Here is a 144,179-nt window from a genome sequence, read left to right as displayed (position 1 = left end):
TGCAGAGAGATAGCGAATCTTTAAAGCAATTTGTAAATCACTCTCTTAATTTCCACTGCTATGAGGTGGTCTGAAACAAATATTTCAAAACAAATACAGATTTTGTTTGAATAAGAATACGTTACAAAATATATCATAACCAAAGGAGTATTGAGGTCATTCTTATACATGTACATTTATACATATTCAAATTATCTACTACTTATTTATTCCCTTGGGGATCCGGGTTAGAATAATTCCTCCGTGTCCCTTGCTTGTCGTAAGAGGTTAATAAATGGGGCGCGGTCCTTCGGAAGAGACCGCAAAAACCGAGGTCCCGTGTCTCAGCAGATGTAGCACGATAAAGATCCTTCCCTGCCCAAAGGCCGTAAGCGTCGAGCGTAGGCATAAATTTTTGCAGCCCTTCACCGGCAATGGTGACGTCTCCATATGAGTGAAAATTCTCGAGAGGGATGTTAAACAAAATACAATCAACCAACTAACTTATTGTATCATAGTCACTTTATTATTTGCAGGTTTCTTGAGGCGTTCTTATACTGGTTTTGTTACACACTTTACCCGTTTGCATTTTTTCTCTTGGGTTTCTTTCTTACAGAACAGACATTTATGAGTGGGGAAAAGTGCCGATAGTAAACACTGATTGTGTGAACGTTTCTTACAGTTAACTTGATTCGGCGCAACTTCCTCAATGCTCAAGTTTTACTTCCAGTAACTAATATTTGTAAATTATTATAACACCAGCGATAGAAGTCATGTAATGCACCATTTAAAGCTCCTTGCTACATGTAGTAAATAATCTATGTCTTTATTATTCTTGGGACTGTGTTTTCTAATCTTTTTAAAGATTTTATGTCATTATCCTCTACATTCTTTCCATAATGTATGATGCAATTTTATTCTTGATGTTGATAGGAGCTTGAAATAGATTAACTTTCCAGGTACAAGATTTAAAAGTGGGTTTTTTTCCTATGTGATATCTTCAGAAGTTATCTGAAAATTGAAAAGTTGTTTAATTCTATATGTACGTATGACAATATATTTATCTATTTTTACAATTGTAGAATATAATCCATTAAACCAAGTAATTCATAAATTTATCAGGGTTTCCTCCATTTTTTATGTATAATTTTAGTAACCCATGTGCTTTCTTTTGATTAATTATATACAGTAATGGGCTTCCATAGACGACATGGGAATGTGGGCAGTGACTTCTATGTTTAAAGCTATATTTACTAACTCAAGGTTGTGTATATCATATAAAGATAGGGCCTATGATTATAATATCTAGATATGAACCGTTTATCATACTGTTTATCTAGTATAGAACATGCAATAGGTACAATGTAGTAGATGTTACTTTGGGAATGCATGTAACTTACATGTATATAGACCATGGGCCAGTAACACATTACCTACCCGCCCCCCTCTAGAGATTTTTCTACACTATGATTTTTGGAAAATGTTGATTTTTAAAATAAAGGTAAATGAAGGTTGTTTGATAAATTTATGTTAGGCGTTTTGAAGATATGGCCATTTGAATTTATAAAATTTTTGGCAAATTCAACATGGCTGTTACGGTGTTCCATACCGTATTAAAGACGACACATTGTAAACACAAACAACGGGAAAGGGATGACAAATACGAATAAAAAATAGAAGATAGTGTATCATGGAGAGTGATACATATTTTTAAATGTCTACAAGTTCATGTCTTAAGAAATTATACAGTGCAGATCTACATACTATATTCCCAAAATAACATGTACAAATGAACATGTTCAATACTAAATAAACAGTATGAAAAACGGTTCATTCCTAGATACTATAATCCATAGACCCTATCTTTATATGATACATATGCAATATTGAGTTGAATAAAAATCGTTGTCCACATTTCCAAGCCCCATGGCCTCACACGATATATCTAATGTATGTAAGCCCATAAATGTATATACAGTGAAACTTCTGTAAACCGGCCAGCTGTCGGACCGAAAAAAAAGGCCGGTTTAGAGGGGTGGCCGGTATACCAAGAATTTAGCATTTAGAGACATTTCAACTAATTTTTTTATTAGATATTTCATTGACATACCACAAACCATATAATATGATGTTCAAGGACTATTATTTCACTATTGGAAATAAAACAAAATAATTTACTAACACATTTATTTTCAATTTATAGCACTAAAACTAATTAAACACGAATAAACATTTTTACATTGACATGCATAAATAATGGAAAACATTCCATTTAAATAAAACTGCATTTGATATATGTATAGAAATTTGTAGACTAGCAGCATTTATGTAGAATTTCGGCTTATGTTTTAATAAACAAAACAAACACATAGCCATTTGATTGCTGCAATTAATACACAGAGTAGGTACTGCTCACTTTGATATGGGGATCTATGATCGGTGGAGATCAAACTAGTCCGCTAGTACCTACAGGTACATGTAATTATTACGAGAAATAGTCTTGTTACAATCATCTAATTTTAACTAAAAATTTATAACAGGATACATAAAGAAAACACAGAAGCCTATTATTGAAATTTCTCTTACCTATAAAAACTCTGTTTACGTCCATTGCTTATATCGTTAACAAATTTGTTTTGACGTTTTTGAAAGTACAGTAGTAAATATATAATTTTAATTTTGATGTTTCTTAGGAATTTTACGTCTATGGAAACCCCCCAAAAATCATTTATCTATTAACAGTCATGGGTTTCTGATTTATTAACTACCGCTTATATCCATGGTGCAACAATATGGCGTATTGATTGTATTCATTGGATATGTGTATATCTGTTTATGACATTTCGGACAGAAAGGACAAGGTACGGTTTTAGCCAAATTCTGCCCGGCGTTTATGGAGGAAAATTATTTTGCGTTGCAGATATTTTCCTGTCAAATTCCTAAAAGAGTAACTTATAGTAACTCTCAAAAGCATATGGAAATCAACTCATCTACGCGCATGCGTAGTACATAATCAAATAAAGTAAGGGCTTTCAGGCTATTTGTGGTGTTTTCATGGTTTTTGTATTGATAAACTTGTGAAATTGAACACCTCTTCCCTCGTCGCCCGGAATAATTTTTATATGGATTAAAAATTTACTAAATAACTTACAATTCCTCTTAGTTTCATCCCGGGCGACGATGGAAGAGGGGTTAAAATATCAGTTGAAAGATGCTAACAAATTCGCCATCGTGACGCAATTTGCGTTGATCGTGGCGGTTGAAGAGGAAACGAGAATCATTTGAGTAGTAAATATATTTTCAAATAATATATGCTCATATAGTTATTTATTTAAACACATTGACATTTAATAAAATCATCATAATAACAATAGAAAATCCGGATAAATTTAAGCCTATCTTACAGACCGGATGCCATTTTTGTTGTTATGACTATAATGTAAACAGAACGGTATATAAATAGCACCAACCGACGATTCGTGAGAATTCATGTTACATACCAGGCAAGCTACATTTAAATAGTTTATATAACGATGGACGATTCTTTTAATAAATAATATATTCCTTGAAGATTCAAGCATTATTCTTTACCATTCATTTGATTAAATGGGAAACGGCATGTAACAGCAGACGACAATATCCACCTAGGTACGTACGTACATCAGTGACGTATTTAGCGCGAGTGTAACATTTTATATTTTTCAAAGACAACAATTTACTTGTCAGAAAGTTTACGATGGTTATTCACAAATATAAAATTTTAAGCACACTATCTATAAATATACACCACCGCGGTGGCCGAGCGGTTAGAGCGTTCGCCCCGCATGCGGAAGGCCCGGGGTTCGAATCCCGCCCACGAACGACCGAAGTCGTTAAATCAGGTAGTGACATTGCTCGGCATCAAGTGTCAATGTCACGGGTCCTTGGAGATGACCTTAACACCGGATGATCGGTGTCACAATATGGCACTGGGGGTCTTTAGTGTTCTAGTATATCTGCAATAGTTACAAAACTATTTCGTTGTTTGGGGAACACTAATTCACTTTCATTTTTGAAAACACAATACAAAACCAAAAAAGTTTGTATAGCTAAGATAGGGATTAATATACATTTCTTGCAAGGCACTTTTTACTAAGGAATATATGTTACTCATTAAAATTATTTTTAAATTGAGGTGCCTGAAAGATAATTTGCTCCATATGTGTTACTCGTATTACTATATGTATTTTAATTTACAATGATTGAAATAGATTATAGGCGCATATATCTTCTTTTTTTTTTAAAGGGGGGGGGGGTGACTTCTCGAAAACATTGACAAACACAAAAATAGGGATTTTGGTAGCATTGGAGTGGGTTGATTACATGTATCCAATGTAGCACTTACAATTACATTTCATCTATCGTTCTCTACTACTATAAAATGCAGTCCGGGGGAGGGGGGTTACACAAAGCGAATACACAACATATGGGTAGATCTATATATAAATATAATATTGAGACTTGCAGTATTGAGCATTCCGTCAAAATTTTGTTTTTCTCCATTCGAGATAAATATACGATGTATGTATATACTTGCATAATGAGAAAATGCAGTTTAGATTTAAATGGTTTTCTTTTATCATGGGGCAGGGGTTGGTTAGCAAGTCTTAAGTTTTATTTCTCTTGTATAAACTATCGAATGATTTTTGTATTTTACAACTTTTAAGAGGGTTTCTTTGAGCAAAAGTGGATACAATGACACTAAATTGCGCAAACCAAGTGTTGGGGTGTACCAGCTTTGTATCGCTCAGTTGTACAGTACCGAACACATTGACGATTTTTTGTGGAGAAGCCTGATAGTGGTGAGTGAGAGTGTGTGTGAATATGTGCATAAGAGACCGTCTGTTTGAGGCATGGTATATTTGAGAGAGAGAGAGAGAGAGAGAGAGAGAGAGAGAGAGAGAGAGAGAGAGAGAGAGAGAGAGAGAGAGAGAGAGAGTTTGACTTAAAAAGTTTTTCATGTTTTGTTTGTTTATTTTACGTCCTTTCGAGAACTTTTCTCTCAAATTGAGAAATCATCAGCTGTATGTGACGTACCACATATAAAACCTATGATTAGCATTTAAGGCTATAGCATTGATTTTTTTTAACGTGCCAATACCTGTTGTGACACAGGGCCTCCTTTTTTAAGGTCACGAAAAGTTGAAGATATCGAATAGTGATGAATTCGAATTTGCGTAATTTCTATAAAGAATACAAAATAAAGAGTAGGGCAAACACGGACCCTGGACACAGTCGAGGTGGCATCAGGTGCCTATCTGAAAGACCCGTGATTCTCACTTTTGTTGAGCGTTTGTCGAAGAGCACATGTATGTCAACGTCTCAGGTTCGACGTGGCATGTCATGAGCAGGGTTCGAACACACTATACTTCCCGGTTACGAAGCGAATGCCCTACCACTGATAACCGTAACCGTTTCATAATTATCTTCCCTTTGAAGTTGTGTTTCTAGTTTCTCAGAAACACTGCGTTTTTTCCTGAGTATACCCATGAAATGACATTTTGCTCCAACTTAATACCACGCATATAATATTGAGAATATACATATATGGAATATTGCGTATGTCAATTAAAAACAAATACCGATGAATTCTATTGTGTTCCGATTCGTGAAGAATTACATTGGTGATAACCCAAACTTCGCATAAAATTCAGTGATTTGAATTTGAGCTGCCTTTGATGTCATAAATTTTTTTCCCGAATGCAGGCGAGACTCTAACAAATATAAAAAAAATCTTAAAATTCGCCAAGTTGGAGACAGAAATAAGAAATCACTGTTACCAGTATATAAATGTTTCTTTAATTAATTTGGTGTTCAAACCATTATATTTCTGCACCAGAAAAGCTTTCCGCGAATACCTGCAGTTTTTGCCCCTGTGCGGCATATCTGATGTGGTTTCAATTTCCATTTAATACCCATTCAAATCAGTACAAAAACCAATAATTTCGCATTTATTAAGAATTAATACTTCTATGTGTGTTTTCCTACTCAAAACATCGCTTGGGGAGAACTCTCGTATATCACGTCAAAATTAACGTCAAATTTAGTGACGTCGTCAGGTTAATATAAAGTTTTCCGTTGAATATATTACAGCTACTATGGTAGATAAAGAATAACAATGGTCATTTTCATAAATGGCACACTCTCAAATACCAGATTTAGTATTTTGGTGAATTTCCTTGACAGGGCAGATTTTGGCTAAAACCGTACCTTGTCCTTTAAAAGGGTCACTTGGATTAGCCAAGCACCAATTAACACCTTGGACACCACAGGTAAACTATAGAACTTATAGAGGCCACTTGTGTTTTTCACACCTCCGGTGGATAATTTCCCACCTGGCCAGTGAGTCAGTCATTTTTCACACCTGGCCGGTCTTAATCACCCCTCTGGCCAAACTTTTCTAGTCTTCGAATAGTGGCCGGTATTATAAGGGTAAATTACACATGTTTGTTAACAATTGTACTTTAAAAAGTGGCCGATGTCCGGTTTTCAGGAGTGGCCGGTTTTGTGAGACTTTCTTTGTAAGGAAATGTTAAGGTTTTTGCCGGGACTTTAAAAATCGGCCGATATTCAGGGAGAACCGGTTTTCTGAGGGGCCGGTTTGGAGAAGTTTCACTGTAATCAATAAAAAGAAAGCACATGGATTACGTTTGAGTATACAATGTAAAAATGGGGGGACCCTGATAAATAATGGTTCGATTATTGAGAATATGACATATTACAAACAATATACTAATTTATGAATAATTAAATTAATGAATTATATTAATTTACAATTGTAAAATAGATAAATATATTGTCATACGTAATATTGAACAATATGTTCAGCTTACTTATAAAGATGTCACATAAGACAGTCCCAAGAATAATAAAGGCATATATTGTTTACTAGGTTTAAATGGTGCCTTACATGGTTTCTATCGCTGGGGTTATAATAATTTACAAATATTAGTTACTAGAAGTAAAACTTGATCATTGACGAAATAGGGCCGAGTCAAGTGAACTGTACGACTAAGAGACGTTCACTCAACCTGTGTTCACTATCCACACTTCTCCCCGCCCAGAAATGTCTGTTCTGTAAGAAAGAAAAAACACAAACTGGTAAAGTGTGTGACAAAAACAGTAGAAGCCATTTTAAAAAACAATAAAAGTGACTATAACACAATAAATTAGTTGGTTGATTGTATATAGTTTAACGTACTGCTCAAGAATTTTTCATTCTTATGGAAGCGTCACCATTGTCAATGAAGGGCTGCAAACTTTAGGCCTATGCTCGGCGCTTACGGCCATTGAACAGGAGGGATCTTTATAATGCCACACCTGCTGTGAAACGAGACCTCGGTTTTTACGATCTCATCCAAAAGACCGACCCATTTAGTCGCCTATTGCGATAAGCAAAGGGGTTCTGAGGACATATTCTAGCCTGGATTCCCACGGGACAATGGTTTTCTTGCCCCATAATTCGCCTCTTACGACAAGTAAAAGCTACCGAGGGCCTATCCCTTCTAACCTGGATATCCACGGGACAACTGTAAGTAAAGTTCAGTATATTGATTTGGTTGTTTCATAGCGATTGTTAAGCCGTTCTTGGCACACTGATTTTGACTAAGGATAACTCCGTTTGCCTGATCAAGATATAGGGCTCACGGCGGGTGTGACTGGTGTGTCCAGGGGTCCGTATTTGCCCAACTATTTATTTTGTATTACTTATAGGAGTTATGAGATTGATCACTGTTCGTTATCTTCACCTTGCTAAAGGGGGATGTTTTATCCAACCTGTAGAAAAACATTCACTAACTCCGATGATCTAAACAAGTCAGAACCTAAAATTGATATAATTCTTGAGCAACATGGAAAGGCATTTGACTTTATCCGAATATCGTGTAGAATTATGTGGTTGAGAGTATGACAATGCTCAGAGAAAGATACTTGTCATTTATCCCGATCCATATAACAGTGATTACAAAACTTGAAACCTAAATAAAAAACACTAAGAAAATTTGGTACCAAAATTGAATTTCGGAAAACTCCAAAGGCGAACTTATACAATCTGCATGTGATGCTACTGAATTGAGTCTACATGTGTGTTAGCCCTTTCAAATCAACCAATCTGCTATGATAATCAAAAGGTAGATTTCTGACTACCACAAAATTGTCATGCAATAACTTACCATGGCCACCTATCCATCATCTCTGAATACATGTGTATATAATATATCATTGCATGTCTCTCTCAAGTTGCATCAGACAACCCATCTTATTTTCAATGGCAAAAAGGTTTGCCAAATCGTACTCTCAGGACATGTGTCTCAGCTATGGATGGCAAACGGATATTATCTATAAGCACCTCACGTTTAAAGAGAAGTATTAAGTTAATTACACTATCAAACATGCTATGTCACTGTAGATTGATTGATTGGTTGTATATTGTTTAACGTCCCTCTCTAGAATTTTTCAAATTTAGGCCTTTACGTAAGTGTTAATGTACGAGTATCGCTGCATTCCTTAAAAGGAATTGAGTGATACAAGTACATTGACCCACTTAAAATCCACCTTTGCTGGATTAATAAAAACTAAATTTTGTGCATTTTAATCATGTCTGACGTTTTTCATTCTCTTGTTGCATGCATTTATATCTACTTGTATAAAGGTTGACCTACTTTCCGAACACTCCATTCCTGAAAAATAATGGAGTGTTCGAACAAAAGAATGACGTCATAGGTGGATTTTAATCGGCGCTTACAGCCATTGAGCAGTGAGGGTTCTTTAGCGTGTCACACCTACTGCGACACGGGACATCCGTTTTTAAGGTCATCTCCGAGCACTCGTGATATTCACACCTGATGCCGAGCGTTTGGCGATGGAACTGTCACTACCTGTTTTAACGACTTAGGTTGGTTGCGGCCGGTTGTAGAAGTAACTCACAGACTCAAGAGTTTGAAACTACTATTTGCAATGCGATTACAAATTCTGGATTAATATTGCATACAAGAATAACTCTTACAAATAACTCAGTAATTCATATGCCTCGCCTTAATATATACTACTCAAAATTTGATAAGGATCATAGATATTTTTATGTTTAAAGAATTAATAACTGCATAACTGGCAATATTGTGTCCAAGTGAAATCAAAAACGTTTTCAACAAACTTGCACGTGCATTTCATGCCATGGGAAATGCGTTTCTCATCACAGTTTATGCTTTTGCTAACATTGCACGATTTTCACTCGGGCATCGGTGTCTGATTCTTTCTAAAATTTCAAACTCACTTGAGTGTTTACACTACGTTTATCAACACAATACCCCTCAACGTGTAAGGCGTCGCCTGACGACAGAACAACTGGGCAGATGTATTGGAATGCTTGACGCTGGATATTCACAACGTGACGTTGCAAATGCACTAAACGTCAGCCAGAGCGTTGTAAACAGGGCCTGGAACCGACAGCAAACTTTTGGTACAGCAGCACACCGACGTGGGGGTGGTCGTCAGAGGTCGACAACCCAACGCCAAGACCATGTGGCTCTTCAGGCACGAAGCCATCCCCTCTGGACAGCAACCAGCTTAGGTAACGACCTCCTGAACGCCTCGGGGGTGAATGTTTCCACTCAGACGATATGGAATCGGCTTCACAATGCAGGTCTCAACTCGAGAAGGGCATGTGTTCGAGTCCCTCTGACTGTTCGACACCGGTGGGAGCGATTGGACTGGGCTGAAGATCATGTCACTTGGATACAGAACGATTGGGTTCAAGTTCTGTTCACCGATGAGTCCAGGTATTGTTTGGACTTTACAGACAGGAGACATCGAGAGTGGCGACGACAACGTGAACGTTTCCATGATGCCAACATCAGTGAACATGACTGTTATGGTGGTGGTTCCATCATGGTATGGGGTGGAATCAGCAGGGATGGAAGAACAAATCTTCATGTCCTGGAGAGAGGAATAATGACGGGGGTGCGGTACCGGGATGAGATCCTCGATGTTTACGTCAGACCCTACGCTGGTGCTGTTGGCCCTGAGTTCATCCTGATGGATGATAACGCCCGTCATCATCGCGCCAGGGTGGTGGAGCAGTACCTTCAGCAGGAGACAATTGTCCGTATTGACTGGCCAGCGCGCTCGCCGGACTTGAACCCGATTGAGCATGTATGGAACATGCTACAGGTTGCCCTTTCACGCCGTAGAACACAACCCACGACTTTGGCAGAGCTCGGAAACGCCCTCGTGGAAGAGTGGAACAACCTTCCCATTGGAAACATCCGGGTACTTATTGACAGCATGGCTCGACGTTGTCAAGCCGTCATTGATGCAATGGGAGGCCATACCCGGTATTGACGCTTCATCGACTAAGTGTAATGATGGACTATCCCCCAAAACTGTGTAATTCTTTCTCTGGTTTGCTGTTAACTTTTTGTAATGAAATGCCTTTTGGTGTTGTTATCAGATTTCAAGCATTCCGTATTGATAAAAGTTCATGCCGTTCATAACCTGAGTAAACACGTTTCTGAGTCATATTTATGTCGAGCAAAATGAAATTAATATCTATTGTGTATTAAGAGAAGATGAAAAATTTGTTTGAATATAAATTTGCTCGACGCATGGGCTGTATGTTTTCTGAAAGGAAAACCCCCTGAATTTATGAAATTTTTCATCGAATTTTGCATTTATTTTTTGGGGGCAATTTTATGCCAACTTCACGCTCCTGTCAAACAACACAAAGCAATTTTGGATCAAATTAAATGTAGTTTGGATTTACTTATATATTCCTTATTTGAATGCCAGATTTGTGGACTATTTTCTGGGCCAGATGACTATAGAAAACGTCTCTACTTCTTACCTTCCATAGTCTTCTTCACTTTAAATCATTCTTACTACTCTTCAGGTTTTTTTATTTTCTTCTGGAATTCTTTTCACTAGTCCGCCTATGTTTATTTTTTGAAAGGGGCAAGAGATTGAATGTTCTATTTAAAAGGCAGAAAATGTATTATTTAGACCAAATTCTGTTTTCTGAAGAAGAAAATTAAGCTCAAACAGGTCATATGCGGAGGAACTTAATCCTTAAATAATAAATCTCCGTGGTGTATGTTATTTCAGTGATGATACACAATGAATGTTTCCGATCCGCAAAACATCCCTTTCCCCCACAAATTGATTGCTATGTAATGTAAAACTTGGTATCAAATGAAAAATAATTGATATTAATCAATATGAGAAAAATACATTTCTAGCATATACAGTCAATCAGAGTATAATTTCCAAAGAAATCTCGCAATAAAAGGACTTGTAATACTATGATCTTATAAAATATGCAAAGAAAACTAAAAACTAAAGGTCACCTTAAAAATGTTGAAAATATTTAATATTTTCTGAATTTCTACAAAGGGAAATAACTCATATAAGAATATCTAATTCACTATGGATGAATCAAGACGTCATCTACTTTCTCACCGCCATCTTTATCTCATAAAACTTTGACATTGCTTACACAAAAGATTCAGTTCTACATATATTGATCTTTTCTGAATTTTTTTTTATGGATTGGATGTCTTAAAATTCAAATTTAAATGTAAAAGGTTAAAATAAATGTTCATATCATGCAAGCAAAAACGTACAATATATTCAAAATAAAGTTACTGTAGTAACAATGAGTAGCAAACACACATGTAAATATTCTCCGGAACATTTGAAATTCGATATCTTGACCAAATACGTTTTCCATTACGTCCATATGAATTGCACTAGAAACAGAATTCTAATGTACAAATCTGTTTATCCCTCCACATCTATCTATCTATCTATATCTATCTATCTATCTATCTATCTATCTCTATATCTATATCTATATATAGTGTGTGTGAAATGCGACTTTTAATATTACGTTCTATCATTGTTTCGTATTACATTCATTATTATTATTATTAGTCTTATTTTAAAGGCGCTAAAGACGCTGAGGAACACAGAACCAGCACTACCATCACTTACATGAACGGTAAATTTGGCAAACAACCTGTCCATTATAAAAAAAAAAGTAACTCAAACTGGAATGTGCCATTACAATGTCCAACTTTCTCTGTCATGTCGGTGTCAAATAATACAGGAAAGTGTCAAATAGGGTTTTTGAATGAGGGTTCATGTGTACACTATACATGTTCAACTTTATTCAAGCCAAAATGTAAATTGAAATATTACAGATTTGCTTATATAAACATACACGATTAAATCCCCCTTCAGGTAGAAAAACAGGTCTGACATACATGAACATGTATCCTTTGTTGGGGTTTATATAGAATAATAATTGTCTGTATTTTAAAACATGTAGAAAATGCCCCTAACTTGGAAATTCAGGCATGGTGTGTTGATATGATACTTATTCTTGATTAGACGCGACAACAGTCAACGCAGCTGTAACTGAATGCTGATCTGGTTTGTATATACATGGAGAGAGAGAGAGACAGACAGACAGACAGACAGACAGACAGACGTAGATCTCTTCGTACGCGTGTACTATTATTTACACAAAAATTGGTAATAGTACCCTCTACCTGAATATTTACAATTCCTCTATATCTACACACTGTGCATGTATGCTGTACAATGAATTACAGTTCAAAATTCTTACATGCACAGCGCAAATTTTCACTACAGGAATTGTTTTTCCTATTTTCTCATGTTTAATAAAAAATATATATACTAGAAAGTTAAAAAAAAAAAATAAAAAAACCACCTCTTTGTAATCGAAAGCCGATCATTTTCTCAAATCGTCTACAGTTTGCTCATATTTACATTGCTGAACATTTTTATTACAATTTTGCAACGTCCACTACTTTTTGTGCAATTGTAACAATAAGATATTTACAATACAGGCCTTACAATGCGTTATTGAAATTAAAAAAAGATAGATTGGACGAATTAAAAAAGTAGTTTATACTCAGATTTATATAGTAATATTTTGTTTTTAAAAGATGTCATCGTGAGAAAACTGTTTTAATACTACCTAATATTCGTGATTCATTTCGATCTTTTGTGAAATGAGAATATACTAAAAGAAGACAAAATGGATGGGTTTTATTGTAACTTTTCAATAGATGCAGTGATGTATTGCTTGTATTCGTGTAACGAGGTGACAGCTCGACACTCTCCCGCTCAGTGTGCGACTAAAATGATACGCCCTCTTTTCTATCGTTGTCCTGATCATGTGATATAGTGTTAAATACTCCATATGTATAATAATTGATGTGAAGAACTAGAAATATGAGGCTGTCTTGTATCAAATTCCTAACGAATATTTGTAACCACAAACCGGTCGACCATTTGCAATGCATATATGTACGATTTGAACAATTAAATTTTCATCCGGCTAGCCAAGCTAAACAAGCTTCTCCGCCGCAATTCAAGAAAAGAAATGTGTAAGAATGTAATCCCTGATCTAAACGAAATAGTTCATGGTCAAGTATATTTGAACATGCTTGCAAAATCACAGATTAGATTTGGTAATGCGGAATTACATGTAGCTTTATGTTATCGCAGAACAAACTCACATGGGTCATGAATTTAAAATTGAAACACTCATTAAACACATTTATGATCCTTAGCTCAAAAGCACTAGCCAAGTGGACTGCACTCGTATTTTGCTCAAAGCAGGCAAAACAGAACAAGTTTGAGAATAGAAAATGTCATTTATTTAGTAAATGACGAAAAGTATATACAGTACAGGGGGTCATTAAAACCAGTTAGAAATTAAGATCATATGCTGCAAATGACTAGATGACCCCCTGTTACATACATCTATAAAATTAACATTGAGAAAGAGAACATATATACACAAAATAAAAACATCCGATAGGGGGTCTTACAAGATGACCCCCTATTGCATATGTAAAAAGACTAGCATAAAAATATTGCCTGCCACATTTACTCCAGAGCTAATGCAAAAGTATGCGATTGCAATATTTCAATGGTTAGGAAAATCATATGAAATTGAATATTTAATCTGAAATCTAGACTTGATCAAGTCTCTATATTTAATAATCAATTCTCTCTTTAATACGTTATAATAATACCAAACATCTATGTTTAGTAAGATTAAGTATGATAGAGATCAGATATTAGACTTCTGAAATACAGTAAAATTTTGACAAAATGATAATGTAATAAAAACAACATAGAGACTTAGCAAGTCCATCTGAAATCCTGTACAGTTTAAGTTTGATTTTGATTAGTTCAACAGTAAATGACCTACAATCACTTCATACTTTGATGTTTCTTGACCATTTATATAGAATATGAGCATTATCACCGCGTTATATTCACCATATTGTTTTATTAATTCCATGGAGTTGGTCCACTTTGTACTGAAAGTACCGAATATGTATCTGCTGATAAATATAGTTAACGTGAGTATGTATATTCTTTATTGCAGTTCTCCTATCGATCGTGGAATTTACTTTGTTCAGCGGAATTCAATTTGGCTGGAGCTCGCTGATTTTTGTTTACAAGGAAATTGGACTGTACAGGAATCTGTGCCCTGGGAATCGAACCAGGGACCCATCCGACGCATGTCCCGATCAGGAGGAGTATCTCAACATGTTCTTTAGTGTTTCCTGTGTCGTGTTGTTTACCTTATCAATTGTTGTTGGAACTCTACCTCGAAGACTGGGGACAACTAAAACGAGGCTTGTTTTCATGTACGTGAAGTCTAAAATTAGGCGTATTCTTTGTTGTGCAAATTAGTCCTTTTGAAATACGAAAACTGCTGAAGGATTTCTTATACTATGATTTGGGGGTGAAATATGTTGCAACTTTTGTGCTCCTATCTTAGATATAGCAATTTGATATGTAACTAAGACAAATAAATAAGTTTATTATGATTTACTATCATCTTTTCAAAATGTTTGTTTCGAATTATGTAGAGTTAGAAAATAAACATTAATGGTATATCGTTATCACCCCCCCCCCCCCGGTATGTCAGTTTTTAACGTTGAATCACGATACTATACCCACCAGAGGTCTTGAAATACAAAGGTGCTATGATGGCTCTGATATCTAGTAATTCTGTGTTGAAATAAACTAATTCTAATTAAATGAAAATGTCCCAATGGATGGTTTTCCTTCTGGAATATGAGAGATGTATAACGTTGTATCTTTTTTAGCATTTTCCGTAAAACTGTCAAATTCCATTTCGACTGTAGCTGCAGAACTGCAGCTCTCTGAAAAAATATTTTGACGGAACAGAGAGCTACAGATCCAGCCCTTATAAAAACCTTCGATTTACGGCGCACAAAAAGCTGCGCACGGTTGAGGCCTTATATCCTTGTATCCTTGTGTTGCTGTCTCATAAATTTAATATAAAAAAATTCTTAACATATTTTCCGACTATACGTGTGTCCAAACATACCTTCAAATATTCATTAAAGCCCCATACGATACGAAAACTCCCAGCTTCAAATGATTTCGTTTGTTGACGTAGCCATGTTACATGTAGGTAGCCGGTCAATACGCAACTTCCGAGATATCAGCTCTTCTGTGATAGAGGTACGTTCATTGTTCTGTTGAACGCTTGGATGGGTACAAGATGTATACATATGCTATACATTAACTATGTAAATACGGATAACAGTAATGAAAGCGTAAATTTTGTTTATATCAGCCGTTGGTATACATTAAACTGACCATATCAAAATAATATTTGATTGAATTAGGTCATGAAATTTAATATGAAATTATTTTTTATTTCCTCTTCTGCATGAGCGATATTTTAATCAAAGAAAAATGGTGATTATCGATTTTTGTTTGAGCTATTCTATTATTAAATACTAATAAACTTACTAATATTGTGTGTCCCTGCAGTTTGGGTGGTTGCATGATGTCTGGTAATCATCCTTTAGGCAATATATGAAGGCAGCGGTAAGCATTTGTACCCACCGCGTTTGGATGATAGTATGTTTTGCGCCTCACTGTGTGTTAGAGTTCCGCAAAGGGAAAGAACTATTGCGCAACTCGGAAATTGTGTATTCGAACCCTGTTTTTCTTGGTATCTATTCATCAAATTCGTTGTTAGTTATGTATTCCCTCTTCATTTATTATCAACACGAATTATTTATAGAAATTAACAAATATAGTTTTTCTAAATGTAAAATAAGCTCTTGATTCATGAAAATGCTACAAAAGTTCTGAACAGTCGTGTGACAGGGATGGAGACCGCACCAGACTAATGAAAGCCGCATTACCGTGAGTTTAGCTATTTGAATAATAATTATTTAAAGGCACTGGGATGATATATTATTTAAAATATTTAGCTAAAATATTTGCTGGGACATTAGTTCACATCTAAACGTTATTGTGCAAGTATGGAAATTGACCGGGATTCGAATTGACCGGCTACCTAACATGGAGCATTTGAAGCTGGGAGTTTTTAGGTCGTATGGGGCTTTAAAGAATATTTGAAGGTATATATGTTTGGACACAAGTATAGTAGGAAAAAATGTTGAGAATTTTTTTTATATTAAATTTATGAGACAGCAACTCAAGAAAATACAACGATATAAGGCCTCAACCGTGTGCAGCTTTTTGTGCGCCGTAAATCGAAGGTTTTTATAAGGGGTGGATCTGCAGCTCTCTCTTCCGTCAAAATATTTTTTTCAGAGAGCTACAGTTCTACAGCTATTTAGACAGATGCTAAGAAGAGCATTCTTTGTAATCTAGAAAGACAAAATGAAAATTAATAGCCCAAAAACTCCGCGTGTTTGTGAAATCATTTACTTAGATTATTAGAAACAAATTGGTGTGAAATTGTTATTGATAAGTCCGAAATCTTCCATACTAGTCTGAATTTCGCTGTTGTCATAGGCGAGAAACCAACCTGAACCGGTAAAGGTCCTAGTAAAATTAAAAACGTGAAATCGAGAGAACGATGACGTATCTCTGTTATTTTAAGAACATGTGGCTTGAAATATGGCATGCAAGTAGTTAAAACATTAATCTATTCAAGGAGACGCATATCACACCTACTTTCTGATTTTTGAGGCATCTAAATCGAGTGGTTAGTTGTTGTTTTTTTTATCTGGGTCAGAGTTAGACCCCTTTCTATAGTTATGGTATTACAGAGTTCGGGCTCAAAACGGGCTTAGCCCCTGTGCCGTAAAGCCTAAATATACTGCTAAAGTTATGATTAGTTGTGTTTACCTTACACATTGAACAACACGACTGCTTGAAATGTAAAGATTTTTCTTACTTCAAATTACAGTCAGAATTAGGGCCGGATTAAGATAGTTGTGGTCGATCGGATAACCAGTTCTTAAATTGCATATACAAACTGGATTTAGATTGGCGCTTCAACTAACATTCTAAAGAACAATTATAAACTTTTTATAACGCATGTTAATTAAAATGACGTTGTACACATTGTTTACTATTTTTAGATTATCCCAGACTGTAAAATTTACATGCATATATATATTATGACCCGCGTGTTTTACCGGTAATATTTGTACGGCACCTATATCTTTTAATCGTGTCAGACTGACAGGAAGTACACGTGTGTATTAATGTATTTGTTTATGTCCCTGGCATTTGTGCAGCTTGTATATAGATCATCTTTAAAATACGTGATTTTCGTAACAAAGAAAGACATTGAAATTTTACGTTTTAGGAATTAAAAAGGTTCACACTAAAATGATTTGGATATACATAAAGCAATGATTACGCATTAGAAATTGGAGATCGCTGTTCAGTTTCTGAAGGAATACCGTTTTTCTCCGAATTCCCTACACGCCAGCATACATTTTGTACTTTCATATAGCTTATAAGAATTGTTTTCAATTTCATTCCAGATGCATTTATCCATGTGGTCTACTTCTTATGAGTTTCACTTCCACTGGTCAGTCCTCTCTCTCTCTCTCTCTCTCTCTCTCTCTCTCTCTATCTCTCTCTCTCTCTCTCTCGTTGTATCCTCACATAATGAACATGCTATCGGTAAATTATGTCGCGTTTTGATACCAATACAAGTCTTTGTTTAATTTTGTTTCTCCAGATATCCCTTGGCTGTTCTTCCCTGGACTTACACTGGTCGGTGTTAGTGGATTGTCTTTAATCATAACAGACATGCACGCAAGTATTTTTTTAGAGTAATACTTTCCAAAACCAAATTTGAGTATGTACAATATATATATATATATATATATATATATATATATATATATATATATGTATAAGTAGCGCTTTAGGAGCATAACAAAGCTTCCTTTTTTAGGGAAGTCGTTGTGTTGTGGCCGAGTGGACTTACGCACTGGTTTGACAATCTTGCTAGGCGGTGGGTGTCGTACGTCGCTGGTTCGACCCCGGGCTGGGGCGAAAATTTTCAGTACCTAGTTGTGATTATTTAGTGCTTTATATATATATATATATATATATATATATATATATATATATATAAATAGAATAAACAGTACACAAAGTTAAAAATTTAACCCAAGCGCTTTCATTTAATAATCCTCAGGCGTTACATTTTAAAATGTAACGCCTGAGGATTATAAAATGAAAGCGCTTGCGTTAAATTTTTAACTTTGTGTACTGTTTATTCTATTTCTTTTAATATTTTATACCGGACACTGTGATTTTTTTTAAAAACACAATTTGGATATATATATATATATATATATATATATATATATATATATGAAACCTTATCTTTTGTTCTAAAATATATACAAGTACACAAATATGGACAGTCTTTGATGAAAAGAAAAAACCAGCAGTATTTTAATTGAAACTCATACAGACGAATCGGGCGATGGAAATAAAAGATTACACATAAATTTAAGAGCAGCATTACTGAATTTTATTGGGACCCACTTTTCGTGGATCATTCCTTAACAAACCCGTTAGATCATGTTATGATTCAATGTAGATATACCACTGCATCAAAGTGGAATTGTAAGATATTAACAAAGTGGAAATCATAAAGGACATAGGTGTGGGTGTGACATATCACACGGTGGATGAGACCGGTGGACAGTGGATGCTTACTCCCCCTAGACACCTGATCCTATCTCTGGTATGTCCGGGGCTCCGTGTTTACCCTACTCTTAATTTTGTATCCTTTATAGGAGTTATGAGTTTGATCACTGTTATACTGGAGTAAACACGAGTGACATTTAAATGTTCCTAACCTCGTATTATGAATTGCGAAAACATTCAGTTTTAAGAGGTTAAAAGATACACATTTAAATGTTCCTAACCTCGTATTATGAATTGCGAAAACATTCAGTTTTAAGGGGTTAAAAGATACACATTTAAATGTTCCTAACCTCGTATTATGAATTGCGAAAACATTCAGTTTTAAGGGGTTAAAAGATACACATTTAAATGTTCCTAACCTCGTATTATGAATTGCGAAAACATTCAGTTTTAAGGGGTTAAAAGATACACATTTAAATGTTCCTAACCTCGTATTATGAATTGCGAAAACATTCAGTTTTAAGGGGTTAAAAGATACACATTTAAATGTTCCTAACCTCGTATTATGAATTGCGAAAACATTCAGTTTTAAGGGGTTAAAAGATACACATTTAAATGTTCCTAACCTCGTATTATGAATTGCGAAAACATTCAGTTTTAAGGGGTTAAAAGATACACATTTAAATGTTCCTAACCTCGTATTATGAATTGCGAAAACATTCAGTTTTAAGGGGTTAAAAGATACACATTTAAATGTTCCTAACCTCGTATTATGAATTGCGAAAACATTCAGTTTTAAGGGGTTAAAATATACACTATCTAAACTCAACGCTTCTGATTTGATCGAGTGATTTTGAAATAGAAGACACACACATGTGCTACTTATTCAGCGACTAAATGTTACAAGTCTGTCAAATTAGATACTTGAACGTAAGACAACCTGATCGCGAAACAAACGGCCGTTGATTAAACTTATATGACGAGCATCCCTTGTTTAATCATAAGACCGGTATTCAGTCTACTTGACGTACTATTTCTGCACTGAACGGAATACCTTCAATAACGCACGTCATCGTTACCAAGAAAACAAAACCAATAAAATATGTCATCTGAATTCTTTATCTTTCTTTGGACGTAGTGATTATATATTAATAAGATGATGTAGTTCTTCATTGAAAATATTTACATTTACGTGGGCTTTGGTGATCAATTCTTCCAACAGTCTGTAGAATTCTCCATGGACACTAACTGTGCTCATTTATTAGCCGACCTGTTTTCATATTCTTATTAGGCAGAAATTTATTCAAAAATATCTTGACGTGGCCTTCAACTCAATATTTAGAATATCGAAGACGTTTTGTCTATTAACAATTTTCATATCATATGCTATTCCGATATATCCGAGTGATCTCGAAATCATCACAAAGTCTGTTCCTCATCTGCTTCATATTGGGATATTCTATTGAACATAGACGTTAACGGCAAACTCGCAACTAAACGTTATGATAAACGGGATGATTTCAGCTCCTCCATCATCAACTGTCCATATTAATGTAATAATATTCCATTATCCCCTGCATATGTTGTGACTGTCTATCACCTGATTCGGTACACGAGGGTGTGTTCTACGTATGATAAATTTCTAAATCGAAGTAAGCTACTGACAAATAAGTTACAAAGATTTCGAAAGTCTCGTTTGATATTATCAATAGTTGTAATGAATTTACTAGCAAATACTACGTTAGATTGAAGGCCTTGTGATCTGTTTCATACTAATTGTTAAACAGTTCTTTACATATTCAATTTGAGTACGGATTACTCCGTTTACCAGATGAAGATAAAATGCTCACAGCGGATGTGACTCGTCAACAGAAAGCTTACTCCTCCTAGGCACCTGATCCTACCTTTGGTGTGTCCAGGAGACCGTGCGTGTCCTACTCATAATCTTGTATTCTTTATAGGATATATGAGATTGGTAACCTTTAATCTTCTCTTTACATGTCAATGAATAGTTTAAGTTACATACATATACATTATAGTGACTGTGATATGATTGATGGCCAAATAATTCTGTTTAGTACCACAGACAACAAACAAGTTTAATACTAAGCAGAATTTCTGTAATATGAGTTATCTTTTGTTTATTGTGAATACAAAATATATTTCATTGAAGGTTGTATCTTGCATTTGCAGGTTGTATCTTATATTCGGAAAGGCAAGGGCTTTTTTGTTACGGTTCTGAACGGAGCATTCGACTCATCTGCTGTTGCATTTTTGATAGTTAAGGTACCTAACATTTCGGAACTTAGATATAGTAATGTAATTTTGATATTATTTGTAATTCACAGTTAATCCTATTTTATTTCTGTTATTTTATGTTGTGATTGGTGGAGGCCAATGTGACTATAACGAAACAGTCTAGTCCTTTATTTGATTTCCTCATATGATAACATAAATTAAGTGAACAGGCTACGATTAGGCATTGGAACTAATGGTGATTTACCACTCTAGTATAGATAATTACATAAAAGATATTCTAAGCTAATAGATCGTTGTGGATTCTGTAACTATATGTAAAATGTTTTCCATATCTAATGTTAGAATATTGATTTTCTTCAGGTGCTTTATCAAAGGGGAATGGAACTGAAACACATATTTTGGGGTATAGCAGCAGTCCAAATTGTTGTTACTTTAACCAATACTTTTCTTCATTGGAAACAAACAGAGGTATATTCGGAAAGGACTACGGCAGAACCTGACAAAACTGATGACAATTTTGAAAATGAAATGCAAACAAATGACAAAGGTAAAGTTACATTTTGAAAATTAAAATGAAATGCGATCAAATAACAAAAGTAACGTTGAATTATGAAAATAAAATACAAACAATTTACGAATGTAAAATTATAAAAATGGATTGTGAACAAATGACAATGTTAAAGTTACGTTCGTTCGGAAAATGAAATGCAAACAAATGACGAAAGAAAATTTAACTTTAGAATTTGATTTTAGACAGCTGGCAATGAATTTAGAATACAACAGTCGCAGGTTTGTTCTCTGCGTTTACTTTGTTGTATATTTCAGATCCCACGTTTGGAGAATCTGTTTGTACCATTCGATTCTTTCTTTACCTGATATGGATATTGGTTCTATGTCTACGATGGATGGCTTACATAGGGTTGGTTAACAGACAATTTTCTGTGGTACTGGAAACTGATTCAATGGGTAGGAGTTCATCATATAACTCAGAATTTTTTGTTTTCTCTGTTTAACATTTTGTTAGAAATATTATTCATGCAAATCAAAGTGAACACTTATTCATCTCATCTTGATTTGTATAAACTCAATTTTGTTTTCATCAAATAAAGTAATTGAAGGAATGGTAAAACAAATAATTGCATGTTTAACAATTTACCTCTATAGTTCTTGCAATGTAGATGTAACATAAAGTAGACGTCTGTTCTGCAATTCCCTTTTTTCTAGTTAGTGAATTCACGAACATACTCTCCTACTTTCTGTTTGGTGGTTTTATCATATCCATCGTTACTGGAGGAATTCTAGTATTCTTGAAGAAATTATTTGAAGGTATGTCATGAGAGTAATGGCTGAATAAAACTCTGAAAAAATGATATGGTAAGTTATATATCAAAATAGCTACTAAAATTTGTCTATCAGAATTGCTACAGCCATAATTGATTATTTTCTCTCTCTCTCTCTCTCTCTCTCTCTCTCTCTCTGTGTGTGTGTGTGTGTGTGTGAGAGAGAGAGAGAGAGAGAGAGAGAGAGAGAGAGAGAGAAAGAGAGAGAATCAGATTACCAGAAGGAGTAAGCATTCCATGTTGGGGGTACACACACCGTGAGTCATCTATCTCTATCAGGAGTACGTAGTAGTCAGTAGTCAAGATTAATCAGTATGTAACATAATAATCTGAAGTAGATAACAAATTTAGTTCGTCATTGAGATTATTTGGAAATTATGTCTTCCACGAGTCTATTGGGTTTCCATGACCACAAATGTTGCTCCTTTATAAGCTGGTTTGCTTTTTTTATTCTATTGAACAGAATTTATCATCTATTCAAAATGTTCTGCATAAGAGGATATATTTTGCTGTGACATTCAACTCAACCTTTAGATGTGTCAATCTATTAACTACACACACATATATATATATATATATATACATACCTATTATAAGACTTCAGCCGACGCAAAATATTTATCGACCACCGTTAGGCAGACGTATAAATTAGGCAGACGTTTTTAAGTCTGCCCAATTTTCTACTTGTAAAATGAAATTATGTATTTAACTTTTGAGTAAAATGTGTTTTCTTTCCTTAAATTTAGAATCTAAACTTTACATTTCGGGCAAAAAGATTTCATTTTATTCATAAAAGTGTAAATTCTAGAGTTGTTAAAAACTAGCGTGTATTATTTTGGCAATATACGTTTCACGACTTGTGTAGACATTTTTCAAATGGGCATCACAAACGAAAGCGGAAATATATTTAAATTTCGTTTGATTTTTTCCTTTTTCTGAACCACTAGGTGTCAGATTATCTAGATTAATATTTTTAAAGATGGTATTTAAACATTTTTAATTTTCCAACACCGTGATTTTTTTGTTGCGTTCTGTTTTGCTGTCATGTTACGGAAATGAACTTCGGGAACCTTCGGAGACACCCGGAAAGGATCCAGCGTCTGCGAAGATATTGTCACGTGTAAGTAAATTTTTCTTATTTTGGTTTCAAAAATGATTTCAAGGCACATTTCTCGCAAAGTATATATTGTTAGGTTTTAGGCTATTACAATTTCCCCTACGAGTACGAGTAACCGCGTTAGTTTTCTTCACTGGGCAGCGAAAGAAGGGTCTACCGTCTCCGAGTATCGATCTCGTCACGCCATGACACACGACTAGGACAATATTTGTCGCGTCGTTTACTATGATTTAGCATTGTTATAAAGGTTTTCTATGATATAGAGAATCCCAAAAATGTGTTGTCATTATACCCTGCACTTAGCGACACAATGCAGGAGACGCCGTGCAGTTTGCAATGCAATATGCATTGTCCTTATTTTGATTGTGTACGTATTGCACCACAGGAACCGGTAGTTTTGTCTGCAATAATTGTAGGGTCTATATTATACCACCCCATTATGTTCCCTACTATTATTACTACAGTCTAAATGACTGGTCCCTGTCAAAGGCGCATCTTTCAAAGATATTGCACTATTGTAAACAATGGAGGAAATTCGAAAGATATAACTACATGTATTTCTCACCAATTTATGTTGTCCCTTTTTACGTTTTTCATTTTCATGTTTTAGGAATCTTAGCTAAATGTGTCATTACCACATAATACTAATTTATCCACGTTTTAAAAATATCTTGTCCCACAGGGCTTGAAGCTAACTTTTTATGTCACCAGTCCAGTCGGACTGATGGGGTATAATTTCAACCAGTCCGCAGAAAATTTTACCAGTCCAACAGAGTTTTCCAGAAATAATTAAACATATTTCATTAATGTTATTAAAATGAAATTAAACTCAATATGTCTCAGATAATATTGTATTAAACACTTAAATGTGGGATTTATATTTATGAATCAGATTCGTCTGATATCTACAGATCAAAGCATGCCAAATGTGTGTATAAAATTTCATAAGTATATTTTCCAAAATGATGCTTTAGAAAATTAACCAGTCCCATCGGACTGACTAGAACAAATGTCAGTCAGTCCGCCAGACTTTTAACCAGTCACAGACTGGCGGGCATATGTTAATTTCGAGCCCTGGTCCCACTGATTCAATATTGAATTGCCGATATGGTTCCTGTGACTGCATATGCTTTTCTATAACTTTCTACTAAGATATTAAGTTCTTGATAATTTCTTCTGTGGAAAAATTGTTTAATTTTGGGACATAAAAAGTGATGTACCTCTTGCCAAACGTGCCAATTACATGACATCTGTCATGTTTTTCATAATTCCTGTGGAAAACCAGGTTAGAATAGGTCCTCAGTACCCCTTGCTTGTCGTAAGAGTTGACTAAATGGGTCCTTCAGACAAGTCCGCAAAAACAGAGGCCCCGTGTCACAGCATGCGTGGCACATTAAAGCTCAAAGGGCGTAAGCACCAAGCATAGGCCTTTAAATACTGCAGCCCTTTACCGCAATGGTGATGCATGTCTCCATATGAGTGAAAAATTCTTGAGGGGGGCATTAAACATATACAATTAATCTTCAAGGAGTAGGAGTAATTATTGCTCTTAGAGATTTATAAAAGAAAACAAATCATGTAATAAGAATTTATGACATTTTTTTTTCTGCATCCAAAATGAATGCATGTTATGATGTACACATATTTTTTATTGTTTTAGAGGAGGAAAGTGTCGATTGGGTTAAGACTGATCTGTACAAAAGTGGCTTTTCTGTTGGACACATTTCTAAATACAATGGTAAGCATATTGAGTTCCTATAATTGATAATAGATAGTAAATGATTAAAATATACCATTCTGATTTATTTTAACACTGGGTACATGCATGGGTTTTTAGTGAATGATATAATGAATTATATATTTATTCTAGAGTGATACAAAATGCAATCAAAACATGACCTATAATAATCTATCTATTGATTATATTATGGATATCATGAACTATTTAGTATTGTTATAATATATTACCTAGATTTAGAAAGAAGTAAAGTGTACAAATATGGGTTGCATTAAAATGCACTCTAAATCCAGTGGAGATGTAGGCTTAATTAGACTAGAGTTCTAAGGGTTTAATGGTCCACTGATTTGTTTATTTTATCTACCAGTTGGTAAAGGGCGATAACTCCTATCCTGGCATTCCTCTACTGTATGTCTTATACAAAGATTTCCCTAATATCAACTATCAGTTTATACATACCATATGTGTCCTATTGAGCACCCCGGGTGCTTAGAAAATTGAAGGGGGGGGGGGGTTATTTAGTACTCTATGCTGAAATATTCCCATTAAATATACACATAAATTTTATTTCATTTTTTTAACACTAATAATTAATCCATTCTTGTCTATATTAAAATATACAGTAGTAGCTATTACTTTCAATTTCACTTGGTACCGTTTGTGTCAAAGACTAATACCACGTACGATTTACTAAACTTTCGGTTTCACTTTCGCAGCACAACTATGGCCGAGTATGAATATAGTTATGGGATTTCGTGTTTACAGGGATATCTATAATCTGGGATCCATTCCAGGGAGAAACTCTTGAAAAAAAAATAGAAATTAACAATCCTATGCATAAATATGCGATTGCTGTTGTAAAGGACGGTGCAGTAGTTGGACACATGCCTCGAAAAATAAGTAAAGTTGTAGCATTCTTTTTAACAACATGGGGGGGGGGGGGGGGGGGGGGGGGGGGAGGGGGGGGGGGCTTTGAAATGCATTGTAAAGGGGAAACTATCAGTACTCCTAAGATACCGGTATTGGTGAACTAGAGATACCATGTATTATGAAATTCAGTGCGGAACAAAGAGATTGCTAGAAAGATTAAAAACTCTGTTATCAAAAAGGTGAGTAGTACTGTATTTCAAAGGAGGGGGGGGGGGGGGGGCGCTTAATTTTTGAGAGTTGAAAAAAGGCCCTGGGGTGTTTTTAGGGGTAGGGGCACTCAATAGGTCAAATATTTATAAATAAACTGTTTTTCTATACTGTTGACATTAAAAATTTGTCATTTTAATACATTTTTCTCATGTTTTATTACTCTGCTTTACGAAAATGTGTGGTTTTCTGATGTTGACCTATACTTCTGTTCTTATATGTTTGACATCTTAAAAAAGGTGGCAACATATACATTTGCTTTGGTTATTAATAAAATCAAAGTATACCGAGTGGAAATTAATACAGTGTTTCCAATTTCAACCATTAGTATTGATGAGTCGCATAAGGGTAGAGCTACCTTGAATCTGCATAAATGGTATTAAACATGCAGTATGCAGGTATACATTCCACTGATTTCTTGTTCAGTGTTCAGGTTGTGATTGCTGACTTTATGTTTTCCTAGTGTGTGTTTTACATAAAATCTTGTCTAAAGTATGCATGTACTTGCAGAAAAATTAATTTAAAACAACCCGTTTTATAATAGTTAACAAACACACACATGTACATAGCCGGGCCTCCAAAAATGGAAAATGCAGATGCTTGGATATGTTTTGGTAGATGATTGAAATGGAATTCAAAAATAAAATGTTGATAAATAAAAAAAAAAATTATTGGCTAAGAAAAAGTGACAATGTTGAAAGTACTAAGGGCACAAACAGCATCTGTGTACATGTGTGTGTACAAATGTATACTGTCCTCCTAAGAGGGGTAACATATATACATGTAAATTAAAATGGAGAATATGACATGGAGACAAAGACAAAAAGGACTTTAAATCTTGTGTGTTTTTGGGGATTGTAGCCAAAACTCTTGCATATCCAGGGTTTGACATTTACTTTTTTGAGCACTCGACCAGTCGGCTACTTCAAATGATTTTTACTAGACCTGACTTTATATCCACTAGCCCTGACAAACTTTCCAGAAAAAAAACCTGATAGTTTGAACTTTCTCCATATTTTAAAAATACTTCATTTAAATGACAAACGTTAAGTTTGAACCAAAACGTCTCAAAAATATCTTAAGTCTCGTCACGCGTCATTCAATATTTGATTTTCAAACACGTTTTCTGTTTCTTTAAATTCTACCCGGCACGGGTATTCTTTAGTCTATTTAGTATAAAATGACCTCAACCGGCTTTTTATTTATTTTATATTTCATAAGCCCTGCTTTGTTTCTTCCTAACCTTTTCTTTTTTCTCCTGGGACGTCTTTCCTTGAGGACGAGAAGTCGTATTTAATGCCTCGTTCACACGGATGCGCATCAAATTTTACTTCGCATCAAATATCGAATTAAATAGCGTTCACACTGCGGTAATATTTAATGCGAAGTAAACTAATGCGCATTAAAGTTGTATGCATCTCTATTAAAGGGTACGCGAAAAAGAATAGACTATGTTATTGAAAATTATTTTTATAGATATTTTAATGAATATTGTGTAAATTATCATTTTGCTTAGTTTTTCGTACAAAACTGACATTAGTATATATAGCTGACCATGGGTATGATGCATGTGACCCAAATTTGCCATTACGCATGCGTGTACATTTAATGCGAATTAGCTTCGCTTAGCGTTCACACGGAGCTAATGCGAAGTAAATTTAATTCGCATTAAATCGCGATGTCAATTTTAATTCGAAGTAATCTAATGCGCATTAAAATCTCCGTGTGAACACGATTCAGATTTAATTCGCATTAACTTACGTAATTCAAATAAACTGTTTAAAATCAACATCGAGTAGATGTCGTAAAACATCACTACCGACCGCTACTTATTTATTAGAACTTAAAATAGATTATTCCATCACATGGTTCAAGATTGCTTGCAAACTCTTTACAGTTATTTTCTTTTAGTTAAGAATAAAATATCATACGGTTTAAAGTAAAGTTTCTTGTTTATTTTTTTAACACAACCAGTCGGACTAGTAAATCGACATTTTACCCGACCGGACCTATCATTTAGTAGACTCGGTCGGTCGGACGTGCCTTAGTGTCAAACCCTGATATCATCGCAACATTACTGTGTTAAAATGCATTATGTACATGTATGTGTTTGATGTGTAAAATTTTGTCTCTAGGAGAAACAATCCTGCACATCATTTGTGGAAATGGAAGAGTTAGAGGCAGAACAGGTAGGGAACATAATTTTTATCTAAGATTATATATCACCATCACATTGCAACAGTCTCTTTGAAATCAATCAGAAGTGACAATTGGTGATCAATGACAAGTCTACCTAAAGTAGAAAATGTATATACATGTATATATGCATATATATTATAAGCATGTATGTTTTGGAAGATGAAATATATGGCATTGAAAAAATATGTTAATGATATTAAGTAAAATAGTATTGTTCCTTAGGTTGCCGCTTAGAAAAAGTTACAATGTTGAAAGTGCCAAGGACACAAGGGGTGTCTGTAATTGTATGTGTGCAAGTGTATATTGTCCTCCTAAGTGGGGTAACATATATACATATAAAATAAAATGAGGTCCTCCTAAGATGGGTAACGTATAAGATAAAGTGGAGAATATGACACAGAGACAAAAACTAAAAGAACTTTTAATTAAATCTTGTATGTTTTAGGAGATTGTAGCCAAAGCTCTTGCTTATCATTGTACCATTACTGTGTTAAAACCTGTATTATTATACCCCAGTATGAGAATTCTATGCAACGCGTAATCTGATTGGTCTAGACGGTCACATGCCAGGGATAACAAAACTTCATATCTCCCTCTCAAACATCATATCTCCCTATCATATTTACCGCTTGGGCAGCCTCGTGCATTTTCCATAAAGTTAATGTCAAAGACGACGAAATGTATTGTGACGTCACAATAAGTCCGAGTCATTCTACTTCCATAATTCGTAAGGCACAAAATATGCGGGTCTCTGATACACAGTTAAATCGCCTGGTTTTGGTTGATACAAAAACAAGCAAGTAAATCAGCATTCAAGGAGAATGGTAAAACAAAAACTGGTTATCATATCACTCTATTTCGCAGTTTGTACCATCTAATTCGTTGAGACGCGGTGTTACCGTTAGGGCAATCTCAGCTACATACATGTACAATGTATAGATGAGCGGACTCCAATCTCAAATGCAATTTTGTGGTCTTGCTTTGTTTCGGTATAATAAACAATTTATTGCATGAATGTTCAGGAGATATGAAGATTTATTCACCCAAGAAAAATCATATTCCCCTCGGGCGTTGCCCTCGGGGAATAGGATTTTTCTTGGGTGAATAAATCTTCATATCTCCCTCACTATCATGCAATAAATGTATAATATGCATTATGTACATGTATGTGTTTGATGTGTAAAATTTTGTTTCTAGGAGGAACAATCATGAACATCATTAGTTGAAATGGGAGAGTTAGAGGCAGAACAGGTAGGGAACATAATTTACATCTAAGGTTATATATCACATATCACCATTACATCACAACAGTCTGCTTGAAATGAATCTTTTAAAAATTAAAAAAAAAATCAAGGAGAATAACCATATAAAGTTCAAAGACTAATTCCAGTTATTAGTCCCCTACCGGTTTATAAAACGAAAGTCAAGTGGATTTTAGGTTTCCTCTCTGTCCGTCTCTCTGTCAATCAGTCTGTCCCATTGGTTTTCCAGATATTTTTGCATAATGCTTGTGAGAATTCATTGAAACTTGTAGTGCAGTAACTACAGATTGAGTTCAAGTTTCATATCTTTTGATGCATAAGTGTGAAAGAAATTAATTTTTATATTGTTATGTCTTTGTATTGATCGAGATTGGGATGTGTTCCAATGGAAGGGCTGTAAAAGTAGGACAACTGAATAGATCGAGGCTGGGGTTGTGTAAATAATATTTTAATTAATTCCACATTTCAAATTCATTAATCGCAAAAGGGAAATATCAATAACTAGTGATCCTAATTGTTTGCGAACAATTAGAGGGCTTCCCACCTTCTACCGGTTTTTCAGTAGTGTTCAAATGCTAAACAATTTGATTTGGATAGAAAAGAAATTCAAATTTGCCGCCTTGAGTGTTGAAGTGTTGGAGATTGAGGCCTTGGTTTCGCACGATAGTACCGGTCAAATATTTGAAAAAAAAGGGGTGTGGGTGTTGGATAGCCGGCACATATCGGGTAAAAGTGTAATAGGACTTGTGCAGGTGTTTGGGGGTGACTTTAGACCTGTTAGATATGATATTTGGAGGTGTAAAGAAACCGGAAGTGACATTTTCAGAGATTACACATGTAGTGCTGACACTCTGCTCATGCATGCTGGGACTATGAGCCTCATGTTGAAAAGATGGTAGGAGTCTGTGCACTTTACCGTGTGTGTAATGGATTGTGGAATTTCATATACAGTTTGTAATTGCTCATCCTATGTGTTCTAATTCATGGAGAAAATGTCTTTCAGTCATTTCACCCAAGGAGGCATGCATATGGATTTAGGCTGTGAAAAAGAACCCCAAACAAAATGGCGGCTGGTGAATTAAAAAAAGTTTCTGAGTGTATGATCTGAACGGAGAATAGGAATACTGCATCCCATCTGACCCTGCAGGTAAGTGTTTATTTGTTTACAATGACAGTCGGGATGGAATGTCAATGAGTTCAACTGTCGAGTAAAGTTGCATCATCATTATCATAAAAAAAACAACAACTGAACTTAGTCTTTATGTTGATGCAGGCAGACATTGATGGAATCTGGCACATGTTTTTTCATGAATGCAAATGGAAATATTTGATTTACAAGACAGTCAAGAAATGGAGAAAATGGGTGTAGGTCAGATGTGTATGTGTAGGTCAGATTAGCTAGAATCCTGTTGTTGGGCATGTGACCGGTCAAAATGGTGTAAACAGCTGATCTAACATACATATCACTTGAAGGGTGGGGGATTTCTTCCTTTGGGACGACAGTCGTGATGTGTGGGTTTGCCTTGCTTGTGGAGACTGGCCCCTTGATGTGTGGCCTTGACCTTTGACCTTGGCCCACGTTCAAGGTCAAACCTCGAAAACTCCATGAGAGGGAAAGCTTGACCTTGACCTCATTTTGAAGGTCAGAGAGGTCACGGGGCTTTGCACAAGTGGTTCCGCGTCTAACTAGATCTGTGAAAAAGTTGTGGGCTCGAATGACAATGTCAGAGACTTTTGGGGGCGAGAATCATGCTTCAGGGTTCTCGGTTTCCCTCGGTCAACTTCTCTGTGCGAAAGTTTTATTGTGAATTTGTCGAGGAAGGTCTCGCATCTCCACGACTTTCGGTCTAGTAGGAGTAGCGATAACAGGGTTTTCAATGTGAGTCGCCGACATTCGCAGTGTGGTCAAAGTTTTAGAGTTGTAATTCATGATATCGAGACCTATCGAAAATTCCTTGCTGACCCATGTGATATTTCGTTGCTATGTGAAGTGGGAAAAAGGGTGTAAAAAGTGCCATTTTCTCGCCATTCTGGATGACCTTTTACCTTGACCTACTTTTCAAGGTCAAGGTCACCCAACCCATTTCAGTGTGTTCCGTCTCTCTACGACGAATACTTTAGGAGTCGTCAATTTTTTAGGTATAAATCGTGAAACATAGGGGGGCATTAACTCCTTTTAACGGTCAGCTAATCCCTTCATTTAAAGTTCTTCGATTCTACTAATTGACCTGTAAAGGTTTCATCCTCCTATCATTTACGGTTAAAAAGTAGTAACGATAACAATGATTTCTGCCAAAGGTCAGATAACTCCATAAGGGGCCAAAGTTCCATGACGCAGGTTGAAATGTATTAGTTTCTCAAGAAGTGCTATATCATGAACTTTAAAGTTTTTCGATAAGTCTGAAGACGAAAAAAGTTTTTGAAGGCAGGAAAATAATAAACAGAACAATAACAATAGGACTTCCCACAGAAAGATGGAAAGCCCTAAAAATATGAATGAAATCTGTTAATCACACAAGTATTTTTCTGTACTCGGTGAGAGAGGTCTGAAAATTATAGAGTTTTGAATAAGATTATTTCATTCCTGAAAAAAAAACTATACGAGACAACTGTATGAACTGTGAAATATCAAACTATTATACTAATATTCAATACTGGTATTAAACATGGTAGCATGTAGGGGTGCAACGATACGCTTGCCTCATGATACGATACATTGTATGATACAGACTTGACAATACAATACGTATCATGATACTTTTAACATGCTACAAGTGTATCAATATGAATGATAACTAATGAACAATTACACTGGTTTTAGTATCATTTAATTGCACCTTACTGTTACAACTGCATGTCCAAAATGCTCCCATATTTGGGATTAATGGTTCACAGGGCGAGAAATATTTCACTGGCACCACATTTTTCCATTTCCGGAAACCATCTTTATTTGGACAGGGTGTATTATGGTAACCATCGTCCGTTTGTCTGTCTAGACCTTTTGGGCAAGATACATACTGAACCGTAACATCTAGGATTTTGCAACTTGGTACATTTGATCACCATAATGAGAGGAAGATGCCTAACATTTTTCAAGGTCAGAAATCAAAGGTTAAGGTCGTAGTATCACTAAGTAGGAAAACTTTGTGGGCAGGATACAGACCAAACCATAAATTCCAGGATATTGCAACTTAGTACATTCGATCACCATGATGAGAAGAAGATGTCTATTGTTTTTATACCCCCCGCAACAAGTTGTGGGGGTTATACTGGAATCGGGTTGTCCGTCTGTCTGTCCGTCCGTCCGTCTGTACACGCAATGGTTTCTGGGCTCTAAAGCATTATCCTTTCCACCTACCGTCACCATATCATATGTATGGACTACCCATGGGATGAAGATGTTCCCTATCGATTTTGGGGTTAAAAGGTCAAAGGTCAAGCGCACTGGACATCGAAGTAGCAATATGGTTTCCGGGCTCTAAAGCGTTATCCTTTCCACCTACAGTCACCATATCATACATATGGACTACCCATGGGATGAAGATGTTCCCTATCGATTTTGGGGTCAAAAGGTCAAAGGTCACACACACTGGACATCGAAGTAGCAATATGGTTCGGTTTGTCATGCCATTTGTTTTTACACTCAGAAAAGAGGTAGTGTATACCTATTACCAACACCCTTTGGGAGATTGGGGTAAGCGGGGGGTATTCGTAGTGAGCATTGCTCACAGTACCTCTTGTTCAAGGTCAAGTTCACAGTATCACTTAGTAGGAAAACCTTGTAGGCAGTATACAAACTGAACTGTTGGGGCTAAGACTGTCAAACTTGGTACACATACACCTTTTGCCAAGTGGAGAATATCGATTGTTTCTCAAGATCAAAGGTCAAGATAGTAGTAGCAGGATAAAGACTGAACCATTGGAGCTGGTACCATCAAACTTGGTACACATACACTTTATGCCAAATAAAAATATTACATAGAGAGTACATGATTGATCTGTTTTTATGATGCAAAGAAAGTATGTCACACTCTGACATTAATTGCTGATACTACTTGAAGCCATGTTCTACAAATCATAGTGTAAGGAAACACCTTATATTAGCTTTTCACGGGCATATTATGTACCATTGGTGGTACTCTTGTTACAACATACATGTAATCTTAAAGCCAAATTGGACAGTTCAAATTAATCCAGATCGAGAATACCAAACTGCGGTATAGTGTAAAATATCGTGAATCGAACCGTTGCATAATATTTCAGTGATATACCGTGTCTTGGTTAATCGTTGCACCCTTTGTGACATGATACCAATGTATTTAGTCACAGTTCAAGGGAGGGGGGATGTATTCTTCTGTTCATGAGTTGAAATCAATCTAACCTTGCATTTCCAGTACTATCCACCGCTACTATATCAAGTGAGCAGCTAATGAATCGATCTTTGCATACATGTACTAATAACAAAGTTTAATATTGTATGTGATAATTTAACGCAATCTCAGGAAAACAGGGGGGGGGGGGGGGGGGGGGCTACATGTTGCTGCATGTATATGTACATTTCTGGAGATATATTTATAAATAATTTATTGTGATTAATTATATCATTTCATAGCGGTCGGTTATTATAACTCAAGAAAATCTTATAAAGTAAATATCCATACAAGTGCATACAGTGTAGGAAATATACTTTTTCTTTTGTTTTTATCTCTGCTACCAAACATCAGAAATTTAATCCAATAACTCATGTTTTAGTACAAGGATATTCACTTGCAACATTCTGAAAAATAATTTTTAAACCAGGCATATATTTTTATATCAGAAATGAGTCGTCTTTAGTGATCACTAATTTGTATACAAGAGTTTCCCAAGTGACGTATAATTTTCGTAACTTCTTTTTCTGAAGAGTTCCAAAATTTTCTAGTTCTGATATCCCATATTTACCTTTTAATAACATATAGATTATGTAATGTAGTTATATCAATTCAGATTTCGGGAAAGTCATCTTTTTGAAAGTGCTAAGCATATTGTACAGACACTTAAGTGTGATAAATGTAGTACATGTATATAATATTACAGGAAGAAAGACCTCTGGCAAAGACAAGAACAAAGGAGGGAGAACATTTCTGGAAATTTATGAAATCTTCAGTGTGTTTGGACACAGGAGCTATGATATCCATTCTGGTTGCCTCGGGATCGATTTTTGTGAATATAGAAAAGTGGAAATTCAAATGTTGGTTATTTTACACTTTAAAAGTGCTTACTGCTTAGTCCAATATCTTGATTAATCTAGTCTTTTATGATTTTTCAGGCAAATTAAATCTCCAACACATGTATACATTTTTGATAAATTACCCCAAGGACCCTATATTTTTTCAAAAGCAATATATATCTGAAGTAAATAAAACCATTTTTGTTGGGTCACACAATGAATAGAAATGTAGTGCTTATATCATGGAATTTCTGTAAACAGATGATATCTTTTACAGTTTTTAGCTCACCTTAGCCAAAACCTCAAGTAAGCTTTTCTGATCAAAATTTGTCCGTTGTATGTCGTCGTCATAAACTTTTCACGTTTTTAACTTCTTCTTAAGAACCGTTGGCCAATTTCAACCAAACTTGTCACAAAGCATCCTTGGGTGAAGGGCTTTTAAGTTTGTTCAAATTAAGGGCCATGTCCCGTTCAAAGGGAAGATAATCACAAAAATGCAAAAATAGGGTGGGGTCATTTAAAAACCTTCTTGTAAAGAACCACTGGACCAGAAAAGCTGAAATTTACATGAAAGTTTCCTGATATAGTGCAGATTCAAGTTTGTTCAAATCATGGCCCCCGGGCATTGGATGGGGCCACAATAGGGGATTAAAGTTTTACATACTGATATATAGGATGACTCTTTAAAAATCTTCTTCTCAAGAACCACTGAGCCAGAAAAGCTGAGATTTACATGAATGCTATCTGACAATGCAAATTCAAGACTGTTCAAATCATGGCCCCTGGGGGTATGATGGGGTCACAATAGGGGGATCAAAGTTTTACATGCAAATATATAGGAAAAATGTTTAAAATTGTTCTTCTCAAGAACAACTGGGCCAGAAAATCTTAGATTTACATGAAAGCTTCCTGACATAATGCAGATTCAAGTTTGTTCAAATCATGGCCCCTGGGGGTATGATGGGGCCACAATAGGGAATCAAAGTTTTACATACAAATATATAGGAAAAATATTTTAAAATCTTCTCAAGAACCACTCAGCCAGAAAAGCTGATATTTACATGTAAGCTTCCTGGCATAATTCAGATTCAAGTTTATTCAAATCATGGCCCCTGGGGGTATGATGGGGCCACAATAGGGGATCAATGTTTTACATGCAAATATACAGGAACAATCTTTAAAAGCTTCTTCTCAAGAACCACTGGACCAGAAAAGCTGAAATTTACATGAAAGCTTCCTGACATAATGTAGATTCAGGTTTGTTCAAATCATGGCTCCTGGGGGTATGATGGGGCCACAGTAGGGAATCAAAGTTTTACATACAAATATATAGGAAAAATATTTTAAAATCTTCTTCTCAAGAACCACTCAGCCAGAAAAGCTGATATTTACATGTAAACTTCCTGACATAATGCAGATTCAAGTTTGTTCAAATCATGGTCCCCGGGGGTTTGATGGGGCCACAATAGGGAATCAAAGTTTTACATACATATATATAGGAACAATCTTTAAAAGTCTTCTTCTCAAGAACCACTGGACCAGAAAAGCTGAGATTTACATGAAAGCTTTCTGATATAATGCAGATTTAAGTTTCTTCACAGGAAAAATCTTTAAAAATCTTCTCAAGAACCACTGGACCAGAAAAGCTGAAATTTATATGAAAGCTTCCTGACATAAAGCAGATTCAAGTTTGTTCAAATCATGGCCCCTGGGTGTTGGATGGGGCCACAATAGGGTATCAAAGTTTTACATACTAATACATAAGGAAAATCTTCTTCTCAAGAACCACTCAGCCAGAAAAGCTGATATTTACATGAAAGCTCTCTGACATATATTTCAGTTTGTTAAAATAATGGCCCCCAGGGGTAGGATGGGGTCACAAGGGGGATCAAAGTTTTACTCACAAATATATAGGGAAAATCTTTAAATATGAGCTAAGATGACTAAGGTGAGTGATGTGACCCTTGGGCCTCTTGTTTAAAGCCTTTCATAATTACCAAATTTAAAAAATGGTCTGAAACTGGAAGGTACAAACGAATCCATTACCATTTTGAATATTCATAACCTAGTATGTTCTGTTGACATGTTTTGTTTAGAATTTTGTTCAGAGAAATGTAATTCAAATGATCACAAAATATACACTGTCATTGGTTTTGGTATACATATAAAAGGTAAATCCTGGTTTGCCATGTTCATAATATATGTCATGCAATAAGACTAAGTGCTCTGTTGTTTAAACTGTATTGTTATAGGATTTTCGTTTAGTGTTTATGACTATCTCATGTGAGCATTACTGCCTATGATATTTTCTCTTTCAATATAATTTTTTTGAAAATATGTTGATAAATGACCACTACAGTTTAATTCATATGTATACTATCTGAGTTCAGAATGTTCTCTTGTGTTTTGTCTTATTGAGATGATATATTGTGCTCTTTGACTTAATGATGCTGCTTTAAGGCATAATTGTTGCACCTATAGTGTATTCATTTTCAAATGTATTGAAATATAATGTTTGATAATAATGAGGCAATGCTATACTTGTTAGGGTAGTAATGCACCGGTAATTCAAATGTACATTGATGTCTTACCCGATTGTTTTTATTTTGTTACAATTTTGGTTTTTGATAAGAATTTTAGGTCACATAGGTAATCTCTGGTGACCTGTCTTCTGAGTAAATTCAGGTAACAATTGAACATGTTGTAAGAAAAACGTATGCATAGTCAGATAGAGGAGGAAGGCCTTTACTAAAAATGTAGATGTTGTAATCCATGGGGTAGGGTTTCTGACTCTGGGGTAAGACCAAACTTGGTATACATAGTGAATATGTGTTAAAGGCATAGGATCTATCTTTTATCCCAAAAATGACATCACGATATTTTGCAAGAAGAACTCCAAAAAAACAAATTTGTAGTATTAATTATGAGTTATCTATAGCTGCAGCGCTTTGAAATTTAAGTCATTTTGACGTTTTAGCCCTATTTAAAAATTTTGTCAGGAGGACAATATATTAAACTGGTACCCCACTGATTGGTGGCTACACACAAACAAGAGATGCGAAATCAACAAGGGTACCAGTTTAGACAAATGAGAACAGGGAATTATTTTGTAATTACTATCGTTATCCAATGTGTTTGTAAACATTCTGAAGAACTTTGTGTAATTTTCTAGTTAATATGATCTTAAATTTCGCCACCTTTTTGGAACATGCAACATTTCACCAATATCTTAGACCCTATGCCTTTAAGGTAATTCCACCCCTGTAGAATTATAGGTTCAATCTTATATTTGATTAATGGTTATCTTAGTAACTAATAAAAATGATAAGATAAGTATGTTGCAGCATTGATAAAAAGATTTATCAATTAGCACGCATATACCTGTTACTGATGTCAGAAAATTACAATTTTCCTTAAATACATTTCATTATCACAAAAACTTGTTAAAACGATATAATGGTATTCATAACAATTTCATGAAACTGTTTCTTAAAAAAAATATACAAATATGTTTGTGAAAAGTAAAGGAAATCTATGCATAAAAAATTGATAAATAATTTAATGAAAAAGGAGTTATTACCCTTGGATTCGGTATTTCGAAACTCATACGTGAGTTTTGAAATATTTTATGGTTAACAAGATTATTTACAATAACTATTGAAAAAGACTTCAACAAAATTTATGTTCCCATCATGCATAAATCTTATCAAATCATTGACTTTGCGAAAGCTTATGACATCACAGGAGAGTGGAAATACGTTACACAATTATAAAATATCTTTTTTAAAGGTTGATGTTAACATGAAACTAAATTAATATGTGGTAGTCCTTAACCAAAATTGTAAAATTCATGATTTCCTGGACAAGGGTTTAGTTTCCAGGATGAGGCCAAGATTATAGTAGCAACTATTGTCTTTATTGTGATATGGTCAATAACCAAATGCATGCTTATTAGAAGCAGAAAAGGATATACGAAAGTGGTGATTTACACAACCCCAGGGTTTTGTCTGTACACAGGTCCAAAGTAGTCATATTATTTAATGTTGTATATATAACGTCTCCATATTAGTGAAATATTCTCGAGAGGGACGTTAAACAATACCCAATCAATCATCTGGACTGTATAGGCACTTTCAGGGCATTTAAGTTTTATGAACACATCTTTTATTCTGTTTTGTATGTTAGGATTTAATTTAGGTATGCAGAACAGGAATTTTTCTCAAGATTTCATAATGCTTGGGGCTAGTGATACTTTTAATTAATTCCCATGTACCCAATAAGGCATGTGGGCCTTTTATTTCATGAAATGCATTAAATTCTGATTGATATCTCTTTTGTAATTTTTCATAAAATCGATGAAAATCCTATATGTTTTATTAATATTTGACTAGCAACCATACTTGAAAATGATTTGTATACCATGCCAGTTTTTGTTACAAAGTAACAATTATATAATGAATAAATTTCATGTTAAAGTTAACTTTTAAATTGTCTTTTATGTACTGTTTTGAAAGTAATTATTTTGTATAACAGTATTCGTGTACAGTGCAGATGGTGGTTATTTTAATGAATGCGAATAACATGATCAAAGTTAATTAATATTGCTATGGATAATTTATAGGACTCTGTAAAGATTATAAATTAGTCAAAATTGCTGAAGAAAAACTGGTTGAATAGATAGAGATTTAGCAGAGGCAAATGTTCTACAATATTTTGTGGAAATTGAATGGATATGCATTGTCAGGTATAATTTCAGTGATAGCAAACTTGAATACTTAAATCGTATTCTAAGATAGGTTGTCCCAAAAAACAGTAGCCACACAAAGGTTATAGATGTTTGGAAAATTGACCGGTATTTCATCTGTGCTGGAAATCAATCGCATGCAGTTTTTGCATAATTGTAGTTTAAATGCCGTCTCTCTAAAGTCTTCAGCTGGTTTGGAAAATACTGTTCACCTTCTGGTGGAATTGTATAAATTTATATGAATATACAATGTCTGCCCAAGGCCTACTGCGCATATAAAATATATTGTCTACCTTACGATGGAATTGTATAAAATTATATACAATGTCTGCCTAAGGATTACTACGGATATCTGAAAACTTAGGCAGACATCATAAATTGTATATCTTTCATTCTTGGTATATTATCTTTAATTGGTTTGAAAATTACAAATGGGGTGATAGCTAAACAAAATGATCGAATGCATGATGAAAAATGTTGAAGTTTAAACATGGACTATATATGTCTGCCTAAGTATGATTTTATGGATGTGCCTGCCTAATGCTGAAAGCAGATATATATATATATATATATATATATATATATATATATATATTTCGATTCGATAGATTCCATCTAAGTCAATATTAACGATGCATGTACCTCACCTCCATCGGCGCCTTCATAATGTATTCATAATTGATTCTGTCTGACCAAACTGATTGAGAATTTGTACTTTCCGTCTTAAATATCTACAGGCAGAGTATCAATAACAAGTCAATGTACATGTATGTTGCACTTTATCACTAGCGTGACTTCAAGTATTAATGGACTGATGAGTTCTTAATTTTTTGTAATATATGATGTGATTGTAATGTAAAACTTATACGGTACCAATTTTGATGCACCAGATGCGCATTTCGACAAATAATGTCTCTTCAGTGATGCTCAACCGAAATGTTTGAACTCCGAAATAACAATGAAGTTTTGGAGCTATTATAGGGGGAAACAGTGTGCCAAAAAAGCTGAGAAAAATTCGTCTAAGGATAAGAGCTATGACAAGGTACTGACAAACAAGGTGATGGTGCAGGGGATTATGAGTTCGATCATTGTTCGTTGATGTTTTCACCTTAACGCATAAAGCAAGAAAATAGACATTCAAATATGAAGCAGTGAAAAAAATGCACTAGTGACGTTTCGACGCAGAAAGGGGCATACTTATTTCAATATCATTTTTTCCACAAAGCATTGCGGCATTCAAAGTTGTCTCAGATCAAATGTATTGCTTTGTGTATTTGCTAAGAAATCATAAAAAAAATAATTCACAAGTTTTACCGCAAAATGATTTGCTATTTGTAAGATAAACAACTAAACTTGTAATATTCAACGTTATGACTTGTTCATTATTTCTATAAACATTCAGAACAGAAATATCCACAATATTACTCCCTCCGTCGAAGTGACATTGTGTCCTGTACATGTGTCTGTGAATATATATGAATCTAATATATAAAAATGACGTTATTTTGTACGTATAATTATGAAGCATTATTTTATTCAGGAAATTCGGATTTCTACAGCAGAAAAGTTTATCCTATGGTTATCGCTCTTTCCACTTGTTCTGCCATGTCTATTATAATTTCAACACTTGGAATTGTCCAATCAGCGAACACGTTTTATGCAGAATTTGCCGTCATTCCGTTTTATAGATCCATGTTGTTTGCAACCAACATGAATTACGTTGTAACTATGTAAGTATATATCAAAGGAATTGTGTGTAATGGAAATTAAAGAAAGAAATGATAGATAGATAGATAGATAGATATGTTTATCTACCTTTTTAATTATTCATTGTAGATTGTGTCTTAATATTTTAGGTTTCACAGAAAGTGGATTAGTACTATAATGGCCATATCATACACCATGAATGGAATAGCAACAGTTGCGCAATACTTTATCTTCGAGTGGGTAATGGAATATAATGCATTTCAGCAGGTGAACATCGAGTTTAATATGCTTATATCTAATGATAGGTGAAGATAACGAAAAGTGATCAATCTCATAACTATCATCAATACAAAATAAAGAGTCGGACAAACACGGACTCCTGGATATACCAGAGGTGGGATCAGGTGCCTAGGAGGACTAAATATCCCCTGTCGACCGGTCACATCTGCCGTGAGCCCTATATCTTGATCACGTAAACGGAGTTACTTCTGGGTCAAATCAGTGTGCCAAGAACGACCTAACAATCGGTATAAAACACGTCAGACAGCATTTGACCCAATTATAGGATGTATTGTGAAACAAGATCGTGATAGTAATCAGATAATATATAAAGTAATGTACATCGTTTTATAAGCAACATACGGATCCGATTTGAAGAACACCATATCTGAATATGGATGAATAGAAATAAAGGAAATGTACCTAATATATCGTGGTATATCGCATTAATCGTATTATCCTGACTATTGATTTAGGAAGGGACTTGTACATGTAAATGTTCTGTATGTAATGTATTGGGAATGGCCATTGGTATTCGTCTGTGATGTATATACCGAAACAGAAATCCTTTCACAGTTACTTCTGACACAGTATTTTCCCTAAACTGGTCTCTACGTAATCTCCCTCAGACTCTGCACAATGTGTTTTACTAACCTCAAAACTGATCATCAGTCCTGCACTTCAGTTTTATTTTCTTCCCGTGTTTTTGCTTGTTTTCAACGGAACATCTCTCAGTCTACCGCTTAATTACATGATACAATGTACACCAGTTTAGTCTCAAACTCCTAGCAATATCGAACTGTTTTATTCCGCTCTGAAACCTACTTACACTTCTCTGTTTAAGCTTGGCAATAAATCTTTAGATTTCCCCAATCTATGTTTACATACACAATGACGTATTGCTTTGCGACACAACGAGTAATAAGTCATATCGAGGAATAATATATGACAATAATTTACCAAGTCACGTGACCTAGTTATGTATATATAAATTTCGAGAAGAGTAGTAGGTAAATTACAGTGTTAGCATTTCATAATCCAACTTTTGGACGCCATTTTTTTTATACTAATACGATTTACCGCTGCACATTTAACGTTTTGACACAAATATCATTGTGAAAACATTTTTTTCTGCTTAACTGTTCATGAATGTGATCCAATCGAATTCTAGTGATTGATATCATTTTACCATATCCTTAAAATACTTTGAATATCAATTGATATCATGATATAATTAGTGTTGTGTATCTTGCAGATGAACTTCATGTTGTTGGGTTCGTCGTTGGTTTCTTTCGCTCTTCCCATCATGTTACTGCTGAAAAGAGAACGCTGGACTTCTCCGGACGTAGTAGTAGTGCATATACAGCAGAGACAGACTCACCCTGAAAAAGAACCAGAGACATCATAAAAAAGCTTTATTTGTCGATCCTAATTATAGTGTTTTATTCTGATAATTTTACAGATATATGATCTTATGCAATACTGTCATTTGATTTCTTTTTTGTGTTTTCTTGATACATTACAGTTTTACCCTTGTAAAGCGCATTTTAGTAATTTGTTTTATGTAAGAACCACGTTAACTCTGAACAAGATCCAGACAAAAGATATAGAACCCCTTTGAAATAATAAACAGATTGATTTGATGAAATAGCTTTTGGTGTAGACTGCTTGAATAACATTTTCAATGTTTTCATAGTCCTATGTTTGCCTGTTTTGTTTTGTTTTACTCAGAATGTTACATGTAATTCTATGACAATTTCATATGAATTTACACAGATATTGCACGAATAAAAACAGCATTAGAGAGTATGTTTTGATAAACAATATCTCGTCTTTTGGAAAAGTTGTTGTTATGCTTCATGGCTTTTGTTGAAGCGGAATGTTGGTACTACCAAACTGTGGCAATTTACACATCCTGAATATTACGATTTATTAAGTAAAGCCGCAATTTTTCAACGGAACTTGCACCAAAACAAGTTCAATACCCCTAAAGGTTTAGCATTCGCAAGAACAAAATCCAAAAACAAAGTTGATTGGGCTATTCATTCACGTAAGCTTTTGTGAACAACTAGCAAAAATGTTTCATTTGTAGCCTCTACATCAATGAAAGGAATTTAAATATTAGTTCATAAAGATAACAAATACGTTTTGGTTTTTTTATTTCTTTTATTTTTAATTTTTCTCAAGGAATCAATGTATAAAAAGGAGTATAACCATGTCAGTTACGGACGGGTTAGATTCCTTTTTAGAAGTGTTTAGACTAATGTTGAATGACTTAAGTGTACAACCTCAATGACGTCACACGAACTGCGAACATCAAATATACGCTAAATCGATCTAGTGCAAGCAAGAGCATGAATTTTGTGGTAAGGTAGAATGATCGATTGATTATGGTTTTACGCCGTTTTTGGCAGTATTTCATCCATTTTAAGGTATGGTGAAATATAAATAGATAGATACATGTAAAACTTATACGGTACCAATTTTGATGCACCAGATGCGCATTTTGACAAATAATGTCTCTTCAGTGATACTCAACCGAAATGTTTGAAATCCGAACTAACAATGAAGTTTTAGAGCCATCATAGGGAAAAACAGTGTGCCAAAAAAGTGGAGTCAAATTCGTCTTTAGAGGGATAAGAGCTATGCGAGAGGGAGATAATCCTTACATGTAAATAGATATGTTTATCTACTTTTTAATTATTCATTGCATATTGTGCCTTAATATTTTAGGTTTCACAGAAAGTGGATCAGTACTATAATGGCCATATGATCTACCATGAATGGAATAGCAACAGTTGCCCAATACTTTATTTTCAAGTGGGTTATGGAATATAATGCATTTCAACAAGTGAGCATCTAGCTTAATATGGTTATATCTAATGATAGGTGAAAATACCGAACAGTGATCAATCCCATAGCTATCAGCAATACAAGATTGAGAGTTCGACAAACACCGCTATTGTATGGAGGTTTTTGCTTTTTCTCAAACTGATATTGTCTCAATTAATGTAGTGTATGCCTTTGCACCGAAGTCGTTTTTGTTTACATTGTTTTTCCCCGAAATAAGCAATATATAGTGTCATAATGTGACGTCAATGTCAAACCTACGCAGTGCCTGTCACATACATCCAATACTCACAGAATACCAGTACGTACAAATATCACATGCCCAGAATACCAGTACGTACAAGGAAAGTTTTAGTGGATATTGTGCATTTTGATTATCTTATTTGCATAGAATCATTTATACTTACCATTAAGTTATATGCATATAGTTCATTCCGAATGTCATTTACACCGTAGAATGGATTTGGGGTGGACTATGAAGTCTCCCAGCAAACAAAATGACGTCACCGGCATGATTCCGGATTAAAACAAGGAAAGGGTCATCGGATCGAAACGATGGCGTGATCCGATGTGATCCAGAACGACCCATCATACCGACTCCTGTACCCGCTGAAGCCTCTGTACCCTTCTCATTCAACTCGAGAAAAGCTTTGTGGAAGACCTCGCAAAGATAAATATTTTGTATCCTCATACTTTAAAAATCAGCTTTATTTTTGTTGAATGGCAATAACATGCCCATTGCTGATCAATGGGAAATCAACAAAAACGAAGATTCCATTTCAAATTATGGAAGATACAATCTAACTTTCTTCTTTTTTTTTCAAAGTTGGTTAATCACGTTCTTGATTACTGACACGGTTAAACTCTTTTTCAGCTTTTCTAAACCATTCAATGACGTGGGGAGAATAATCAACATATTTAAAGTGTTCCCAGCGTATGGAAGTTCTATTGTTTTTAGCAACATATCCGGCATATTGAAAAATCTGAAAATGTTGATTGAGACATCATGTTTGTCATAAAGATCCCTTTGCCGTTCCCAAATTTAATCACTCGAGTGACGTTAGCTTCAAACCGATTCTTCCAGTTCCGTTGAAGTAATTGGCGTTTACTTGAACCATGAATGTAAGGCTGTTCAGTGCACCTTTTGGAATGAGGCCTTGAATTTTGTGTTCCGTGTGCCGACTGACCCAGGAATTTATTTTCTCTCTCGTCTCTTCAGACTTAAATAAATCAACTCCCTCTAGCGTCGTATTCATATATGAGGTACAATTTTGGAGAAATGATTCGCGCGTTTTCACTTTCACTCTTTGGTAGATTTTATTTGCTGTTTCCAGTGTATTGTTAAAAGTTTTATTTGATAAGAATTCAATGTAAGACCCAAATACAGAGTAAATATCATGTCCTATTTCTTCAAAATGTAGGACTCATCCTATTTGTGTGAGTGTTTCTGCTCTGGATCCCAAACGACCCATAGCTATTGTTGTGGATATACTGAACGGCGAGTAAAGGAGATTGAAATCCGATGGTAACTTCATCAATAGACTCAACGTGAATTTCGTATTAACTTTAGTAAAGACTGCAGCATACAAGCTGTTGTTTCTTAAAGGGACTGATTCACGATTTTTCTTCAAATTTTGTTTTTCACTTTAAATGATCAAAATCTACAGTCTAGTATGTTTTGAAGGTTTCACAAAAAAAATTAAGATTATTTCTCATGACATAAGCTCATTATAGAGAGTTTATTAATTGCTTTCAAAACAAAGATTGAGGTGTGTTATTGTTTACGGGGTTTTCAAAATAAATGGATATTGATTCAAGTTAGATAAATATACCACATCTCAAGTATACTTTAGGTAAAATGTGTCATTTAAATGTTAAAATTTGTGATTGTACAAAATGAACATGCTTTAAATTACAAAATTAACGTTTCACTGGTTTGTTTGTTTACATAAAAAGACTCGAGTCTTTGTTTACATAACAGAGAATCAAAGCTAAAATATTGTTCTTATCCTTGCATTCAGACGGTCCAAATTTTGGTTGTCAACATTAAATGAGGTATATTTTTAATTTTTAGCATCAAAATTGAAAAACATTTCTTTCGAAAAACGTGAACCAGTCCCTTTAAAGGATGAGCGGTTGTCTTTCCGCCATGTACATTACAAAGGTTATATATGAAAACTACAAAAAGCAGTAAAGATCGATGTCCATGTGTATAGCAGAATTCAATTCGAACATGATTGATACAGAGCTGAATTAATATTCTCACATGAAACGATTAGGGTTACATGATAAAAATGAAGATTTGGACAATTCTTGCTCCTTCATTTCAAGATGTATACGAAGGAATTTCATGCATATTTAGCATAACGTCCTCGAAATTCCTATTGAGAATGGGTAATGACATTTGTTTTATGTCTTGACCCTTACTAAAATAAACAAGACACTTGTTCTATATATATCTGGTTTTATCAGATTTTTTATTCACTTTTAAGGTGGCAACCTCCACAAATGTCTCAGGCTATTCATTGGAAGAGTACTTCTGATTACTCTTTAAGTATATATTTTTGATTTTATTTCTTCCAATCGCAAATATATTTATTATTAGCCTTGTTCTTAATCGGTGATCGTTATCTATTTGACACCCTAATAGGCTTTTGTTTTAGATAAAGCTAGCCATGCATATTTGATTGTATGCAAATGATGTCCATGTATTTGTGTATTTCAGATTACAGTTATTTTACAATTTTATTGAATAGTTTACTTATGCCACAACGAAAATTACATGCAAGTAAGAATGGTTAACTTGGTTTTATGATCATGATGTTCCATAATTGAAAACAATGACATGCACAAATGACATATCTTCTAAATCTGAATTAAGGCGACACTTTTTGCGAAACAATGCGTCATGCTTAGGTTATTGAATACTGTATATTTCTATAACACTATTTAAGAGAGAAAAATAATTGATATGGTTCTACGTAAAGTGGTCAATAGCTTAGTCATATTTCGAATTTGCGTGGATGAAAAATTCTCGAATGGGATTTTATGCAACATACAAATAAAATTTACTTAATTTAAGCAGGGATAAATTATAATCCTTCCACATGAATTAGTTTCCATTGCAGTCTTTCTTCCTAATCACTAAAAGTAAAATACATTTCTGCAAACATTTTTTATTCCTCTATCTATTGAATGCTGGTTGAATTTTTGTCATTCGTTAAGTCTATTTTTGTTGCAGTCTAATGGAAAATTTCCTATAATCAAATTACATACGAATTTCTTTTCCCAAATCTGCCTACAAAGCTTCCTCATCAAGATAACTAGGTCATATTACATGTTGCATCAATTCTTGTCCTATGAAACATTCGAAAATGGACGAGATAACTTGCATAAAATACATTACGGGCATCACAGTATTGAAATATTTGACGATTGAATTTAAAAACCGTTTTACTCTAGATTCTAATTGACAATCAAATGTCCCTGTCTAAATCACTATATCTGTTAACATGTTATAAAACGTAATGAAGTTTTGAAAACGGAACTGGTTGATATGAAATGAATCATGCATGTACGAATATAGGGCATTTTTATCTAGAAATTTATCTTTAAGCAAGATATGTCCAGTCATGCCCTTTTTAATACTGAAAAGAACAGCGCTTCATTGTTTAGTTTCAGCTGATATTTCAAAATGCGTCATATTTGATCTAAAATACAAAAAACACCAGGAACCCTACAATATACTGTAAATGGGGAAATGATTGCGGTGGTTTTAATTTCGCTATTTTCACGGTCGGGGATTTTTCCGCGAAACTAAAAGCACCGCAATCATTTTGCAAGTGTTACACAATATGTTTTGAACAGTTACCAGTAATCAAAATAAAATTTGAATTCCGCGAAAATAAAACCACCCCAATTAGACCAATATGAAAAACCGCGAACTCTTATCACCGCGAAATTAATACCACTTACAGTATGCTTCCAATGTTTAACTGAAAGTGACAGTTGTTAAATCTTTTTTACAAAATAGTTTAAGGACGGTCAGACGTTTACCAGCACATAATACTTCTTTAAGGCAGGACATTTTGATGTATAATCATATGCTTTTAATGTGAAGCACTTCAGAGATTTTGAATTAGGGCACAATACAAAGTTTAGCATTTAACTGCATTATATATTGAATGTGAAGGATTTAAACCATGAAATAGCCATGAAAATAGAACTGATGAAAATCAGTACATCCAATCATCAACAAGAATGGTTGGAATAGTAGTGAAAGTTAACTTGATAAAATTATGCTTTTAAAAATAGATAGCAACAAGAGATGAGGTGATGACTATATTTTTTAGTTATTCAACAGCATATGAGTAGTATTCATTATAATCCACTTACCGTCAGTGACGTTTGTGACAATCATCCGCCAAGATGTACATTAAAATAACTATGCACTTGTCACCAAATGCAATGTTGTCAGTATGATATTCCTCAATCAATTATTGAAAAAGCAAATGAATGTGACACAGACTTGGACAGTACAAGGAACCGCATTCAAAATGTATATTGCTTGATACTCAACATTAATTCAAAATTACATGAACATCACTTTGAAGGAAACTGCTTTGTGCCTTGATCCATGCCAATACGGGATAGAAGAACTATAAATATTTGGAACTCTTTAGAAGAATTTATGAAAAGTATACATCACATGGGCTATTCTTGTATAAAAATTCGTAATGCCTAAAGACGATTCATTTCTGATACAAAAACACCGCTCGATTTGAAGGTTATTTTTCAGAAAGAGGCAAGCAAATGCCCTAGTACATGTACATTATACCAAAACATAAATGAATAAATTTCTGATGTTTGGTAGCGAAGGCTACACATAAAAAAATCACAGTAATGTGTATGCCCTCTACCGTATATGGATATTTACTCAGTTTATTAGATTTTCTCGACTCATTATAACAACCGATCGCTATGCAATTACCATTTTATTTATCAATTCCAGACATGTAGCAACTGCACCCCCTGTCATTTTGTTAACATCTGATGTCCTTATCCGTTATTTTAACACATAAAATTCATCATTTTTACATGCTAAGATCGAATTATTAGCTGGTCACATTTTCATAGTAGCAGTGAATGGTAGTAGAAATACAGGGTTGAACCAAAGAATTCAACTAGCGTACTTAATGTACTGAACGACGAACGCCTCCCTTCTCCACGATTTTAGGGTTTAGATACAGCTACTTTTCTTGCTAACTAAACATTTTCATAGAAATATGAATACAACTTTTTTCTCCGTTTCTTTCCATCCTTCCAATTTCAAAAACGACGTCGTGTTTAATGCAAGTATGTCTGATTCACGTACAGTTACGTGTGTTTGTTTAATGAAAAAGTTGCCGCCCAAGTTAACGCAGAAAACACGATCTTGTTGGACATACTCAATATCAAATTCGCGACGGAATAAGACACGAAATAATTGTTCTGATATTTCGTATGGGTATGCCGTTCTTCACATGCTGATTTTGACAACATATTACTCCGTTTACCTGAAGATATAGGACTGAGGACGGCTGTGACCGATCAAAAAGAGATGCTTACTCCACCTAGGCACCGGATCCCACCTCTGGCCCTTGTTTGTCCTCTATTTCTTTGGATTCCTTTGAGGATTTATTGAACACTTCGTTATCTTCACTTGTTCGTATTTATAAAAAAGACTGGTAACGGTAGCTTAGTTGTCAGATCTTCCGTTTCCTGATGTGAAAATTTATCGGAGCTGTATCCGATGTTAATGTTCAATATTTACCGTTACACTTTTTGCGTTTGGATGTTAAATATTTACTGTTACATTTTTTTTATTGTAAACATAAAGGGATAAGTGATGTCAAAATAATGTCGGATTATATGTCGTATTTTGGATACCTATTTTTGAGTTGAGAGGATCGTATTTGTATGTGATCGAGTGTATGCTTTTGACACTTACCCTATTTTTTTAACATGTATAACTATATGAAGTTTGTGTGTTGTTTCCTCGTTCGAGTTTAATTTTGACCTATAAACAATAATGTTTTGAAGTCAGCGTTGCTTCTATAAGGCGTTTATTTTATCAAAATGTTGTGTTATAAGTGAAATAACTACCTTTTTCTACCCTTGTTAGCTCGTGGTTTTGTCGTCGGCGCCATCGCTGTATTGACCTACATTACTGTTGTATTTCGAGCCCGATTCTCATTTTAGCATGTTAACTTATTACGATATGTAAATCTAGAATCTATACTATGTAAATTGTATTGGTTATCATTCTTTTTCATCGTATGTAAAAGATATTTTGTAGGATTTTAAAATTTATTCTTAGTAGATCTACTAGCATCTGCCGTGGGAGCCGGTGTCCAACGGCGGGGCCGGTGTCTAACGGCAGGGCCGGTGGCCAGCGGCGACACCGGCAGCCCTGCCGTTGGTTTCCCACTAGGCACGAGCGTTGCCCGGGGGACGTTCTGTAGAGATAAAAGGCAACGCAGCGGCTCTGCCGGGGACTCTTGATTTTTCTGTTACATGCAGGACGCATAATTTCGGTAGGGATATTAATTCATTTCATTGGGATTTTTTTATTAATTTTTTTTATACATTTATAGAACTTGGGTTATTCCCGAACTCTATAAATACTATTTATAACTGAAAGTAATATTGTAAGTACGGTAGGCCTGGTAAGATCGGGTAATTCTTGATCTTACTTAGGATTTATATTAAGAAATTACAATTGACTGAGGGTTATTCTCTTGATCTATTTGTAATATAAATAAGATTTATTCAATAACTTTATACATTTGAGGGAAATTATAGGAGATTTTATATTAGCTGAACAGTAAATAAATGGGAAAAAATCTGTTATTCTAGCTTAATTGACAATTCATAAAATAATTCTATTATTTTACTTATCAGAATATTTTAGTTAAACTTTATTGTAAGTTAGAAGTACATTCTGGTAATTCTAGAGTATTCACACTAGACGGATTATTTCCATCTAGTGTTATTCAAGTCCCCCCCCCCTTTATTTAATACTGTCAAAGGTTGAGCTTTATGCATGAGTCGGGGTGATCCCCGTCTCATGTAGTTATTTATATTAATTAATTACGAGCTATCTGTTTGTAGTTTTCTAAATATATAGGAAACTTCTTGGTTTCCAAATTAATAAAAGAGGTTAACTATAACAAGTCTTATCATTTCAACCAAGAGAGTCCAACACAGGTAATTCTTGTGTTATATAAGTAGGTGATATTTGCGGGCTATTCTCGCAAATTAACAGAGTAATTACGCGGGTTATTCCCGTTTCGTTAATTACCAACGTACTTGTGTGGTAACCATATTTGTGGGTTATTCTCGCAAATTAACAGAGTAATTACGCGGGTAATTCCCGTTTCGCTAATTACTAACGTACTTTTGTAGAAACCATCAACTCGGGTCCGTTACACTGCGTTTAAGTCTAACAGTTCATCAAGCTATCTTAAATGTGCTCCAAGTATGTCTTAGAACATTCCCTAGTCTTACGTATGTTTCTTGAAGCTTTCCTAAATGTAAGCTCGCTACAAGTTCGTCCTAATTTTGGGGCAGCATAACCTGTGTCCTAAGGTCCTAAGGTGGTATAAACATGGCGGCAGTCAGGATATTAATGCTAGAAGCTCTCAGAAACCATGATAGGATAATTGTTTAGAGACATTGACAACTGCTAGATTACTTACATTTTGGGTTCCGCTTCTTACTCATCATGAAACACTTATCCACACAACTCAAAAATCAAATTCATTCCGGTTGGACTTTTGTCGAAATAATGATAGTTCAATCATTTTTGCCTATGACTTTGACATAAGTAGATGCAAGTCAAGGTATACTGATTCGATTCTTTAAACTATCGTATAAGGCCGGGCCGTGCGTGGCTCAGTAGGTTCGCATTACACGCATTGTAAAAAAAAAACCAATGTATGATAAGGTACAATATAAGATAGAAAATATACACTTGTAATCAGTTACGGTCGTGGTAACATGTGTGTGACTTATAAATGTCAAGTTAATTTCATCAAGGTTAAGGCACCTGATCCCACCTCTGGTATATCCAGGGGTCGGTGTATGCCCAACTCTCGATTTGGTATTGCTTTTAAGAATTATCTTCATCTTTCACTAGGACACATGTTCTTGCTCGGAGGAAATGTTTTCAAACAGAATTTATGTCCAAAGAAATGCATTTAACATAATATTTTTTCTCAATCGTATTCATGGTGTTAGTAATGAAATAATCATAGAAAAGATGTGAAGGAACTAAAGAATTAGGGGGGTCCAAAGCGAATTCACCTGTCCTTAGATGTCGATTGAAATTAACTTGTCTGTTAATTTCCCGCATGTGGCTCATGCAAGGTGAAGATAACGAACAGTGATCAATCTCATAACTCATATAAGCACTACAAAATAGATAGTTGGGCAAACACGGACCCCTGGACACACCAGAGGTGGGATCAGGTGTCTAGGGGGAGTAAGAATCCCCTGTTGACAGGTCACACCTGTCGTGAGTCCTATATCATGATCAGCTAAAAGGAATAATCCGCAGTCAAAATCAGTGTGCCAAGAACGGCTTAACTCATATGATTTTCATAGCAACACGTACTATAATGAGCTATGACATTTTCTTTCACCAGAGAGTAGTTATGGAGGATCAAAGCTTGCTAATTTGTAAAGTGTTTTATTTCTCATGGCAAAGGCATTCAATTGCATGTATTACATATGATTTAAAGATTAGCATATCCCTCAGTCCGATAACAATAAAATAATTTGATGTACTATCTTCATCAGAAAGCATACATGTATATAAATGTACATAGATGATTTTATACAAATCGTCGTCATACATATCTGACTATTTGAATGACATTATTACAAAAATGTGACAAAATAATGTACATACATGTATTTCAATCAAAGTTCCGTCACTGAACTAAATTGAACATGTAATCAAATGACTGATTTCCATGTACTGTTGAACAAATCTTCAAAAGTGAAAAACATTCACTTTGAGGGGGTGGTCACAGAGCAAGATAAAAATAAGCATGTTAAAAGTGTACTTTCACTCTTTTACAAGCGATAATCACGATCTCTACAGATATAGTGAACAAAACAAACATATAAAAAGGGGATTTTCTCCCAATATGATTTGGAATACAAATAGATAACAAACATCCCAATTCAGACGCATGTATGGACCCTTCCTGGATCAGCATTACAAGGCGTGGAAAAGATACAGTGTCCTATTATGTTTCCTGGACTGATCTGTTCTTCGGCAGTCAGTTTCAAGATCCTGTCTACGGTTTGGCACTGGTATATGCATTTCGATAGGTTTTCCTCTATGTAACACGATTCCAGAGAGGTACTGGGTTTCTATAGCCATTCCAAACTTTATCATGGTTCAGGTTGAATAAGTCTAGTGAGGTACATTACTCGTTTTCTGATGCGGTAATTTCCTAAAACGCTAAAAATGGTTGCTCTAAGCAAAGAAAGTGTAATATAAGTGCTCGAAGGTAGTTGCAAAAATGATAACACCCACATAAGGTGTTTTATATGACCGTACACGAGTTCCTCTCACTCCGAATAGATTAGATTTGTCCGACTACGTTTTGCGCCATGTAAAGACGATTTATTTCACACAAAAAATGCATAATTTGTTTCAGTCAACAGAAGAATTTGTCATACTGACGTGTACATATATACATGTATGAAGAAGAAGAATCCCCTAGGAAATATGTGTATAATGCAAGGTGAAGATAACGAACAGTGATCAATCTCATAACTCCTACAAGCAATACAAAATAGATAGTTGGGCAAACACGGACCCCTGGACACACCAGAGGTGGGATCAGGTGCCTAGGAGGAGTAAGCATCCCGTGTTGACCGGTCACACCCGCCGTGAACCCCATATCCTGATCAGGTAAACGGATTTATCCGCAATGAAAGGCGAAGAATGTGTTTTGCTTACAATTGACAGATTACGTGTAGAGAGTCAAATACTGTGTAGAAGGTATTTATTTCACTACGTATATTTACAGAAAATATAAGATGTATATTTATACAATATAGAGTTTTCCGTAAGCTATAAGATTCAAATTATATGTTGATTAAGTTGTTTGGTACACTCAGGTTTTCATTCATCAGTGTATCTTCATATGTGATAAACGTGTGTGTGCTATGGACGTTTACATGTACATGTAAAGAGAATGTTACCCTTATCCACACGTATCATCTTTATCACGCATTGTATGCTGATTGGATAAAAAGCGGATTCTACGATTTATCTTAACAGGTCAAATCACTAAGTACTAATATCATAAGCCAAACTATGTTCTTACATTTTATGATTATTGCGAAATAAATGTTTATTACAATGAATTTGAGTGATACAGATCAAAGTGCATGCGATCGTTGCTAAATAAAATCAACAAATAGTATTCTTACCTGCTCTTGCAAACACATATAGATATACATGTAGGTGGCGGTTTCCAGACTTTCGTTCATCATATATATAAGCAAAATGTTTGCTTGGAGCAGGCAGTTTTAGATAATGATTGTTTTTATGCAAATAGAACATCATTACAGGCTACAGAATCACATATGTATAATTCGTTATCATTGAAACGTTAGGAATACCAAACTGGGATCGTTCTATTCTACATACCTCTTCCTATTTCATGTCATTCCTGCCCTCGAATCTGCATGGATCTGGCATTGAGTAAGACATCCAGTGTCGTCTTTTAGCAAACTCTAGAGTCAAGGTCGGAACGAATGTATTCGACCAACCCTGAAGTCAGTATCGCTAGTGACGTTGTATCCAAATTCTCCTAACTAGTCCAATGACGATTCAACAACTCATTGTAGCACATGAACTATTACCGTCATTTTAGACCGTACGTTTCAAGGGGATTCATATTTCTTCCTAACTATGTTTCACCGATTCAAAATTCGCATGACGTGTGAAGTAGATTAATGTCTACAGATCTCGATATCGCAAATGTAGTGAACAAATGTGGTTGTATCACTGGGTAATGATAACCGGGAATCTACTGTTCGAGGGTATGTGACAAGGAAATCTTTTGAAAGTAAACAACATGTATCGACTTTCATTGTCACTTTTCTTATACAATCCTTCTAATAATATTATTTGATAAATGAACTGCGTGCATAACCACTCTCGAACAATTTTGGTCAATTAAACGTCATGTGTCAAGGACGAAGCTTGGGACTACGTTTTATTTTGTAATGTTTCCATAGTGAATTAGAAATTACATATCAAAAACGTACAGTGCTGTGTTTCAATACTGAACATTATTAGTCACATATTATAGTCAATGTGTGATTCCGGATTTACAAACAATTTTCAACTTCGATTCATTCACACAGGTTTAATACTAGTGCAATAATGTAGCCCTATCCAATTTTTTTTATTCTGACGTTTTCGGGATAGGGCTACAATTCCATAGGATCTCCGTAATGGTGCAAAATAATTTTATGAATAACCGATAATAAACACTGTGTATTACTCCCAAATGTTATTTACACCAAAAGGAGTACCAACTGTGTGCTCGGGCATGTCTAATAAAGGTGTTTTTCATTAAATATAATGTACAGCATGCAAAATTCTTCGTCTGCTCCGCCATGCTTGTTATCGCGAGATCTCGTAGGTGGATCTAATGAAAAACCTAAACATTGACAATCAGAGCGAAAATGTAGTTACTCAATCCACTTCGACAAAGAAAGGAAAATCATATTGTTGCAGAAAGAATTTACACTCTGCTGTTCGGTTTTTAACTTGATATTAAATTCAAACCTTTTCAATACCGACGAAATAGCTTTCGCCTCCATACTTGTCCATTGATGTAAATACTACCTTATATGGCATATGCAAATGACGTGACAATCGGAAGTTGAAACTTCAGTACATCAAACATGGCGCACAAATATGAATCGAGAAATTGGAATTGATTGAAATTGTTGAAAACGGTAGAATAGAGCCTCATAAATCTTAAGTTGCAGGTTGTAAATTTATATATTGACTAAGAAACATAGAATATCATTTTATTTACGTAAAGAAAGTTAGGAAATGTTTAGAATGAGCGCAATTGTTGCGGGAGTGAATCACTCCCGCATTTGCACCATTACGGAGATCCTAAGGAGTTGTAGCCCTCTCCCTAAAAAAAATTTAAAAAAATAATAAAAAATCAGAGAGAGCTACATTATTGCAGCTAGTTTAATACCAGATGTTGGTGGCTTAAAATAGGGAAATGGACATCTCCTGAATCATTTGGCAATCAACCAAATATTTAGTGCTCACAGTTCACATCCTGTAAACAATTCGTTTAAACAGGCAATCCGTGCGTTATTTAATGTCGCCTCAATCAAAGTATTGCAATGAATCACATAAGTCATTTACAGCAAATTTAATTTTCAAATTTAGCCAGAAACCCGACGTAAAAGCATCGGATAATATGCCTCTCATATCTACATAATCCCCAAATATTGCTTTAAAATCTAAGACGTGAAATTACAACATTCGTAATTATGTATATATAGAGTAGTGCAATTTAAGATGATTAGTATTTACACTATTTTTATAGACACACTCCAACAATTCGCCCACTTTGTTGAGAGAGAAATTTTCATTGTTGGTCCCCTTTCGGGAGGAGAGTCAATTTTGAAAATATGTTTAAAATAAAAATCCAACATGGGCAAAAAAGGATTACTCATTGCTAATGGCTACTCCCCGTGATGCTTCCCCTCCATCTACGTCCTGGACAAGTGGTGTATCCTGGTAGCCATTTTCGTCAGACTCGTTCATTTCCTGAATATCACTCACGTCGCAGTACGTGTCATGACTGTCAACGAGGTTCATTTTCGGTTTCTCGCTTTCAATGGGCTTGTTGTCACATGTCACTTCGTGCTTCGGTTTCTTTTTCACTTCGCTGTAGACGTAGTCTGCCATATCTTCATCCGCACTGACCACAAATGCTAGGTCGTTATTAGAAGGCCCTGGCTGTTCGATGACAGGCATTTCAAGAGCTTCGCGAACATTTGCTTCGTTAGAAACACCCCCCTGCCCTAAGACCATATTATCAGAGATTTCCATATAGACATCAACTGAAGCTTCAGTATCATCTTGAATAGTAAAGATACGTCTTAGATATTTCAATAATGCGTGTATAATGATCATAACTATGACACATACTATCAGCGACCCTATTACTATGACTATAGGTAAATTATTAGAACTTGAATCAATATTTGCAGCACTGTTACCACTTTCAGATGATACAATGATTTGTACACTTTCGGTCCCAGGTGTTGATTTGTATTCCGGTGTTGATCCAGTTGTCGGCCATAGCTCCGGTCTCTCTTGAAATGCACAAAAATAATTAAATTCAAATGCGTTACTTCCTTGAATGCCAATACCCCAGCTGTTCGAACTTTTAAACTCTTCATTAAAAGTGTCTTATATTTCTTATTTGAACCCTTATTTACTTATTTGCAGCAGAGGCAATCTTAAGGCAGAGTCGTTTATAAATTTGAATTGAAATGTTTATCCCGTTTTAAGGCTTAAAAATATCTGCCCTCGTCAGACAAAAGATTAAGGCCTTGAAAGATCCATGGTTACTCTCTTTAATGTAATTGGTTTGTCAGTGCCAACATGAAGGTTCAGCATGACGATATTAAGCCATTCTGATTATTGTATCAAAATTGAGATCCTTTGATCCGCTCAAGAAAAAACAAAACAAATGGCATTAGTTTTCGAATACATGTATGTCCAAAGTCAGAAGAGAGAAGCAATCAGTAATCAATTGATATCATAGAATCTTGTATTCATTTTGTATAAATACTTCTCAATTACAAAATAACTAATTACCCGTTACCCGACAGCCGTATCTGTAATCGCACTTATCAATTAAACAATTGCAGTTTTCTCGACACTTGGATCCAAACGATGGATAGTTGCAGGTGGATGAGCAATTATCACCAAAATGTCCGAGAGGGCATTCTGAAATATTATGTAATCGACAACAAAACATAACGAATATATATGATTGTGCAGCATTTCGCAAATAATATGGTTGTTAAAATGATCTTATTTGTAATTGCAACCTGTCATTAGGATGACGCGTTTCATGGCAATTGTTAGGTTGTACTTTACGCACTGATTTCAATTACCGACTACCCCGTTTCCGGATATAGGGACCATCGCGGGTTTGACAGATCAACAAGGGGTGGTTACTCCTGCTAGTCATTTGACATCATCTCTGTCCGTGTTTACCCAACTATTTTGTATTGCTAATAGGACTTACTAGATTGATCGTTATCCTCACCCTTTACCATTGATATGTGTTCAGCGAATACATGTATATTTGAAATTCTTTCTGTCGTCTCTCACAGATTTATATTAATTGAAATATAAAGAGAGCATATTATTGAATTTAATTGAATTATTACAATTTTCAGTTATGCCAATGTCAAAAAGCGAAGGTGGATTATCTTCAAATTTATATCTTATTAATACATATTTAAGTTAATTGATACATATACATTGTTTAATGAACGTACCTTTTTAATTTCCTATGCAAAATAATACATTACCTAGGCAAACATTGTTTGTTCTGTAGTAGTTTGTGCAGCATTTTCCATGTTCACTTGTTTCCCTTTAATCAACATTCAACGAAAAATATCTTTAGATTAATAAAATAATAGTTTCTGCGGTTTATCTATATCAAACCAGCAGGGACTTACCCATTTCCGCAGTCGTTTGATGATTTTGTCTTGGTTCGTCGTCCTAGAGGATACTCTATCAAAGCAATTCCAAATCAATTCATTAAATCTAAGACAATTTCTTTCATGATCTTCATCTCTCTCTCTCTCTCTCTCTCTCTCTCTCTCTCTGCAAAAAAGCTTATTGTTTCGTACTTGTTATCATTGATTGATGCATAACAATGCATTGATTTCGTTGTTTTTGATGACAACTTACACAATACCGATGATAACTTTGCCAAAAATTTCTCCTATATTTCGATTGTCTTGAAGTCTCTCATTTTAACGAGCAATATTTACATTCAATGAAATATTCCTCTGATATTTTGTTTTAAACTGACGTTGCTTTCACCATACAAAATGAATTCATGTTCGTTTTAACTAGTTTGATCCGGTTTTTAGTAACACCTGTCCGCGTAATCATTACCAAATATGGAGCTTTGTCTAGATCGATACATGGCAATGATGAACATTAAATACTGGCAATCTTTAGCATATGAATAAATTTATTCACATATCAATTAAAGGTATATTTGCTAGGTCTTCGAAAAAAATTTAGGACAGAAGTAGTTTATGACTTGATCTGTAAATTGTTACGGAAATCATACCTCAATTTGCAAATTTCACAATATGTATAGGGTAAAGGTACGCGAAATTGTAACAGCGTACATAGTTACATACCTGTAGTATAAACACATCCAGTTACATGGTTACAGTTGGTAGATGAACATGAGCAATTACTTAAGCAACGGAATCCAAAGGCAGGATAGTTGCATGGCGATGAACAGCTTTCTCCGAAATATCCAGATGGGCAAACTAAAATATGCACGATGCATGTACGTAGCATATTTATAGAGAGAGGGGAGAGAGCAAGAGACACTTAGAGAGAGAAATCTCTGAATTGTGCAACAACGAATTTTTCTATCCATTTTTTGCTATTGCACCTTATTTATCCTTTTGCATTAACATTAGTGGATACACACCAAATCAAGGGAGCGAAAAATATCTGCATCATATTACGAATGTCGGAATATAACAATTCTTCAGCTTTTCACTGAATGTCAAAATATCGGATAGCTTCAAGTTGATCATGCATGTTGTTTAGCAATAAAACAACCAGTGTAAATCATTTCATATTTCAAAATAGACTTTAGTATCTAAAATCCTTCTTCCATCTTCCAATATTAAAATTCTCGTTACTGTGTTATCATTTATATCATAAAATAAAAATTACCTTGACAGGTGTGATCAACTTTGATGTAGTTTGTGCAGCATTTTTCAGATCCATTTACAACCCTTCAAAATTAAAGACAATGTCAAAAATGTTTCATTTATAATCAGAATACAATTATATAGTATAAAGGTATGAATATATAACGATGACCTACCCTATGGAGCAGGCGTTGTAAGCAGATAGCTTTAATGCAATGATCACAATCGCAAATAAAATTCCAGTTTGCTGAAAATGCATTACGAATGGACAACGTAGTACATTGTTCGTGAAAGCAATCGGAACTGTATCGCGCATGCAGTAAAAACAAGCTATATATGTATTGACTTGATTTTATAATTTGTATGTACTCACTTCCGTGTTAATTAATTAGTTTAAAAATATAATAAGTTGTGGCAAACAAGTGAGGCAGTAAAGGGTAACAAACATATATAAGAGAAATCGATCAATCAATAACATGTACCTTTATCTTTACATTTTTATCGTCCTTATTTTTAAGTCGGAAATACTAATAACAGTGAAACCCATCTACGTGTATCAATTATTACCATTTACAGCTATTTACCTACTTGCACGGATGTTGGCGCTAGCGGGTCATATTGTGGAAGGAAACCGGAGTACCTGAAGGAAACCCTCGTGTCCGAGCGGGCGACCATCATGCATGTACTCATACAACCACTGCCGATTACTGGGATCAAACGAGGGTCACAGAGGTGAGAAGCGAGTGCATTACGCTATCCATGTACCTTTTTTATGTACATGTAATGTTAACTACACCTCTGTTTTGTTGTTTCAATTATGTCAGTAAGATCTAGAATAAACAATCAGATCACGTTTAATTTAGTTACAGGTGACTCGGATTAACATGCTAAAGTATTGCATATTGATTTAACACACTTCGAAAAATTATCCAAACATAAACTTATTATATCTACTTTACCAACATCCAAGCATACGTTTAATAGATCTTTTTGAACATACCATTTTGATCAAATCACAAGGATTGGAAACAAGTTCTAACAACTTACTAGTCCCTCTCCTAAAAATATTACAAAACTCCATGCGAGATATTAATTAATAGATAGAATGTACAATAATTAGATAATTCTTCAAGTTTCATCTATAAATTTGTGAAAAGATGAAAAATATTTATGTTAGTCAGTACTACTATCACACATTTAACATATCTACTACACGTGTGGAATTCTCCAAACATATATTTAATGATACATGTATGTACTACTTAATGCGCAACTATTTCAAATAAAACATACACTAAATAATATATATGCTATATTTCCTTTGAAGATTGTTAGATATGTATTGATATATAGAAATATTCAATGTATGCATGTATCCTTCTGACTGCTACTATACATAAACCAACAAAATACGAGTTGATACATCTTTATACAATCTCCGAGAATTCCCTGATGTAATGTTCGATCAACAAATGTTATGACGTTACAACGAGAAATCGCTGTTAGATTGATTGATCGATAGGATATTGTTTAACTTCCCGCTCAAAAAGTTCTCACTTATATGGAGACGTCACCATTGGCGATGAAGGGCTGCAAAATTGAGGTATATGCTCGGCGCTAACGACCTTTGAGAAGGGAGGGATCTTTATCGTACCACATCCGCTGTGACACGGGAACTCGGTTTTTGTAGTCTCATCCGAAGGACCTCCCCATTTAGTCGCCTTTTACGACAAACAAATGGTACTGAGGACCACCCCTGGCTTTTTCAGTGGGTTGATGTGTATAGGAGGAGTAAACATTCCTTGTTGACCGGTCACATCCATCGTGAGCCCTATATCTTGATCAGGTAAACGGAGTAATCATATTTCTACCCACTCAATGGAAAAGATTGAGAGCTCTACTTAGGATAAAATAAAACGTAGTTTTAGTCATACCACATAACGTGTAACGCCAGGCTGATGATTATCATGCTACAGTCTGCTGTGTTAAATATTCGATATAAATTTATAATTGATCGTATGAAATGATAAGACTTATTTTACCGAATGGGATGAACTGTGATCATTAAACATTAATGACTCATTAACATAACGCAGTTTTCTAAAATGGTATCTTCAAAATTATATATAGATACGAATATAATAGAAAAAAAAAAAGAATGTATCGTTCTTACCATATTGTCAGTCCATCATACCATTTATATCCACAAATTTTGTAAGTGCAACTCATGTCAAAACTGGCGATTCATAGCAAGTTTTTTGTTGGATCTCATATATCATAAAATAAGGGAAACAACATTATATGAGTGAAAATGTCATTTAATCAAATAAGTGACGTAAAAACGACAACATATAAAACAAAATCTAAAAATAATAATTTGCTGAGATATACAAGCAAGCAAACAAGGTAAAATCGTACTAGATTCAATGAGAGACATAATGACTAGTCATACATAAGATATCCCAGTCAATACAATTTCAAGAAAACTAACTACATCAACTAAAAATAAATCTTACCAATCATAATTATAAAAATTATAGCAAAACAGGTGCACTGACTCACAGTGTTCATGTCTTCTAATACTTAGATGACGTCATTTGTTTTACCATTTCTGTATATACATGTTTCTTCGTTAATCACAAAACATTCAATTGTTAATCTCTGATTTATAGAGAGTCACATTAGAAAATGAGTCTCAATTACTCTGTAGAATTTGGGGGGTTTTTCTGGCAATTCTTGGGTGTCATCATTTGTTTTACCATTTCTGTATATACATGTAAAACTTATACGGTACCAATTTTGATGCACCAGATGCGCATTTCGACAAATAATGTCTCTTCAGTGATGCTCAACCGAAATCTTTGAAATCCGAAATAACTATGAAGTTTTAGAGCTAAATATAGCCAAAATTATTATTTTTAGATTTTGTTTTATATATTGTCTTTTTACGTCATTTATTTGATTAAATGACATTTTCACTTTGCTGGATTGATTTAAAGGTATATATTCTATAGCTTTTTTATCAAGAGAGATAGAAACCTATTGGTTTTGTGGCACTTTGCTGGTCATATTCTTTGCTTGATTGAATTCATACCTCACATGTACCTTTATATATCAAGATAGGAAAAACACCATATTGATTTTGGGGTCAAATGGTCAAGTTCAAGGTCACTACGGGAATTCTTAGAAAATGCTTATTACGAGTGCATATGTCTGGCTTTATAGAGTTCTTATTACACCAGTATGCAACATTTCATTATTATTCGAATCTTCGTGATAACGAACAGTGATTAATCTCATAACTCCCATTAGTAGATGTAGTATTTCACAAATATGAATGTCTCATATGTACAGTTAAAAATAAAGTAATGAAAATGATAATACATGTAAATATGATGGTGGGATACTTTATCCAAGTACATAGAAGGCTTATTTATCACACCAAGCCAAGGTTACACCTATATTTGACGGTGAGAATGAGTAACATGTACTATGAAACGTATAAAAACCCATATATAAATTTCTCTTTTAAGTATGAAAGGCAAAGATAACGAACAGTGATCAATCTCATAACTTCTATAAGCAATACCGAACAGAGAGTTGGGCATACACGGACACCTGGATATAACAGAGGTGGGATCAGGTGCCTAGGATGAGTAAGCATCCCCTGTCGATCAATCCCACCCGCCATGAGCCCTATATCTTGATCAGGTAAATGGAGTTATCCGTAGTCAAAATCGGTGTGCCAATAACGACCTAACAATCGGTATGAAACACGTCCGACAACATTTGACCCAATGATAGTTTGTATTGACAAACTAGATCGTTATAACAACCATAGAATTTGCGAAATGCTTATTTTAAACGCGACTGTTGGAACCCCTGCACCATCAATTTGTTTTTTAGTAGCCTGCTTCGATTTAAAAACTGACCATACGCAGAACAAGCTCTTGCTTATCGAATCAGTTGAGATATGTAAACACCATATGATAATGGAATATTGCTACATAAATATGGGAAGTTGGCGATGGAGAAGTTGAAATCATCCTGTTTGTCATATAGTTGAGTTGTTAATTTGCTGTTAATATCTACTTTCAATAAGATATCTAAGTATGAAGCAGAAGTGGACGACACTGTGATGTCTTTTATTTCAACTTCACTGGGATATATTGAATCGACATATTAATGAAAATTACTATCGCTAATAGATAATACATCTTCGATACATCTGAATATCGAATTGAAGGCCACAGCAAGAGATGTTTTTCTTCTCACATAGAAGATTTTTTTAAAATAAATTCTGCTTCATAGGAATATAAAAACAGGTCAGCCAACAAAGGAGCACAATTCGTGCTCATTGGGAATTCCAACAGGCTGTTTGAAGACCTGATCACCAAAGATCACAAAGATATTGTCTATGAGGAACTCCATCATACTTTTTATTTCAACTTCAGAGTACCATAGGTTCTTACTGCTAAATTGTTTATCTAGACAATAGGTTGTAATGGAACTTGCATGTGTAAACATGAACTACGGACATCCTGTATTGTTGATGAATCCGTGACAAGTAGACGACAAAAGTGTAAAACAAAGATAAATGAGTAATAACATATGGAAGCTAGGCCACATTAATTCTGTTGAAGTCATTGAGTTTATTCATGCCAATGGGGCGGAATGACCCCAATCTATGCATCCAGAATTTCTCCTTGGTTTTCTCTCCACATCATAATTCAACATATTACTCACTGGACCGATATGTCATTAGAAAGAATTAACATACCGCTTAAGGATACTGATTAGTTAACTCGTTCTTTGTTTTTGACTTGATCCAGCGTAAGACTAGTCAGTTCAGTTTAGTCTTGACTCTCGATTGGAACAAACTTTTCTATTGCCACATATTACACTCGATAATATTAGTATGTAGACGTTTTGTTTGTTATAAGCTTTTGTAGTTTAGTTGTAGTATTAGTTTCCTTACTTTTCTATGTAAATATTCTATCGTCCTGAAGAAGGGACAGGGCGTCCCGAAAATTTGACAATTCACTGATGATAATAGATATACGGTGATATTCCTTATCACTAGGTCACTAGGAATTCATTTAATCGTAATCTCATGCGACGGAGTTTCTGTACCAAAACATTTGAAAATTTTACCTGTAAAGCTTCTAACGTTGTCTATGCAATCGAGTGTAACCTTTGTGGACGGATTTTAAGTCCAGGGAAACAAAAGGGTCACTAAATTAAACATTATTGGGACACAGGTTGTAAAATCAAATATAAGCATTTCAATTCCCCATACCATTTCATCTTGTCCAAGGGGGTCAGAAATCTAGAAAAAAAATTACCATTGTACCAAAAACCCAACGTTAAGCAACCCTTTTGATAGACAACGAAAATATCAATTAGTAAACCAGAAGTGATCGAAGAATTAGATATATTTCAGAAGAAATATGTTTTAGTTTCAGCTGACAAAGCTTTTAGCAATATTGTTTTGTTTGTAAGGCTCATTATTACAACTGTATTCTAAACGAACTTGGCGTTTCTGACATATTTGATAATCTTACTTACACTCCTAGTTCCCTTTCAAAAAGATGAAATTCTCCACAATAATGATTCAGTGTTAATCATATTTAATATCCCAGCCAATGAGATGAATGAATATGAATTAAAGTACATATAAAGCATCCCTAAACTTCACAAAAGCTTTCACAAACATAAATACATTGCTAGATCCAATGAATGTTCTCAAAAGCCCTATCTTTGTTCCTCACAAAAATATCAACTGCTGTGAAGGAGAAACTTCAAACGTACTGTGCCATAACAAATACCACAAGTGGTGTAAATCGATTGTGGGTTCTAAAAACCTTTTGGTAAATTTAAAAGCACAAAACTTTTCTGAAATCAACAAAATCAAAATGTATAACTTTTAAACACTTTACATGATCATTCGTCATGGCAAACTAAAGACTATTTTGACACCAGAAACAGTTGCTTTTTGAAAATGAAAAATTAATTTATTAGTTGATGAAAGATGAAGATAACAAACAGTGATCAATCCCATAACTCCCTTAAACAATACAAAATAAAGACTTGGACAAACACTGATACCTGAATACACCAGAGGTGGGCTCAGGTGTCTGGGAAGAGTAAGCATCCTTGTGGACCGGTCACACCCACCCTACGTCCTATATTTTTATCCATAGTCAAAATTAATAAACCCATTACTATTAAAAGTTATCATTATATTAAGAAAATGTTAATAAAATATATCAATATTGATATTAAAAAGATTTTTGAGTTTAAAATGGCAAAAACATTTTATGTTGAGATGTTTGTTTAACATTTATTGAAGCAATTATTGATGTTTATCAATTTTTGACATATTTCAAGGAAATAAAGAAATATGAAATATTTTACATGCATTTCCGTAAATACATTATGTATAATGATGATATCAAGTTTGTTTAAAATAAAGCTTTTATTAATTAATGATTACCAAATGAATCATAGCATGAGAATTTGATTAGATTTATAGAGATTCGTTAATATGTTTTCTAAATATAAATTTCAAGTGAATAATCGTGTATTAGTTTTCCTTTAATATAAGGATACATACATTTTGTAGATGTCAATGATCAATTGCAAATTACATTTATACAACAAACAACTCAAGTTCAGTCAGGTGTTTGTGATAGTTGTTTGTTCAAATTCTTCTTGTTTGTGTTTATAAAAATGTAAATGATTTTGAGTTTGTTTAGAATGCTTCCTTAACACATACATAGATAAATAATTACTTTATCTATCCGTGATATATTAATAATACATACTTGCATAAAGTAAATAGTATAGACATATTTTGATATAACATTACCATCGTCTTTTATTATCACACCGCTCTCCTAATGACATGTACTGAAACGAAGATGAATATCATTTTATTTTGTTCGTATGTTCTAAAATGACATTAGAACATATGCATAAAGGAAAAATAGTATTTTTCAAATAATTCATTTTAGATTTATTCAAATTTTATTTGCTAAAAAAGAACATTTTTGACACTTTTTAAAGACGTGAGGACTAGAACAAATATATATATATATATATGTGTGTGTGTGTGTGTGTGTGTGTGTGTGTGTGTGTGTGTGTGTGTAACATAACACAATACATTATCACTTGCATATGGTGGTTTTGTCTTTCAACTGATTTGTTACACAAGCACATGCTCGACACGTATATAATGTTTTTAAATCGAGGCAGGCTAATGATGAATAAGTTGATGTTATATGGGTAACTTTCTCGTTTAAAGTCAGCATTTTGCAATTTCTATGGTCATTTTACAAACAAAACCGGTCATTTGGTCGCATGCTGCCTGACGTGTTTAGTACAAATATTTAGTCGTTCTTTATATTCTAAACTTTACTATGAATTACTCCATTTACCAGTTGATAAAGATATAGGGTTCATGACATGTTGACCGATCAACAGGAGATGCAAGGCCGTCCTAGGCACCTGACCCCATCATTGGTATATCCAGGGTCTGTGTTTGTAAAAATAAAAAGTATTGATTGTTCCTGCTTTCATTGCAGGTGCAGCGCAAACTGAATAATAAATATGTACTCGGAGACATACTTAAATGCTAGTTCCCTTCGACATAAATTGTTTTCTTTTTTCTGGAGAGGTACTTCGAAATCGCATGTATGACCAAAAGATGGTAAACGTGGATTGCATGTATATCAACATCATGAAAATCATGTAAACAAAATATATATTTATTTATCACAGATTTATCTACTGTATATTATCAACACATATGCTGAACAAAGGTTCGTAAACATATATATTGTGTGTCTCTTCACGATTATCCTGTTTCAAAACATTTTGAATATATGTTTAACGTATCCTAATTATATGTTTAATGTGTGTTAAATATTATAATTATGTGTAATGCATGTTAAACATATGTTTGATATAAACATAGTGTTAAAATTTTGCATGTAGATAATATGAAAATGATAAGGAAAACATGTTAATATAATATGAACAAAATGTATGTTTATCATAAAGTGATACAAACATGCTATTCATACTATAAACATATCTTAATCATATGTTTGAAAACATATGTTTACCTTAAGTGCTCCTTTTATATGATTATCATATATGTTTCAAAACATATGTGAATCATATGTTTAACATATGTTAAAAGTATGTTTCAATTTTACCAGTATAATGGACACCAACCGCATATGTACGGACAAGACGCAAATAACGGTTGTCAATAACGGTTGTAAACGGCAAATAACGGTTGTCAATGACGGTTGTTAAGGACAAATAACGGTTTTCAAACGGACGTCCACGGGATTGGTACAAGTCCGTTTGTCTAACGTTGAAAGAACGTTATATCAGTTTCTCATGTGTCCCACGTTCGTTTAACCTTTAAGGTATCCGTTAGGCCAGATTCAGATAGGGTTTCTACATAGTCCTAATAGTTTTCTTAAGATATGTAATTTCTGTTACATTCATAATTAATTTGTACACTTTCTGTTTTATATTCCCTAACCATTTATACTACATAAGAACAATGAATAAAATACAAAAACACACAGTTTTACGATAGCCAGCAAATTTCAAAGCAAGTTTATTATCTTCTATACATTCTTTGTAATTTTACAATTGAATATTTGAGGTGATTAGCACCTTAATCAACTTTACAAAATTGACATAAAGAAGAAAGTTTTGCTCCATCTATTAACACTCAACTTGGCACATTTTAAAATTACTGTTTATCAATTTATCGTTGAATTCTGCACCTTCCCTTTCGTACGTACGTATGGATATTTCTTTTGTTATATTTTCCCTCATTTGTTTTGCTAGGGATGTCAAAATGATATAGTTCTATTAGTTGATTACATTAGTCGAAGAATAGTCGAATACTCAGAACATATTCAGTAAATAAAAATATTCTGCTTTCAATTTATTGAAATTCCGTGTTTTTGTGTCAGAAAATCATCGTCTTCTGTTAATGGAGCTAGAGTTACCTGTATTTTTCTTTGATTTTCAATTTTCAGTTTAAGCATAATAAAAAAAGCATATTCAGATAATTTTTGATAGTATAGTCGTATTAACATTGTTAAACACCAATCAATTAATTATTTCCTGAGGGAGTTATGGGATAGAAAACAAGGTGTTATTTTGACATGTCGTCATCTGTCACGCGATTATTTTCCATTAATTTATAGTGTATTATCATTAACTATACCATACATAATACTATTTTTCGAACTTGAATTTTGAATAATTTCGTGTTTGCCCCAAATCTCGTACCCCCCCCCCTTCCACGTAGGAAACAAACTGATTTATAATCAAGGGTCATTGTACTTTCAAAAAGTATGTTTTTGCAAAAATCTCCCATTTTTTTCTAGCCCATAGTTTACAAGGTATTCAAAAGTATAAGCAAGTACGTAAGTAATTTATCTACATGTATTATAGTGACATGTGTTTTAAAATACAATATTTCACAACATTTTACAAAGTACATACATTATTGAACACCTGGCCCAAACGGACCTATATGTCACTTTGCTTCAATATATATGTACAGTTTATCATGTATATATTTCTTTTCTTCACTCGAATATGTTATAATAAGATTATGTGCCTCCCCTTGTTATTCTAATCAGTATCACGTTTTATCTTCTAAAGCAAATGTCGAATCGCATTTAAAAAATTAAGAATTATCAATTCTTTTAAAGATTAATTATTCCAAATAATTCTAAGGAGAATTCATTAATGTTCCCGGTACCTACATGTATAAATTTAAATATTATGCAGAAAGAAAAACCATCGATATGATGATGTCGTAAAAATCACTACTTGGGAATTTATAAACTTAATTTGTTGATGGTTGATATATGTATCATTGGTTTCTAAAATATATTTTAAAAAGCTCATGTTTAATTTACTAGTCTATTGGAAATAGAATTCAGCACTGTACATGGTGAAAATAACTTCTATTTCTCCTGTAAATGGGAATGATAACAAATCTTAAAACATTATTTCAAAGAAATGTGAATTAAATATTGAAATGTAATTTACACATGGACTTACACTGCAGATCATGAAATAATTGATGGTATTATGACTAAAACTGGCACGAATGACACTTTTCAAAATCACATGCAACATCGCATACACCCGCAAATATAAAAAGAACTACAGTATGAACAGCTTGTATACAGATAAGTCATTCATCAGGAAATGCGACGTTTTACAAATGAAATAAACAATTCAAACAACAGTTTTACACTTATCCACCGGTGATATGTTTATCTTATTCTTCTGTGGTCTCAGAGTCACTATCACTTTCGTCGACTAACTCTGGAACATCTGCTGCATCAGAGACGGTGTGGGGCCAGTTCTTTCCGAGCTCGAGATTAAAATTTTAAATGCCTTGCAATGACAGATACCAAATGACACTGGCAACGTGTTCGCAAGTCCCAACTACTGTAGCTCCCGATTTACATCGACAGTACCATGATGTAACTGTCCCCTCTACAAACCTAATCCAGCAGAAATAAGATTTGCTGGAAGCATGTCTGCTTTGGATCTTCGCAGCAAGAAGTCCTATTTGGCGTTTGTCGACCCATATCTCATGTCCATCTTCCGTCATATGTTCTTGGGTATACTGCTTGGCTAGTTTGACTTGGTATCCACCAAGTGTAAGTTCTCTGATCTCATCTTCAGTATATCCAGGGAAATCCTGAATCATGTCCCCATTTTCACCTATCTTTATCCAAGCATATCTTTTTACCTGACTCCACCTCAGTCTGTAGCAGGTCAGTCTGTGGCAAGTCAGTCTGTGCAGAGATGTAGCGAATCTTTAAAGCAATTTGTAAATCACTCTCTTCATTTCCACTTCTAAGAGGTGATCTGAAACAAATATTTCAAAACAAATACAGATTTTGTTTGAATAAGAATACGTTACAAAATATATCGTAACCAAAGGAGTATTGAAGTCATTCTTATACATCTATATATATTCAAATTATCTATCAATTATTTATTCCCGTGGGGATCCGGGTTAGAATAGGTCCTCAGTACCCCTTGCTTGTCGTAAGAGGTGACTAAATGGGGCGGTCCTTCGGATGAGACAGCAAAAAAAATTACCATATCTTGCTATCGATTTATTACCGCACCCCCCCCCCCAAAAAAAAAACCGAGGCCCTGTGTCACAGTAGGTGTGGCACGATAAAGATCCCTCCTTGCTCAAAGGCCATAAGAGCCGAGCATAGGCCGAAATTTTGCAGCCCTTCACCGGCAGTGGTGACGTGTCCATATGAGTGAAATATTCTCGAGGGGGACGTTAAACAATATTCAATCAATCAATCAGATGAGACCGCAAAAACCGAGGTCCCGTGTCTCAGCAGGTGTGGCACGATAAAGATCCTTCCCTGCGTCGAGCATAGGCCTAAATTTTGCAGCCCTTCATCGGCAATGGTGACGTCTCCATATGAGTGAAAATTTTCGAGTGGGACGTTAAACAGAATACAATCAATCAACCAACTTATTGTATCATAGTCATTTTTATTCTTTGCAGGTTTTTTAAGAGTTTATTTTACTGTTTTTGTCACACACTTTACCCGTTTGTATTTTTTCCTTGTTCTTGGTTTTCTTTATTACAGAACAGACATTTATGAGTGAGGAAAAGTGCCGATAGTGAATACAGGTTGTGTGAACGTTTCTTACAGTTAACTTGATTCGGCGCAACTTCCTCAATGCTAAAGTTTTACTTCCAGTAACTAATATATTTGTAAATTATTATAACACCAGCGATAGAAGTCATGTAATGCACCATTTAAAGCTTCTTGCTAGTAATTAATATATGTCTTTATCATTCGTGGGACTGTTTTCTAATCTTTTGAAAGATTTTGTCATTATCCTCTACATTCTATCCATAATGTATGATGCAATTTTATTCTTGATGTTGATAGGAGCTTGAAACAGATTAATTTTCCAGGTACAAGATTTAAAAGTGTTTTTTTTTTTTTTTTTTTTTTTTTTCTCTCTATGTGATATCTTTAAAAGTTATCTGAAAATTGAAAAGTTGTTCAATTTTATATGTACGTATGACAATATATTTATCTATTTTACAATTGTAGAACATAATCCATTAAACCAAGTAATTCATAAATTTATCAGGGTTTCCCCCATTTTTTATGTATACTTTTAAAAGTAACCCATGTGCTTTCTTTTGATTAATTATATTCATTAATGGGCTTCCATAGACGACATGGATTTCTATGTTGAAAATTATATTTACTAACTCAAGGTTGTGTACATCATATAAAGACAGGGCCTATGATTATAATATCTAGATATGAACCGTTTATCATACTGTTTATCTAGTATAGAACATGCAATAGGTAGAATGTAGTACATGTTACTTTGGGAATACGTGTAACTTACATGTATAATTTCGTAAGACATGAATGAAATTTGAAATGTATATAATTGTATTTTGTAGACATTTAAAAATATTTACCACTTTCTATATTATACTGTTTTCTACTTTGTATAGGTATTTTTCACAAATGTCCTCTCTGGGAAGCCACTAGTATGGCACGTCAAATTCACAAAAATGAGCTAAACATAGTTTCACAGTTGATAAACTAGGTTTATCGACTGTAAACTATAGTTTACGGATCGTAAACTATAGTTAATGATTCGTTAACTATAGTTTTCATCCGTAAAACTATATTTAACGGTTGTAAACTGTAGTTTACAAATGCTAATCCAAGTTTATCTGTCTTTAAATAAACGTTACCAATAGATTTTGCTGATAAATACAGATTCACATTTGTAAACTATAATTTACATTCGTTAACTATAGTTCACAATTGTTAACCCTAGTTTCACAAATTGTGATACTATATTTATCAGATAAACTATGTTTAACATTCGTTAATTATAGTTTTTGATCGTAAACTATAGATAACTGCCATTTTTACTCATAAACTATATTAAACAAAACTGTGTTTATCACTTTTTTTGTGAATTCGGCGCATTAAATGACTATAAACTATATCTTACAAAACTGCGTTTATCACTTTTTTGTGAATTCGGCGCATTAAATGACTATAAACTATATCTTACAAACCGTAAACTATCATTTACATTCGTAAATAATAGTTTAGACTTGTAAACCGTAGTTTACAATCGTGAAACCGTATTTATCAGATAAACTATGTTTTGCAATCGCTAATGATTGTTTTCATTGTTAATTATAGTTTACGCTTGTGAAACATAGATTATCTGTTAAACTATGGTTTACAGATGTGAAATATAGATTAACGTCGTTAACTATAGTTTACGGTCCGTAAACTATAGTTTACAGTCGATAAACCTAGTTTATCAACTATGAAACTATGTTTAGCTCATTTTTGTGAATTTGGCGTGTGATACACTAGCCATACACTTGTGTTTAATGCGGTATGGAACACGGTAACGGCTATATTACCCCCCCCCCCCCCCACAAATTAAAAATTCAAATGACCATATCTTGAAAACGCCCCAGCATAAAGTCAAACAACCTTCATTTATCTTTATTTTATACAGACTTTCGAAAAGATCCTAGTGTAGAAAAAATCCCATTGGGGGATGTAATGTGTTACTGGTCAATGGTCTATTAACTGCACTAATTCTACGATGAATTAAGGAGAGGCAGACGGGAGGCAGTCACCCAATATGACTCTTTGCGATCGTGTGCAGAATTGGACAAAACAAGATGGCAGGCGACGGATCCAAACAAAGGTAGGCTCTTATAGCTAAAAGTCTTCGTTTTAACGACTTATCAGACGACGAATTTATGAATTTAAAACACTGCCTGGCCAGGGAGGCATCATTAAGTTGATTGGTTGTTGGAATTCTTACTCATGTGTACACGTACAACTGTAAAATCATTGATCGAAGTTGACGATACTTTTTTTTTTTTTTTTTTTTTTGATTGTTGATAGAATTCGAAGCGAGTGACGATGTTTCTAATGTTTTAATGTATTCTAATAAAGATAATTTCCGTAAAATTTACTCTGCACATATGTTTGATGAAAACTTGATCCAGTGTATGCGATTTGTCCCTTAAATCGCCTTGGTTACATAGATGTCTTGACTTGAACATTTGTTAATGTGCCAGATTGGAATATGGTCGTTTCCTTAACAAACGTGCTGGATTGTACCTCGATTTTGGTTTTGAATTGGACCCTTTCTTAAAGAGGTTTGTACCTGAGATTTTGGAGTAATGTCATTGGAAGGGGGGGGGTGCTTTTTTATTTGTACATTGAAGAAGAATTAGGAAATCAAAAAGAAAAACTAGGGTTGCAACGCTTGCTATTGAACTACAGTGTTCTAAACATGACCTTTTTGCCCTAAAATTTATTCAATTAACCTTGATTTGTCTGTTGGTGTCAACACAGCATAAGCAACACAAATCAACTAGTATTAACTAATTGTATGATGATTAACAAACAATAATCATGAAAGGAATATAATTGTCAATCGAAGAATGACCTAAATATTTTCGTGAAATACACTGAGGAGGCAGCTAGCGTAGGAATTTGAATACTTCTTATTTACATTTCTGGTGAAAAAGTGATATTCTTAAAATCATCTGACGTTAATTTTGTTTTCTTCTAGGTATTACATACACATCGATATTCTGCTGATCATGAATGGAACTATATTTTTTCAGAGCAATTGTGTGAAAGAGTACCTGAATCCAGTAATAAATCTTGAATAGATAGTATGCACTGATCGAATTTATTAAAAATGGTTGGGAAACGGGTTGAGAATATTAAAGAAATTAGAGCTTACATAAAATTTCGCACAAAACTCGGGCAATCGGTAATGAAGATTTTCATTGAAATGGGGGAAGTTTATGGGTCTGATAAGGTATTTTATGAGACGGTTCGTAGGCGGAGAAAAACAAATCTGACTGGCACAGAGTCCGTCAAAGATGCAGAAAAATCTGACTGACCTGTGACTGGAACAGGCAAGGCAAATGTCTCAAAAGTCAGGGAAATAATTGAAAGCGATGGCAGATACACGATTCGTGATATTGCCAAAGCTGTTGGCATATCACTATCGCGGTTGCATTTCATTTTGAAGCGTATTTTGAAAGTACGAAATATTTCTACCAGATGGATACCGCATATATTGACAGATGACCACAAAACGGGTACGAGTACAAACCGCTAAACAATTGCTCAAAATGTTTCCCAAATTCAACCAAAGAGAATATGCAAATATTGTAACTGGTGACGAAACATGGGTTTACTATTTCGAATCAGTAAAAAAAAAAAAAGGAAACAAAACATGGCTAACTAAACACGGTAGAAGGCCTGCAGTTGCCAAAGGAACCATAAGAACAAAGATGGTTCTTGATCGCATATTCTTTTCATGTGATGGTATAGCCGTACAAATTCCGGTTCTTGATCGCATATTCTTTTCATGTGATGGTATAGCCGTACAAATTCCGGTTCTTGATCGCATATTCTTTTCATGTGATGGTATAGCCGTACAAATTCCGGTTCTTGATCGCATATTCTTTCATGTGATGGTATAGCCGTACAAATTCCGGTTCTTGATCGCATATTCTTCTCATGTGATGGTATAGCCGTACAAATTCCGGTTCTTGATCGCATATTCTTTTCATGTGATGGTATAGCCGTACAAATTCCGGTTCTTGATCGCATATTCTTCTCATGTGATGGTATAGCCGTACAAATTCCGGTTCTTGATCGCATATTCTTTTCATGTGATGGTATAGCCGTACAAATTCCGGTTCTTGATCGCATATTCTTTCATGTGATGGTATAGCCGTACAAATTCCGGTTCTTGATCGCATATTCTTCTCATGTGATGGTATAGCCGTACAAATTCCGGTTCTTGATCGCATATTCTTTTCATGTGATGGTATAGCCGTACAAATTCCGGTTCTTGATCGCATATTCTTTTCATGTGATGGTATAGCCGTACAAATTCCGGTTCTTGATCGCATATTCTTTTCATGTGATGGTATAGCCGTACAAATTCCGGTTCTTGATCGCATATTCTTCTCATGTGATGGTATAGCCGTACAAATTCCGGTTCTTGATCGCATATTCTTTTCATGTGATGGTATAGCCGTACAAATTCCGGTTCTTGGTCGCATATTCTTTTCATGTGATGGTATAGCCGTACAAATTCCGGTTCTTGATCGCATATTCTTTTCATGTGATGGTATAGCCGTATAAATTCCGGTTCTTGATCGCATATTCTTTTCATGTGATGATATAGCCGTACAAATTCCGGTTCTTGATCGCATATTCTTTTCATGTGATGGTATAGCCGTACAAATTCCGGTTCTTGGTCGCATATTCTTTTCATGTGATGGTATAGCCGTACAAATTCCGGTTCTTGATCGCAAATTCTTTTCATGTGATGGTATAGCCGTACAAATTCCGGTTCTTGATCGTATATTCTTTTCATGTGATGATATAGCCGTACAAATTCCGGTTCTTGATCGCATATTCTTATCATGTGATGATATAGCCGTACAAATTCCGGGGCCGAAGGGCAAACGTGTTACAGGTCCGAGGTGTTATACTAAAAAAGCTCAAGAAATTTTTATCATAAACGACGCCCTGTCAGGATTTAGGCATGTTCGTCTACTTCATGATAATGCTCCATCACATACAATGTACATGTATATATAGATCTGAGCTTGTGAAGCATTTTTTGAAGTCGGAGAATGTTACCGTCTTGCCATATACTCTCCAGATCTAGCCCCAAACGTCTTTTAAATCTATTTTCATGAATATTTTAGACAAAATAGCACCCGTCAAAGAAGTAAGGCTCAAACAAAGGTCTGAACCATGGATGAATAATGAAATTTTAGAATGTATAGTAGCACGTGATAAAGCACGCTTGGATTTTAGAAGGTCGGGGGGAAAGGAAGAACATGTTATGTTTAATAAACTAAGAAATAAAGTTCAAATTATGTGCCAAAAGGCTAGATTAGAATATTTTGATGATCAGATTCAAGAAAATAGGAATAATCCTAAGGAATTATGGAAACAATTTTTTAAAAAAACGAGCTCGAATGTTGTCCTTAATATAGAGGGGTCAAACTGTCATGAAGGTATTACCATTGCAAACCATTTTAACAGATTTTTTTACAAATGTTGCATCAAAACTTGCCTATTGGCAAAGGGACATTTTTAACATCCGGTTACTTTTTAAATTTTTTTTATAGAAACAAGGGCCACTGCAAATTTAATCTTAAACATGTAACAGAAGGATTTGTGTCAAAAGAACTCTGTGGACTTAGTGTAAATAAAAGCACGGGCCTTGATGGTATCCCAGCTAGGTTTCTAAGAGATGGCGCAGAAGTCTTAAAATTACCAATTACATTCATCATTAACTGTAGTATCCCAGAAGGTAAAGTACCAGAAGAACTCAAGGAGGCTAAGGTTAAACCACTCTATAAAAAAAAACGACAGACTCAAAGCTGAAAATTATAGACCAGTAAGTATTTTAAGTATTATTTCTAAAATTCTTGAAAGAGCAGTTTACAATCAGTTGGAGTCTTTCTTGACAGAGAACAACTTACTATATGAGCTATAGTCAGGTTTTAGGGGATCTTACTCCACTGGTACATGTTTAATTCATCTAATTGACCACATAAAATCTCAAACTTCTAAGGGTTTGTTCACCGGCATGGTTCTATTGGACTTGCAGAAAGCATTCGACACAGTTGATCATCAAATTTTATGGGAGAAATTATCTACTCTCGGATTTCTTGGTTCCAATCATATTTAACACAGAGAAAACAAATTGTTAACATTAATGGAGTTAATTCAGAAGTTTGTGATGTCACCTGCGGGGTCCCTTAGGGAAGCTTACTAGGGCCACTTTTATTTCTTATTTATGTAAATGGCATGAAAATTAGTATTGATGCAGATTGCAAGGTTTTATTATATGCAGACGACTCGGCCATTCTCTATTCACATAAAGACCCTAAAGCAATTTCAAATAAATTGTCTTCTGTTATGGAGTCGTGCCATGACTGGCTAGTTGATAACAAATTGTCCCTTCATTTGGGCAAAACAGAGAGTATAATTTTTTGACCCAAGAGTAAATTATCTCAAGCAGCTGAAGATTTTTGTATTAAATGTAACAATTACACTACTGGTGCTTAAAACTGTATAAAATATTTAGGTATTTTTATAGATGATAAACTAAGTGGAGAAAGCATTGTTAACTCCATAGTTAAAAAGGTGAATCAAAGATTGAAATTTTTATACAGAAATAGAGGTTGTCTTTCTTTATCATCATGAAAATCCTTGTGTACAGCTTTATTCCAATGTCATTTAGATTATGCATGTGCCAGCTGGTTTGAGGGTCTCACAAAGTGTTTGAAAAAGAAACTACAGATTTCACAAAACAAACTGATTCGTTTTATCTTAAATCTTAATCCAAGACATAATTTGTCATTCAGAGAATATGATGCTTTGAAATTTTTGAATATTTCTCATAGGGTTAAGCAGCTCAGACTCAATCACATGTATAACATATTTCATGGGAAAGCTCCTCACTATCTAAACAATATGTTCACGAAAAATTCTGGTACATATAGAACACGTTCTAGCGAGTCAAACTTTGTGGTCCCTAGGATTGCTGGGGTAGAGTCCTCTTCGTTCTGTTATATAGGAGTTAAAGACTGGAATGCCCTTCCTATTGACATCAAACTTGCCAACAATAAGTTCACCTTTAAAAGAATGGTCAAATTACACCTTCTGGAAGAAATGAAAAGACTCGAGGATGATGAATTCTTTTACTACTGAACTTCACTTTTTGTATTTTATATCTAACATGCATAATAATGAGCCATTTTCAATGTTACCTAGTATAATTTTACTATTACATGTACATGTACCTAAATCCTATTCATTACACTAGTCAATTAGTCATTGATGCATTGAGATTATTTAACCATGTATATATATATATATATATATATATATATATATATATTACACACACACACACACACACACACACACACATATATATATATATATATATATATATATATATATATATATATTTACATTTTTTTGTCGATATCCTATAGTGGACCCCAATGGAAATAAGCCTGTTGGCTTTTTTGGGTTATTCAAGATAAAGAGCTATATTTAATTTTGTTTTTAAGTGAGCCTAGTGCTGGGACAATTTTAAAGTCCAATCTGTGACTGTAAATTTATGCAAAATGTGATATTATTTATAGAATGTGTTATTTTATGTGATATTATGTCATGTCAATTGTTATTCTTTGTCTAACGTGCCTTTATCTGAATAAACATAATAATAATAATAATAAACGACTTTTTCCTTTTTCCAAAACTTAAAAAGTTCTTATTTGGTCGTCGTTACAAGTCCCGAAAAGCCTTTGGCTCAGCCTCAGAGTTCTACCAAAATCAGCGTACCGTGACGCATTTCAGATTGAAATTATATTTATTTCAAACCGCGGAGAATATTTTTAAGGGAGGTAATGTTCATTTCACTATTTGAGTCGAATGCTTTTGAGATATATCGTACAATACACATTACATATCTAACAGCCCTCGTACTTACATGTATTTTTATTCAATAAATCGTATACGTTTGTACTTGTTTTCCTACAGATCCAACAATCAAAACAGAAAAGCTGGTACGTAATTTGGATAAGTAGTAGCTGTGGTTATGGTTTTCTTTCTCATCCTTTATTGTCGCATGAAAATATTAAAACAGGTGAAAAAATAGTAGTTCCGATGCCGGGAATCGAACCCGGGCCGTCTGGGTGAAAACCAGAAATCCTAACCACTAGACCACATCGGATCGATAGAAATACAGTCATATACAAATTATTTAAATATAAGCTATAACTTGTCTATTTATAGGTCTGATCATGTGATACACAATATACAAACCAAGATGGCGGTGACCGATGGAAATTGGGAGTTTGATAAGTTTGATGATGGATCAACAAGTAAGTATATTTCTTGAAGAAACACAAATGAAGAAAAATAAGTGCATTATTTGAACCACTTACCATCATTAGGTACTCCTTAATGTTTACCGGAGATACAACTTCCATGACACCACTTTGAGGCGAGGCTCTGAGTCTAAGCTAGCTGAGGTATCCTCCCACTTTTATCGCTCGTGCCTGTTGGTGGCGTAGCACGGGTGTCATGGTGCAGTTGGACTGATTTTCTGCACTATCGTTTTCATTATGAGGATGGGAAATGAAATTTCCAGTTGAGAAGTTTAGATTGGAACCTACCCACCCCCAACAATATTTACTGTTCATACTCATTGAATTATCCTCTTAATCCTCCTCGTGCTGAGAATTATTACATACGTGTAACAAATGAATTTAAAAAATGTGAGAGAGAGATTTATCGATTGATAGAGAGGAATAGCTAGACCTTTTTAGTTTTAGACACAAAACACACTTGTATCATAGGTCCACAAATTCGAGTTAGGTAGCAAAATAGTTAGGCCCTCGAGGGCACAAATATGAAAGCTAGAATTCCAATGAATCAATGTATTCCATGATGGACCTCTACTTACTTTATATGGTGTGTGGTTGTTGTACCCTATATTGCATTTTGCTTGTCATAAGACTAGATGCGACAAAATGGGGCAGTCATTTGGATGAAACCACCTGTGTCACAGCAGGTGTAGCTCGATACAGATCCTTCCCTGCTCAAAGGTCTTAATTTTACAGCCCTTCACCATCAATAGTGATGTCTCCATATGAGTGAAAAATTCTCAAGCAGGACATCAAACAGTATACAACCAACCAAACTATATCATGGACAGGTTGACAATATTTCCCAGTGGAGCTCCATTTGCAACTGTTAGACCAACACTCACAGCTTCATCTTTTTTTCAAAAACAGGGGCTAGTTTTATCAGGATGTGTAATGTAAATATCAACACAATATAGTCACGTCATCATAATATCACCCACCCCACATCAGAAAACAATGTAGTACTTCATCCAGTAAAAGTTGGTTTCAGTATGTATACGGTAGATAAACATGTAAGTTTGACATCAGAATATGTTCATAATCAGTCATAGATAAATTGTGGGTTTTAGGTTTGATTTCGTTATATTGTCCCTAATAATATTAAAAGGGACAATGTTGTATACATGTAGCAAATCTTAATGTACATTACAATTTAGAAGCTGAAATATTTATTTACTGTAAATTTATATTAAAAAAAATCAATTTACGATTCTATACAATATGATATTGTTTTATTTTCCTCTATGCTACATGGAGATTATTACAAAACAATGCAGGATATCACCACATTGCAATTAGATAGAGATTTTAAAAAAATCTTCCTGTTATGTGTTTTTTTCTACATTACAAAATCATTCCCATTTATTCCCTCAATCAATCATCTTAATTCCTTTAGCAGAAAGTACAGTCCAACCATTGTTTGTATGGAAAAAAATTCTATGCATGCATTATTATGTAGCTGGGCTCATCCAAATGGTAGCACAGTCAACATATTAGTACTCACTACTGTAGACACATGTCATTGTTTTAGTAAAAGAAACACAATCATCGTGAGAAGGAATTTCATAATGTACCCTGAATATAAGAAATAACTTAAAAACTGTAAAAGTAATCTCGCCATTATAAAATTGAATACAGAGATAGTTGGAGAGCTACAATTGAAGAAGTATGGGATGTTTATGGAGGAGTATGCCACTCAGCTGAGGGAGATCGAGGATGCACTGGACGACTCGATCGGGGAATCATGGGACTTTACGCTGGACCCCATCGCACTTCAGGTACAACACATTGTCATCTATAATCGTACAGAATGTAATTAACGTTTTATGTTTTACATGATTCATGATTCCTTGTTATTGCTTTGGGATATTACTAATCATGCATGTACTGTATGCAGTACCTACTATGTGGAAATTTACACAGTAATGTAATTGATAATTTACCTTTTCATGCAATCTAGCTTATCAATATTGCTCCTCTACACTACGCTTCAATACTTGTATGATTTACAAGTCTAATTTTGATCAGATTGCCTTTTCATGTGGGTGCTATTTCTGGGATGTTGAAATACAATTTACTGTGATATTATGGGAGGGGGTATAATTTGATCATATTTCATATCATACCAAGTCATAACTCATGCATTCAATGTTACCATGGCTTATACAGTACTTGTCAATGAGCAAATCATTACCATGTCGAAATTTCCTATTAAATGTGGAATGGAAATATACATGTTAAATACACCAGAATCGTGTTGATAAAGAATAAGTACGAAGCACAAAATGATTTTAAAAAATCGATTTAGAAATTTTAAATCGACTGAAAATTTGTAGTACAAATAAAAAATGAAAAATAAAAAGGACTTAAGGGAGTGGAAAGTGCAACATGATAATTTAATCATAATCTGATGAAGAAAGCTATTTTTTTTCCTGTGATTCTTCATGAAGTCCTTGTTATTCCAGCTGCTGCCGTACGAACAGACCAGTCTGCTTCAGTTGATAAAAACAGACAACAAGATCTTCAACAAAATCATCACTGTTTTAGCTTCGCTTTGTTCAGAAATGAGCTCACTCAAACATGAGGCAGAGAATAAATTCTTCAATGCTCTCATCTTCTATGGAGAAGGAGGTAAAGAAACCTCTGTGTATGTTTATGTATCAACTGTATTTCCTGTCAATGCAGAACTATAGTTTAGTCTTGCTAATATATACATATAGATATTTTAAATTTTGTTACACTTTCACCAAAGAATTCTGTGAAACATTTACAGACAGTGCATACTTGTTAGTGAGTACTTTCGTGTATGTGGTGCAGTTGAGTTGCATTTATATACCATGGGTATCCTGAACTGGCATGAGTTTTCAGAGAGTCTGAGTTAGATACATTCCTTGATTCATTAACACCTGTGGTTTAACTTTTCATTGGATATAATTTATTTTTTGTAGAACCTGAGAAAGGTTTGGCAGAAGGAGACGCACAAGTGCAGATAGGCCGAATCATGCCATTAATTCAGGTAACCGATAATTCAGGTAACCGATAATTCAGGTAACCGATAATTCAAGTAACTGATAATTCAAGTAACCGATAATTCAGGTAACCGATAACTCAGGTAACCGATAATTCAGGTAACCGATAATTCAAGTAACCGATAATTCAGGTAACCGATAATTCAGGTAACCGATAATTCAGATAACCGATAATTCAGGTAACCGATAATTCAGATAACCGATAATTCAGATAACCGATAATTAAGGTAACCGATAATTCAAGTAACCGATAATTCAAGTAACCGATAATTCAGGTAACAGATAATTCAGGTAACAGATCGAAAATAGGTAATACATGTATGTCACATTGTGACACCCACAGTTTTCTCTTGAACTTTAAATTTTATTTATTTTACTGCGATTAACAAACAAGTTTTACAACTTTATGAATGTTTCTCGTTGGTTTGGATATTTCGGGAAGGAGTCATTGATGTGGGGGGAAGCCAGAGTACCCCAAGAAAAACAATGTGTCTGACATTTTTATCTTAACATAGATAATGATGAATTACAGTACGAGCTTTCTAAACTTTGTGAATAATTTTGTATTGTTTTATCAGAAGTTGTCTTACTTTGTGAATAATTCTGTTTTGTTGTATCGTGAGCTGCCTTACTTTGTGAATATTCTGTTTTGTGTTATCAGGAGTTGTCTTACTTTGTGAATAATTCTGTTTTGTTTTATCAGGAGTTGTCCTGCTTTGTGAATAGAACGAATGAAGTGGTCAAAAACGTGGTACAACAGTTTGCCTGTCTCTTCTCAGTAGTGAGGTAATTATAGAGGGACCTTTGTTATGTATCAGGGACAACATCTCAAATTATAAATTATACTTATAGGTTATACATGAAGGTTATGCAATCAAACAACGGGCAATTACAAAAAAGTAAATGACCTAAATAAATTTTTTCACAATCAATAGCTTTAATAGTGAATGGTTGAAGGTTATCCAGTTTGAAATATCTTGATTGTTTGTAGAAATGGTCCAAAGTTGTTGGATGTAAGTGATGTCCATTTTCAAGTTGTGTATGAGCATTTGGGAGATTTGCTCGGGGTGCTAATTACACTGGATGAAATCATTGAGAATCAGGCAACTCTCCGAGACCACTGGACATTATACAAAAGGTAAGTTAAGATTCCGAAGGTATTGTGAACAAACTAAAATTTGACTGATCACAATACCAACGTAGACTGCAGGGTAAAATGGTAGCATATTCTCATTCTGATAAATAAACTTTCAAAATTCCGGAATATTTGTGTTGTCTGCATTTCTATTTGACCATTACTTTGAGAATAGCTCTTCAAAGTAAGTATGAGAGTTTGTTTTAAATACGTGTCATACTTTGTAGAATGCTGAAGTCTGTTCACCATGATCCGGGGAAGTTTGGGATTGCCCCAGAGAAGATTCGACCGTTTGAGAAGTTAATCATGAAGCTCGAGGGGCAGTTGTTGGATGGGAGAATATTTCAGGTGAACAGCTGAAAATGTTTGCCCCCCCCACACACACACTTTTATAGTATTATTTATATACATGTATGTAATGATAAGTTCCTAAAAGTTTTACAATTGATTTATTTTAATTATTTGTTAAAATGGTACAAAAACTTAATTTTCTTACGTAGTTGTTTTCTTACCACAGATACGTTTGTAGATCTTTCCTTTTTGTTCATACCAGAAAGACAATTCTATAATTACCATGATTATATGTAATGTTCTGTATTAAACATAATGGTCTGTATCGTAAGTAATGGCCCATATTACAAATTAATGGTCCGTATCACATTTAATGGTTTGCATTATGATTAATGGACTGTATTGTGATTTCGTAAAGGACTGTGTGGAACAGCCATTTGACACGCCCTCTGTGTTCGTCTCAAAGAACCCAAATCTGGCGGAGGAATTTGCTGTCAGCATCAGGGATTATTTAATGGAGCTTGAAGCCAGAATTGGTAATATTGTTTGCTCTATCAATGGTGAAATATATATATGTGCATGTATAATGCAGTATATGCATCACAGTGTATCTGCAGTTTCAATATTTCCAAGATAGAGGACCATTCAAACTTAACACAGTAATGCGAAAATTATACAATATTTTATATGTTAGTAATTATGTCAGTCTTGGCCTCTGTCTAGCGATAATAATTCGTATCACAGTGCTAAGGTTAAAACTTAATTATCCAGTGGTGTTAGGCTTTCAAACGTAACATTGATTAATGACCAGACCAGTTCAGAAACTGTCTCTGCATCATGACTAAATCAAGGTCAAATAGAAGTAGCATGGTCAAGGTCATAGGATACCACCAGCTTTAGTGATTGTTTGTTTGTTTGTTTTGCTGTTTTCCGCAACACTCAACAATTTTTCAGTTATCTGGTGGCGCACAGTTTTTATTGGTGGAAGAGAGAACCTTTCGTGATTGCATGGATGTTGCTAGAAATCAACATTAGTAATGAACAACCATAAAAAATTCAGAGGAATTGATGTGCAGATAATGCTGAGATGTTTTTTATTTTCATTTACAGGTGAATCCAATGAGATGGACCAGAGATTTAAATTTGTAGGTCTGTGTGGGTTGTACATTTTACATTTCCAAATCTTCAGAGTCATTGACAAGAAGGTTTTTAAAAGTGTATGGGATGTGCATAAAAAGGTAAGAATGATCCATCCTTCAAACACACTGTGTATCGTAAAAGTTCCTCGTTAGGGCCCAGCGTGAAATGCAGGAAGCCCTATAGTAATCACATTATCCATCCGTCTGTCCATCAACACTTTCTTTGTGACACGATAACTCAAAAACTTTTATTGTACAGTTTTTAAATTTTGTACAGAAATAATTTACAGTAAGAGGAAGACGCCTATAGATTTTGGGGTCATGTCACTTTGTCTGTTTGTATGTCATCATCTTTGTTATTATGAACACTTTCTTTGTGACATGATCGATAACTCAGTTTTCATTGTACAGTTTTTGAATTTTGTACAGAAATAATTCACAGTGAGAGGAAGACACCTATAGATTTTGGGGTGATGTCACTTTGTCTGTCTGTTTGTATGTTATCATCTTTCTTATTATGACTGTATCTATTTACCACTGTCTAAGGGAGATAATTCAATTTGAATTATGATATATTGTATTGATATAGAAAATTTACAAAAAATAATTCTACAACATTATGTATGTGTAGTTTTTTTTTTTTAATGTAATGTGAAAAAAAAATGCTTGATGTTACATGTATATTGAATTAACACGTCATTCCCAGTCAACAATTCTTGATCGGAATACGAAATTAAATTTTTGATATCCGGTTGCAAAGTGAAACTGCTTCATGGTACTAATTGCACGTTACACCTTAGAGAACTGTTCCTTTTAATAAAGAAAGTCACAAAATAGATACAAAATGAGTGTACCTTATTCATTACTGTTACCGAACTTTTGTTGGTGAAAATCTCGAAATGGCGTGTTTCATTGCGCTTGTTAATGGTAAGGTTCACATTTTCTACGTGAGAATTTTGATATTTGTTTATGATTTTTTTTAACGCATACATGGTATGTCTCTGGTAGGAATAATGGAAACTGTCTCACCTATGTATGTAAAGACATATTCTATAGATTTCTATTTTTTAAAATGTAGAACACTTCTATCAAATGTGTTTGAAAACTCTTAGACCCCCGATGTCAGAATTTCCTTTTCCTAGACATCAAATTCAATATGTCAAATTCATAATCCTTTCCAGATAGTATGTACCACATTTTGTACCTCTTATCCATTTTTAATCCTCTTACAATGGGATTTAGTTGCACTATGTTGTGAATGAGTGTGTGCCAAACAGAAGTAATTTATATTTGCATCAGTCTCTCATAGATATGCTTCATGATTCCCTTTTCACAAATTTACATTTCAATGTATCTTTGAATATTATCAATTTGAATATCTATACCAGCCCCAAACATTGCTATTTTAAATACAGATGTCGCTTTCCTCCAATAACCCTTAGCGGGGCTCTTGCTGACCGTGTCAGTTTTCTAGTTTTTGCTGAATATACACTTCTTTTGAAAATTATATTTTATGAGAAAGGGATGTGTTGCTGTATATGTTGTGATGCATTTCAGATCCCAGCTGTACACCTGATTGGTAACATTGTCTGGTTCCCGACCCAGTTCCTGCTGAGTAAGATGCCACAGCTGGACAAGCTCTTGGACAGGAAGGCTAAGGAAGCAGTGACCTCCACAAGGTCATCGTGGCTGTCCCAGCGGCAACAGCAGCTGACAAAGTAAGGAGATAGAGAGAGAAATATTACAGTTGATAAAAGGGGAAATTTGTAAAGTTAAATGTATTTCGAAAATAAGACAATTTGGAGAGAAAATTGAGAGAAAAAATGATACAAGTATAGCTGTAAGTTTGTATGTTCTTTATCGTCCCATTCAAAACATCTTCGCTTGTGTAGAGACACCACTGACCTCAGATGAAGTGCCACAAATTTAGATTTGAATGAACAAATAAAAAAAATACCAATGGATTAGATAAGTCTTTGTTTTTGCCACCAATACTGAAAATATAATTTGCTTTGTAGTTTTTAGTATAAATATTGATTTTCAGAATACCGTATTTTGCCGAATATAATACGCAGTGGTGTTTAATACGCACCCCCCACTTTGAGCCTAAAAGTTGGTGAAAAAACGCACTTCGGGTGTATAATACGCAGCAAAAATTTTGACCAAGCGGTAATCTTTATTTTATACTTAGTGTTAATTTTCACTTAATATTTTTGCAGAAATAATGAATTCTAAACAACGCACAATAATTTGCAAACTTTTTGAGATGAGGTCTACATCGCGGTAATCTTCAATGAGAATCTTGAGGGGAATATCAACCCGGACAAGCCTGTTCATTTCAGCAAAGCACGAGATTTTGTAGCATTATAAAATCTTAACTGACTCGATATTTCCTTTGTTGAAACTTAAAATCAATCAAATAGCCAATGTTATAAAAATAAAATTAAACAATTAAACTATCGCTTATTTTACTGTAATCAACACACCATGGTATGTACAAAGATGCAAATTATCAACTCCTCGTTAACTACGATGACTATTAAAATGTGTGAAAAAAAAATTTGTCAGGTATTTCTTTACCCGGAGGGGGTATCTAACAAAAGCACAGTGTACACAACAATGGCTTCGTAAAACACGCTTTTACGCAAGAATAGTTATTTCAAAGATTCAAATTAGTATTTCATTAAAAATTGTAGGCCTATTCATAAAACTTACAGTAAACCAACTTTTAGCAAGTGACAAAATTATTTTCCAACAATTTTAGCACGTGACAAGGCATTAATGTGTACACATGCTTTCAATAATGGCGGCATGCGATGTAATGAATAGTCAGATCCAATGCAATTTGATTGGCTGTTTGTTTCATGATAATTGAATTATTTAGATATTGTAAGTATATATATCACATTTTCTGCAATTTTACGTTTCTGTAGTAATTTTCTTGAGGTCGAATTTTCTAGTTAATAAATAGATGAACGTGAAAAGGCGTACAGTATTCGAAGCCTTGGTCTTTGAGTGAAATATTACACTACTTAATCGCCGAGTTTCATCTGGAAAAAAAGGTCAAAAACCTATTGTGGTATATAATACGCACCCCTTTCTGGCACAAAAATATTCTCTAAAAAAAGTGCGTATTATATTCGGCAAAATACGGTAATATTTTCATTGTGGTGAAATTTGTAATATGCACAAAACCATATAGATTGGGTAAATTTTGATTCTTTTTTGTTTTTTAATTGACTTGCCAGGTCCAGGTTGGTATAAGCTGTTGTGTATCAGTTACTCAGTTTTCTAACATAGGTGTTGTACATCTAACCTGTAGATTAACCAAACTGAACTTTGAATTAGGTTGCTGTGATTTCATCACCTATTACGTTCATCAGTTTCGGGGCATGCACCATTTTGTTACACACACTTTATTCCTGGAATATCCAGATTCCCTCTTAACTCAGATTTGTTGTACAGTTCCAATCAGACGCAACCTAACAGAAAGCAGATACAAACAATCACCTTCCATTTGGTTCCTCCGTCTGCTCTGTCTGCTCCAGCAGACGTCAATCAGACATTAAGCAGACGAAAAACAGAAACAAAAAAAGTAGACTTATTAGAAGCTGTACAGTAATCCTTTTTGGGATGTGAAGTTAAAGCTGACAATATGAACAGAGCTAAACAGTCAGTGAGGATTAACAAGGAACGGATACATGGGGAAGGGGTCGAGGGGAGGGACTTCACAAATGCAGTCATGCATGACTGCACAGAGTAAACAGGATCTGCTGAGCTGATACAAATTTTGATGGAGCATATTAACACAGAGCAGACACAGGGACTAGGTGTCGGTTTTTATCTATTTATTTTTTTTTTTTTTTTTTGCTTTGTGTTGGATTGTGTGATTGGGACTGTACACACTGTAAACAATTCAGAATTCAATGAAATGAATTGTAGCGACCAGAGCAGTTCTATCACTTTTAATCAGATGGCTCAGTTGGTAGAGCACCTGACCTGAAATGCAGGGTTTGTAGGTTACAATCTTGGTCTAGTCTCTTGCATCTTCTCCCTTCCCATTACATTTATGGCTGTAGCCTACCATTGGGACTGAAAGGTAAAAATGCAGGGTCATCTTTGAAGGGTGAGGGGGGTGGGGGGTGCAATAGTCAGTCCAGATAGTTCAATTGGTTTATACATTAGTGACTGTATGACTGGAAATTCAGGGGACCTAGGTTCAAATCCTGTTCTCATTCTATTGTATATTCTGCCCTCCAAAGACACAGAACAGATATTAATCTAATGTATGCTATGAAATTTTTGCCTACATTTTATTTTTGTCAATTTGACCCTTATCCTATAAATTGTCAACTTTAAAACTGGGTGAATTTACTTAAAACTTAAATATAGCAACCCCCCAAAAAATGGTTTCAGTGATTTAACATATTTATTGACAAAATCACATTTCACCACAACATGGGGCAAAAATTTATCTGTGTATAGTGTTTGGACTCATTGTAAATAGAGTGAATTTTATAAAGTTTATTAATATTGCTTTTAATGTCTAAGGACTTCAATTTCAACACATGCTTTAGATATATTTAGTTATCATAATGCACCAGAACTGTTTTACTACATGTAGATTCTGAGGGGAAATTTTATTAAAGAACTTCATGACTTTGACTTGGTCTTTATTAAAAAAAAATATATAGATAAATGAGCAATTTGCAAATTTACTTCTAAATGTATTTGATATAGAAATTGTAAGGAAAGCTATAAGATGCTCTCAGCTGTGTTTTTATGCCCCGAGATCAAACATGGGGGTGGGGGGGGGGGGGCATATTGTTTTTGTCCTTCTGTCATTCTGTCTGAAACTTTAACCTTGCTAATAACTTTTGAACAGTCAGTGCTAGAGCTTTGATATTTCACATGAGTATTCCTTGTGAGAAGACCTTTTTGTGGGTACTAAACATTTTGACCTTGGCATTTGACCTTCTTTTAAAAAATTTGACATTGGTCATAACTTCTAAATGGTATTGTTAGAGCTTCCATATTGCACATGAACATTTCTTGTGACAAGATCTTTCTACTGGTACCAAAATATTTGTCCTTGTGACCTTGGCCATCTTTGGAATTGGCCATTATCGGGGACATTTGTGTTTCAGAAACACACCTTGTTAGGTCTGGACTTGGTCATGAATTTCTCTGTAAACTTTCATCCTCATTAGTTAATCTAGCTTTATCTTCTGCATGTTTTGTAGTGTGGTGATATACATGTCCATGTCAACTGATTTCATCAAGGTTGCTTTGTGTAACATAAACTGGTTCTCCTATCTAAATATCATGTAGCATATCTACACATACATGTAGTACATTTATCATAATGGTTTTTTTTTAAAATGCAAGTTGTTTTTATAAATTTGATAAACTTAATTTTAGTCACATGTCATTGGACGTGACATAGTTGTCAATTGTTAGCATCTTGTATTCTACACTTCTCAGAATATTTTTATAGCCATTCTCACTCAAACTTGCCACAAAGTATTCTATCAATATGAAAGTTTGTTCAAATTAAAAACAAGAATCAACTATATTTTATATGGGTTAAATTCTAAACCTCGCACTATTATGAATATTTATTAGTTTATGAGAGAGTGATAAAATTGATAAATGTTGAACTTTTTTTTTCCTATGAAGCATTTCTTTAAAAAAAAAAATTTTAAAAGAATTTTTTGATTGTGAAACTGACAGATCTACAATTCAGAATTTTTCTTTCCACAGCTGTTGACAGACGTAGCCTGTGATTTATATAACTGTGATTTACATTACACGTATGTATACTTAGTTTGTGTTCTTACCCAGAGATGTACAGAACTTCCACACAGCCGTGATGGCCTGGATGGTGGAGATGGAGTCCAGCATGTCCAAATCGAACTCCCTAATGGAGGACCTCAACAGCAGATGTGTTCTCTTCATTCAGGTAAACGTGATAGTGTGTCAGACAGATCGTAACATGGATTTAAACAGTAAATGATGAAGTGTATTGTATGAGCTTTTAACATGTTTGGCTGTGCTTGAAAGCATACCTTTTTAAAACAGATGGCTAGATTTTGCCTTGACTTTTATATACGTCACAATTCTAGAGATCATAATTAAATGTCTTTACATGAAGGGAGTCCTCCATGCATACAACATAAGTCACTTGGTGAGAACCACCATGAACCTCCACGTGGCCATGTCTAAACCTATGACAAAGTCATGTCTACTCTGCTTGTGTCGACTCATCGAGCTGCTCAAGGTAATCGCACTGAAAGAGTGTATTACATCATCTTAAAAACTTTTCCTGTGAAAGTGATGAGTAGATGATAGAAAATTATGGTAAGAATAAAATTTCTTGTATCTTATTAATGCTTTGCCTTACAAAGTACGAAAGTTCACTTTCATGAAATGACTCAGACATACATGTATTATGACGTCAAAATAAACTGTGTTTACCGTGATGTAAAGTTCATGGAAAATGCATTAGGCTCCTGAAGTCTGAAATATGAGGAGGAAATATTAATATGTTTAAGGAGAATGTGAAGTTTTATTCTCCCTTGTACAGGACTGTCTAGACCAATCACATAATAGGTTGTATAGAATTATCATATTGGGGTATAATAAAGTTAATTAATGTTATCCCAACACATCACATATCTATTTAGAAGTTCTACCATGATTAAGCTTTGACCAATGAATCATTACTTTTATATGAGTGTATTGTATTTGATTGGCAGGCTATAGAACATACCTTCCACAAAAGAACCATGTTGATAGCAGAGACTGTAAACCACATTGTACAACATCTCAGTGTCATCTGTCTGAACAGTATCGGTGTGGCCAAGGTAGGTCTACCGAAAAACATCTCAGTATTATCTGTCTGAACAGTATCGGCGTGGCCAAGGTAGGTCTACCGGAAAACATCTGTGTATCTGTCTGAACAGTATTGGCGTGGCCAAGTGGGTTTTACCATCTACTTGGAATTTCCAGAAACTTCTCTGTGAGCTATCTTACCTTACTCGTGTACTGTGTCACCTGTGAAGGAAAGGGACACTAGGGATCTCTGTCTGCCCCTGTCTGTCTAGGTGTCTGTAAGGAAAGGGACACTAGGGATATCTCTCCATCCCTGTCTGTCTGGGTGTCTGTAACTCCATTGCAAAGAGCATTTGTAACTTGAAGGACTCGATATACTTATGACATACCAACTAGTATGAAAATAAGGATTGGAATGTCCAGTGCAACGAACTGCATGGGTATCGAACAAGGCAGTTTTCACTGTATATATTCATATATGTATGTGTTCGTGATTAAGTTCGATGTAAAGTTGAAACACCAATTGAATGTCTGTGTTTTTATTGACAGAAATACATAATACAATGGAACATCTACCCTTAGGTTTGTAATTTACTGACGAAACAATTTTGTATGTAATTATCTCATTTACATTGTTCTATAATGTAGAAAAGAATTACATCAGACAAGAGGTATAGTGAGAGGCGATTGGACGTTTTATCAGCCCTGGTTCTTGCAGAAACTGCCCTGAATGGACCCGGTAAATTAATATAAATAAATGATATAAATTTGCTTTATCAATGCTTCATCTTTGAAATATTTTGCTGAACTTTTCTTTGAAATGTCTAGAATTTTAATATTATGTTATTTTCAGGAGATTCTATTTAATATATATATTTTTTTTTTAAATTTCAGGAACCAAGGAAAGATGTTTGATTGCACAACTAGCTTTGGCTCTTGGCACAAAAATGGTAAGAAGAATGTACTGTATATAAAAAGGAGTTAATTTTTTAGTCTCTTGATGATGTGGAAGTTTCTTAGAATAAACAAAAATGTGTTCAGTTTGGTATTCTATTAGTGAATGTATTTTACTGCAGAAAACATTCAAAGACGATGAGTTACAACACCTGATGGCCACAATGAAGAAAATGGAGGTCATTTGCGATCTCAGGGAAAAGTAATCACACCTACATTATATATTTATATTCTTAATTACATGTGGAAGGAACAAAGATGTGTACGTTTTTAATGCATGGATTTTAAAACATGAATTGCTTAGACTTTTGTGGTCAATGGAGGAGACTTAATGCATGTATCTTACGAAAACTTATCAAATACAAATACTATTATAATGTCTCAAGTGGGATGCAAACGCATTTTGTGCATTACTATGTTACATATATCTTAGCTCAGTCAATTTTTTTGTCTGCAGTTAACTATTTTTTGTTAAATTTCACATTTCACTGTATTCCTTTATTCATATTGAAAAAAAAATGTATCATTGGATTTTAAGTTTGACAAAAACCAGTTCAACCGCTACTTTGGTGAAAGGAATAAATTTGTTGATGCATACATACATTGTTTTCCATAGCAAATCTGGAAAAAAGGAGTAGAATTGAATCCAAAAAGAAAAGAATACGTGTGCATATTTTTATACAACCTGCAAAGTCTGTGCTCACAAAAAAAAACCAAATATATACTAGAATAACATTTTAAGCCATTGCTTCATTATACAGATTTTAGTTTTGTGTCAAAATGTATCTCTCAAATGAGAGAATGAATTTTGTTTTATGATCATATAATAACATGTACCAATGTTTTGTATGAGAATGTGAATGTCGTTTTCTACTAAATAAATTTCAGTGTAATACAAGCTGATGGCTTACTCATTGATGTTCTATGTTCGATTGACTTTCAGGGTCAAACAGGCGTGTGACTGCACGTTCTTTTACTGGCATCGGGTCATTCTCCCCAACTATTTGATGGACATGTGCGAGAATGTGACGGACACACACAGGATTCATGTGAGAAAGCTTTCGTTGCTAGATTTTTGGACCTTTATGAGGATTACTTAAAGAATTTGAATTTATGCTTTATTGTTTTTCTGAACACCTGAATATTTCAGTACATGTTTGGTGCTCTGAGAGACTGTGTGCCCAGAATGACCGTCGTCAAACACAAGTCATCACCAAGGGAACTACTGGATGCCTACGATAGAGAAATCTATGGATACCTCAAGGAGGTAGGTTCATGTCAGGAACAATTTGCACACAACTGTGTTGAAGAATACATGTACGGAGTGAATATGGATATCAAATTCTACATTTCAAATCTAGGGGCAGGAGTTACAATTCTACCATTAGTTGAAAATATTTAACATAAAAAGGACATTTTATGCCATTTTGGGGTCTGGGGACTTCTTTGAGTGAAAGGGGTACCATTTTGGGTCACAACCCCTTCCCATTTGAAAATTTTTTTAATCCACTCCAGCTCGTTAATGGAGAAATTCATATATGTTATACAGAGATAAAATAGTCTAAAGTGTTTGATAACAATAAAGAAATGAGAAAATGTACAGATTGTAAAATATTTTCGAAAGTTTCTTTTCAGTAGATTGAAAGGCACATGCTTTCTATGAAGCAAGCATATTTAATGTTGTAAACCAATACAGAGCCTTATACTAATAAATTTCTATGTGTTGTATTATTAGCACCTGTTGATACTATAAATAGATTTCTATGTCTTGTATTATTAGCACCTGTGGATACTATTAATAGATTTCTATGTGTTGTATTATTAGCACCTTGGATACTATTAATAGATTTCTATGTGTTATATTATTAGCACCTGTTGGATCCCCTGTGTCAGTCTATCGAGACAGATCTCCGTCTACAAATCCACACCCATCTACAGCTCGACGACCGTAATCCATTCAAAGTCGGCATGAAGGATCTCTCACACCTCCTCAAAGTCCGACCAATCAGATTGTTTGACAGATTTATCAATATCAAGGGTAATTTTGCACTTGGCAGACTTTTTAAACTGTCGGTAAATCAGTGTTGTCTTTATTGTCATAAATATTATCCTAAAAGAAAATATATTTTCAGCAACTTTAGGGGCATACTTGTTTATTGTATGATTGCATAATTCTAAGCTCTAGGATTGGCTAAGATCCAACAAACCAAAAAAAAGTAAATAAATAAAATAAAATGTTATATTCATCTACATGTGCCTTTGGGGTGACTATAACATTTGATTTATCCATTGTTGTATCAAAAATTAATCACGAATTCCCAAATTGACATGACTGTTTATTATTGATTGCTTGTCCAATGAAAAGTTCTGTCTTTAACCACTTTCAATTAGGTTTTGTAATCGACATGTAGCTGTAGACAAAGGTGGCCGACCTGACATCGTTTTGTTCACTGTAGTCATTGTTTTCTATGTTTTGAATTATTCAATCCTAATGGTATTTGCTCAGTCCTCAGGCTTGATGAATTTTGTAACTTTCCATGTAGCTAAAGCATCATATTGACTTGAAAATGTCAATTATTGTGTATAAATATATTTTTTAAAATTGTTGTTTTAATGTAATGAAATGTAATTATTTTTCAAACTTCTAATTAAAAGTAAACTTCTTGTCCCTTGTGTAGGTTATGTTGAGCACGACTTGAACAAAACCTTTTATCTGTAGGTTATGTTGAGCTCTGTCTGAACCAAACCTTTTATCTGTAGGTTATGTTGAGCACTACCTGAACAAAACCTTTTACAACCTGACCACAGTGGCTCTGCATGACTGGAAGACGTATGGAGAGATGAAGAATATGGCACAACAGAAATATGCTCTGAACCTGTTAGAGTCTTATCTACCCAGCCAAACTCTCGAACAGGTGCCTTCTATACTTGTAGTCCTGCCTTACCTTTGTATCACTGTGGCATTTTATGCCTCAAAATTGACATTCAGTGGACTTTTTCCTTGTGGAATGGTCTTTCCAACAATGTCATGTTTAATGACCTTTTGCACTTTGATCTTGGAATGAAATTTACATTTCTCCGTAAATCAAATTCTGTTATACTTTATTTTGCTTTCATAACAGACTGATAAACCAATCTCAATATTAAGTAATGAATTTTTGTATTGAATGTTTAAATATTTCCTCTGCAGGGATTGGACGTGTTGGAGATTATGCGTAACATCCATGTATTTGTCTCTAGATACATGTACAACCTCAACAATCAGGTATTCATTCTGAACATTGGCCGGAGGGTCATTGACCCAAATATTAGTCGTTGAAACATTTTATTTGGTCATGATTTTTATTAATCAAAATATAGAACATTTATTAACTTAAAGGTGAAAATTGGATTTAAGAGACTGAATTAAATGCATCAGATTAAATTTTGAGAAACTTTAGCGAGCAGAAAATATTTGAAATGAGGCAAAATTCAGAAAGTATCAGAAAATCAGTACTTTGTCAATTATCCAAACATTCCAGATCTTTAATGACTAACAAAATTTTGAATTAGTGTTTGGGCAATTTGCAGGGATTTGAGTGCAAAGAAAATTATAAGCATGGGAAATTGAACCCGGACCATAAATAAATGTAGATTGACTTTTGTATCTACAAGTTAACAACTATCTATTTTAACAATGTTTCAGGTCAGACTAGCTGTAGTAGTCTCACAGAGGTATACTGTTCATTTAATGTTTTCATATATAGACGTTGACAACTGATTATGTCGTCCTTTTTCAGATATTTGTTGAGAGATCCAGCAACAATAAACATCTAAACACAATCAACATCCGACACATCGCCAACTCCATCAGGACACACGGCACAGGCATTATGAACACCACGGTTTGTTGTGAAACAAGTTCATGTTTAGTTTTGAAATAAATATTCTATTCATCAAGAATGACAGTTGAACAGGAAGACATGTCTCATGTTAACTTGTGTTCTCCGTGAAGTTGCATATGTGGTAAAGTTCATTTAAAAATTGTGTGTTTCCCTTGAGCTCTCTAAAATCTCTCTTTAAATTTAAATGCATCAAATTGTGATGTCCTAACAATAGAGTCATCATTTTTGCAGGTCAACTTCACATACCAGTTCCTGAGGAAGAAGTTCTATGTATTCTCACAGTTTCTGTATGATGAACACATCAAGTCAAAATTGATCAAGGTGAATAATTATCTAATTGATTTTATTCTTCTACACCTGAGATAGAAGAGTGAGGAGGGGGCATATTGTTTAGGTCTGTCTGTCATATATACCATAACTTTCAAACTCTTGAAGGCCTTAGAAAATTGCTTGGTTCTCAGGTCTGCCCACATAAAAAACACACTTTAAATATTCCTTTCAGTAAAACATTTGACTGAATCTGGGTCATCTCGCTGTTTGTGTAAACAGTTTAATTTTGAAAATGACTGGCTAGGTTACATAGTTCAAATATTTCATCACAATGGCATTTAAAATATCTGTACAAATATGAAAAGGTGCAGCAGTTATTTTGCAATGGCACATTGTGGGAGGCTTTTTTGATGCTCGCTCTATGCTGGAACTGTTTAATTCTATTGAAAATGGCGAGTTTTGAATTTAAAGTTTCCCTTGTTTGTTGTTTAGTAGATTAAGAAAAATCTTCATCTATTTTTCACAAAATTGGCCCGAGAACCAAGTTATCAATTTTTTTGGCCTAAAGTACAGACGACACACTTGATAAACTGAAAGTTTATTTCTAGGTCATGTAACTGCTAAAAATCAGAGATACATGTAGTCATCAAAGAATTATAATTATCATGGAAAGCTGATCGAAAAAGAGAATTATGGTGTTGCCAAAAGAATCTGTTGAAGATGAAATGGATAAAGTGTAAAGCTTTATTACTTTTAAGTGCTTATGTTTTGTAGGATTGGAAATTCTTCAGGGAAAATCACATGCAAACCGATCAAAAGGTGGGTGGATGTTCATGCTCTTCTTTGAAATAATTCTATGATAAGGTATGGATCAATGCCAAGGTCATTATTTTCACATGATGAAATAACTCAATACCTATATGGAAAGCCTTCCATGATTTTGAGACTTCAGCCTCCATGTACACGGTAGATACTTTACATACACAGTTTGTAAGGTATTTTTCTCTTTCGTTACTGCCGTATGTTACACTAGTTTCAGGAAGTGTGTCTCTTTCATGTTATCGTGTATGATTATGTTACTACCCTCTGAACTTTGACCTCAGCATTAATGAAACCAGTTTTGCAGTCAGTGGAATCTAATATGTGATAGGTTAAACAGGTTCCCCAATGTTGGATTGTGTGTGTTGTGTCTGAACAGGTTCGACAATGTTGGATTGTGTGTGTTGTGTTTAATTAAATTCACAAAAGACACTGGACACTTAAAATAAAAATTGATTTGTTTGATGTACTCCGTCCGACCCGTAAAATTTGCCCCGACCCGATCATTTTTTCCGCACTTGGAAATTTTAAGTTTTTTTTTTGCTCCCAGGAAAGTAGACATTCTTGGAATAAGTTTTAAACTTGATGGCATTTTTTTAAAATTTGTACAAGTTGTTTTAAAGAATTTTTGTTATCAAAATGTCCTTTGGGCGTCTTTTGGTTCTACTTTCACTTTGATAATGACCATTTGTTAATCCGAAACTTTTCAAACACTTTTCTATATGAACAATCAAATATACCGCATCACTGCTCCAAATTATCACATTATCTACCAACAAGATAGAGCAAGAAGCTATGAACTCCCCTGCCGAGACCTGATCGTATTTGTGTACAACAGTTTGAAAGCCATGTTACTTAAATAAAAAAATCACATGGGATAGCGCACCAAAATTATGGCGGACCACGAGTCTGCGTTCAAGTTGATGGTCTATATTTCTGAAAAAGCACTCATATTATTTTGTTATGGGATTTAATTATTTAAATGTTATGACGATTCAATAGGTGAAAGGCACTTTTACTTTGCTCTTAAACTAATACACGAATGGAACACGATCGTCACAACAAAGTGAACGATGCGGGGAAGTCGGCATTAAAATTATTTTGGGCAATATTAAAACGTAAATTGCTGTCATCATACAATTCACTTGGATATTCATGGATCACAAACAACTGTAGAGGTCCTCATTAGTAACGAATACAAAACGTCTTGAGAAAATTTTTAGGATTTACGTGTATTATATACAATGTGTACAAAATGAATGTTCTAAACTCTATTCTGTCTGGCAGCGTTATGTGTTTAATGAAAACATCAGTAAATTTGTTAATCTGATTTTCATGACATTCAAAAATAAAATAAAATAAAAAAATAATACCAACCTACCTACCCGACTTGAAAAATGTGGGTCGGAGTACATCAAACAAAAAAAATTTTAATGATGGCCTAGTTACATCTTGTCAATCATTTGATACATAGTGACATCTTGTCAATCATTTAATACATAGTGACATCTTGTCAATCATTTAATACATAGTGACATCTTGTCAATCATTTAATACATAGTGACATCTTGTCAATCATTTGATACATAGTGACATCTTGTCAATCATTTAATACATAGTTACATCTTGTCAATTATTTAATACATAGTTACTCTTCAATAGAATATCCAGGGCTCGAAATTAACATATGCCCGTCAGTCTGTGACTGGTTAAAAGTCTGGCGGACTGACATACATTTGTTTTAGTCAGTCCGATGGGACTGGTTAATTTTCTAAAGCATCATTTTGGAAAATATGTTTATGGAATTTTATACAGACATTTGGCATGCTTTGATTTGTAGATATCAGACAAATCTGAATCATAAATATAAATCCCACTTGTCTAAGGCATATTGAGTTAAATTTCATTTTAATAACATTAACGAAACATGTTTGATTATTTCTGGAAAACTGTTAGACTGGTAAATTTTTCTGCGTACTGGTTGAAATTATACCCCATCAGTCCGGCTGGGCTAGTGACAAAAAGTTAGCTTCAAGCCCTGATATCTTGTCAATCATTTAATACATAGTTACAGTTTACTTACTGTATTTTATAGTAGGGAGTAGTATCTTGTCAATCGTATATATATACATATAGGTACTGTTCATTAGAATATCTTGTCAGTCATTTTCAAAGTTACTTACAATATTAAATCTTATTTTTTTTATTTTAGTATCCTGTTGAGAGAGCAGACAAGTTCAACAAAAACATAAAAAATCTTGGACTTACTCCAGATGGAGAAAGTTATCTGGACCAATTTAGGACCCTCATATCTCAAATAGGCAAGAATGCATTAAGAACTTCATGTCACAATTTAGGACACTCATCACGTCTCAGATATGCCAGAGTTATACAAAGTTAATGTCATGATCAAAGTTAGCATCATGTACAAGTGTAAGACAGATTTATAAGAAAATCGTTTAAACTCCATATGGCCATTTCATGAATTGATTTTAATCTGGAGAAGTATTTAAATTTCAGACAAAAATCGGTTACAGCATTATTTTTTTTTATGTTAGTCCTGATCATGCAGTGATTTAAATATTTTCTTCATGTTGATTATGTGGTACAGTGTATGACCAGAAACATTCGAAATCTAATTCATGAAATTTCACACAGGAAACGCCATGGGGTATATCCGTATGATCCGGTCCGGGGGGCTCCACTGTTGCAGCAATGCAATCCGGTTTATTCCAGACATTGAGGATATTATGAGTTTTGAGGAGCTGTGTAAAGAGGAGAGTTTGTCCACGGAGTGCCAGACAGCTGCTAAGTAGGTTCCTAGCGATTCTGTCTATCTATAGATTGTACATGTACTCACTAGTACTTGTAACTTGATATACAGTGTACATTTCACACTAAAAAAAAAACCAAGGCATGTTTTGAAAGAAAGAATTGCAGTTTCCAAATCACTAGAACTTTTGTCGATTTGATTCTGAGTGTTGCTTTTTCTCTCAGAAACTTGGACAATGTGGTTGGAAATTTAGCCAGGAATTTTGCTGAGGGAACAGAATATTTCAAAGTAAGTTTAGACCATTACTGTGCAAACCAGTGTTTTTTATGCTTCTTTTTTCTTGTATCCACATACATGTACTAATGCACATTAACATATTTGTGAATTGTGAAATTTACACCTGTATGTATGGAAGAATTTTTTGCAAAATTGTGTTATGTTAGATTTATTTCAAAATTTATAGATTTAAATTTTAAAAATATTTTCATGCCAAAGGTGTGTACACTGTACATGGATCTCACAACATTGTGTGATATATATTGTATCTTGTTTCAGATGCTGGTTGATGTGTTCGCCCCGGAGTTCAGAAATCCCAAGAACATGCATCTGAGAAACTTCTTTGTTATTCTGCCTCCACTGGTAAGAGAGTGATTGTCAAAAGCAATTACAAATCCTTGGACCTTTCCAACAAATTAAAAATACTGTATTGTCAAAAGCAATTACAACTCCTCAGGCTTTTCCAACAAATTAAAAAATACAGTTGAATGTATTACGATACCCTCCTTTTATATTGTCTGTTATATAAGTTAATTTTTGCCGGAAACTATGAGATTTCTCTACACTAAGCTTAAAAACATGTCGATAATTACCAATCAATGATTTGCATGGTGCTTGGAACCATCCATCTTGTGCAAATTTCTTGTATTTTATGACAGTAATACATTCGAGGTGTTATTGCGAACTTTTGGAAAAGCATTGTGTCAAATGCATTAAATTGTACCTCTTATGGTAAGAGAGTGATTTTCAAGGGAAATAACTACATGCATCTATCATCAATAGTATACAAATATATACTGGATTGTAAATTATGTGGTGATATTTCATTTTGTTGAACTCTGATATTTCATAAGATATGTACATAATTATTTTGAATTACAGACAGTGAACTACATTGAACATTCTATCAGCTGTAAAGAGAAAATGAGTCGGAGAAACAAGGTTGGAGCAGCATTTACAGATGATGGATTTTCTATGGGTAAGGAGTAGACATTTACAGATGATGGATTTTCTATGTTAAGGAGTAGACATTGACAAATGATGGATTTTCTATGGGTAAGGAGTAGACATTGACAGATGATGGATTTTCTATGTTAAGGAGTACACATTTACAGATAATGGATTTTCTATGGGTAAGGAGTAGACATTGACAGATAATGGATTTTCTATGGGTAAGGAGTAGACATTTACAGATGACGGATTTTCTATGGGTAAGGAGCAGACATTTACAGATGACGGATTTTCTATAGGTAAGGAGTAGACATTTACAGATAATGGATTTTCTATAGGTAAGAGTAAACATTTACAGATGATGGATTTTCTATGGGTAAGGAGTAGACATTGACAGATGATGGATTTTCTATGGGTAAGGAGTAGACATTTACAGATGATGGATTTTCTATAGGTAAGGAGTAAACATTGACAGATGATGGATTTTCTATGTTAAGAAGTACACATTTACAGAACGTACGGGATCATTGTACATTTTGGTCAATTCCTTCGCATTTTCAAATTCTTTATTTCATTAAGAGTGAGATTGAATTGATAAAGGTTAACATTAATTCATGTAAGTCGCACTTTCTCTTACAGTGCAGTTTTATGAGTACATGTACACATGTACACATAGCTAGTGAAATGTGAACACATAACTAAAAGAACAAAGTAGTGTGTAGAATTGTAACCAAACTACAGTACAATATGTATGTGTTGTTTAACAGGGGTGGCCTACATATTGAAGCTGCTAGATCAGTATCACGAGTTTGACTCCCTGCACTGGTTCCAGTCTGTAAAAGACAAGTACAGGGCAGAGAAGGTGAGAAACAGCACAAAGATTACCACGAATCAATACCAAAAGAATTGGTTGTTTTTTAATGCTAGCAGGAAACTGATATGGTATTTCTACTCAAAATTTAGCAAACGATACTGCCAACGAATTTCTATTTGTGAATTGGCAATGGGAATGGTAGTCATAATGGATAATATTTGTGAGTGAACGAGTATGTGTATGAAAAACTTGTTCCCCACCAAGGTCTGTGAGAAATGTTTGTTTGCAAGTCTTACAGATCTTGCATGTATGGATAAATTGGACATCTAAATCTGATTTATAGTTACGCACACATCATCAGTTAAATACATAATATAAATTCCACTGAAAAGCCGTAGAAGAGTGAAAGCGCTTTGGATTAAATGTCAAATCTTCATCTGAATTTTTTTCTGTATTTGACTATACCAAGGAATTATTTTATTCATATATATATATATATATATATATATATATATATAAAACTCTAAACACTTTGTAGAAATATTTCGACCGTGTTACCGGTCTTCGTCAGTCATGTTTATCTCTCATAGCAACGTAACGCACGACTACCTGCGTTATGTTGCAATGAGAGATAATTGTATATTGTTGCAATTTTATTGTTGTTATTCGTTTTTATGATATGCTTTATTTTATGCAGGAGAAACAAAGGCAGCTGTTGGCTAACCGAGGCGATGAGAAATCTCAACAGACAATCACACTAACAGTCAAGAGGCTGGATCAATACCAGCAGGTAAGTCTGTCTATCTGTCTGTAACTCTCAACAGACAATCACACTGACAGTCAAGAGGCTGGATCAATACCAGCAGGTAAGTCTGTCTATCTGTCTGTAACTCTCAACGCACAATCAAACTGACAGTCAAGAGACTGAACCAATACCAGCAGGTGAGTCTGTCTATCTGTCTGTAACTCTCAACAGACAATCATACTGACCGTCAAGAGACTGAACCAATACCAGCAGGTGGGTCTGTCTATGCGTCTGTAAATCTCAACAGACAATAACACTGACAGTCAAGAGACTGAACCAATACCAGCAGGTGAGTCTGTCTATCTGTCTGTAAATATCAGTGTAACGGATGATCACACCTTTATTACGTTAGTCCGCATATTACGTTGGAATTTCAAAGCACAAAACCATTTCTTAATAAACGTATATAAAATAGACCTCGTTATTACATTGTACATGTACCAAGATGCCGGGACTCAGTATTGCGTTGTAAAAATTCCGACAGAAACGTAATAAAGCCCTAATTATTCAATAGTGATTCTCAAAATAATAAGTCATTCACACCTTGACTGCCCTAGGCAGTCACCACGTAAATTTCCTGGTCTCTTTGGGGATTAGAGACGCTTGACTGATCATGCTTCAATAGATCTTGCGACATCAATAGCGGTGAATACCCCGAATCGAAGCCAGTGATAAACAATTAAATAATGTTTATTTAGAAATTGTACTCTATGAACTTTACTTCATGTTTTATAATTTGATAATCAAAGAAATAATAATTTCTCAACCACATGCGTGTTCAGCATCGTGTGATTACCTTCGCTATCAAAACTATTTACGGACAGCTTTGGTACCAAACATGAAGGACAAAATTTATCGTAACAATGTAAAACGGCTTGGGTGACTGCTTGGACATAGGTGACTAAAGGTGTTCAATTAAAAGATTGTCCGTTGTTTGGACATGCAGCTTGGGTATTCATTAATCTCGTCCATACATACACCGATCAAACTGTCCAGTGTTATCGGCCGATTCGTGCACGGCATTTATCTCAGTGAACATTCTAAAATCCCTTGATGTGCGCCTGATTTTAGTGCCATCATTTAATGTTATAAATGAAATCTTCGTGCATCATTATATTTTTTATATGAATTGCGCTTAAATTGTTTTCCGTTTTTTTCATTGGTGAGAAAAGTGTGTGAGTGTTGGGTATCGTGTGAGTTTTGTGTCTATAGTTTTGTTGTTTTTTGGGTGGGATTTTTTTTATTGTGTAATAAGAGAACTTAATAAAAACAATATTTTGTTATTTTTTTTATACGAATGTTGAATACAAACTGGAACGAGTTATTGAGAGAAATTTATACGAACGCATTATGTTAAAGTTGAACAAAATGGCAGTCCAAACGAATGCAGAAAAGTAACGTTTATCAAAACATCCTTATGTATCCTACACCAGAAATAAAGGAAAGGAATAAGAACATGAAGAATTACGGACATTAAAGATAAGATGTAAATAAAACAAAGTATCATAGTCGTTTAAACAAAGAAACAGTAAAGATATATTCACACACACACATCCCTTCATGGAGTATCAACGGAAGATATACAATTTCCAAATGATATTTTTAACAGATTTCACTTAGAATGCTTATTACGTTGGCCCCGGCATTACGTTATTTTATTGTGGAAAAATGAAAAACGTAATAACGGGGTTCCACTGTACCAGAAGGTGAGTCTGTCAAGCTGTCTGTAAATCTCAACAGACAATCACACTAACAGTCTAGAGACTGAACCAATGCCAGCAGGTGGGTCTGTCTATCTGTCTGTAAATATCAACAATCACACTGACAGTCAAGAGGCCGGACCAATAACAGCAGGTGAATCTGTCAAGCTGTCTGTAAATATGCAAAGTAGGAGGGGTGCCAAGTCCCCCAAAGGGGTGGGGAGAATTTTTTGATTCTTGATGATTTTTATATGGGTTAAGAAATGAGATAAAGGGTACCAATAGAAAAGAATGCCTTAGTAAGCATGTAGCTGGTAGGAGGAATACTATTTTCAGGTAAATTATTGGCTTTGATTGTGCGTTATGCTGTTAAAGAGTATACAAACTCAGCACTTACATCCCTTTTTATGAATCTGTGCAAGATCACAAAAACTCAAAATTGTACATTCTGTCGATATAATGAACCTAGAGTATCACTGCAATTAGTATTGGAAATTAATGCATAAATACTAACTATGATTTTCAATATATGGATACTGTCAATGCATATGGGTAATGTATGCGTAGATATTGGAGCACAATCTTTGTATGCCCAGTCAAGTTACCTGCGTAAAATTCATGCACATGCATGTCACAGTGTATGTTCATGGATGTATGTGGTTGCAGTGTACCCCCACCCCCCCCCCCCCCCCCCCCCCCACACACCACACACACACACACACACAAATACACCTTCTGGTCTAAATCTTGCTTTATGTAATGAAAATTTTAAATGATCATTTCAGGAATATGACCTTCTGAATTACTCCCTTCGAAGTGCTAGGATTTTCTTCCGCGCAGATAAAACAGCTGCAGAGGAACACGAAGAAAAGAAAGGTTTGTTCTAATTTTACAAAGCATGCATGTTCATTATACGAAAATAACAGGTCACATCTAAAATTATAAATAACTAACATCTATGTCGCAGGAATCATAAATTTAGTAGCCATCAAACTAATCTGTAACACACCTGAATTTCTTTTATTAGAATTATAACAAAGTGTGCAGTTTAATTTTTCAATATTTGTCTTCATTGTGCTATTAAAACTTGACAGTAGGCAAAGTTCAATTTTTCTAATGCCAAAAAATTAGCCCTTGAAGATCAACATAAAATGTTGTTTTTTTAGCAGAAGCAGGAGGAGAGCAGGGAACCAACACTGACCAGTCTCAGGCCACCAGTCAAACATCAGCAACCCCAGCAGGTATTTTAAATAAATATTTATGATGATAATGATGATGTTCTTGTTACCTCTACATTTGAACTTTAAACTTTTCTTTAAAAGGAAAAAATTATTCATTCTTTCAATAATTAATTGCAATAAAAATTGTTGAAAATGAGAATTTTTGATGAACTAAAAATTGAAATGTTGCAAGTTTGTAATTATATATTTTATGAATTAAGATAAAAATAAATGCTTAAATTTTGATGATAGCAACCTAAAGGGACAAGGTGAGATGATGCATGGGATATGGTCTATTCTTGCATGAAATGTGATGCTTGTGGTTTCTGAATAATGATATACTACTATCTAACATTCACTGATGTACATTTAAGGAAGATGGTACCATTTTATTTCCATACAAGAAGCCCTCCAAAGTTATAGGCGTTACGATACACACACACACAAGCAGAGAGACTATCACACTCATCAATTGTTATATCGTGATATTATAACCTTTTATTCAAAATCTTTAATATTTGTTTTGGGAGTGAACAGGATTCTATGCAAAAAAAAGTTTTGTTTATTTGATGTCTCTTAGATAATTTTTCCTTCATGTCAAGATGTCATGAGCTATAGGTAAAGTGTCACAAATACTGCATGCTTCATCCATCAGTAATATACTGTATTGCGATACTCTGTATTCACTTTTTTCGTGGTGATCTTGTTGTTAGAGTGTTCGCTTTGTTACTAGGAGGTCAAGGTTTCACTTAGGGCACATCAACATAGGTAGTAATGCCCCTTCACCAGACACTTGGCATTTAGAAGTGAGAGTCGTGGGTCTTTCAGATCCATGTATAACCTTAAATTTGGAGGTCCTGTTTTGGCAAATGAAGAACCCTTACTGCTCTGGTCTTAAGCACCATGTTTAGGTATAAATTTGTGGCAATATCAACATGAATGAAAAATTATCAAAGGGACATGAAATAAACAAAATTGTGTTTGGCATAGAATCCAGTTCACTCCAAAAAAAAATATTAAAGATTTTGAATTAGAGGTCATAACAATTGACAAGTGTGATCATTTCTCAACTTGTGTATGTGTTTCATAGTGTCTATAACTTTGGAAGGCTTCTTGCGTACAGATGTGTACCAAAAGTGAACATAATTTTCTTTGCTTGTGTATATGTCAAAAACTTTTTTTTACAATATCCCTTGCAAGATGATATTATATTATGACTAATTTTAACACAGATTTCTCAATAAACCATTAAAGGTACAATACATTCGCTTTTGATCACATAGATACCTTTATACGTATTTCTTGCCAGTATCTTTGAGTACATTTAGTTGTAAACTGTTTTATTGCTGATGTAGACTAACGTTTTTAGAATGATATTCCTCTGTACTACATGTACGCGTAGTTGTTTTCTATTTTCTGTAACGTTTCTATTTAATTTTGTTTCGTACTGTACTTGTTATACATGTATGATATAGAAAAATAAATTATTATATTGACCTAGGTTTACTTAAAGCATGATTAAGCCGTCATGTTTTGTGTCTAAGAATTCAATCTAGTCATACATACCAAAAATTCCATCTATTGAATTAATTTACAGTTGTCTGAACATTAAAAATTTGTTCATTATCGGTGTTTTATTTAGAAAAGCATATTGACTGATATTTAGCAATATTTATTATAATTTTGGACCGATGTTGCACATTATGACTTCATAACACAGAAGTCCTTAGGAGTAGGATGTCATGACAGGAAGTCAACCTGATCCCTTTTGATGAATTATGTGCTCATTATCAACAATCAATGATTTGTAAAATTCACCTGGTGGAGTTATGCTTTACTTGGACTTGCATCTTATCTGTATTAAAATTTTGAATTTGAAGCATCATTGAAGTACATTTTGATCTGATCATTTTGCATTTATGAAATATTTTCATGACTTGTCATTAGATAGTAATTTCTAACTTTCTCTTTCAGATTCCAGTGCTCCACCTCCACCATCTGCCCCAGCCCCGCCCCCTTCCCCAGCCCCGCCCCCTGCCCCAGCTCCACCCCCTCCAGCTCCTGCACCACCACCTGGTGGTGCACCTCCACCCCCGCCTCCCCCACCTCCCCCACCTCCACCTCCCCCACCCCCTCCTCCTCCTCCGATGTAAAGCCTGACTGGAGTATTCCGTGGGAAAAACCGAGAACAATAAAGGACATGTGTGCAATTTGTGTAGTAACATGTACGACACAAAGACTCTTGAAACATTCATCCGCTACCCACTAATGATTTATAAACGAATGATCAATGCTGTTCAAGACGCATCTTTTAAGGTGCTGTTTTCCACGTGGTAATTAGCTTTCAGGCAGAATTAATTCTGAAGACTGTCATTATGTAAATGTTATTAAATAAATCATAATTACTCTATATCATCAATAATATATCATTTTGTTATTTTATTGTGCCAAATAAATATCATTATGAACAATGTAACAGGACTACATACAGTGATGTTTTCACCTGGGTTTATGGATATATAGTTACAGTATACATGTAGCCCAGTACTGAAGTGTAAGCACAGATAGACACGGAGTGTGGGATCTGTCCTTGCCTCATCAGGTTCAGGACTTGAAGTGTAAGCACAAATGTAGGACGGTTATTCAGGCAAAGGAACATTGCCTCAGTGGTGGTCAGAGAAAATTCATCTTTTGAGGCATGTTGAAATATGTGTACGGATAATACAATATTGGTATTATTTTGAACTACACTGTGTATATATATTTAAAAAGTTTGCTGTTTGGATGAATGTCGTTAGAGATCATTATACACATAATCAATGGCGTGATCTTTCGTTAGCAGGAGAATGGGTTCCATGATACTGTTAATCCTACGTGAATTTGAGAAACCAATTTATTTGCTTCGGGGATTTTGCTTTAGGTCCATTCCCAAAATGTGGCGTACGAACGAAGTATCTATGGATGCTCAAAACCATGTAAGATTCAGATGATGCATCTCTCCTATATTTTCTTGGATTAGTGATCAAGTTTGTTTTTTTTTAAAGCAGGATCATTCCTCGGTTACCAAAGCTGCTACGTGGTTCTAACTTTAATGAATGATTTGAGTATTCGCATAAATTCTTCGTTTCTTTGAAATTCATGAAATAAATTCCGATTAATGTCATTCATGAAGAAAAACCTGGAGTCACTTTTGTCTTCTGGTAACTCTTATTCTAAAAGTAAACTGCTCTACGGGGAAAGAAATCATGTTTGAATGATAAACCTATTGAAAGATGACTTGTAATTTTTCATTAAGAGAAGAAAATCGTTACAAATTTTGTTATTGTGTAGTACAGCTGACATGAGGGGATGAAAATGTCCTCGCTACTTATATTTGAATTTATCAGATAGGTAGTAAATTACAGAACTCGCATCACGATTAACTTCTCCCTTAACCATCAATATAAATCAAACAAGACTGTCTCTAGATACCCTTCCGGTCGTGAATATTGACTAATCATGAAGCACTACTAACATTCATGTTTCATGGGCACATCCTTTTGAAATATACAATGCATGTGCAATGATTGAATTTACTTATCAGTTAACGTGTTACAGTAGTATCTGAGATGACAATTGATAGGGGTATATAACTGTTACCTACACAAGGTGCGTGTGGATAATGAAATGTTGAAGACGATATCAAATGTTCTGTGTTTTATAGAAATTCACAAAAAATAAATCCTGAAGTTATTTTGCGGTAAAGTACATGAGAAGTAAGACGGTATACGACGGTGTCTATAATGGTGAATATATCATCACGTTTCTGTTCTACATACAGTTAACTCATTGAAATACCAGTTTTATGAAGCTAAAAGACGCATCTTGAATTGTAGGTCACGTTAATGACAAAACCGAGCTTTCTTTCCGCTACCAAGGACCCGAGGACTTGCAGCTTCTGAATAACACTACAGAATTCGTATGATCCACATTTATTTTGTCAAAACGTCATAGAATATATATATAATCACACAACACTTGATAAACACGTATTTAAAGGATATGCATGTAAAGCTCAGAATTTGTAAAACTTAACAATCGTTAACATCTCATGAATAGATCTGTCTATCCGAATAAATATACCTTCGTAAATAAACATCTTTTCAATTATCAAACAAAATTAATGTCAAAAGACAATATTAAAAACGTAAATAATCAAAAGAAATTCTACATTTCCAAAACTTCGACGAAATAGGGTTGACTGAAATGTATAATGCCCTCAAATTTAGTAAAGTACACTATTTTTACAATGCCTCTCTGGTTAGACAATGAATTTTAAGTTTATGCATTTTAACTTCACAATATTTCAAACGATCATCACATTCGTAATGTGGTGAAATATAGATACAAACAATGCCAAATTTTATGTACCGAAATAGACGAGTTTATAGATTATTCTTATTTTGACTCGGTGCGTCCACGAGAATTATGTATTGGCAAGTTTCACACGTGCCATCTTAAGCACCCTCATAAACTTTTGTCTTTTTAAAGAACGGTAAAGTGGTCATTCCAACAGGATACTCAATCCATTTCTTACCCACAATCAGCTGATTGGTCTGGAGATCTTTCCAAATACCTTCGGGAAAGTATATCTGTCGAGAGGTTTTACCCTCACAGAGAACAGGAGCGACCAAGTAGTCGTCCCCGATAAGGAAAGAATCCCCAACACTTTTGGCGATTTTATCGGTGGGATCCATCCACCAGATAGGTCGGATGATGGGCTTCCCAGCTTGTATTTCCTCTACCAATTCTTCAATCGCTGGGGACACATATTTCTGATGTATCTGAGCCGCTTTTCTGGCGAAATTCAGGAGATCACTGTCGTACTTCCAAGGCGGTACTGAATACTTCATTCCTGGAAAAAAGGTTGCCATTTGTATCCATCGAACATATAGATCTCTAGGGAGAAGTTCATAAGTTTTGTCATCTGGATCGAATTTATAATAGCTTATTCCATCAGCCATGATGTAAGGATATCCCATGAGTCCAAGCGCCAGAGATATGGGTATAGTACCCGTCAGACAGAGACCATTTTCTGTCTCTTTAACTTTTGTTGGAACAGATACGAAGTAAGGTAAGTTTTGCGTGTGTGAAGTTCCCTCGATGATATCGGCATTGAGTTCATGGAAGGAAACCAACATGTCTGTGAATTCTTTTTTCAATTGATTAGGAGTTATGTCTCTTTCATGAAATTTTGGATGAAATGGCAACCACGTAGGTTTTCCATACGTCATCTTAAAAGACTTTATCTTGTATCTGTCGATCAGTGTCATCATCTTTCCGGTAATCCAAGACCTGGCAGATGGATTTGTAACGTCTAACATTGCCATCACATCGTCATTCCACTGAACAAGGGCAGGTACTTTTCCACTGGCATCGAGGATGAAATGATCTTTAGGATGTCCCTCTGTGAAACTCTCAGATTTGTAATCGAAGTAAGGATTGAATGATACTGTGAGCGAACAATTGGCTGTTGAAAATACCGTTGATTGAAGGGTAGAAATATTTGGGAATCTCTCTTCATCAAATTTGAAATCTCCCTGAATGCCTTCCCATTTACCGTCTACAACAATGGATCCACATGACATGTTGTGTTTCTTGACGCTGTTGGCAATACTTATGATATCGGTTTCTGAAACAGTATTTGAATCTCTGTCGCCTTTCGTTGACCAAAGAGGACTTGTATAGAGGATCTTTGTCGGCAAGCTGTTAGGTCCAGTTTCCAAATTACTTCGCAAATAATTATGAGCAGAATATGGATCATTTCCATTGCAAATTGTGTAATTCAGAAACCTCTTCTTGTCGATATTTGCTTTGAATCCATAAAAGTCCCCGGTATAATTCGAAGTGATACACCACGACCCTTTATTCATTGTATTCCAATGCATCACCAAAGGAATATTGTCGCTTACCAAAAGACCGTTTCCATTTTCTGATAGCCAGTAATTTTCAACAGCTGAATTAAAAGTTCCTGCGTCAAAGTTCTGAGAATAAGATGCCGAGAACGTGAATTTAGTTTTACTATTGATGGGCCATTCTGGGTGTGTTTGATTTGAAGGTCCAAACCATGCTTGGTCTCCGATGGAATAGCAATCTAAAGGATACAGTTCTGCAGACAGAGATTCCCAAGATATATTGTAACATTTTACTGCATGGGGTGAAAAAAAACTGATACGTAAGATAGCACTGTTCTTCCATCGCAGACATTGGAATTCTTGTGTTTCCACCTCGCCAATACAGTGAGTAGGTTTTAGCCAAGACGGGATTTGATGCCCTAGTGTACCGTAAAGCTGGTCACTTTCGTTGGGGTCAGAGAGGGTAAGTCGTTTCGAATTCGCTTCGAAGAAAATCCTTTGACTGATCATCTTTTCATTATTCGCAATGTGGTGGAAATGCCACCCAACACTCACTAAGATTAATATGAATACAAACAATGCTGCAACTCCCAAGTGTAACCGATATTTCTTCAAAATCTCTCTCTGTTTTCCAAACTAAAATAATAAAAGGAACAACATGAAGTTAATTTCAAGTTTAAACACCAGTTAAAAATTAATATTTTCTTTGTTATGGACATTTTCGTTTGAGGACGCTGTTCATATATATATATATATATATATATATATATATATATATATATATATATATATATATCCAAATTGTGTTGTTTTTTTTTAAATCACAGTGTCCGGTATAAAATATTAAAAGAAATAGAATAAACAGTACACAAAGTTAAAAATTTAACGCAAGCGCTTTCATTTTATAATCCTCAGGATAGTTAAAACTATTTTAAAATGTAACGCCTGAGGATTATAAAATGAAAGCGCTTGCGTTAAATTTTTAACTTTGTGTACTGTTTATTCTATTTCTTTTAATATATATATATATATATATATATATATATATATATATATATATATATAACATAGCAACATCCTATTAAATGCAATACACCCTGAACATCACTGAGAACGGGGTTTTCAAACTGGTAATTAGACGTTATGTCTCATTTCTACACGCAGATATGTGCAGTAACCTTGATATTTACCCTTTTCTCTTTCATATGTTGTTGAGAGTAGTGTTTTTGGAGATCCAGAATCTGCCCTAGCTTTTCGCTGGTCAAGGCGATGGAGTCCTTTCTGAGATGTTCTGCCAAAGTTGAGTTTTGATCCGAAGAGTCACCTGCGTTGCCACTCACTTGAGTTTGTCTTGCTTTCGATCCCTTAAGAATGCCTTTGGTTTCGTATCCCATGTGATCACAATTTCCATTAGACTTCTTAGTGAAGCCATTTAAGTCTTTGTCCTGAATGTCTGGATAGACCCTTTGAACTTGGAATGTAACGTTATCCAAATATGTATCATTGTCAAACCCACGATTTATGTAACCAATGTCCGAAGGGTCGCCTTCATAACTCATCTTTCTAGGAGTAACGCAGTCACTGGGTGTTTCAAACACCACATTGGCAGGTTCTTCTTCTTCATTATTTATTTGACGAATGTGAAGCGTTCCTGACTCTTCATCAAAGCTTATCTTCCGAATATTGTTTTCATTCTTTACCTCTGGGTAAGAACATTGCTTTTTTAACTTCATCCCACTGCTGGAATCGATGTTGATTCTTCGGATATTCCTCGCGTCTAAACCTGTATCCAAGCTGATTTTTCTAATGGGCATGTTATCATTCCTGATTTGTCTCAATTTTGGCATAGCTGTGTCAAAACTGACTTTTCGCTTTGGTTTTGTTTCGTCATAAATGACGTCAGAGGCTTTGTTCCTTGACTGATCCAGACTGATGCATCTGCGTGGTCGGGTCTCGTCGTAGATAACTCCTAAAGAATTGGGTTTGGGGTTCAAATTGAAAACCTTATCCTCTATTTCTTTTGATTCTTCTTGTGCATCCACTGTTAGCTTGCCGTCTTTGATCTCGATGGGTGAACCATGAGAAGATACGGGTGGTGACAATGTGAATTTTGCACAATCGTCACCGTCATCACTATTTTCAGAGGTCGATATGGTATTTAGTTTCTCCATACTAATCACGACCCCAGACCTGCGTTTTCTTGGTGCAGGATTTGGACTAGAAGTCTCAGAAGTGTCTTCAAACAACTGGTCTTCATCTTGCGGTTCTTTGGGTCGCAAAACAATATTTTCGTATTCTTCCTCTTTGTCCGATTCGCCATTTAAGATGTCTGGAATATGAATGTTGCTGTACTCCGGTTCACAACGTCCGTCAAAGGACGCCATAGTAACTGGAAAATAAAAGATCGTATTATATCCAACACATAAAACTTGTAGCAGACGATATCGTTGGAAGAGAAATGTAATTTACTCTCTTATTCAACCATAATCAATCTTAATTAATTGTAGACTTCCGAATTAATCTATCCTTAAAATAAATTATGTGTATTCTTATTTGTAAAATGTCTTCTTTCTTTTGTACTGATTTCATTTGAAAACATTCTTAAATTTAAAATGTATTCATTCTTATTCTAAATATTGGTCAATGAAGGGTGTTCTGTTCATTGATTAGAATTTTGGACATGTTGGTAAAGATGTTAACTTTGTCCGTAACATTTTTTTAATTCAAAATACCTAGAAGTATTCTGAATATGCAAATAAAGGAATGGTGATAATGTTCATGTTTCGTTAAGAAATTGGCTTATTAGTACACCATGTCAAAGCAATACATGTGTAAACATTTTGGTTTTCGTTCGCTTCATATATCGCAAAGCAGTTGAGGAACAAGTGTGAACTCTCTCAAATCATTTCATGTCCCGGTGTGAACTCTCTCAAATCATTCAATGCCCCGGTGTGAACTCTCTCAAATCATTTCATGCCCCTGTGCGAACTCTCTCAAATCATTCAATGCCCCGTCGTGAATTCTCTCAAATCATTCAATACCCCTGTGTGAATTCTCTCAAATCATTTCATGCCCCAGTGTGAATTCTTTCAAATCATTCAATGCCCCGGTGTGAATTCTCTCAAATCATTTCATGCCCCAGTGTGAATTCTCTCAAATCATTTCATGCCCCTGTGCGAACTCTCTCAAATCATTCAATGCCCCTGTGTGAATTCTCTCAAGTCATTTCATGCCCCAGTGTGATTTCTCTCAAATCATTCAATGCCCCGGTGTGAATTCTCTCAAATCATTTCATGCCCGAGTGTGAATTCTCTCAAATCATTCAATGCCCCGGTGTGAACTCTCTCAAATCATTCAATGCCCCGGTGTAACCTCTCTCAAATCATTTCATGCCCGAGTGTGAATTCTCTCAAATCATTTCATGCCCCTGTGCGAACTCTCTCAAATCATTCAATGCCCCGTCGTGAATTCTCTCAAGTCATTTCATGCCCCAGTGTGATTTCTCTCAAATCATTCAATGCCCCGGTGTGAATTCTCTCAAATCATTTCATGCCCGAGTGTGAATTCTCTCAAATCATTCAATGCCCCGGTGTGAACTCTCTCAAATCATTCAATGCCCCGGTGTAACCTCTTTCAAATCATTTCATGCCCGGGTGTGAATTCTCTCAAATCATTTCATGCCCCTGTGCGAACTCTCTCAAATCATTCAATGCCCCGTCGTGAATTCTCTCAAATCATTCAATACCCCTGTGTGAATTCTCTCAAATCATTTCATGCCCCAGTGTGAATTCTTTCAAATCATTCAATGCCCCGGTGTGAATTCTCTCAAATCATTTCATGCCCCAGTGTGAATTCTCTCAAATCATTTCATGCCCCTGTGCGAACTCTCTCAAATCATTCAATGCCCCTGTGTGAATTCTCTCAAGTCATTTCATGCCCCAGTGTGATTTCTCTCAAATCATTCAATGCCCCGGTGTGAATTCTCTCAAATCATTTCATGCCCCAGTGTGAATTCTCTCAAATCATTCAATGCCCCGGTGTGAACTCTCTCAAATCATTCAATGCCCCGGTGTAACCTCTCTCAAATCATTTCATGCCCGAGTGTGAATTCTCTCAAATCATTTCATGCCCCTGTGCGAACTCTCTCAAATCATTCAATGCCCCTGTGTGAATTATCTCAAGTCATTTCATGCCCCAGTGTGATTTCTCTCAAATCATTCAATGCCCCGGTGTGAATTCTCTCAAATCATTTCATGCCCGAGTGTGAATTCTCTCAAATCATTCAATGCCCCGGTGTGAACTCTCTCAAATCATTTCATGCCCCTGTGCGAACTCTCTCAAATCATTTCATGCCCCTGTGCGAACTCTCTCAAATCATTCAATGTCCCGGTGTAAACTCTCTCAAATCATTTCATGCCCCTGTGCGAACTCTCTCAAATCATTCAATGCCCCGGTGTGAATTCTCTCAAATCATTTCATGCCCCTGTGAGAACTCTCTCAAATCATTCAATACCCCGGTGTGAATTCTCTCAAATCATTTCATGCCCCGGTGTGAACTCTCAAATCATTTCATGCCCGGGTGTGAATTCTCTCAAATCATTTCATGCCCCGGTGTGAACTCTCTCAAATCATTTCATGCCCCGGTGTGAATTCTCTCAAATCATTTCATGCCCCGGTGTGAATTCTCTCAAATCATGTCATGCCCCGGTGTGAACTCTCTCAAATCATTTCATGCCCCGGTGTGAATTCTCTCAAACCATTTCATACCCCGATGCATAACTTACTTTTATCTATTATCTTCTTTCCGTTTAATTCAATTTTGGGCCAAAATTATGTTCATTGCAAAAATCTAAATATCCACTGGCACAATCTAATTAAAATTAGATGTTAGATCCGCTCACGTACTCGCATGTATGCGAGTACGCGAGCGGATCTAACATCTAATTTTAATTAGATTGATACTGGCATGAAATACCATCGCCTCACAATGATTTTCCTGAGATTCTACTGCCATGCATATTGTAATTCTAAAATTTACTGGGTTGGTGTAAATACAAAAATTACAATGACATGTTGTAATTCATGTGTTCACACTCACCCAGTAAATTCCAAATTCCCAATATATGATTCGCTAATGGTGTTCCTCTTGTCATCAAAAAACCATTGTGACGTCAAGGTGACAGTTAGGAGGACATTCCCGTGGTTTAGAGACTTCGTTGGATAATGAAATCGTCGCTCGGAAGGCGAGGTTTATCTTCATGAAATGGTAGCCATGTAGAGGGAATTGTTAGAGAGTAACCTTTGAGATCGGGATATTTTGTTGGAGGGGGAGATGAAGTGTGTTGGGGAATCTAAAGCATGGAGGTGTGCAGTCATTGCGCAGAACGTGACGGTACTACACCATGTTTTATAAAGAAAACCACACACAGAGAGAAAACGATAGCGGAGCACATACTCATTAGAATTCCTCCCTACTATATTCAATGAGTTTTCCAGCGACCCCCAAATCTTAGAAATGGTAGGAAGAACAGTTGTTCCCGCGTAATCTTTAATTTTGCCATGAACATAAACATCCTATTCCTGATTTATTTAAGTTACGATAAATAATCTAGTAAAAGTCATAAAATTATTTTGACATTTTTGGTAAAGAATTTACTGGGGAAAGTGTGGAGATATTTGTTAAAATTTCCTATTTATTTATTTTTTATAAAAGTCTTTATCTTTTGAAGCATTATGAATAATTCGGCCATGCTGTAGAGGTAAATTTCAGGTAGATAAATCATTGTTTCGTTTTCAAGAATGATATTCTCACTTCATAATGATGAATAGAAGTTTGTTTTAACCGCCTTTATTTACTTGGTTGCTATGACGGGCGGTCTATCAAAGCGATAGAGGTGTTCCGAACGCGTGTACCTGTACACAGGTAACTGGCACAGGTAAACAATAAGTACACACAGGTGGACATACGTAAATGATTTCAAAATTTGGACGACTACTTTATGTTCGTTGGTGGGGTTAAGCGTTTCGAGACCAAATCGGTGATAGAACACAGGGAAGAGATTTTGTTGGAGTTTTCCTGTTTGAATTGATTGATTGGAAATCAATTGTCAACAGTTGTTACGGGACGAAAAATAGTTCCTTCAGAGGTATTATAGGTAAGTGAAAATGAACACATACAAAGTTATATAGATCATTCTATTATTAAAAGGGTTGTCACGCGGCAATTAACCGGAATCGATAAAGTTTCTCAACAAGGTATGCACACAGGATGATGTGTATTCATTAAAGTTGTATGAGACAGATTGGGTCTATAAAACATCATTTTTCTATTGGCCCTTTTCTGGTTTATTCAGAAGTAAACTGATTTAAGACATTGTGACGCTGTTTGAGATTTGTCCTAAGATAAGATGTGAAGTAAATTTTCTATTATTTCAGCGATAATCTTCCGGTAGCATTTCCCGGGTTGGATTAACACTATTTTCCGGTACAAGGATGTCGGCCGTGGTGGAGTGAGCGGTGTATCCCCCCTGCTATGGGAGTCTATGTTGTTGAAGATCCGGACGATGAAGGTAAGTTTTTTTTACGCTTCATTTGTCAATTTGACACGGTCCAATCCACCCGAATCCGATTTTCTTCTGCATGTATTTTGAGCAGGACTACAAATAAAACACGGTGCGTTTCACTACTTGATATTTAATTTATTTGAGCAGTATATACATGCAGTTAATTGAAAGTTTGCAGATTTAGTTTGAATGTGTCAATAGGGTTTGATGGTTTGTTTGGTGTGTAAATCATACGTGCTAAAATATTTATTAGATCGATTTTCTATATGTTCTTCCTTGTAAAATCACAAAAGAGAGAGATAGAAAAAAAACACTCATCGAGGCGTATAGACAGGTGTGTGAATAAAGGGATTTCGTCATTACTTATTTATTTGGTGTATACCTGGAAATATTTCATCCATTGCAAAATGAAAACAGAAAATGTCCATTTCGCACTTGAATAGTTACGCACATGTGCTGAAAACAAATTAAAACTAATTTTTCAAACACACAAAAAAATAACGCCTCTTGAGAACAACGTCTACCTCTTCTATCATCCTACATGTACATGTACATGCATCAAGCAACTTTCTTCATAAACGCCTCGTAATTCAAATTCTTGAGTTTATTTTATAATATCTACATGCACGCGTGTTTTTAGATAATAGTTTCAGTTCTGCTCAAATAGCTTCAAGCGTACATGTATGCATTGTTTTTCTGTTCTAGGTTGGTTTATTCCTTTCATGAAAATTTCTCCTATAGAATTTCGGAGACATACCTCAGGCAAACTTACGCAATTCTAATGGGGGTTACAGCACAATGTATATCTATTGTATGTACCCTTACAGGAAGGTTTACGTGAGTTGTAGATATCACCATTATGTTGAGAATTAATGTACAGGTATCCAACAATGATTAAACCCATATTTATATCTATATCTGAGTACAGCCCAAATGTATTCAATAGTTTTAATTACTATGATGTATCTAGGAATCAATGGGGAGTTTTCCTATCGATATGTTACGTCAATTCATCGGTTGTTCGAAGTGGTCATTTTGTCGATGACGCACGTGAAATGTACCAGTAAGATGATAATGACCAGAGATTAAGTCACGGATATCCGTTAGTCTCCAATACACCGTCTACAGAAACAAACAGGTGGTCATCCTATAATATAGCGTCTGTCCACTCTTGGAATCTCAATACACCACCAATGTATTCCAAAGTCATTTTCGATAAACTAAATTCCTAGCTTTGAAAATAGATTAGTAAAGTACGTGTATTACTGTTTTATGCATATTACCAAGCACAAACTGCCCGGGGGCTTTTTACATGTACCCAGCACAAACTGCCCGGGGGCTTATTACCCAGCACAAACTGCCCGGGGGCTTATTACCAGTACAAACTGCCTGGGGGCTTATTACCCAACACAAACTGCCCGGGGGCTTATTACTCAGTATAAACTGCCCGGGGGCTTATTCCCCAGTACAAACTTCCCGGGGGCTTATTACTAAGTACAAACTGCCCGGGGGCTTATTACCCAAAACAAACTGCCCGGGGGCTTATTACCCATTAAAAACTGTCCGGGGGCTTATTACCTTGTACAAACTGTCCGGGGGCTTATGTCCTCTTGACTTAATTCATTGCGCAAAAAAATTATATTTGCTTTCCCAAAACCATTCCATCGTCTCTCTCTCTCTCTCTCTCTCTCTCTCTCTCTCTCTCTCAATCTAACTCTCTCTACGGTATTATCATACGTATAGTGACATATTTCTGCCCCCTGTATGCAAGTTATTTTTCTATAATTTATGTCTACATGCAAGATAAATATGTCGACATGTAGGATAATTGTGTCAACATGCAACATAACTATGTTAACATGCAAGAAAAATGTAATCAGATAAGAATTTGTAAAATTTTCCAAAATTATCAAATATTGCCCACATGTGACTTCCAACTTGCTAGATGTTGACATTCAACTTAACTATGTTGACATGCGAGATAATTATGCAGACATGCAACATATTTATGTCGGCATGCAGCTTATTTATGTCAGTATGCAACTTATTTATGTCAGTATGCAACTTATTTATGTTAACATGCAATTTATTTATATCAGCATGCTGACATGAAACTTATCTATGTTAACTTGTAACTTATTTATGTCAACATGCAATTTATATATGGTGACATGCAACTTATTTATGTTGACATGCGAGATAAATATGCATGTCAACATATTACCATGTATCTCACATGTCGACATAGATAAGTTGCAGGTTGACATATTTACCTGTATATCAACATAAATAAGTTACATGTCGACATAGATAAGTTGCAGGTTGACATATTTACCTGTATATCAACATAAATAAGTTACATGTCGACATAGATAAGTTGCATGTTGACATATTTACCTGTATATCAACATAAATAAGTTACATGTCGACATAGATAAGTTGCATGTTGACATATTTACCTGTATATCAACATAAATAAGTTACATGTCGACATAGATAAGTTGCATGTTGACATATTTACCTGTATATCAACATAAATAAGTTACATGTCGACATAGATAAGTTGCATGTTGACATATTTACCTGTATATCAACATAAATAAGTTACATGTCGACATAGATACGTTGCACGTCGACATATTTATCTCGCAAGTTGCATGTCGACATATTTATCTCGCATGTCGAAATAAGTTACATGTCAACATCAATAAGTTTCATCTAGCATGTTGGAAGTCACATGTGGGCGATATTTGATAATTTTTGAAAAAATTTCAAATTCTTATCTGATTATATTTTTCTTGTATGTTGACATAATTATGTTGTATGTTGACATGATTATCTTGCATGTCAACATAATCAATAGAATAATAACTTGCAAATAGGAGGCAGAAATATGCCACCATACATACGTTCACATTGTCTCAATGCTCTTTATATTCATTTGTCTTTTTTCTCAGGATTTGTACAATGCACGATCCCCCCAGAAAGTCTATAAATTCTATCCTTAACGTTAAAAGATACCAAATAGTTTGAAGTATTTATTGTAACATAAAATTCTCACTCAAACATTACCAGCGGAAATTCATTAATCTGACATGTCAACATCTCTAATATATTTCATCTGTAATGTTGCATTTGTAGTCAGTGAAGTTTTACAACTCAATACTTTTAACATGGATTATATATTTTCAAAGTCTTCTCTGATACCCTTCAGGGTGTCGTTATTACCTCCCAGTCTTGTATAATTAGTAAAAACCCTGATTAAAGACCTGAAATTAGAAATCAATAACGAGATAAGACCTGTGTACGATGTGGCGATATTGATTCATTTGTTCTACGTAAATATCGTCATTCAAGGTACAATAAAAAGATACTTAAAATAGATAATTTAGAAACCCATTTCAATATCCTGCGTTATAAAATTCTTTCTTTATATAAAAGAGGTAAACGCTTAAGAAGATGGGGGAAAAAATGATAACGAACAGAAAATATCCTCGGATACTTATATTGCAATTAAGACTTAATACCTGTCTCCACCAAAAGAAATCTTCTGGAATATGAAAAAAGCTCATTATGTATTTCGCAAACTGTTGCTAATGTTTTATCGATATGAGCAAATATTTCAATAGGTTCGCACGCAAATGTTGTTCGACTTATAAATATAGATTTGTTTGTTTGGATTTGATGGGTGCTATATGGATAAATCAGACTTTTTTTTTTAATACATATATTAAAGTATATTCACTGGATAAAATCAATATTACTTAGCAGGGGTTATTGTAACGCAAAATTCGATCGTTTTTGTTAAGTCTGGATGCGGAGAAGGTTCAAGCAGAGCATTTGAAATAGAGATTACTTATTACTATAAGCTGTATATATATAGGTTCACAAGTTTTATCAATGGTGCATGGTTCATACATTATAACAATTAAAGTTCAATCCAAGTTCAAGTTTTTTATTTGCTTAAGAACAATGTAAAACGGTGATTTATTTCGCAGTGATAGTAATTAATTTTAAATCAACAGAAAAATAAAATTTTATTTTAACGCTATAAGTAAAAAACTAAGGGGAAAAAACCAAAGAAAATTGAAATCAATAGTTTTTGTTGTTTTTCTTTTATAGTTTTTCCCTGTGTCATATTTATTGGAAATCTTTAAAATATGAATTTGGATTAATTTTCATAGCATAATATGATTTTATTTGCCTGTAAAAAAAAAGTACATTGAGGGGATGTTTGAAGTCAATGTCCTTAACTTAGAATGATAATCCTATCGGTAGATTGTGTGGAAGACAGTGGATGGGACTGCGCCCAGTTGTGATGTACAATGTAGGCGTGATGTAACATGCTTGTGGTGGATATTATACGATAGCTTTAAGTTTGTCTGAATGAGTATAAAGTAAAGCTAAAACACAATATTTTGTGTGATTAATACCTTTTATCGCCCTCTTTATAGTGCCTTTGTACTATTTATTTTCAAACTATCTTATCTGTGGAGTGATGTAATTTCGTGTGAACACGGTTTGTAGATTTCCCCTGGTGAGACAAAAACCTCATCACTAGCATTGTATTCTCACCAGTTCTTACATCTTGCGACACTTAAAAAGACTATACATACACATATTATAATTTTTTTCTCTTTTCTTTGTGTAATTTTTCCAACACAGAAATGCATGGACATATCGCGGACTAGCGGTTTTCATTTAGTGTATCATTTATACATATATATCATAAAACTTCTCGTGAAATTCTTACAACATGTCCAGAAATTTGATTTAGAGGGCCATCTGATGTATCGGCTTTCAAGGACGGCGGAAGTTTGGTAACACAGACGACATTAGATTACAGTAAATTTGGTTGACGAGAGATCTCAGACGATTTACCGAGCTACGGGGCATACATCATGGTCTCCCTTAATTCTCGTTTGGGAATATAATCACGTGTTTAACCAACGAGACAAGCAGAATCCGGATGACAATCGAATATACTTCTTGTATATCACTGCTGTGTAATTGTATGGGGAACCATAGGCTACCCAGTGGCCATGTGAAAGTTTAGATTTTAGTGATTATCCTTGAAAACATAAAAATGAAAATAAAAAGCAAGCGAGTTTTAAACATGGAATATTTTTCCCACTCTACATGTACACCTTCAAAGATCAATAACTGAATAATGGTGCGATATTTTGAGAATCATTTTCTTGATTGATACCAAACTTGGTACACTGGTACATCCTAAGGCGTTGATAGCCCCTATTGATTTTGAGGTCACGTGGTCAAAGGTCAAGGACATATCCATTCTAGATATAGGAATATATTGTCCGCTCAATATCTTGAGTTGTTTTGGCACGTACTATCAATTAAATGATACATGCACATGTAAACTCTTTTCAATTTGGTTTGAACTCCTCCCAGACAACTTCTCTATCATACAAGTTACATGTGACACCAGGGCTGAACCAGCGTAGCTATCATACAAGTTACATGTGTTATAAATGTGACACCTATCGTATCAGTTACATGTGTTATAAATGTTGACACCTATCGTATCAGTTACATGTGCTATAAATGTGACACCTATCGTATCAGTTACATGTGTTATAAATGTGACACCTATCGTATCAGTTACATGTGTTATAAATGTGACACCTATCGTATCAGTTACATGTGTTATAAATGTGACACCTATCGTATCAGTTACATGTGTTATAAATGTGACACCTATCGTATCAGTTACATGTACTATATTATGATACCTGGGATGGTGCAAGTTTGATTTCAGTCTGATAATGTATGGAGTTTTTGTTTAGATTTGATACAAGAAAGGCATGGTTTTTTCCCCAGACCCTATCGCAGACATATTCTTTCTATAACTTCCTTACTTTCAATAGCGCCCTAACTTTTTTGTTACTAGTTTAGCGCTTTTATCGAAAACTTTCTTTTTTATGGGAAGCGCCCAAACATTTCGTAGTTGATTCAGATTATGTCGTATTGCCTATATTTACTCATTAACATTAGTGTAAAGATGGTTCCGGGATGTAAAGTTTGAGTGCCTTCTCCACCGTGGTCAGACGTCATTTGGATGCAACCATTTTTACACAGGATATAACCGTGCTTTTAACGCAGAGTACAACCAACCCTTATACGGCAATTTACTATGGAGAGTGTAGATGTCCGTGAGGAGGGGTTAGAAAGTGGCCCATAGTTTTCTTTATATAGATAATTTTAAGAATTATATAGCCTAGCAGGTGAATACTGGTTTGAATGATATATAACATTCGGCCAGATCCCCTTTTGCTCAAACGCTTCAACACAGTTGAAAAATTTCGTGTAAATTGGTCTCTGTCACTCGTTTCCTTCATTACCCCCCCCCCCCCCCCCCCCCCGAAAAATCCACATAAAATGCAATTACATCAGTGAAAACACAACACCAATAAAAATGTATACCATAAACGTCAGGAAGAAAACTTACAGTTGAGACGATTATAAATGATAATATGTAACGCTGGATACAACCATTCTATGGAGATATAACGTAGAATACAACCATGCCTAATACAATGACAATTTGCAACGATGCATAATTTTGGAAACGCGACTGAAACTAGACATCATAAGAATAAAATAGATGTTGTTGATGGCATGCTCTCCTCTCTTAACACATTTCCTATCAATATCTTCATCATGAATGACACGCGATGACTTTGAATCAAAAGTAAATATGCTTTCGTAACAGCTAGCTCGCTATGAATAGAAAATGTCGCGGTACAAATTCAACAAACTCGGTTCGTATTACAAATGTACGCAAAGATATGTTTGTCATGTGCTGGGACGAAAGGAAAACTGTCAGGAGGAACATTATTTCAAATTCTAGGAGTATCATAGCTTATGCAATCAATACTGTATCAATATTGCTTAATTAGATTCAGGGTATTCTAGGAGCGTAATGGAAATCGATTGGTATTTTTTTAGAAATTAACAATAAAGAGTCCATGCTGTTAATATGAACTACATGTCATTGACCCATGACTTCCTATATACATATGTAAGCAACGTATATCTAGTTCTGCAAGAATTTGTTTTTGATCAGTGAGATAAGAACGCCTTTATATTAACATGGCTCTAATTTACGATATAAAAGTTTACATACTTAGTATCAACATTTCGTGATTATTGATTTTGTGACATGGTATTTTATATTTGGTTTCAAATCACATATACATGTATATCGATTTAAATCTTTTCAATCGTTCTGAGTAAGATTTTGTTCTTAAACAGTGCAAGGCTATCCGGGTCTAGGCACCAATCATTAGAATCAATCAATGTATTACACGAATGGCGGCACTGTAGTTGAAAACAGTTTAGAAAGATCTGCTTCTTTTTTCCCAGATGAAACGTCATCTAGTGTATGCTGTATGGGAGGATGCTTGACCGGCTGTGCATTTGCAGTACTACTACTCGTTGTCTTACCAGCAGGTATGTTGTTGTTTTTTTTTTGGGGGGGGGTCAAGGTACTATAGATGTACAGTGGCTCTTTGATAAAAGACACATTATATCTAAGGTTACAGCAATGAATCAACGTCTATGGTGTATAATACTTATTATATTGATGTGTAATTTCTCTTAAGATGGACTCACGGGATGTTCACTAAAACTAATTATAGGCAGTGCACTTACAAATGTATTTGTAATACGTTGAGTGGAGAGTGTCATTCAAGGAATCGCTATGTTATGATTTTAAAAAATAAGATTTTGTAAACAAAGCTGTTCAAAGGGAAATAATTGATGTTGTTTACGACTTCTACTTTTTGTCTTGTCAGTTGTGCTTAATTAAAGTTTACATTGGTATTATTTTAGGTGCCTTGATAACGTTTTATGCTGGGAACAAAAATGACTTTGGTGTCCTCTCTGCGGGTATCTGCATGATTGGCATACCGCTTCTCTCAGTACCCGCTTTCATCTTTATATACCTAAACAGACGACGCATTCGACGATTCCGAAAAACGAAAGTTGATGAACAAGTCAGTCCCTCGGAAGGAAAAGACAAAAAAGATCGCTATTGAATTTAAATCACAAGCCATGGGCACCATCGTCGGAGACTTTGCAGTGCCGTAGTGAGAGGTTGTAATGGCAATCAGTAGACAACGATTTTCGCGCCAAAGGGCTTTCCCTCAACAGTTATACAATGTTGTAAGGATGCGTCAACGAACAGGAATTATGTTGATATGATGTTAAAAAGAATGTATATTATAGCATTTTTGACTGAATGCCATTATTTCTAGAAATAACCTGTTTGAAAATCATGGTTAAAGGAATATTCACTATCATATATTGATTAATGTATTTCATGTTGAGAAAATCCATGTAGTTTTCTGGTCCACGTATTCTGAAAATACCTTCAATATTGACTTAACGATGATGCATGCATCCACTCAGCAAATGTTAAAACATCGTTTTTGTTTGTTGGTGTTTGTATTTCTTTCCATGATAAATAGAAAAAATAATTATCAAATATTTAATTTTGGATAATACAAATACCAGTACACATATAGTTACTTTAAGTGACAAAAACGTGAAATGTAGCATAAGCTAATTGTTCAAAACAATATCCATGATTCAATTTACATGTATTTTTACATCTTGAGGTACAAAGCATATTTGAGGAAGAACTATTCAATGTTCTAATTTAGAGTATTTTTGGGTGATTTGTTGATATTTAAATGGTGTTGGTTGGTTGTTGTTAATGGTTGCGGCACGTGTTCACTGTTGCCATGACTTCCCATGTGTACAATATGACGAAATCCATTTCAGTTGTGCCAAACAATTCACACTTTTCATGATCTCTACATATATGCCGTCTATATATCCTAGTATATCTTTTAATTATTTTTATTCGTTGTTGATGCATGTACCCCTCCTTTTTAGGTAGGAGTTGCAATCCTTAGTTCACAATGTAATGAGATGCAATAAAGACTTGCTTTCATGTAGCAGAGTCCGCCATGGTATCAGTTGACATATCAGAGAGAGAGAGAGAGAGAGAGAGAGAGAGAGAGAGAGAGAGTTGTATGGGTAAGCGAGAGAGAGAGACTAGCTGGTGTATGTATATATTATTCATTATTTCTATATGCTATGTAATACTTTATGAGATAGCAATAACCTGTGATGTGGATATTCATGTATATTGTGATTGTTAACCAAGTAAAGTACTCTATCTAAAATTGTAAGTACTGTCTGTCCGGAGTTAGTGTTACTTTTGCATGAACAAGACATTCAGCTTGATTTGATTGCTTGTTTCTGCAAAGTCGACCACGATATATTGCCGCTCGCTGACAGTCGCTGCAGAAGTAAATTTCAATCATTTCCTGCGGCGAGAGACTAAAATGTTGAACGCTGATACTGGAACATGTAACAGTCACGCTGCATTCGGACGGACAATACTAGTATATTTTCCTTTTCTATTAATGTCTATACATTCTGAAATATAATTTACAAATCAAGCTGCCATGAAACCTAGATGTTATTTAATGTTTATTTCTACTCATGTTATACTTGTATTTCTAATCATGTCCATAATTCAGAAGATGTGTTGTTGTTGATCATGAATTTATAAACCACTGTTTTCAACCACTCTACATTAATAACTGACAAGTGTTGCCAGAAATGTCACCATGACTCTTAAAAGACTTTGTATACTATATTTAGGAATATTAACTTGTAATGTGTTCAATACTGTACACTTATTGACCTACGATTGTTTAGTTGGTAACACTGTAATTAAAGCAGAAAAAATAATGGAAAACAAAGACAATTATATGAAATAAAAGAAGCTGAATTCAAATAATGTTCACGATACCTCATTATACCTTCCTGTATTATAGTAGACATTTATGGTTGGTGCGTGTTGGATTAAAACATAACGAACGTGCGCTGCAGTGTCATGATAGAATAATGACGAGAAATAACTGTTCCACATCCCTGCAATGGCATTCAACATTATGAATGACATCAACATTATAAATACATGCATCTATTGTTATTGCAGAGGAAAAAGAAATAATATTCATGACCAACGGTATGGATTACATTTTATACAGATTCCAAAATCAATCGAAAGCACAATGCATATTGCTTTACATGCTTCACTGTGACATCGAGTTCATATATAAGGATATTTAACATTATGATTTCGGATATTCAGTCAGCATCATAATTTGAGATGATGCGTACCTTTTTTATTTATTTATTTATATTTTTTTTAATGAATTTTATTTCTCTCAATTGAAAATTACAACATAGAAAACATATAAACAAGAACAATTGCATACAAAAATTATGCGCAAACAGAGCAGAGGAGACCGTGTTTATATATACATTTATTAAAAATAACGATACTCAACGATACTTATGAAAAATATACATTGAAATTAGAGTAGCTTAAAGTGATGGTTAGTTGCAAGTCTATGCATCTGTCTTTAACAAATGTAATAAACAAAGAACGATAATCGACTATTTCTTGAAATCGCAACCGAGTGCCAGTGTCGCAGAGGGACTCTCTCTCTCTCTCTCTCTCGATGAATAGATATATGGTACTTGAATTAGCTCTTCCCTTGTAACACTTTTCTAACATGTTAATTACACAGGTAACTGAGTCATTCTTCATCCTACGCACACTGGCTATGTGGTGGCCATTACTACTTGTTAGCCATCATTTCCGTCTGAAGTTACTCTGAACATACAAATAATGGGACACATCTGTCTGTCATGATATCCAGAATAAAATGAAAGATCATACCTTTCAACCAATACATGTAATAGATACACATGTAAGTATGATTGAAAAACATCTAGCATGGGTGTAAACATGCGTGGAAAAATATGTACCAATGTTTCTCGATCCGAATCGAAAATTATTTCAATTTCTAACAAATTATCTGGAGCAGGACACTATGCCTGCAGGGAAAATGAAAGATGAATACACAAACATGTAATCTTTGCATAAATAAAATCCATGTAGGCTTGATAAACATTGAACTGTACAGGATTAACGCCTGCTATTTATTGTTATTTTGTGAATGGTAACCTTCGAGACATCGTAGTTTTCGCTTGTTTCAGTTTTTATTATGACCTTTTGACCTTAAGCTGACTGAGCGTGTTAGGTTCGTTTTGACGACTGTCGGATCCAATAATCACCATGACAAAACACTAAAAGGTAGGGTCTGAAACAAGATTTAGAGCTCGTGTATCAGTTTTAAAAAATATAACGATCCCAGAAATTAATCTTTCGTTCTGTATGACGTTTACCTTTGTAAAGCTACAATATACTATCGATGCTCTTGTCAATAATTCTCCAATCGTTATAATTTACAAATCGAGGGAAAATAGAATCATTTCTACTAGGTTTTGATCATGCTAAGAAGTTATGTACACATGTACGGAAAACCTATTCCAGGACTTGATTGCTATACATGTAATTGTCATTATTAACAATCAAAGTCATTGTGGCAGGGAAGTTAGGAGACGGGGATAAATGTAAAAGGATAAATAACTATTTTTAAAAGGCTTACAGTTGTCATATGACGGAAATACTACGCCAATATACATTATGTATATCTATAAACCTATAAGCGTTATGTTTATTCCATGCACTAACAAAGTTTGGTGAATTGAAGAAATAAATCCTCTTCATTTGATTATCTACTTTTTTATCTGTTATTAGTAGATTTTTGGAATTTCTTGATGTTGTCAACATGTTATTGTACAGTAATAGAAATTATTTAGCCTGTAGTATTACTATATATACATGTAATAGGGCTGAGGTGAAATGTTCCAGTGAACTCATGACAAGGTAAACTACAGGCCTGTAGATGTGAATTAAAACGTCTTAATTTCTATTTAATTAAATACACAACTACATGTACCTAAACAATAGGTAACTTTGGAAATAGCTAAATATGTTGTGTTACTCACGTATAGAATAGACACGATTATGAATAAAACTAGCATTACGATTACAATTCAATATGTATCTCGATCTTTTAACCATTAATTATGTACAATGTACATTTTGTAAGAAAATAATGTATTTGTCAGTTTGAAGGGTCATTAGCTGTGAAAGTGATGGCAACCTTTTTTTCTCTCAAAATCTCTCAATGGCATAGAAATATATATATTAAAATAACTAATCAAACCATTTATTTTGTACAAAAACAAGAGAAACCTAATAAAACTAAGTTAGATAACCCCTTTTAGTGTAAAGGAATATACATGTACAAGGAAGAATTATTGTCTTGCAAGACAATGATTACCTAATCACCAAAATAACCCTTTATGTTATTCATGTATTCATGTGCCTGTTTTGAGGTTAAAAAGTGTTTGAAATAATTGAATACTGGTGTTATTACTGAAATATATAATATAGAGCAATTTTCATTGTATTCAGTTTTTGGTGACAGAATGACAACCCCTTTAAATGATCTCTATATCGTGGGTTAATTTATCCGAGTTGTGTTACTTCAGAATTTCGTGTACGGGAGATCACCATTAACATTGTACACACAGCTGGGGGGGGGGGGGGGGGGGGGTATCTAGGCTTTATTTCCCTTTCTGACTATCAGAAGAATAAATCCAAATTAGAACTAAAGATAATAAAGTTTTGGAGGGTCACCGTCTCCAAGGGAACGAGAAGGTATATTCTTCTTCCATTCCATCTGAACACCCTCCATAAGGCTTTTTCATCAAACGATTGTATTCTTTGAATATACAATGTCATGTCGTGCTGGAGTGAGGTTCCAGAAGTGGGTGGGTGGGTGTATTTCAGTTTTTGAACATATACATCCTTTCACTTAATTATCTATTATCATATACGTGTTCATTTCTGAATATTAGAACTAATGTGATCCTATTTTAAAAATAATATCAAGCACAAGTAACATGAAGAACATCGGTACTGATCCGTAGTCCGAAAATGTGAAGGAGTTGTATGGAAATTCATATGATGGGGTGAAGGGGATGGTGGGAGGGGGTGAAGGGAAGGGCGGGGGGTGCCGATGTGATTTATTTACTAGTGTTCCAACAGTAGCCCACAGTTACACAATATACGCATTGTTGGTGAATCGTTAAGCTCTAGGTTGCCTGTCTAGAACATTTTGTAGCTTGACAGTCTAGAAAAGTTGTGATATATGGCCGGTCGTCCGTCACATATTCACTAGCCATATTATGCAATTACAAATTCTACAAAAAAAATCTCACTCAGTCACTGCGCATATGGAGGGAGAGAGAGAGAGAGAGAGAGAGAGAGAGAGAGAGAGAGAGAGAGAGAGAGAGAGAGAGAGAGAGAAAATGACGTCAGGTCGTCAATTTTCGAGACGATATGTGCCTTCCCCATATAATTATGATTATATATATATATATATATATATATATATATATATATATATATATATATATATACGTATATATTTATATTCTCTCTTTCTGTTGCCCTTGTTTTATGAACAATGTAATTTCCTTCATGTGTTGCATAGCATAGAAAAATATCTGTTTGGTTTCTCATCTGAGGTAGGTCTTAGTTAGAGACAAATTTATTACATGATCGCTAATAAGTTTGATGTGCATACATGTGCTATAATTGCACATATACATGTACATGTACACACAATCTGTCTTTCTCTCGTTCCTTAATTTTTTTTCTTTCTCATTAAAACCTGAAAACACCGAATGAAGAAATCGTGGTAAATAAAATAATCTTAGCTTTTAAACATAACACCTATCTGTTGTCTTGTGCGTAAATTAAAAAACGATTGCTGATAATTACAGGAAACATTATATTACCTACATCTGTCTTCTATCAAACTTGAATGGACTATTCTTACCATGGAAGAAACGAAGAGACACTAACACATAACCCCTTGTCAAGTATTCTGGCTTTCGCATAGACGAAAATGGACACAAGTGAACATATAAATGACCGTGTCTATATATATATATATATATATATATATATATATATATATATATATATATATATTGAGAACAAAGAAAACAATGCAAAGGTCGGGGTCAGACTAAATTCTGGTTTACAGGAAGTTCAGATTTTTCATAACAATAATTTTCTTAAGTAAAATTACCAATTAATTTATTATGCATGGCCGATTTTTACCGCAGCATTCCAGTCAAAAGCACGTTGAATGTTATGGTTTCTATTCGTTGACGTGCGACCCAAAATCTAATCTTGGAAGGTTCACGACTACTACGCCCTGACACGATGCAGGTAGGCCGAATATTGTTTATTTCAAGGAAATAAATTATTATGTCAATGGATAAATCTGGCACTCTATTTATTTTTTCATTATTCTTAATTGTATTTTATTTCACAAAACAACATTTAGAATCATTTCATACATATTCAACATTATATTTCTAATTCAAGTATTTAGAATTTGTCGGATTTCCAATTTTCTAAAATATGAATTTTTAAAAAATGCTTTCAATCGTCTATAATTCAATAAAATGTCCGTTAATTAGCTAAACGATGACGTCGACAATTAAAAAAAAAATCGACAAATCCTTACCTTAATTTCTTCTTTCACTCGCGACACTCCACTTATTTCGATAAATTCATTAAATCACATCACTTAATTAAGGAGGATGGATCTTCACTAAAAGGTTAGATGTATTTAATCCATAATCTAGTTATCTAATCTCCACACAATCAGACAGATCTAACAAGCTGTTAACAAATAGATAAGACAAGAAATGCAGAGGACATTGCTTGATTGATGCGCGCCTCTCTTGTGTGTAAATCTAGCCTTCGGGCGATGTATGTCTAATTTCGAAGTAAAACAATGACAGGAGAGAGGTGCTGTAGTTAAATTGCTTATGTGACCAGACCTTCATGTATTTTCATGAGACACAGCCGTGCGCGTGCAGTTCAAGAGTCGATATTAATATTCCACTAAGAAGGGCCCTTTTCCGGAAGAAATAAAATAAAATTGGGAATAGAAAAGGAGATGTTTTAATTGGTACTTTGTTCTTTGTAAGCATACACATGCTGGGATTAGAAATTTGAATTATGCTATTTTCAAAGAATAAATACAGAAACAGAATTTTGAGACTTTTTAAAATCTGATTTAACCTATTTTGAAATAAAAGAGAAATAAATTGTCAGAGGATATCTTTAAAAATATGTTTTTGCGTGAGCAGTGGCGTTAAGATTTTGATAAAATTTCAAACCCGTTCCTTCCTCTGGCAGTACACTAATTGTTAAATTCAAATAAAATTGGCAATCTACTCTTCAACATTCACCCAAACATTAAAGAATTGACATCTTTTAAAAGTGAACTTAACTATCTTCATTTATCCTCATAGACTGATGCAATTGCATCCTGTAGATTTCAAACATATCATCGCCATCTATCAATTGAAAATGAATGTTGGGGTAGTGTACCAAGAGCGGCTACAATTTGTACTAACTGTAATTTACAAGAAAGTTGAGATGAATTCCATAACATATTTAACTGCAAGAAGAAACAATACAAAATTGAACATCTAAACAACTATGAATCAGAATATTTTTCTTTTAAACATATTGTATGAAACACCACATTTTGTAAAATAACATGTATATTAATGACAAAAATAGATAAGATATGTTCCCCGTTCTAAACTTCCCATGTGTTGAGTAACACACTATCGTTTATGCATATTCTTAACTATGATACCATAAACTAAGCTAAATATCGAGACATTCTTACAAATTACATCTTATAGAGTAGCAAGCATTGCATCAATTTCTGATATTATACTTTCATGTAAAATGTAAATTAGTTGATTCTGATTGGTTGAAAAAACATTTGCTAAAAATAACATCACTTTCTTATTGATACAACTACGCCCTCCAACGTGATACAAACGTAGCAACGGTCAACATGACTTGACAACGGATGGTATTACAAAAAATATGGACCGCACGGGATTCATGCGCGTATAGTGCACTACAGAAAACATAAGACGCATCGTTAAAAATTTGCCAATTGTAATATTTTATAACATTCAGTATTATATGATAAATATTGCATGTAAGCAATGATAACTTTGGAAATTGTCATCCCTCGAATAACAATTTCGGCTTCGCCTCTGTAGAAAATGATTTTCTCGGGTTGACAATTTCCAATGTTACCATCACTTGCATGGAATATTTATTTATTGTTGCTAAACGTAAATAATGATAAAATGAAAGAATAAGTGATGATTCAATTGTAGATGGTGCCCTGATACAATAATGAAATTCACCCCAAGACGTACAATCTATTGTTGTGTGTGTCTCATGGCTTTGCTGGTGTTCTACAGCACGCATAAGGAAGGTAACATAAATTAGTATATAATTTAATTAATGCAGTGTACCGAATTACATGTAACCAATAAAGGTATGAATTATCAATGATTTCTTCAGTAACCACGTGTACAGGAATCATGCCAGGGACTTGCAGGTTTTTTTATGATGATGGTGGGGAGTGGGAGGGGGGGGGGGGTAACCTGGAGCTAGAAAGCATTTCAAGTTATTTTCATACATTAAACAAAATCAATACTGAACTATGCACCTTTTGTTGTCTTTGGAAGCAATGAGCTTAAGTTATTTGTTGTTTCAGCAGGTATTTCCTCTTTTGACACATTTTCATTGTATCTTGTTGCGTTAACTACACCAGATGGAAGCTTAAGGATTAGAATGAATTGGTACATAGGAATTCTCACAGCAATATATGTTAAACGTCTCGGAATGAAATATTGATTCAGTCATTGAAAGAAAATATTGTATTATTAATTGTTGTATTTATAGAAAATTTGATACTATTTTTACTATACAGATCTGCGGATGACGAAGACCGATCACGTAGATGCGCCTTACTCCATTCAGAATCATTCAAAAGTTTCCAGAGCGAAATTCAAGGAAGAAGAAAATGACAAGGCTGCATTTCCTGTTGACGGAACTTATAGCGATATCGATAATCTGAAAGGCCATTTTATGTCTTTGTCACGTCTAAGCAGTGCCAAATCCTACATGATGCAACCCGACCTCAATAGAGAGCGTGTATTAGCTATGTCGTATGAAACTGTCCTTAGAAAAGACAAAGCTTGGAACGGACTAGGGATTTCAAAAGGAATAAACTTGATTCCCGGTGAAGGAAAATTAGAATTTCCTGGATATTTAATTCCAGAAAAAGGCTTTATAAAATTAACAAAACCATCCCCTGGTATTGGAAATAAAGACTATGTTGATACTGTAGAGGGACAGGGACCACAGTTACGCAAGGTTACTGAAAATATACACAAAGACTTTAAAGAAATTGTTAGAAATGCAGATGCTGTGAATATTCCATCTATTCACCAGAATGTGTTGCTGAACAATGCTAGACAAAATGAATTTAATCTCAAGATCAACAAAAAGAATGAACCAACATACAATGCGAAAGTGAAACCGGATATTCATAAAATTCAAAATTTACCCAAAGACCTCGTTTTTCAGTCGAAATATGCTCAAGTGAAAGTTCAAAATGCGCAGGCATGGAAAGCCCCCAACGGGCGTGTCTTCAACTCTCAAGGTTTTGGGCCCAAGAATTATAATCCAGGCAAATCCCACATCGAACCGGTAAGAAATATGCAGTTGATAGGAGAAGGGCAGACGAAGCAGGAGCGAAATGAACACGTCGTCCTGCAGCAAGGTAATGTTGCGATGGTGGGTAATGTGCAAGCTCATAACTATGGACTTGTACAGCGAGATCGGGTTAAGGTCCCTGCACAACCGCACGGCAATATCATCATTCCAAAAGATAACCAACTTCAGAAACCTGCACCGCTGAATCCAAAAATACCTGTGATCGAGATTTATCCAAGAAAAAATGAACCAATACGAATACATATGTACATGCAGCACAAAGGCAATTTCTCCTACCATCACGTGAACTTACTGTGGGAGGATGGGCAGCGCCACCCAGTCAGCCCTTTAATTTTACAGAGAACACAGAAGGGCGTGGCCGAAACGAGATATGAAAATCATGACGGTAAAGGTAAGCATACATGTATATTCTTTATGTTTGTTTACTTGTTTCACTCATGAAAGGTGAAGATAACGAACGGTGATCAATCGCATAACTCCTATGAGGAATACAAAATAAAGAGTTGGGCAAACACGGACCCCTGGACATACCAGAGGTGGGGTCAGGTGCCTAGAAGGATTAAGCATCCCTTGTCGACCAGTCACATCTGTCGTGAGCCCTATGTCTTGATCAGGTAAACGGAGTAATCCGTAGTCAAACTCAGTGTGCCAAGAACGGCCTAACAATCGGTATAAAACACGTCAGATAGCACTTGACCCAATGACAGGTTATATAGGCAAACTAGATCGTTATAACAGCCATAGAAGTTTTGAAGTGTTGATTTTAAACGAGACTGTAGAAACCCCTGTATGAAACATCAACTTGTTTGTCAGTAGCCTACGTTGATTTAAAAACTTATCTTACACGGAACAATATCTTGTGTATCGAATCAGTTGAGAGATTTAAACACCATATGCAGGTGATAATAGAATATTGCTACTTACACGTAATATGGGAAGTTGACTATGGAAAAGCTGAAATGTAAAGACCTATGCATGGAGCTTATGGCCGTGGTCATAGCAGTGAGGGTTCTTCATCGCGCCGCCACCTATCGTGACATGGGGCCTCCATTCATTACGTCATTTTAGAAATACACGTGACCTTTACCTCTGTTGGCGGACGCTTGGCAAAATAACAGGCACTACCTATGTTTAAACTCTTTGACGAGACGCTGGAAGGTAGAACTGATCCGGGTACAGTGTACCTCCCGACTTTTAAGCCAACACCCTAACCAATAAGCTACCACGATCCTAGTGTTTTTAATGAAGTCGTGGTACATTGTTTCTAAGACTAAGTTGTAGTAATTCGTACTATTTTAGCCCCTCACTCACACGTACAAAGAGAGAGAGAGAGAGAGAGAGAGAGAGAGAGAGAGAGAGAAAAAACGTGGCATGTATCATTGTACTTTCTGCACATTTAGAATAGTGTCCTGTTTCAATTGATAATATTAAATGTATTTCATTTCAGATGTTAAAAACACTTTGATCATGACATACATGAGAAGCGGTTCTACGATTACTTCTGAGCTGTTGAAGACCGATGATACTTTCTTTTTCTTCGAGCCATTCCAAGGACTTTATAGAGACCACAGAACAAATCAGCACGTTTGCTATCCCCATGGATATTGTAGGTCAGTTGTCCGGCGATGAATTTAATATTTTGTCACAGTAACGATTTTTAATGATTAATTGATTGATTGGTTTTACGCCCCGTCGAGAATTTTAACGCATATTGAGACGTCACCAGCTGTAGGTGAAATACCACAAATTCAAACTTATACGCGGCAGGCGTTGGCACGATAAAGAATGCTACATTCTTTATGGTGCCAACGCCTGCCGCGACACGGGACCTCCGTATTTAAGGTCATATCCGAAAGACCCATGATTCTCAATTCTAAATGTTGAGCGTTTGACGAAAGAGCAAACACTACCTATGTTAACGTCTTAGGTCATGACACGAGTGGAGCTCGAACTCACGACCTCCCGGTTAACAAGCAATCTTTTCTAAGAAAATTGTGTTCCTTTATAAGAAATATTAATAATCTCTGCTCCCCGACCCAATGACTACTCGAATCTAAAATTGCATATGTTACCTATCTCCATACTCACGTATGCCTTCAAACATTTAGTGATATATTACCATCACTTTTATATAAAATATATGTACTAAATCTCTGTATACAATTGTGTAATTGTGATGAGAAATAAATTCAGTTCAGTTACGATGCGAACGCTCTACCACTGAGCGACAGGTAGCTTTATTTTAAGAACAGGGCTTTAGTTGTATTGTCACCAAACACATCTGCAATCTTCCGAGACAGTTCGCTATTGCATATATCTTATTGTACTACATTTGTTCTTACAACACATTCTACGTTTCCTTTGATTCTACTCGCTCTTTTTGTTCCCAGAAGACTATAATAGTAAATCAAAGCATGTTGAAAAGAGCATTTATTACAAATACCAATGCCTGTGTATATTTTACATGTAGCTAACACTTTACGATGCTGCCAAATAAGTTCATATGTTGTAATTCTGTTCAATTACTAGTATTTAATTGTTTTTGCATAACACATTTACGCTGGGTAGAATAATCTACAGCAGACTGATAGAGGAGATTCAGTCCCGCAACAAAACACTTCATCTACAGTGTAATATATGTAGTCAAGTTCCAGAATGTGTATTTTATTTAGCATTAAATATATTTACATCTCCAATATTCCGCCTCTGATATCTTTACCAATTGTAATGATAGCAATTTCCTCATGCGAAGCAATCGTAGACAATGTGCGTATGAATCTTGTTGAATATAGTACGTTTATTTCAACGACTGGAAATGCCGACAGAAATGAAAGTAGAAGGTAAATATAAAAAATGAATCGCAATGTTTCCCGCCGACATACCTTTCATGAAATGCGCTTCACGACGTACATGGTGGCGTGAAGTGTGTCGGTTCAGGTCGTCATGCATTTTAAAACGATGAATTTATTTCTTAAAACTGAATGCAATACATATATAAGGTTAGTTATCATAATGAATGTAACCGAATCCCTTCCTTCCAACTATTCATATATTACACGGTTTTCTTAAACAAAGATGAAAATATGCGATTTATTTGGGGGCAAAAACTTCCCATTATGATACAAATCGGATGCGGAATTATTGACATAGAATAATGAAATATTCTCTGAAAATACTATGACCACCGACTGTTTTGTTGTTTACACATTTATATGCCCATAAGCATATACACAAGTTTTGATTAGTAAATTTAAGAAGTCATTTAAATGACTTTTCCTCAAAATAGAATTTAGAAATTCTAAGACCAAAATATCCCACCGTTAGTTTTTTCTTCCTTTTCGAAATTCATCACCGGTTATTTCTACGATTTCTGATTACATTTTTTTTGTAGAAAACCTGATGGATTCTGGGAGAGCTTAGAGGGCTCAGTCCTCATATTGAAGAATCTTTTTTCCTGTAAATTTATGGAAGTTCCCGTGGGAGCCTTGGAACCGTTACGTGCGTTTGCACCCAGCAGCTATCAAAAAGAATTCAAAAGTTGCTTTCCTGTGAAAATTATTGACTGGAATAACCGGCATTTCACGTTAAATGAATATCCGGAAGATTATAACAAAACATGTATACAAACGATTCAAAATAAATGCCTCAGCGCTAAACATCGCCTTATCAAGACAATACGTATGCCGGCAACGTTTGCTGAAAGCTTCCTGGCAAATATTCCTCACCTGAAAATAGTTCATCTTATACGGGATCCTAGAGGTGTGCTGAACTCCAGAGTGCAAATTCATTTGGTAAAATATGAAGAAAAAGAACTTGGAATTGTTTCACATCATCTGTGCAATAGGATATGGCTGGACATACAGACATTCAAACGACTTCAAAGAATTTATCCAACTCAAGTCATCCCACTTACGTATGAATGTCTGGCTTTGTACCCAGAAGATGTAGCTAGAACATTGTACAAAATGCTGGAGTTGAATTATACACTAGAGAGAAATTACTGGTTAAATATGGCGTTCAGGAATAACATTGAACAGTCATTTGAACTATTCAAACACGGACAGTCTGCAAGTCTTGCACAGAAGTGGCGTACCATTATTCCAATGAGATCCAACGACAAAGTGAATAAAATATGCGGAAAAGTTTTCGAGGAGTTAGGATTGAAGACATTTACAAGTATAGTTGATTTGAGAAATCTGAAAAATTCAGTCTTTTATGATAGTCGAAGAACTTGTCTCCAAAGAAAATGATAAACTGTTTCATTTTTTTCACAAATACTAGTACCACATGTGAATTAAATATGTATGTACAGTATATTTGTTTTATTGTAATATTATGATTATCAATTCAGATTATCAGCTGCAGATTTGGCAGGAAGTAAATCGACGAATAGTAGTTCCTCCTCTTTTCCCAGGAGAAATAATTGAGTAGCCCTGAACATGAACTAGTTCATTAAAGATCGGTGAAATTGTGGGATATACATTAGGTCGTCATGAATGTGTTCGCAAAATGGCGTCGTCGTCGATGTAAACAAACAGCGTTCTCAATAGAAATATGCTTTTCATGTCAAATTGTACAAGAGTTACAATCGAAGTTTTGTTTAATATATTGTTATACATATAACTCTCCGAATTCGTCGTAGAATGCTGGCATATAGGTTCCATATGTACATGTAGTAATAGGAATATGCAGTCTATATTTTCAATTTCAGAAACACAGTAAAACACGGTTAAAGCCAGCACGTTTACAATGCATTCACACTTACAGCGAGTTAATTTTATTCACTGTAGTTTAAAAACATATCAATAAACGCATTGGATATAACAAATTACGTTTATACCGAATCAAAAGTGTTCTTCCCCTGTATTTTGTTATAAGCGTGTTTTACTATACATCGTTGTACACGGATTTTCAAGGTTTTCCCGAAATCTAAAATGACGATGTTGAGTTATGGACGTTGGGCAGGCCATGGTGACTGTTATAGCATTGTCGGATTTCCATTCATTGACTCTAACAGACGCATGCTAAGAAGCATTGTCCTCCTGAAGACCAAAGTCGGGCTGGGAAGTGATGTACTACTACTGCCCATAGATTTACATGAAGGGTTGAAATATATAGCCTTGTTCGTGTTCCCATCAGCTGGTGATAAGGCCCTTACTCCATGGGATTAAATACACCTCTAAATGATAAGGGACACCCGGCAGGTGCGCTCCAAGTCGCCGAAATCGCCCAGGCATTAAAGTCGTGAACGTTCGCTGGGCTTCCGTCAAACATAATCCTTTTTAAAAATTATTTCCGAACATGATTTTAGTTTCATCACTGAAAATGACTGTACAAATTCTCACAAACCTGCCGACAAAAGTTAGTCCTGCGCACTCGGTTTATACAGGATATAACAAAACAGTCACGTGAGTGAAGATGACGATTGATTGATTGAATATTGTTTAACGTCCCTCCCAAAAAAAATTCACTTATATGGAGACGTCACCATTAATGGTGAAGGGATGTAAAATTGAGGCATATAGTCGGCGCTTACGGCCTTTGATCAAGGAGGGATCCTTATCATGCCACACCTACTGTGACACGGGGCCTTGGATTTTGCGGTATCATCCAAAGGACCGCCCCATTTAGTCGCCTCTTACGACAAGCAAGGAGTACTAAGGACCTATTCTAACCCAGATCCCCACGGGAGTGAAGATAACGAATATTTATCAATCTCACAATTCCCCCAAAGAATACAAAAATTAAAAGTAGATCAAATATGGACGCCTGGACACGCTAGAGGTAGGATCGGGTGCTTGGGAATACGTTTAGAAACAACGCATCGTTTATAACTATCCGAACAGAGCGGTCTCCAACAAGTAATTTAGACACATTGCACCATGTTTATTGGTTTTCATGTATTGTCCGACTTCTTTCATCTGTTTGAATAATACTCTGCCATCCCGTGGTGCTGTCGTTTCTAAACTTCATTGCTTGTTTTCTATGTTTCCTCTCTCATGATCTTTTTTGAAAACTTTATGAACAGTTCTAATATTATATATATATTTGTCAATTCCTGAATTTTGTAGTTCAAATAATCGTTGTTTGACAGATATATAATAATTTCAACCCGTTTCCGTGAACCATCATATCTGTGCTGACGACAATTTATTTAATAGAAGCTTTTAAGACTATACTTCAGACTAATAACACCACC

At 34.8% G+C, this 144,179-nt stretch overlaps 7 protein-coding genes and 1 non-coding gene across 18 annotated transcripts; 4 read left to right on the top strand and 4 right to left on the bottom strand.

Annotated features, from left to right (window-relative positions):
• Positions 1-24,190: 24,190 nt before the first annotated feature.
• On the top strand, positions 24,191-39,716 carry LOC130048404 (uncharacterized). Of its 6 annotated transcripts, XR_008797177.1 has the most exons (6): positions 24,204-24,245; positions 25,352-25,429; positions 28,702-28,755; positions 29,963-30,016; positions 31,031-31,174; positions 35,104-39,716. XR_008797177.1 is itself a non-coding variant. In XM_056145064.1 (2 exons), the coding sequence occupies exons 1-2, from the start codon at positions 30,600-30,602 to the stop codon at positions 31,107-31,109; spliced, it is 402 nt and encodes a 133-aa protein (XP_056001039.1). In that variant the 5' UTR covers positions 30,110-30,599; the 3' UTR covers positions 31,110-31,175. The 6 variants fall into 6 exon arrangements, 1 of the variants encoding a protein (XP_056001039.1); XR_008797179.1 differs by lacking the exon at positions 29,963-30,016 and having other exon boundaries at positions 24,191-24,245; XR_008797176.1 differs by lacking the exon at positions 24,204-24,245 and having other exon boundaries at positions 25,102-25,429.
• Positions 39,717-44,871: 5,155 nt separating this feature from the next.
• On the bottom strand, positions 44,872-46,351 carry LOC130048736 (serpin B10-like). Its single transcript, XM_056145776.1, is given in 5 exon segments — positions 44,872-44,988; positions 45,415-45,508; positions 45,820-45,901; positions 45,904-46,036; positions 46,253-46,351. Coding segments are annotated over 5 exon segments (444 nt in total). The 3' UTR covers positions 44,872-44,952.
• Positions 46,352-57,269: 10,918 nt separating this feature from the next.
• On the bottom strand, positions 57,270-61,155 carry LOC125654413 (delta-like protein A). The gene is made up of 7 exons (XM_056145034.1): positions 61,031-61,155; positions 60,877-60,938; positions 60,324-60,458; positions 59,625-59,679; positions 59,475-59,536; positions 58,750-58,881; positions 57,270-58,241 (listed from the first exon to the last, which is right to left on the bottom strand). The coding sequence occupies exons 1-7, from the start codon at positions 61,111-61,113 to the stop codon at positions 57,589-57,591; spliced, it is 1,182 nt and encodes a 393-aa protein (XP_056001009.1). The 5' UTR covers positions 61,114-61,155; the 3' UTR covers positions 57,270-57,588.
• Positions 61,156-80,693: 19,538 nt separating this feature from the next.
• Trnae-uuc (transfer RNA glutamic acid (anticodon UUC)) lies at positions 80,694-80,765 on the bottom strand. Its single transcript has one exon. It is a non-coding gene; the product is annotated as a tRNA-Glu (tRNA).
• An 85-nt stretch (positions 80,766-80,850) lies between these two features.
• LOC130048358 (WASH complex subunit 4-like) lies at positions 80,851-110,274 on the top strand. Of its 5 annotated transcripts, none has more exons than XM_056144985.1 (35): positions 80,851-80,916; positions 82,600-82,739; positions 83,427-83,592; positions 83,910-83,977; positions 84,694-84,776; positions 84,982-85,128; positions 85,353-85,473; positions 85,835-85,952; positions 86,527-86,654; positions 88,113-88,275; positions 92,396-92,517; positions 92,710-92,835; positions 93,314-93,421; positions 94,038-94,128; positions 94,284-94,339; positions 94,466-94,545; positions 95,287-95,392; positions 95,494-95,610; positions 96,213-96,381; positions 97,104-97,258; positions 97,534-97,608; positions 98,123-98,227; positions 98,459-98,548; positions 99,272-99,316; positions 101,529-101,637; positions 101,975-102,128; positions 102,314-102,377; positions 102,645-102,728; positions 103,248-103,344; positions 104,084-104,178; positions 104,828-104,920; positions 107,421-107,511; positions 107,805-107,876; positions 108,108-108,124; positions 109,830-109,897. In XM_056144985.1, exons 1-34 carry the CDS (start codon positions 80,862-80,864, stop codon positions 108,113-108,115), a joined length of 3,501 nt encoding a protein of 1,166 aa, XP_056000960.1. In that variant the 5' UTR covers positions 80,851-80,861; the 3' UTR covers positions 108,116-108,124; positions 109,830-109,897. The 5 variants fall into 5 exon arrangements, with proteins under 5 accessions (XP_056000960.1, XP_056000959.1, XP_056000958.1 ...); XM_056144984.1 differs by having other exon boundaries at positions 107,802-107,876; XM_056144983.1 differs by lacking the exon at positions 108,108-108,124 and having other exon boundaries at positions 88,113-88,273; positions 92,400-92,517; positions 107,802-107,876; positions 109,830-110,274.
• A 1,536-nt stretch (positions 110,275-111,810) lies between these two features.
• Positions 111,811-135,188, bottom strand: LOC130048359 (myogenesis-regulating glycosidase-like). Its single transcript, XM_056144986.1, has 3 exons — positions 134,880-135,188; positions 114,940-116,138; positions 111,811-114,385 (listed from the first exon to the last, which is right to left on the bottom strand). Exons 2-3 carry the CDS (start codon positions 116,131-116,133, stop codon positions 112,352-112,354), a joined length of 3,228 nt encoding a protein of 1,075 aa, XP_056000961.1. The 5' UTR covers positions 116,134-116,138; positions 134,880-135,188; the 3' UTR covers positions 111,811-112,351.
• LOC130048405 (uncharacterized) lies at positions 119,629-130,147 on the top strand. Its single transcript, XM_056145066.1, has 4 exons — positions 119,629-119,904; positions 120,185-120,318; positions 127,699-127,785; positions 128,167-130,147. The coding sequence occupies exons 2-4, from the start codon at positions 120,282-120,284 to the stop codon at positions 128,370-128,372; spliced, it is 330 nt and encodes a 109-aa protein (XP_056001041.1). The 5' UTR covers positions 119,629-119,904; positions 120,185-120,281; the 3' UTR covers positions 128,373-130,147.
• Positions 134,428-142,294, top strand: LOC130048363 (uncharacterized). Of its 2 annotated transcripts, XM_056145006.1 has the most exons (5): positions 134,428-134,578; positions 136,570-136,670; positions 137,172-138,371; positions 139,428-139,590; positions 141,372-142,294. In XM_056145006.1, the coding sequence occupies exons 2-5, from the start codon at positions 136,589-136,591 to the stop codon at positions 142,228-142,230; spliced, it is 2,304 nt and encodes a 767-aa protein (XP_056000981.1). In that variant the 5' UTR covers positions 134,428-134,578; positions 136,570-136,588; the 3' UTR covers positions 142,231-142,294. The 2 variants fall into 2 exon arrangements, with proteins under 2 accessions (XP_056000981.1, XP_056000980.1); XM_056145005.1 differs by lacking the exon at positions 134,428-134,578 and having other exon boundaries at positions 136,519-136,670.
• The last annotated feature ends 1,885 nt before the right edge of the window (positions 142,295-144,179 follow it).

This window comes from Ostrea edulis, chromosome 7 (assembly GCF_947568905.1).
Source record: "Ostrea edulis chromosome 7, xbOstEdul1.1, whole genome shotgun sequence".
Taxonomy (NCBI): domain Eukaryota; kingdom Metazoa; phylum Mollusca; class Bivalvia; order Ostreida; family Ostreidae; genus Ostrea; species Ostrea edulis.
Note: the sequence above shows the minus strand (reverse complement) of the source record. Positions and strands in the feature narration are given on the sequence as shown.

What these genes read in the sequence shown, in the direction of transcription:
- LOC130048404 (XM_056145064.1), top strand. Translation starts at nt 30,600, where the DNA reads ATGCTAAACAATTTGATTTGGATAGAAAAGAAATTCAAATTTGCCGCC. An exon ending in AGCCTCATGTTGAAAAGATG is followed by an intron (nt 30,923 to 31,030) that starts GTAGGAGTCTGT and finishes AATGTCTTTCAG; the next exon opens with TCATTTCACCCAAGGAGGCA.
- LOC125654413 (XM_056145034.1), bottom strand. Translation starts at nt 61,113, where the DNA reads ATGCATTTTCAGCAAACTGGAATTTTATTTGCGATTGTGATCATTGCA. An exon ending in TACAACGCCTGCTCCATAGG is followed by an intron (nt 60,939 to 61,030) that starts GTAGGTCATCGT and finishes TTAATTTTGAAG; the next exon opens with GGTTGTAAATGGATCTGAAA. An exon ending in AACAAACAATGTTTGCCTAG is followed by an intron (nt 58,882 to 59,474) that starts GTAATGTATTAT and finishes ATAATATTTCAG; the next exon opens with AATGCCCTCTCGGACATTTT.
- LOC130048358 (XM_056144981.1), top strand. Translation starts at nt 80,862, where the DNA reads ATGGCGGTGACCGATGGAAATTGGGAGTTTGATAAGTTTGATGATGGA. An exon ending in TGTCTCTTCTCAGTAGTGAG is followed by an intron (nt 84,777 to 84,981) that starts GTAATTATAGAG and finishes GATTGTTTGTAG; the next exon opens with AAATGGTCCAAAGTTGTTGG. An exon ending in AGGGAACAGAATATTTCAAA is followed by an intron (nt 102,378 to 102,644) that starts GTAAGTTTAGAC and finishes ATCTTGTTTCAG; the next exon opens with ATGCTGGTTGATGTGTTCGC.
- LOC130048359 (XM_056144986.1), bottom strand. Translation starts at nt 116,133, where the DNA reads ATGGCGTCCTTTGACGGACGTTGTGAACCGGAGTACAGCAACATTCAT. An exon ending in AACATATGAAAGAGAAAAGG is followed by an intron (nt 114,386 to 114,939) that starts GTAAATATCAAG and finishes TTATTATTTTAG; the next exon opens with TTTGGAAAACAGAGAGAGAT.
- LOC130048405 (XM_056145066.1), top strand. Translation starts at nt 120,282, where the DNA reads ATGGGAGTCTATGTTGTTGAAGATCCGGACGATGAAG. An exon ending in TGAAGATCCGGACGATGAAG is followed by an intron (nt 120,319 to 127,698) that starts GTAAGTTTTTTT and finishes CTTTTTTCCCAG; the next exon opens with ATGAAACGTCATCTAGTGTA. An exon ending in ACTCGTTGTCTTACCAGCAG is followed by an intron (nt 127,786 to 128,166) that starts GTATGTTGTTGT and finishes GTATTATTTTAG; the next exon opens with GTGCCTTGATAACGTTTTAT.
- LOC130048363 (XM_056145006.1), top strand. Translation starts at nt 136,589, where the DNA reads ATGAAATTCACCCCAAGACGTACAATCTATTGTTGTGTGTGTCTCATG. An exon ending in CTACAGCACGCATAAGGAAG is followed by an intron (nt 136,671 to 137,171) that starts GTAACATAAATT and finishes TTTACTATACAG; the next exon opens with ATCTGCGGATGACGAAGACC. An exon ending in TATCCCCATGGATATTGTAG is followed by an intron (nt 139,591 to 141,371) that starts GTCAGTTGTCCG and finishes TTTTTTTTGTAG; the next exon opens with AAAACCTGATGGATTCTGGG.